At 38.2% G+C, this 144179-nt stretch overlaps 2 protein-coding genes across 4 annotated transcripts; one reads left to right on the forward strand and one right to left on the reverse strand.

Annotated features, from left to right (window-relative positions):
- Nucleotides 1–9081: 9081 nt before the first annotated feature.
- LOC125240951 (serine/arginine repetitive matrix protein 1) lies at nucleotides 9082–78065 on the forward strand. Of its 3 annotated transcripts, XM_048149157.1 has the most exons (8): nucleotides 9082–9395; nucleotides 15207–15270; nucleotides 16801–18254; nucleotides 62724–62903; nucleotides 65441–65570; nucleotides 68379–68471; nucleotides 76581–76694; nucleotides 77630–78065. In XM_048149157.1, coding segments are annotated over exons 2-8 (2013 nt in total). In that variant the 5' UTR covers nucleotides 9082–9395; nucleotides 15207–15230; the 3' UTR covers nucleotides 77632–78065. The 3 variants fall into 3 exon arrangements, with proteins under 3 accessions (XP_048005114.1, XP_048005115.1, XP_048005117.1); XM_048149158.1 differs by lacking the exons at nucleotides 76581–76694; nucleotides 77630–78065 and adding an exon at nucleotides 70620–70858; XM_048149160.1 differs by lacking the exons at nucleotides 68379–68471; nucleotides 76581–76694; nucleotides 77630–78065 and adding an exon at nucleotides 70620–70858.
- A 44252-nt stretch (nucleotides 78066–122317) lies between these two features.
- LOC125241437 (RNA-binding protein 33-like) lies at nucleotides 122318–137753 on the reverse strand. Its single transcript, XM_048149928.1, has 7 exons — nucleotides 137742–137753; nucleotides 137389–137511; nucleotides 136079–137191; nucleotides 132652–132741; nucleotides 126504–126564; nucleotides 124592–124694; nucleotides 122318–123422 (listed from the first exon to the last, which is right to left on the reverse strand). The coding sequence occupies exons 1-6, from the start codon at nucleotides 137751–137753 to the stop codon at nucleotides 124594–124596; spliced, it is 1500 nt and encodes a 499-aa protein (XP_048005885.1). The 3' UTR covers nucleotides 122318–123422; nucleotides 124592–124593.
- Between the last annotated feature and the right edge of the window lie 6426 nt (nucleotides 137754–144179).

The following is a 144179-nucleotide window of genomic DNA, read 5'->3' on the forward strand; positions in this document are numbered from 1 at the left end:
GCGTTTTTTATGGATCGATAAACAACATTCACGTTTATATTTTTAAAACCTTTTTCTAGTGGCAATAAAATACCGACAAATTTTATATATGTATTATAATTTATAAATTTATAATATAATGTTCTCTTATTATTATGTAGAATCATTTTTAATGTAATCCCAAAAAGATGACCATTAGAGTAAGCTAGTCCATTTATGAAAATAAATAAAAAACAGGTGAAAAAATTAAAAAAATGTCTTTGATAGATTAACGAAACTAACAACTTTATTGACTTTAAAGCCTCCGCCACACATACAGCGTTTTGGTAGCGTAGCGTTAGCGGAGCGCAATGATAGCGGTGCGCTGGACGAACGCTGGCGTTCCGCTCGCAATCCGCGCTCGTTAGTTCCCGCCGGCGTCCGCTGGGCGCAACGCCAACGTTCGTCCGGCGCACCGCTATCATTGCGCTCCGCTAACGCTCCGCCTACGGTCTCAAAACGCGCATGTGTGGCCGAGCTTTAAGGCTCTACAATAGAATAGAATATCGTTTACCTGTTTCCTCTAACGGCATATTATTATGTTTTAGAGTTATTTACGTTTAGTTTATTCTTTAGGGAAAACCGTAACACAGGAAAACTATTTATATATACACAAGTATATAGGTATATATAACTATATACTTGTGTATACAAGGACGATACTTATAGACCACTGTAAACGGAAATGCTAGCCAATATTTAACCTGTGGATCCCGTCGTTAAAATAACTTCACAACTAATAACCTAACCACAAAATTAAAATTTTGAAAACCCCCGACCGCGACATAGTGGTCCGATTTTCATGAAACATGGCTAAGAACACTCCCGACTAACTCAGCTTTCAAACAAAAAAAACTAAATCATCGGTTCATCCGTTCGGGAGCTACGATGCCACAGACAGACACATACACAGACAGACAAACAGACAAATAGACAGACAGACAGACACGTCAAACTTATAACACCCCGTCGTTTTTGCGTCGGGGGTTAATAAGCTACCTAACATTTAGAAGACATCACAATAGTCGCCTTCTACGACACCCACGGGAAGAAAGGGGGTGGTGAAATTCTTAACCCGTCACCACACAGATTATAACCTCCTATTGTAACTTATCACAAAAACGCCCTAACCTTGTCGTCGCGAGTCTAGTGGCGACACTTTCCTTCCTTATTACTTACTTACTTACTGCTTACTGCTAGCCTTTCTCCGCAGACGTTTAGTCTGGTTGCCTTTGGCATAGGCCTCTCCCATATTTCTCCATGTTTCTCTGTCTAGAGCTTGTCTTCTCCACAAGGCTCCAGCTACCTTTCTGAATTCATTTTCCCATCTCATTTTTTGTCCGCCATCCTTCCTTTTGCCATCCCTTGGGTACCATGATGTTATGTCCTTAGACCATTTTTCTCTTTTATCTCGGAGCATGTGGCCAGTCCATTTCCATTTTAGTTGCTTCATTGTCTGATTTACGTCAGTTATCTTTGTTCTTTTTCTAATGGTATCCAACTTTATTCTATCTTTAAGTTTTATATGCAACATGCTTCTTTCCATGCTATTTTGGCAAACTTGGAGAGCTCGCCTTTCCTTTCCTACTAGTTGCTACTAGCAATGCTAGGGATCGATCGACATACAATAATAAAAAATAAACGGTCCTTGTATATTTAAATACTTAATTTTTTAAGGAATAAGGAAACAGATGAAGGAATTGAGCATTCTTAAGTTTTACATATTTCTTTACTACACCGTGTAACACGAGAAATCTGAAAGATTTTTAACATTAAAGATAAAAGAAGGTAAAAAGAACATAACTTTAACTAAAGTTTTTCATTAACATCAGACTTGTCTTGTACATAGTCCATGCATTTACTGAGTGCCACCTAGCTAGTCCAACTCCTAGTCCTTACTGAAAATCAGCGTCGCGGAGTGCCATGTCCTCATACCGAGACACTCAGCTGAGTAATTACCATTTGACACAGCTAGTTATAAGTATGTGTATTTTTTGCTAATAAACGTCCTTTCTTTCTAAATTTCTACAATAAAAAAAATACTGATATAAACTTTGAAACTGGCGAACTAGAGAAAAGCTTATTGTAGTCTTAAAATGTGATCAGATTGTTATATCTTTAGGTTTCTTCATGTAACACAATGTACCTACCTACACAAAAATTATATAATTGTATAGCGTCAAGCCATCACGAAGGCCGTATAGTGGCCTCTGACCTTTCGACATACAGTTAACAATGTCAAGTTTAGTCTTGAGATAATATATTTCTCGAGACACCAGATTTAAAAATAGAAATAACTTTTGTACCCCATTAAATAGCCCCATTAAAGAGTCCAGAGAGCCCAGAAAAAAAAAGTGGAATGCGGTAGACCATATACGTCACGATGACATTTTTTGGATGAATGGTAGACTGATAAAAACCGGAAGGAATGGAAAAAGTGGGAGGAGGCCTTTATCAACATAACAGACATGGCCATGGCCGGCCATGTCTGTCGCATGCACCCACAGAGGTGGGCAAAAATTGCCACGGTCCGGGTGCCGCAAGACGGGCGAGGATCTGGCAGACCCAGGCGACGATGGCGGGATGACCTAGACGCACATCTTAGCGACTGGCCGGTGATTGCTCAAGACCGTGATGGATGGAGATCCATGGGGAGGTCTTTGCCCAGCAGTGGGACACCATGTAAGCCTACATAAATAAAAGGACATAACAGGCTATCCCGCTCCGCTCCGAGCGTCCACTCAGGGGATCGATTTTTGAATTTCGAATTCACGAATTCGCCGTTCGAAAGTCTGTGAAAAACGACGTAATGCTATTTTTTCTACTTGTCGACTGTAATCTGTCAATTAGGACACCACAGGCACAGACTAAACTATAAGTGCTAACTTTTCAGTGTTGGATACTCTATGGCAGTTCCGACTCAACTCTAATAAGCTCATTATAGTTGACTTTAGTTAACTGTAATAATTTCAAAAATAGAACTTTATACAATTTCTATACTAATTTGCGATACCTGGCAAATTTTCCTGCATCTGAAACACATTTTTTTTATCTGTCGCGTTATCGGCCAATCAGAGACGGTTATTACAAACAATCGGTTGCTAGGTAATTCGATGTTGATACAACGGTGAACGACTCTATTAACATTAATTTTAACTTGCATGAATGATGATATTTCCGTCCATTTATGATGAAGATGATGACTCGTAGAAAAAGTATTGTGTACAATAGTGATATAATTAAGCTTTTCACTCTCGTACTGTACTATTAGGCCACTCAGCAAGCTTCGTGGCCTAAACATGGTACTCGACTGAAAAGCTTTGTATTATATCACGATTGTATAAAATACTATTTTGAAAAGGACGGCTAGTAATTTTAAAACTAGTGGTAATGACCACTCGTTTTCGATTCTGTTAGTAGAATTTAAATCGCTAGTAGTGGAGATATTATTGAACGAATTTCACGAAATCGAATGGCCGAGTTTCAAAAATCGGCCCCCAGGTCTTACACTAAGAAAGTGTAGGTATCACAGATATGATACAAGTTTAAGTTTTGTGTTTCTTTATGTTAAGAGGTTATGACATAAAATATACTAATGATAATGACAAAAACACTTTTAAAAAGTCCAAGTCATCTATCTAACTGTGAGACTTTTTTAATATGTTGTAATAATTAATTGCTGTTAAAGTTCAATCATGAATAATATGTTTATATACATTGTAGTTCAAAAATGTGCATTGTTAATTTTGACGATGATTTATATTGGAAAATATAAATATACATTCTGTAACTAAGATTTACATATTTTATTCTTGTAATATAAAACCATAAATTACCATAAACTTATGTGCATGAATCTGTTTTATTATTATTTCAAACTTATGTTAGCAATTAGAATAAGGATTTTTAAACTTAAAATAAATTAAGTAAATATTTTTTATTTTTTTCTTAAAACCTTTTGCAATGGCATCATCAACATCAAAAGATTTTTTTACTAAGATATAATGAGTTTTTTTATGATAATAACTCTGAAACTAGGCGACAGTTAAGTATATCTGACATTTGAGTCTCCAAATGTGATCAGGAATACACTGTTACAATTATTCGGTTTCCTTGTGTTACACTATGTATAGCTAGTGTAATATGAATATTTTAATGGGAAACATCTGTATTTTTTATTGATAGCTTGTAATGTCCTACTCTTGTATGTTGTATGTATGCCGAAACATAAAAATAAAAGTATTTTTTTACATATTTGAAAATAAAAACGATCTCAACACATAAGATGCCACATTTCATCTAAAACTGCATACAATTCAATAATTTTATATCCTAGATGGGAAGACGAAATAAAAAATATCGCCAGTCAAAACTAGATCAGCAATTCCCGTCAACTTTGTACAAAAATTAAGGGAAAAGTTAAATTTGTTTTTATTAATTCCTATTTTGTTACCAAGATTTTGTTGATGAATTGAGATTTTATTAAGTTTTATTTCGTCATTAAGGTTCTCTAGTATCTATATTTTCTTAATTATAACAATTATCCTGTATATATCTTACGAAAGTCGAATTATATTACTAAATGTTGGTAACAAAATAGGATCAATTAAAATTTGCTGACGTGGCATTGTACAAAGTTGACGGGAATTGCTGAGATGCAAAGAGCCCAAAATAGAGAAGAGTGGAAAACTCTGGAGGAGGCCTTCACCTGCGAACACGGGGTTCTTGCTAGATATTAAAAACTAAATCGTTTTGATTGTAAATATTCACTAGAAATAAAAGGCAATTTTTTTTTATTTTATATCCTACAACAGCATTTCCCAAAGTAAGTGTTATAAGTGAATTTTAAAAATAGGAAATCTTTCCACTTTTTAAGAAGTGGTCCCAATAATGGCAGTTTTTATTATGACAGCCAATGTGATAGGCGTTATCATGGTATCATCTGACTGTGTTTGCCTGCCTGGTAACCTTTGTTCTAGCTGCTGTCTGTGACAACTGTGACTTGATATGATATGAATCTGCTCAAGTTAAAGTGCCACTCATAGTAACAAAGGGGTTGAAAGAAAAACAAGATTGTGCATTGCAGTGACAGGATGTCAGCCTCTCACCTACACGCCAATTAAACCCACAGTCAGTGTGTACAACCCCACAGGAAAAAGTGGGTGATGAAATCCTAAATCGTCACCACATAGGGGGCCTAATGTAAAAACGAAAATGGAGTTACAGAGGCGTTAGTTTCCTAAATTGAATACTTACAAGCAAAGCTTTGGAACTTACAAGTACAGTAACAATATTTAAAAGGACATTTTAAGAAAACATGACTTTGCAAGGACTATGAAAATGAGAATGAATTATGCAAATATTCAATATTATTGTGTTTTTATATATGAGCACGGCTACAACAGTTGCATATGCAAAACTGAGATTGTTTAAGTATCCATTTATAGCAATGTAAAACAATGCTGATAAGATAAGAAAGACACCAATTTTCTCTGCACTTGCAAGTATAATGACTAAAGAAACTTATTGAATTGAAACGGACTTTGCCCTAAAATTACTCAAAGACGAGTTTTTTTTTCTAAGCACGAACAAACAACTTCTAGAATATGCATATTGATGAATTCGCACGCCCATTAAAAAAATGAAACATAAAATTCATTCACTCACCTCATCGAGGAAATGCGTGACATCATAGACGCCGTTGTGAATGATCATGACTGCATCCTCACGGGTGTTTCGGGATTTCAGCTCCTCCCTGGTGAACAATTTCACATCTTCGCTGCTCATTGTGCTTTAAGTCCTTTTGATTCAACGACTAAAGTAATTAGATTTAAAGTATTCACGCGATAGCGACTGGTTAGTGTAATAAATATGATGCGGGTGAGAATTTTAAGTAAATAAATTAATATTGCAGGAAACCCCACACCGCGCTTGCACTGTGGCCTGCGTTCGTTTGACACTTGATTGTCTTGATTTGACAATGACACGACTTTCCCGAGTGACGTGTAAATTTAGTTAGTTGGGTACCGCAGTAAATAAACTGAATCCTTCAAGGTAACTAACTTTATTTAAAGAAAAGCATAATATTATTAATTTTGTTTAAAGTATTAAACATGTAGATCCTCTTACTCACAAGTGAGATAAAATAAAAAATAAAAATTGGTTGTCTGTAAAGTCGGTTTACGGACGGTAGTTTGACGTGATAACGTCAAGCATTACCGTAGTATAGATTAAAAGATGAGATTTTCAAATGCAAGAATTACTTACCTACCTCTATATTGCCGCAATTGTATTGAACACACATGAAAATCACAATAACATTTCACTTCACTTTATAAATATTTAAGTTCACGTGTATCTTTTATGCTAGGCTGATCGAGTGGAAGGGAGATAAATGCAGCACGAACCGAAATGAGCCGATCATGCCTCTCTCTCGTTCGTGCCGCGCTCTCGCTTGCGGAACGGGACAATGACGTCATCTTTTCGGGCATGCAGCCCGTAGTAACGAGTTAGAAAAAAACTAAGTTAAAGATGTTCCAATAAACAGGGAATAAAATAAAATAAAAATTACATGGTTTCCTGAATCATCGGAACAACTGAACCCGCTCCCTTGTCACACTTCGTCGACCCCTTCTCCACCCTTCTCTCCCCCTTAACATGTGACGTAATTTATGGATGAGCCCTTAAGAAGTTATAAAGGCCGTACTACACTTATTGAGGCATTATAGTACATTACGATACAAGTGCGTAAAAAAGGAAGTTCGAAACGAGTGGCGATAAATTAAAACACGACCGAAGGGAGTGTTTTAAATCGACACGAGTTACGAATTTCCTTATCGCACGTGTATCGAACGACGTTTTTCAGTACAGATGGCCCTCCGAAGTACGATACACGTGCGAAAAGGAAATTCGTAGGTCGTGTTTTAATTTATCGCCACTCGTTTCGAACTTAACACATGTGGACACACTTTTTGACCTAACTACACAATCTAGTTTAATAATTCTAAATCTATGATGAGTTCAGACGGGATATGTTCTGTCAAAAAGTCGTATAAATTAAAATAATTAATTTTGTAACGAGAACAACACCGAACGACCACGGGCGCGCCATCTGTCGCAGCTGTGGTGCTTTACTCAGGCCACACGCTCGCGCGCAGCGCGCACACCGCGCCGTTACAACCATACCGAGCGCATTGATCAGCCGCTTAGTTCCTACGCGCGCCAATAGATGGCGCTCTCGCTCTCTTGGGGAACGGGACAATGACGTCATCTTTTTCGTGCATGCTGCCCGTAGTAACGAGTTATTAGACGTTATCACGTCAAAAATAAATAAAGTTTTATTTCAGGCAACACGTACAGTGTTGAAAACCCATATCAATAAAATTTAGAATGTTTATCCAAAATGTTATATCGATCGATACGCACCCCGTATCGATCGATATAACCTTTTTTGATATATTTTTAGTCGTTATAACGATCATTTGATATAATTATTGAGTCATATAACAACAAATTGTATAATTCTTATTTAATATAGGTAATGATCATTTCTTCGAATAACATTTACTATAACATACTTTGAGTATAATGCTTATTTCCGATAATAAATAAATTGTATAACACAAATTCTTTCTAAAGCACAGTTAGAATAAAAAAAATTACAATAATTTTGATCCATCATTTACTAGAAAAGTAGATTGGGTTAGAACTGTGATCCCTACACACAACGCGCCGCTACCAGAAAAATAGTTTAGGTTAGGTTAGAACTGTGACCCTTAAACACATGTATTGCTATCAGAAAAGTAGGTTAGGTTAGGTTAGAACTGTGATCCCCTCAAAAAGAATAAAATAACTTCAACTTATACTGTTTGCTAGTTATATTATACTAGTCGTATATCAATAGATAGTTATACCATGTAACGGTTATTATAAATAACTGTTATAGGAAATAATGATTATACAAAATAAAAGTAGATATTTTGTTGTTATACCAAATGTTAATTATGTCAAATGAGTGATTATATCCATTAAATATCTACCAAATGTTGTTATATCAAATGTTACTATACCAAAAATAGTTATATCAATCATTACACACCCATCCAAAAGGAATACTTAATATTAAAATAAACTTAAAAGTTAAACAATTTTAAATAGCAAGTGTAAGTACACTATTTCTTGTTCCCGTCTCGGTGCACAGAAAACCAGTGCCTAAAAAAATTACAGCAAGTGTTGCGATATCTCACATTTTCTGATCTGATAATGAATAGATCTATAAATTAAAAGCGCTATAAAAGTAAAGATAAAAAAGAGCTAATTGTTCCGATTCTGATAATGGGTCCGTTCAAGAGTTGTTCTGTTTTCAGTTTCAAATAACATTCTCATATCGTAACTGTGCAAATCGGCAATGGCAATGCTTTCTTTTTCTTGTCATGTTAAACAACAAACTGTCCACAGTTTGTCAAAAATATTTGTGTGCCTACCACTTAAGGTTTCTTTTTTTATTATTTTTTTATTTTTATTAATTAAAAAAAAAGTGAGTGATGACTAAGTGTGTTTCAGACACCAAAGATGCAGAAATGATGAAAATTACAGTACGTATACCAAAACAATATAATTAACGCCATTCATGTGAAAACTTAATCAATCACATGGGAAATTATAAAAATAACGATGAAAGTGAAATTTACAATAATTCTTTTGTACAGAACCACAATATTAAAATTTTATTTCAGCTTTACAAGTCCTGGTATTGCCATGAAAAAAAAAATCGTTTTGATTTCATTCGCATTGCCATCTGTGCACCATCTGTGTTAAATAATAATTTTAATGATAAATAGTGTACATATTGTTTGTTGAAATAGTTTGATAATGAAACAATAAAAATGTCAGTATAATCTCGAAAATGAATTTACAGTTATAATGATTAATAATCAGCAAATTTTTCCGTTTACAACCACCCTTCTTTATCTGTGCACTTCGTTCATTTCAGTCACTAGTCACACCACTCTCAACGTTCTCGTTCAATCCATTCCCCTCCTTCTGTCACTGCTTGCGCTGTTGTGGGACGGTCCGGGTAGATTTTCTCATCGGCCGACATTAAAGCCAATTAACTAGTAACGGATAACTGTTTACTACGTATTCATGTTTGATATAAATGTTTATAGTGAGTCGCGTCGGGATTATAAGTTTCTGTAACTGTGTGAGGCGTTAAATGGACTAGTGATAAGTTGGACCGGGTTGTGTCGTGCCGTGTTGTGTTGCAGGCTTTTGGACGCATTTTTTTGCTTTCCTCAAGCGCTGGTACTTTCGTTTTCGCTAGATGACACCTAGGTAAGGCGCTCGCTGTTTCTGGAGAATCGATGGGAATTTAAAAGGTAAAAATAACTGACTACCTTATATTTTGTTAGTAATTTTAGTGGGCGCCGGTCGTCATGCGCTGTGAACTGATGTACAGTTAGTCGAGACGGTCGACGTCGCTAAGTTTACTTTAAGCTTATTAATTGTTTGCGAATCAGCTGTTAATATATTTTGCCCTTTTTGCGTGCTATGCCAATTGCCTGCCTGTTTTAAGCCGACTGTTTGTTGAAAAGTAACAAAAACTATATTTTAAAATCATAAATGTTTTTTAAAACAATTAATAGTTCAATGTCAGCTTATTTTAGTTCTATGTTATCTATGTAATATTAATTATCGTCTTACTATCTCAAATACTTCAACCACCATCTACATATTTTGTGCTAAATCTCTCACATATTATATGTTGATCTATATTTTTTACAAAGATAAACCTAAATTACAACTAGGGAACAAATCGAATTACAAACCTAAATCCCAAATCCTATCCTAATCCTATTTCAATTTATAAACCTAAATGATTAAATCAGAGTAATTGCTATGAAATCATTTATCTTTCAAACACAGGCTCTTCACAAATTTCGTTTACATTTGAATTGAATTGATTATTCAAACTAATGAGTGACTCATCTATTGTAAATCATATTTTTTGTTTAGTAAAAATCAGAATTAAAAATAATCATGTCATCATTTCAATCATACCATTGTTACTTGAAATTGCTCTGCGAATTATACATAGTGTTTAGATTTACTCTTAAGACAGACTATTTCCTCTGCCAGAGTCTAAGCTGTAATAGTTGGTATCTCTGGTATTTGGGCATTTTAAGAATTAGGGACCCCCCCCCCTCCAATTAGCATAAGTTGTAATAATTAAGCATGAAATTTCAATGAAAATATTGTTTTTGTGTTAATTACATAAACTTTAAGTGATAATTTACATTCAGAATGTGAAAAAAGTAAATTTTTAGACAGATTTTGTGCTTAATCCAGATAACCCTAAATGCAAAAATTCTTACCTCCGGATTTTTAGGGACGTTTTGGTATATTGTCACTTACCCACTAGAAAAAGCCAAAAAAAGGCTTGTCGTCACAAAACTGACAGCAAGTTAATTTTTGTTTGCTAATGGGGGATTCAAATTCAGAAAAAGCCCATTTAAATAAATGTCAACAAAATCTACCCTCAACAGACTTCTTATGCCGATTGAGGGCAATTTAAAACATTACACAATCATTTCTATTATTTCTATTTTCTCGTAACCATTGGTCCAACATGTAACAATTTTGCTTGTTTGCCAAGATTGGTACTGGAACTTAAGTAGTTTCCAGTTGCATAGCGTCAATACAACTCAATTCCCAACGGGTTCTCTAAAATTCTGCAGTATCTGTAAAAGTCCATACAAACAGGTTCCAAAAACCCCTCCATTTTTAGCAACAAAATTTTTACGCATCGCCACTGGTAGTTTTATGTATAGTCAACCAATGGGAACCCTAGCCCACTGTAGAACTATGTCTTAGTGATGTTATAAATCAGACTGTAAGAAATCTCTTACTGCTTGTCATTTTGACACTGTTGTAGAGTGGCCTAGGGTTCCAATTGGTTGACTGTACTCTGCCTACCACTTTATTATGGGAAACAGGTGTGATTCTATGTATGTAATGTAAAATATGATTCATGTAGAAGCCGTTTTAGGGTAACTATAGCTCTAAAGTCTATATACCTTTCGGTATGCCTTTGTACAGGCCGTCAGATACATTGCAGCTATCAAGGTGCTCTAAAATATCTTAACACACAGTCTAATGCCTTAACAGAGCAGCATGGTCAGATATTTGTGAAGGCCTTGGCCGCTTTGATATATCTGATGAAGGACTTGCTAAGTTTTCACTTACCAATCCTATGTAGCTACTGGGGCCCAGTCCCAGTGCTCGAAGCTACGTTACAATTTACAAGTGGTAGCTTCAATGTGACAAGGAAAAAAGACTTCCGCTTGTAACTTATAACTTTCAGTTTTGAGAAATGGGCCCCTGGTCTTGGGTTCAAGTCCAGTGAAAATATGTCTGTGTTGAGCAATGCAGTGGCTGATATTTTATGTCATAAATTATGATTTCCATGTAATTTGTTCTTATCAAAATTGCCAGTGTTATCAATACTTTGTGCTGGCTCACGAAAGTTTAATGTGTTTCAATGTTAAAAAAAATACAATTTTTTTTATACTACATTGGTGGCAAGCAAGCATACGGTCTGCCTTATGGAAAGCGGTCACCGTCACCTAAGGACGCCTGCAACTCAAGGAGTGTCACGTGCGCGTTGTCAACTCATTAGAGACTTGTACACTCTTTTAGCCGAGTTAAGTACACAGCAAAAAATAGTGTATAAGTTCTAAGGAGGGTTTGGGTTGCCGACGACTCAAAGGACAATAGAAGGAACAAATTAGTTCCGTGGGTCCTTTCGTCACCAGCAGACCGCACTCTCATTGAGGGCTCTGGCAGCCAAAATCTAATTAATGAATTAAAGAAAAAAAAAAAGAGAAAAATGTAGAAAACAAGCATATATGTGTTTTTTAGATTTATATACTAGAAAAAAACCGGCCAAGAGCGTGTCGGGCCACGCTCAGTGTAGGGTTCCGTAGTTTTCCGTATTTTTCTCAAAAACTACTGAAGCTATCAAGTTCAAAACAATTTTCCTAGAAAGTCTTCATAAAGTTCTACTTTTGTGATTTTTTTCATATTTTTTAAACATATGGTTCAAAAGTTAGAGGGGGGGGGACACTTTTAGGAGCGATAATTTCCGAAAATATTAAAAAACCTTCAAAAAACGATTTTAGTAAACCCTTATTAATTTTTAAATACCTATCCAACAATATATAGCACGTTAGGGATGGAATAAAAAAAAAATCAGTCCCCACTTTACATGTAGGGGAGGGTACAGTCAGCAGCAGAAGTTCCGTAGCGGGCAAGGTGTTCACAATGATCCTAACACGCTCGTATTGTCTTAAAAATAAGATCGTGTCAAGTTCATTTTGAACACCTTGCCCGCTACGCTACTTCTGCTGCTGACTGTACCCTAACAAAACATTTTTTTCCACTTTTGATTTTACCACTTTGTCGGCGTGATTGATATACATATTGGTACCAAATTTTAGCTTTCTAGTGCTAACGGTTACTGAGATTATCCGCGGACGGACGGACGGACAGACAGACATGGCGAAACTATAAGGGTTCCTAGTTGACTACGGAACCCTAAACAAGGGTCCGGCATAGAAAGGGTCTGGCGATAGAAAGGGAGGGTTAACCCACCATTTTATATGGAATTTGACAGATGACAGCCCACTAACCCTGAGTTAAGTGGTTGATGCAAGTGGGCCTTACAGACATAAGTGGAGTAGGGTAAAGCTCTCATTTCTGTGTTTCTTTTACACATCCTCCTTGCGTTATCCCGTCATTTTCCACGGCTCATAGGAGCCTGGGGTTCGCTTTGACAACTAATCCCAAGATTAGGCGTAGGCACTAGTTTTACGAAAGCGACTGCCATCTGACCTTCCAACCCGAAGGGTAACTGGATCTTATTGGAATTAGTCCGGTTTCCTCACGATGTTTTCCTTCATCGAAAAGCGACTGGCAAATATCAAATGACATTTCGCACATAAGTACGAAAAACTCATTGGTTCGAACCCGCGACCTCTGGAACGACAGTCGCACGCATTTACCGCTAGGCTGCTAGCGCTTCTGTGTTTCTTTTACTGTATTTCCGTAATTATTTCATTGCTCTATAACGATCTTCCCAGTAATCAACTCCATGAGCCAGTCATTGCCACAGTCTAACGTAATTGCTACAACATGACCCATTTTTATTGCTCTTCAGTGTAACTAGTCAATATTGTCATTTCTGTGTAGCGAGGAAAATTGCAATAGTAACAATTAACCACATAGGAATGTCTGTTATGGGCATTTGTTCTGAAAATAAACTATAACAGGATATTCTCATTATTTAATACTTGTTTGTGAAACACTGTTAGACTAAAATATTATAAATAAAGAAATATTATAGGACATCTTACACAGATTGGCTGAGTCCCACGGTAAGCTCAAGAAGGCGTGTGTTGTGGGTACTCAGACAACGATATACATAAAATAGAAATACTTATTCATATACACACAAAACAACCATGACTCAGAAACAAAATATCTGTGCTCATCAGACAAATAAATGCCCTTACCGGGATTTGAACCCAGGACATAGTATTACTTCCAGGTAGAGTTACAGTCAATCAATTGGAACCCTAGGCCAATGTAGAACTATGTCATAGTGACGTTATAAATCAGATTGTCAGAAATCTCTTACTGCTTGTCATTTTGACATGGTTGTAGAGTGGCCTAGGGTTCCAATTGATTGACTGAAATTCCTGCTAGGCCAGACCAGTCATCATAGGTATAGGTGGATATTTATTTATTTATTTAAACTTTATTGCACAAATTATCAATAAAAAGTTCAAATGGCGGACTTAACGCCTTAAGGCATTCTCTACCAGTCAACCATTGGGCAAAACAGAGATAGTTAGTTTGGTGCACAATATTTAGAGCCAGTATGAGATTGTAATGATTAAATACAAGTCGATACCTACTATTATAAAATAAACATACACAAATACAATAAATAAACTTACATATATATTACAATAAAATACACATACATAAATAAATAAATGTACCTAGTGCGAGACATCAAGTAGACTTTAATTTCGAATGTTTGCAAATAAGTGCTTACGCAACTTGCTTTTAAAAGAGAGTTTACTCTGACCTTGCCTGATAGGCAGAGGGAGGGCATTCCATAGACGAATTGACGAATTGAATATTTATGTGAGGTTTCAGATTTTTCATGCCTTATGTCTTAAAAGACACCTTTCTTTCTTTCTTTTACTTCAAAGAAAAAATGGCAAAATGTATTTATGTAAATGTATTTATAATCTGTTACTTTACTAATTATTGCAATATTTTATTAAATTTCTATTAAACTATTTCAAGGATTTTTTTCATATAGGCAGGCATTGCTAAATATTTTTTTTTCCATGAGTCTTGTTCTCAAACATATTAATTAGAAATCAACATTCCAGATCACACTACCTTATTCTCATTGTTTTAGAGACATGTGTATGTATTTTTGGCATGTTGCCTTGTAAAGATGTTTTTAATCTCGACCGCTACACATTTTTTGATGACCCCTGCTACAGTTAATTTGATCTCGAACATTTTGACAATAGGGCGTTTTCCAAAATAAATCTCACATCAAACATCGAATTTCACCAGATCTGGACGTGTCTGGGCTCATTCTTCTCAGATTCACGAGCTGATTCGATCCTGACGATAAAAAATGTGTTCAAATTGTTTTTTCCTTTTACGTTACGATTTTAGTATGAACTTACTACGTGCGTGACGTATTGGAAGCTCGAATTTTGTATGGAAAATTTGAGACACATTTTTTTATCGTCGGGATTCGGGATTGATACAGCTCATGATTCTGAAAGAATGAGCCCAAACACGTCCAGATCTGGTGAAATTCGATATTCGAGACTTAATTTGGAAAACGCCCAAAAACGAGTAGAAATGAAGCTAATTTTATTTTTATCATAGTAAGCAACATTTAACTGTTCACATGGAAAAGTGTCAAAATTTGTCAAAATTGTTGCCATATGCAAAACGGTTTACATAGACAGTGGCGCCCCTATTATTTTCCATTCTTTTTTACCAGTCTTTATTTACGCTGCACCAATTTTATTTGTTACGCATACATTTTATTTGCGACACTTTGCTTACACTTGTTTTCGCTTGTCAACCAGCCGCGAGAGCGGGGCCGTGTCAAGATGATGGTGGAGACCATTTTGGACTCCTCGCAGGACTTCGGTAAGTTTACCAACTCGGAAACCATTCAAGCGCGGATCCAGCTTCGTGCCCGGGAGGGTCACGTGGTCTATTTGTATGGCCAGTCTAGGCTCCAGGGGGGGGGGGGGGGGGGGGTCATGACCCCATGATCCTCCTCCTTCTCATGACCCCATGATCCTCATGATCCCCCTGGATCCGCGCATGAAACCATTAAGGTAACAGTCGGATCTAGGCAGTCGGATAAAATAATAGGATTTAATAGCTTCAATGGCTAACATAGTCTCATGTAATCAATCCTAGCCAAAATTTAAGGAAGTTTTTGGAAAAATAAATAAAATATGAAATGTCATTCTGAATTATACCCACTTTGCCTACTTTAGTAAACACACAGGAAAAAGCTTGGGTTAGAAAACAGTTTGTAACTGAAAATGTTCCTCCGAGATAAGCAGCAATATCTAAAGCAGATGAATGCCATACACACTACTACTTACTTTGCATTTTATTCGAATTTTAATTACTGTATGATCAAATTTGCCCAGAGCCAAATAATTTATACCCATGTAAAAAAAAAAAAAAAAAAAAATTGTACAATCATTTGTCTGTATAAGTATGTTATATCGTATACGCCATGAAATTAGCTACAAGTTTTCCAATGCAACTGTTGCTAAGATTAAGGGTAAAGAAATTATGATATAGTTTATTTTATATGTCGGTATATAAAGCATTTTGTCCAGCACCGTATTGGTAGATAGGTACATACATACATATGTATTGGTATATGTGGTATATATATTTATTCACCAAACGGATTGACAACCACTCGCAAGATTAACATGCGGCTATGAACTGGCATGCGCAAGAGCTTTCTTTTGTCACCAGAAAGCCAATTGACATGTCGTTAACGATTTTCGCTTTCAAGTAGAAATAACAAGTCGTTAACGGTTTATGTATTTATTAGGAAGTTGTGAGACCAACGGCAATTAGCAAAAAAAAAAAACTTTTATCGTCCAATTCTGGCAAAATAAAACATCGGAGCCTAATGGACATTGTCAATTATAGAACATACATAACATAAATACCTACCAATCACGCCTGTAATCCCATAAAGGGGTAAGCAGAGCACATTAAACTACTTAAGAAAATATATTCTAATTTTGATCTAAAAAATTTAGTCAGATCTTGAGATTATGGTTCCATGTAATAAGTCCTCAAATTTGCTATGTCAAATTTTATAAATTAGATCATGACATTCATGACCGATATGTTGCCAGAGAAAAATCTAAAATCAATCAGGTCAATAGTATGCCGACTCTAGACATTTGTTTAAATTGACATATGTATTCGCACGTTAGCGAAAACACTGCATAGGACTGATTTCTGATTGCTAAGTAAACATCTTATAACTTTCGTCAGTATGCTAATTGTGAAAATAGTTAGTTTACTCAGCTAATAATCTAGGCTGCTTACTAATCGCCGCTGGTCTGACACCTCACACCAGACACTTATTGCACAGTATTTATAGTTAAGTATCATAGTGTTGTAACTTCCCAGGCATGTCCAACGGGGTGCTGCCTCAGTGGAAGCGCGAGCTGCTGCAGCGGCGCGCGGCGCGCTCCCGCCCCGCGCCGCCGTCCGCCCCCGCGCCCCCGCCCGCGCCCCCGCCGGAGGAAGACGAGGAGCTCCGCTACGGGCCCGGCATCGTCAAGCGACTCAAGTCCAGATACCTATCTCTCGCCCTTAGAGACGCCCCGAGGCGCAGACCATCAGTACTTAGACGTGCGGCCTCCCTTGAGCACCTCCTAGATGAGCGTCCCCCGCCCGCGCCGCGCCCGCAGCGGCAGCGCCCCGTGTCTCTAGCGCCCGCGTGCCCGGCCGCGATCCCTCCGCGCCGCGACTCAGTGAAACGCGCCCGCTCAGTTGACGCCCTAAGCCGCTTGGAGCGCGAGGAACCGCCGCCGTCTCCGCCTCCGCCGCCGCCTATCGCTCCGCGACCGCCGACTGTCCGCAATGCGCGCCCGCCGCGCCGCCCCGCTCCGCTCCTCCGCGAAACCGAACGCCCTCCGCCTGATGTTGTCAAATCTACGCTCAGAAAATTCGAATCCGCTCCGACTCGCCGAACGGCCCCCGCCGCGCGGGTATCGGCCGTTTTGCGGGGCTTCACGGCCTCCACTCCGGAACCAAAAGACCGATCGCCGAGCCCGATCAATGATGTATCGATTATCGAAGAGCCGGAAAGCCCACAAGCGACTAAAACGGTCTCTAGAGCCGCTTTAGACGGAATAGCACAAGCCGGGTCGACGGTCAGGTATTCTTTCGAGGCCCCAAAACGCGGATCGCATTTACCTTTAGTATCCGCTTCGAACCCAGTGCTGCTCGGTCGAGCGAGGCTGTCGCCGTCGCCTCGCCGCGTCGGCGTCATCAGGCCCATGCCAGCGCCGACGCTCGAGCGCTCCGTCTCTACTCCCGCTCCTCTGCCAGAAGACATAGACAAAATAGAAGTTCCCCGCATCGTGACTCCTCCACCTTCACCCATAGCGGAACCAGAAACGCCTAAGGAAAAGAAAGAAACACCTTCGGCTCTAGTCGAGCCGATACCTCGCTCTCCACCTGAAGAAATCAGAGAAGTCATAAGAAACCTCACTCCGCCTCGCGAGATTACCCCGGAGCCTAAAATCGAAGAGATCGAAAAGCCGGAGCTTAAAACACCTGAGATCAAAACGCCTGAGATGAAAACACCCGAGCTCAAAACTCCCGAGCTGAACGGTCACGTAGAAAGAAAAACTTTAAAGACATGGAAGAGTTTGGACGTTGAAAAGAAAGAGCCAAAGGAGAACGGGGACGTGAAATCTTGGATAAGGGGGGGTAGTCCCGCGGCGGCCAGGAGGGGGCGGGTGCCGGCGCCCGCGGCCACGTCGGTGGTCTTCAACTTCTCTGGGAGGAAGGAGGTGCCGGACTACATCGAGAATGATGGCATCATTCTAAGGAATAAGCGGGACAAGATTAAGGTGAGTCAATTTTTTTACTTTAAGGCTGAGCGTACATCAGATATGGGTGTGAGTGGTGTGACCCTTGTGGTTTACCTACCTATTTAGGTATGTGCGGACGGAATAACAAAAGGACGGGACTCTTTCATATCAGGTGGACGCTTACCTTTAAGGAGTTTAAATCTGAATCCGACTTCTTTTAACTGCAATGCGAGTTTATTCATGAGAATTTTATAATGTTCCATTTTAGGATTTTCTAAAATATCACAGCATCATAACTTCATAAGTTACATTTTCCCGAAGTTAGAAAAGATAGCTGAATTATCTAGATACGGCTCAAACGGTAGCTTTCAAAGTTTTTTATTTTTGGCCCGCGTGATTAGTAATTGGACACGAAATCCTAATATAATTCGTCAAAGGTAACTGCAGTGCTTGCTCCGACTTGCTTAGAACAAAATGAAGGTGTCAATATTAGTGTCGTGAATCTTTCTCACTTGGTGGTCACATCGGAAGATCAGCGCTGGAAGTCACCAGCAAGACGCTGAGATGAAGCCATTTCGTGGCACTTCATTCTTTTCTGTCTTTTGTTATTTTTTTTTTGTGTGTATTCTATTCTATTGAAGAATAATAACCAAACACCGGAGTTAACTATGGACCGACCCTATAAAACATACCAATACCTAATGTCATTTTGCTTCACAATTATATTTGCCACATGTTTTATCATCAGCTTCCGTGGCGACCTAGTAACGATATCGCTGACTCATGTTTGTTGCATTGTTGCGAGGTTTATAAACTTGACATTTGTTTATAACACTCAATAAATTTATAAGTATCCAACTACACGATGAAAAACATTAATACAATATTAAATTATCTTCGAATGAAAATAGCGTTACGTTGCGGTCTTTGATAGGTGTTTATGTACAAGTACATATAGACAGTTGATTAATGTCTTTCAACGCGTCTAGATTAGTCTCTATGGTTAATTTTATATGTCGCTCAAATAGCCTTTTTCTTAAGAAGGAAAATTTTATTTATCTGAAGCAGTGCCCCATAGTACAATACCATATAGCATAATACTATGAAAATATCTAAAATAATCTAATCGAACTTTTCATATCTGTTGATTTTTTCGTCGACGATTCATTCGTATAGGAATACATAAGTATGTGTAAAGTCAACTTTTTTTAACTTTTAAACGCAAATGCGTTTAGATCAATAAATATTTACGACTTATCTTAAATTTACATTAAAATATCGTTATAGTATACAACTAATACATAATTCAATACATAGCGGACAGATTGACATCGTCTTTCGTAACATTACTTTCTTTGAATCTAAACATATCAATATTTATGCATACGGGGTTATGTAATTTACATGTTTCTCCGCACAATATACAGCCTGACTAAAAAAGAGTAGATTTTTAAGCGTGACGTCACGCGAAACTTCAGCGCACTGTTCCGGCGTCATTTTTCGTTTACGAGAAAAAAGAAAAAATACGTGTCTAATATTCTTTGATAATCTAATTGACGGACTAATTAGTTTTTTTAGTCGTCTCTCCTATTTCCAGTCTATTTTGACAGGCTGTAGGTAAATTTTCTCGACAATTTAATTCAGACTAATGAAACTAACGGGGAATCATTCAAAACTATGGTCGAACCTGTTTTGTTTCCACGTTTCTTGATAAAAGGTCGGGCGTTGATGGTATGGGCTGTGAAGTCTATGGTTCTGAGCTCGAACCCTGGTAATGGCAAAAAAAGTCTATATCCCGGTCAATGTAAGTCTAATAGGTTTGACAGTTCACTACTAACGGCACAAGTCGTGACACCGCCGTTCCGTAACGTCACAACGAGACTCTACAAGCAACGAGCGGAAAGATGGTAGATCTAACATCTAACCGCTATTTCGTGTAGTACTCTTAGTGTAACGGCCCAGCCACGACATTGGTCTAAGCGCGACAGCGGCGAGCGGCAGCCATACGTGCGAATGAAAAGTCCCATCGCTGTGTCTCGCTCCAATGTATGGCCGCCGCTCACCGCTGTCGCGCTTAGACCAATGTCGTGGCTGAGCCGTAAGGCCTGAGTGCACACTCATATTGGGCGAGCAGCGGCACGTGCGGCGTGCGTGTCAAACAATTGAAGCTGATACAAGTGTCCTGAGTTGACGCTGCATAGATTGTATGAACGCTCACCCGCTCCGCCGCACGCCACGCGAAACGCTACGCACTGAGTTTCCACTCAGGTCTTACCCTTAGGGATACACGTGGCTTTGGCGGTAGCGTGCTACCTTCAATCCGGAGGTCGTTGGTTAGAATCCCGGCTCGTACCAATGAGTCCACATCTTATGTACGAAATTTGTCAGTCGACAGTTCTCAGTTGTAAATGGAAGTCTTCGACGCGGACTAAACTCAATAAAGCCTAGTTTACCCTTAGAACTTTGAAAGGTCCGATCCGATAGCAATTACTATCGTATAAACTAGTGCTTACGCTAATTTTGTGATAAGTTCCAGAGGCCCCGGCTCACGTGAGCACGAAAAAGTAACGAATATGTGAACATTTGCACTCTTAGGGCCAGTTGTAATAATCACAGTCAACGTCACGCAAAAGTCTATGGAAATTCCCATAAAAAAAAAAAAATTGCGAACGCTAAATTTGGTAACGGACGGTTTGTTCCTATACCGACCCTTAGGAGTCTATTTGACAGAACCGTCATCATCTAGTTCGTTAACGTTACACAGCCACCGTATATGAATCTGAACTTTCCGTATGTGGCAACCCCGGGCCCCGTATGTAATGCCATTAATTGAACAAAAGTATATAATTTCGAGTCAATTTCCATATGAGTAAAAGTGAGTCTAGTCGTCACCCCGATACCGTCGGGCGATCGCGGTCAAGTATATTCACTTGCATGTAAACATTGGATAACTATATTACGCAAACTGACCGTGCAGTTTATACTAAACTATTTGGCGAATTTGGTTTGGTAGCCAACATTTCGTAACCGGCTAAGTACAAACCGGGAATCTTGATTCCCATTGACTTGATTCACATGAGCCTTGGCCGTTTCTAATGCCAGGTGGGCGTTTTTGAATCAAGCATACTTGGGATTTTGTCACTAAAATATCGGTTGAAAACGGTGACTTACTTATTATTTTCAGTGACAATTTTCTGAATTCCAACGCGTGAGACTCAAAAATCAGCCCCCTGGATAAGGCAAGGAGGACGATGATTTTGATTCATCCACTTGTGGCTTGATAGTACACCACGAATAGTCGGTTCATATTTTTATTCTATTCAAAAACACTCATGCATCTTCCGTATTGACCACTTATTGGACCCAGTTGTTTTTCAAAACAACGGCTCGTACGGAATTATTGTTGAAACGGTATTATCAAACACGTGCGAGTTGTTGACACAACATATATTTGAATAAGAAACAGATGGGTCATAGGCAGTGTTACAAAAACAATATATTTCTTTTCGTTAGGTGCACGATTCGTGCCGCCCTCATTTTGTAGACTTTTGTATACACGGTGAAATAAAAAGGACCATTCAAACTTTGCACAGTGACTTTTGAGATCATAATTAACAACTTTTATCATTGGACCAAAGCTGAAATCGCAAAAAAAATGGCTGCCAAATTCTATTTTATTGCCAATTTTTTCAAATCATCCTCTTTGCGTTATCCCGGCATTTGCCGCGGCTCATGGTAGCCTGGGGTCCGCTGTGACAAGTAATTCAGATTCAGATTCAGATTCAGATTTTTTATTGATAAAATATGATATTTTACACGTCATTTTTTATAAGTAAGTATAAATACAATAATCTAAGCTTAAGTAAATCAGTATTAGTACATTTCACATGATAAAAATATACATTATACAGTTTTATTATTAACTATTTATATGAATTATGAACTTTAATTTTAATATTTTTTTGTGGTCGGTTGGCCACTTCTCTATTCATGAATTCGTCTATGTTATAACACGCCAGTTCAATTAATAGCGATTTGAGTTTTTTATCGAATAATGAATCGTTCAATTCGATAATTTCGGTGGGAAGCGCGTTGTATAATTTAGCCCCAATGACAGCGAGTGACTTTTTAGTTTTAGCGAGTTTATACTGTGGGACGACCAGACGGGGTCTCCGTCGCGTGCTTCTATCTCGTGTAGCAGAGGAGACATAGTTGTGTACGTTTGCCCTTATATACCTACACGCAGTGAGGACAAAAACACTTGGAAGCGTAGGTATTTTTAGTTCTTTGAATAGTTCTTTGGCAGGATGATCGTAGCGTTTTCCTGATATGATCCGCACTGCGCGCTTTTGTATTTTAAAGGCTCGATCACGGTCTGCCGCCAGACCCCACAGGTCTACATTTTGCGTAAGGATTGAATGGAAGTATCCATAGTATGCCTTAAGTAGGTTTATGCGTGAAAGGCTAGGCGCGAGTCTGGATAGGGCATAGCACGCTGATGCGAGTTTGTCACACATGGTATCGATGTGAGGCGCCCACGTGAGGCCGGCGTCCAGCGTGCAGCCCAAGTACCTAACTTCATTTACCTGTGGCACCTGAACGTTGTCTAGAAGTATGTTAAGCTCTTTATCGTTTTTTCTCAGTTGAAAGTGCATTATATATGTTTTTTCGATATTTAGCATCATCCCGTTTGCTTCAAACCAACAATGTATTTGTTTTATCGCGTCATTCAACTTAATGTTTAATTGTTCAAAGCTGTCGGCATTTACCAGTACACAGGTGTCATCCGCAAAGGTTATAAGCTCGAGCTCAGGGCAAGCCGCGGAGATGTCATTTACTAAGATTAAAAATAAGTTATTTCCCGTTACAGAACCTTGAGGGACAGCGCAGTTCCCAATAGACTCCAGATCTGATTTAGAATCAAGTACGAATGTGCGCTGTTTCCTGTTTGTAAGGAAAGATCGAATCGTTTCAAGGAAGAGTCCGTTTATTCCATAACGCGACAGCTTCTCCAGCAGTAGGGCATGGTCAACCATTTCGAAGGCACGCGACAGATCGCAGAATATTGCGGCCACCTGTCGCCCGCCCTCGAGATGCGTCAGCACCCGCGCAACGACGTCCCGCGTCGCGTCAGCTGTCGATAGGCGCGGTTGATATGCATACTGCTGTTTACTAAGTAAGTTATTATTTGAAAAGTATCCCATAAGTCTTGAGCTAATGAGGGACTCAAATACCTTAGAGATAATCGGTATCAGTGATATTGGACGATAGCATTTTTCCAAATCTGTGTTTCCTTTACCCTTGTATACGGGTTGAACCTTAATTTGCTTTAATGAGTCAGGGTATACACCGTTTGCGATACATTCATTAAATAAGACAAGAAGCAGTGATACAATAATAGGTGGTAAGAGGTCAAGTATGCGCGTCGTCATATCATTGATATCTTTAGAGTCCTTGCGTTTTATTTTTTTAAAGGCTTTTGTGATATCGGCAAGGGTGAAAGGTTCGAACTGGAAATTAGGTATTGATATGGGTAGGTAGTTAGATAAGTAATTAAGCGCAGACCGAACGCACGGCTGTTTATTATTGCTATTTGCGTTGATGTAATACCGGTTTAGTTGGGATGCGGCGGACGCGGCGCACCGATCAGCTGATTTCAAAACAAACAAGTTAATAGCGCTGTTTTTCTTGTTTTTATTTTTACAAGTTTCTGATGCTATTACTCGCCATATGTCACGACACATATTTTCATTGGATTTTGATATTTGGCTATTTAAGTAGTCGCTTCTTGCACTTTTTAAGGTTGTCCAGTACAATGATTCAGTGTTTTGTAAGTTGGAATATAATTCGGTGTCATTAGGGCTTTGTTGGATTTTAAATTTGAGTTTGCGAATTTGGTGACGTAACTGTTTGATTGTGTCGTCGACCCAACCACTTACATTTGGTCTCACTAATTGTTTTCTAAGAGGAAAACAAATGTTAAAATAATGTTTAATTACATTTAGTACCAAGTCAATTTTTTCGCCTGGGCAAATATATTTTTGTTGAATTGTATTCCAATCATACAGGTTAAGGTTAGCAATGAAATTTTCGACATTTGTTTTTGCGAAGTTTCGCTTAAGCGTGTGTTTATTGCACGAGTAATATGACTGGGTTTGAATGCTTACATTTGTACATAAATGGTCAGATAAATTCAGCTCGATACATGATACATTTTTTATATTTATTTTAGGCATATTTGTAAATACATGGTCTATACAACTGCTAGAGGATTTAGTAATTCTAGTAGGTGCGTTAATTAGTTGGCGAAGACCGAACAGTTTAATGGTATCACTCAACGTTTTGGATATAGTACAATTATTAAATAAATTTATATTAATGTCGCCAACGATAATAACATTGTAGTTTTTCATTATACTTAAATTAAGTAGTTCTGTCAACTTAGAGAAATATAACTGTACATCACCGCTTGGGGGCCTGTAGATGCATACAACGATGACATCGGCACCGACGACCTCGATCCCACAGGCCTCAAAGTGCATTTCCTCCGACAGGTCGGCGATTTCTCTTCTTTCTATCGTCGTTATGTCTGGTCTGACGTAGATGCAGGCTCCACCACCTCGACGAGAGCGTCTAGAGAACTCAGCGCGAAGAGTGAAGTTCAGGATGTTGACCGAGTGGAGTTGGTAAGTCTGGAGCCAGTGTTCCGTAAGGCACAGAATGTCCACGCCGGGATTGAATAGCTGGAGCTCGCATTCGAGTTTGAATGTTTTGTTCTCGAGTCGATTAATATTTTGATGTAAAATGTTTATTTCGGTGGTTCTGTGATTGCTATTATTCTTATGAGGTGTTTTTTTCTGAGGGCACCTTGTTTTCCCTGGGTCGGAGAAAGGGCTGCCATTTTGAGATGCTTGTGTTGACCGGCCAAACTTCTGCGTTCATAAACATATCGAATATTGCTGCAGGAATACCTATTTTGAAAGAGGCATAGGTGTCACGTTTAGATGGAATGGATTCAACTGTGTATTGATATCCCTCACATGTTTTTTCTAGGTGAGTAACCAGGTCTTGGGGGGTCGTGTCTTTTTTGAAAAAACAGCCGTGTAGGTATTTTATCGTTTCCACTCCAGCTATGGTCGTGTTCGTCGCGGATCCCTTGATAACATTGACCGGTCTCGGATTGCGTCGCTGATGACGGTGTTGAAGCTTGTCCGTGGATAATTTGGCGATATCATGATCAGCTGATATTTCAACACTCGTATTTTGTGAAATGTCATTTGCACAGTCAATATTTGTTTGGTTATTGACGGTGTCGTGTGAGTTTTGCAGCATTTGACTTGCATTATTGTCAATTATTGTATTTGTGCAGTTTTTTGCTGATTTCTTTGTTTGGACAGCCGTGGCGGAGGCAAAGGTTTTTTTTGATGATGCGTCTTTTTTGTTTGCAGGTAGGTTTGATCGTTTAGCATTCGTTCTCCACGTCGCCTTCTCTCTCGCACGCACTGCGGTGGCGCGCGGGATCCGTGCCGGCGCATCTACAGGAGCGAGATGGCTAGTCGGTGTGGATGCGGCACTCGAAGCGCCGCTGATTGGTGTTGAGTAGGCGCATTTGTTTGTGCTGTTATCGGGAACCTTTACTTGACACTCCGGTTTTTGTGTGGAAGTAACTGACTTTAATTGATTCAATTCGAGGATAATTTGGTCTAATTTCACATATATATCATTAACTTTTTGTTCAATGGGGCTTAGCAATTTTTTTAAAAGGATTTGTACAATTTCACTGTCTTTTTTAGCCATTTTAAACACAGATTATTAACTACTGTACTACGTGACCGTCAGTGACCGGTGGCCGACCGCGCGCGACTGAGATCCCAAGAGTTTTCGTAGGCACTAGTTTTACGAGCGACTGCCATCTGACCTTCCAACCCAAAGGGTAACTAGGCCTTATTGGAATTAGTCCGGTTTCCTCACGATAATAAAAGTTGTTCATTATGACCTCAAAAGTCACTATGCGAAGTTTGATTGAACGGTCCTTTTTATTTCATCCTGTAAGTTAATCTTCAATACATACATAAACTCACGACTGTGTTCACAGGGGTATTAAACGCATGGAACTGCTGAAGTTTCTGTCCCATTTTTTGCAATTAAGGGCCAGTGGCATCAACCACATTTGACAGACACATGATCGCCACGCAGCAGGCGTCTATGGAACTTCCCATACAATAAAATTTAACGGAGACAGACGGTTTGGTGCAACCGGCCCCAAGGGGCTGAAAGAAAACGTAAACTGTGATGTTAAAGTAACAGGCTGTTAGCAAATAAATTCTATTCTATTCTATTCTATTCACTTGCTGAGTCGTTACGCACGTTGTCAATAACGTAGCGATGAATTTTGTACGGTCACCGGAATGCATGGTTAATTACATATATTCGGTGGAAGAAAACATTGCGAGAAAACCTGACTAGACATGAAAGGTCTAGTTTAAAGTCTGACTAGAAATATACAAGTCAGGTCAGTCAGTTTCTATCTAAATACAATTGAAATATTATTACCAAAGACATATATAATATAACTCCGTATAATCAGATAAAAAATGTATAGGTGTCTAAATGGTTGGTTGAATCTCGGCTAGATGGCGCTAATGAATAATATTTGACAATTTTAGCACATAAACCCTGACCAGAAATATATGACTATTGTCAAGAGGGCGCTGTTATTCTGATGTATGGGGTGACAGTTCAGTTTAGTATGAAGAGAATAGTTCTAATGAAATTCCGCAACATGGCGCCTAGTCATATATTTCTGGTCGGACTTTACCTTTTGGGTTGGATCTTCATTCTTTTAAAAATATAAATTTGGGTGCCTGTCTGTCATCCGTTGATTGTCAGAATATTTTTGCTTGTAAACGAAATGTTATTGTTAAACTTTTGTTTTCAAACGCGTGCGAGGTGCCGTGTTGACATAACACACATTTGTATAACAAACACATGACATGGGTCATAGGCAAATATTGTTGTTTAAGATTTTGACAAGCACAAACTAAAAACAATATATGATTCTTAAGGCTCAATTTCACGGAGCGATATCGCATGCTTACGTACAATTCAGACCGACCTAATGCCGCATTGTAATGGAACTCGCATAGGGTTGCAAATAAAAAAAAAAAAACAAATGTTTTTTTTTCAGGATTTTGAAAAAAAAACATGAAAAAAAAACGAGCACCCTTGTTTTTTTTTTCTAAATAGGTTTTTTTTTCAGATGAACAAATAATTCGACAATAACGGTTTTTCGTGAGTTGTAACGTGCTTCAATAATAATAACGTACATTTTAATTCGATTAACATTCAGTATACAAACGTTTATTGGGAAATCCCCGATGCGGCGTGCAACGCGGAGAGGCGGTGGTGTTGCCAACAGTAAATAGTGATAACTACCAACTACAGATTTCGTAAATGTTACTTTTATAAGACCATCAGAAATTAAAATTATTTGATTAAATGTGTTTAATAGTTAACATTAAGTCTAATAAACCGTATAAAAGTATTAATTGCTTTGCAAATTTTGAGATTTCGTACTTTAAAAAAACTGTTTTTTTTCACAGTTTTTTTTCATGATTTTTTTCAAGCCAGAAAAAAAACTGTTTTTTTGCAACCATGTAAGATCTCGTACCGTTTGTACCAGCCCTTTGTGATGAATCCTAGACGGCAGAAAATACAAAAAAATACGTTGGGAGCATAGTAGACTATCCCCCTTAATGACTCATTTTTGCAGTGTCGAATTTGAAAGTTTAATTATGTACATATTTCAAAAGTAGATTGGACAATTATATTGCAAAATAAACACAAGTGCAGTGATATACACGATTCAGCTGGAAGAGCTGCTAGTGTATCAAATAGATAATAATAGTAACAAAGAGGATCGAGTATTATAGAGAGTTACTGTCAAAGTAAAATATGTAATCACATAGACTGCCATCTCTCGACACAAGCTTAAACTTTTGAACCTCAATTTTGACAATTTGGCCCATATTGTTAGCATGATATGTGTTAAAATGTCAAATATTAATATTAGCGCCATCTAGCCGAGAGTAGGCCACCGTACCTTTTTCTCAAGGGCTTTGAGGTACGTTTTTTTCATAAACTTTATCCGTCTATACGGAGTTAAATATGTCTTTGATAATAATAATGCCTCTACGTGTTGGATCTATATCTCCACGCATGCCTTATAAATGACCGGGCTCGAAAGACCCGAGAGTTATAAAACGGAGAAACAAATAATAATAATAGTTACAAAATTTTACTTTTGTTTGACAGAAGAAGATACGAGTTTTTTTTAAAGTAGTGACGATTTTCCGCTTCGCACCGCCCGCCATCTTCATCGAATTGCGATTCGGCGCGCAGGGCCAATTTCACCGATACGATGCCTGCACTTTCACCCGATAGAAAACTAAAACTATACGTATTGCGCAACCGTGTGCGTGTCAAAAGTCAGGTGGATTTGTTGACTTGTTTTTGAATGTTTTAATTAGTTTACGAAAGTTAGTATTACGAATGTTTTCGGTGTTGCCCGTAATGGCTAAGTTACACGAAAGTACCGTGAACGTTAGTATTAGTGCCTGCGGCAGTTATTTTAATGAGCTAAGCAGTAGATAGACGCTTCCCTTTCAAAAATACATTGATATAGATTTATTACTGTCTTGATAATTTTCAGAAATATTTCGCGTTTGTGTATCAAAGCTAAAAGCTACCATTCTACCAAAAATACCATGTTGTTTTATTTTCAGTTGACGATCTTACTTTCGATTTTATATGTTTTCGATTGCTCCGCACAAAACTGTTTGCGAAGCTCTCTTTAGGTTTAATTTTAGGTATTATGTCTTGGGTTAGTGCGTGTTTTTTTGTAAATATTGTGTTATAATAAATTGGTAGGCGGACGTGAGCTATAGTTCATTATGCTGAGCAAGATACACCAATTTCCCAAAATGTCCCATGTACTTTGTATGAAACTTTCCTTTTTTTGCTACCGAAAATGTACAGAAATCTGAAACTTTTTGGGAAATAATACTAATTTAAACTGAAATAGATAATTAGATACCATACACTAAAGAAAAAGCCACTCGCGGACTCGCGGTCGAGGTGGTGTAACGGTTTAGCACATCAGCCGCGATAGCTGGAGACCCGGGTTCGATTCCCAACTTCGCCACCAGTGATGGGCTTGATCGCTTTTTCTTTAGTGTATGGTATCTATTTCAGTTTACAATTTATATATAGTAGTCCTACTACTTAAAAAACAAATCAAAAAATATTTAATAAAATAATTTGATTTGTTACATACTTCGAATTACTCATTTAGTCGATTCTTATATGAATCAAACCAAAGTAAAAAAAATCTAAATATACGTATCAAACGGACGTCCTTCCCATAAACATGCCGGTCAGCGTTAGACCAGTCAACGCGTATATTGACCCCGGCATTTTCCCACGCGCAACAAAACAAAGGAACTAACTAACTAGACGTGAAGTTCATGAACGTAAAACACTCGGGAAAATGGAGTGAGATTCGAAGTTGCGATCTAAAAACCGGTTCATACGGAACACTACTTATTATATATATATATATATATATATATAGTAATTAGATTAGTAGTATATTAGTAATTAGAACTTTTTAGATGTCGGCGCGAGGCGGCCGATCGTAAGATCATTCATCAAATAACATTGCCTCATTTGATGCATTTCCTTAGTCAGTATTTCTGGACAGCTTGCTTCTGCAGCCTAACCATTCCTACCTATTGGTTTAATGTGACTACTCGTACCGTCAAAATATTGCTCAGGAACTGTCCACGATACGACGCCTTAAAGTATTGGCCAAACATTGCCTTAGACCGAGACGCGTGGAAGAAAGAGAGGGAGGCCTTCTCCCAGCAGTGGGAGACAACAGGCTAACAAATAAATAATAAGCATTATATTTGTAATTGCTCCATGTCACAAATTCATCCTGCTTGGTTACTCTTGGCGCAGCCATCTAGTGTGTCTTGGTCTTCAAATCTTCCAAGACGACTGCTCGCCATTTATTCCGGTCCTGTACCAGCTTTTCTCCAGTTTCCCACCTTGAGCTTGTGCAGATTCGCGGCCATAGCATCGTCCCATCGATATCTAGGCCGTCCGGCCGACGGTGTACAGTCAACCACCCCTTGGAACCCTAGGCCACTGTAGAACTGTCATAGTGACGTTATAAATCAGATTGTAAGAAATCTCTTACTGCTTGTCATTTTGACATGGTTGTAAAGTAACCTGGGGGCCGTTTCTCGAAAGGTACAAGGCGCGAACTGTCAAATCGTATGGGTTGTCATGGAAACACACTTGTAATACAAGGCTTGTACCTTTCGAGAAACGGGCCACTGGGGTTCCAACTGACTATTTCCAAATCTATTTCAACTTAAATTTAAATACGAAATGGTTGATTTAAACTGTCAGTAAAGTACTAACAGATGATGCCATTCTAGTCTGACAGAGCGTGTCTCAGCTGCTGTTATAATTTCTGTGATTTTGAGCGAAACAGGCGGCGGCAGAGCGCGAAATTAATATTTAAAACCTTTTCAGTTCCTTAATCGGCCCCATCGGCGGTTGCGTATTCAAATCAAAGAATTCTTTGGTCAAAATGGGCCAACTATACGACGTTTTACAGTACGAAAGGCACTTTGAAGCTTCAAATGGGGTCAAAAAGTACTACATTGCGTACTAGTGCGAGAAAATAACACTATATGTACTGTAGAAGAAGTTGCCTCTTATCGGTGCCTAGCATCAATGTGGTAAACCTCCAAGAAGTTTTAACATCATGGATCATCTGACGCAAGATCAAACATGCTATTGGGTTGGTAAGAAAGTAATGAGCGAATCATAACCAATATTGTAATTTTTATTTAATTTATTATTTTAATCATTTATCAAAAATATAACGGCCTTCGTTATCTACTACTTGTCTCCATCGTTCTGGTAAAGAATGAATAGCATCGGCGAAGAAGTTCTTAGGTTTAGATTCAAAAAACTCAGCTATGTACTGTCGTAGATGGGCTTGATCATCGAACTTTTTTTCATTCAAGGCATTGCTTAGCGATCTGAACAATGCGTAATCCGTAGGTGCCAAGTCTGGAGAGTACGGTGGATGAGGTATCACTTTCCAACCTACCTCCAATAGCTTTAGCCGAGTCACTTTTGCAATGTGTGGGCGAGGATTGTCGTGTAAGAAAAAAACTTTAGCATGCTGTGGACGATTCTGACAGATTTTTTGGTTTAAATTTTCAAGCTGATTGCAGTATACTGATGCGGTAACAGTCATTCCACTTGGTAGGAGTTCCCAGTGAATAATACCATGAATATCCCACCAAACGGACAGCATAACTTTTTTCGGGTGAGGCTCTGTTTTTGGTGCCTCTATTCCTTTTTCGTTTGGAGCTAGCCACTGACGTTTGCGTGTGTGATTTATATATAAGACCCATTTTTCATCTCCAGTGATAAGATGGTCCAACCAGTTGAATGTGCGGCGAAAAGACAGAAGTTGTATGCAGATATCGGCACGGCGGTTTAGTTGATCTCTATCAAGTTCGTGCGGTATCCAAACACTGTATTTGTAGTTTTTTCCCATAGTAAGCAATGCCTTACATGCACTTTTAATTCGTCCATTTTCTTCCTTATATTAGCTCGGCGACAGCTAGTGAATGACTGACGAGAAACTGTGCGACTCGCCCTTTATATACTTTCGACCATAGAAGATTCTAGAACTCTCTCAAAAATTTTATGTGGAATTCAATCGATCGCTCATTACTTTCTTACCAACCCAATATTATATTAAAAACGAGTTATCAAACGCCAAGCGAGAAAACTTTCTCAAATAAATAAATACATTATATTGATTGATCATACTACCGAACGTAACATGTCGTCCGCCCACTGGCTGTATTCCAATCGCTTGACAAGTATCGGAGATTAAAAAGCAGGGTCTACGTGCAATCTGATAAGTTAAATTATTTAAAAAAAAGTCTAGGTCTGAGGACATTAAGTCGAATGTTACTGAAATTTCCGCGAACTTTTCAATCAATCAATTTATTTATTTATTTTACTTTTGCTAGGTACTTTTTATCTTACACCTTATAAAACAAAGTCCCTCACCGCGTCTGGCTGTGTGTGTGTTCGCGACAAACTCCTAAACTACTGACCAGATTCACCAGATTTATATGTGGTTTTCTTTCACCTATGAGAGAGTGATTCTTGAGGAAGGTTTAGGTATATAAATAATTTGTTAAGATTTTGTGTGAATCTGTTGAAATATGACTATCAGAGGGCGGAATTGCTCATGGCAAAAATCAAACGTCAATAGAGTTGGAATGTAAAATTTTATCGACATTTTCAGCTATCGATAAATTCAGTCTCCTTTTACATTTCTGACTTTAAACCTCTTTGATTAGCTATTCGACCATTTGATTTGACCTCTTTGATTAGATTAATAGTAAATTATATGACATATAATTACAATTACCATTTCTGTCACTAGTCCTTTTGAAACTAATTCACGTTTGAAAAAAATGGTTAATCCAAAACGAAAAACAGTCAACAAATGGATAAAGAAGTATCCTTGTCGTACTTACGTCGAAAACAACTCAACGATATACTGATAATTTCAGTGTAATCGATAGTCGATAGAATTTAACGTTCCAATCCAACTCTATTGACGTTTGATTTTTGCCATGAGCAATTCCGCCCTCTGATGACTATATTTGCTAATCGAGTCGGACAAAATCCCGCCGGCTAAGAGCTTTGATCAAAAACGCTCCCCAAACCGTTGTGAACTATATTAAAAAACTGCGATGGCATATGTCTATCTTTTAAAGAAAACTTCCCAGAAGTCCCAGCATCACTGAAAATATCAATCCCAACCCAACTAGTACGATCTCCCGAGTGTACTAGTTCGTTCTTTTAGGACATTTAGTACAGTAGTACACCGAGAGAGCGAGAGACAAATTGTGCAAAAATTGTGTAACGTCGTTTTCGCGCGCTCTCGGTTCTACTTGTACTATTATATATTCTGTGGTTCTAGTTCGGTTGCGGTCGGATCACACGGATCGCTTTGGTGGCATTGTCACTCCTCGGCTCTTCGCTCCTTTCGCTCCCATTCTGTTGCACGTGTGTGAGTGTACTAAATGTTGTAGAGAGCAGAATCATTTGGGAGTAGTTCGGTCTAGTACAGTGCAGGGAACCGTGTCTTTTGTACTATTAGTACATGTACTACACAAGCCTACGCTGTGTAGTACACAACTACACAGTTCGACTATACACTTGTTGGCTGGTTACAACAGACACGATCTATGTCCGTATTCCGATCGTCCCCGCACTTGACCCCCATCGACTTTCGCTTTCGGCCGGCGCGCGCGCATTCTTGGACATCTTTCTCCGAAAACTTGACCTAGACGCCGCAAACACGACCCTTTCACTATCGCTATAGTGTTTATATTTGTTTGGAGTTGATTATACCGTCGTTGAAGTTATTAACTTGATGGTTTTTGAATCTTATTACAATTTTTTAAAGTATATTAGTGGTTAGTGATGTGTAGTTTATAAGGGCGATGTGTAACATTGACAGGAAATAGTAATCAATTTTAATAATCATACTTTCGTAAAAGTGGTGTACTCATATGTATTTAAAACTAGCTTTTGCCCGCAGCTTCGCTCGCGTTAGAAAGAGACAAAAAGTAGCCTATGTCACTCTCCAACCCTTCAACTATCTCCACTTAAAAAATTACGTCATTTCGTCGCTCCGTTTTGCCGTGAAAGACTACGGACAAACAAACAGACACACACACTTTCCCATTTATAATACATATTAGTATGAATTAGTATGGATAAAAAAGAAGTGAGTTCTTACTCACTTCTTTTTTATGAAGTGAGAGTAGCGGTACTGAACACCAACAAGAGCACGTTATTAATTTATTACCAAAGTCATTTCTCCAAAGTCATCGAAAGCTATTCAAATTCACTGTTACGTAAAATCTTGTTCTTCTGCATGATTAAGTTCAATGACACGAGTTTTGTAATAATTGTATTACCTGTGTGGTGACGGGTTAAGAATTTCACCACCCCCTTTCTTCCCGTGGGTGTCGTAGAAGGCGACTATGGGATATGGGTTAAATTGTGGCGTAGGCGAGAGGCTGGCAACCTGTCACTGCAATGTCACAGTTTCGTTTTCTTTCAACCCCTTATTTGCCAAGAGTGGCACTGAAGCTTTAGTAGTTTCATGTGTTCTGCCTACCCCTTTATGGGATACAGGCGTGATTGTATGTATGTATGTATGTGTATCCTATCAGTGGAAAAGTTATGGGATATAAATAGTATTTTTTCTCATCGCACTACCACAGTAAATGTGCGGCGCGGGAGTTATAGACAAATCGTTATCCCTAGGGAATTATGAAATTTCTAATGCTAATATTTAACGCATCTGTTATATTGCAATTCGCTTTTTATAGTACTCGGGACGTCAAAATATTGCAAACTCGAGTTTTTGAATCGCTCCGGCAATCCCTTGTGGTTTATCTAAAATCTAAATCATACTCTCGTTAGCAATATTCAACTTCTGTCCTGCCATCTCGTTATTTATGCATTTTCAATCTGTTTGTAAACCTGTTTTGTTAGGATTTTTTAAAAATATATTTTTTTAACCAAACAAAAAGTGAGTTTATCGACAGGGTCTCACACTCACAGCGAATGAAATTGCATAGTTGTGTCCCTATCATCCGTCACTGCAATAAGTAAACGCGAAGCGTTAAAACCATAAAAATACTGGCAGATCAAGGACATCCAACGCCAGATGCAATTAAAAAAAAACTCGTCGAACGGCCCTCACACCTGTCACAATCCACTTTGTGGTTTGTCATCGTGCTGTGTGGATGCCAAGTCGATTGGCCGTATTCTTTTTTTTTTTAGTTCTGACTTGTTCGCTTTTAGTTACATCTGCACAGTTAGATGTACAAAAATATTTGTACACGATTTTCTGTTCATGATCATGGTATTAGAGTCGTGTTCATATATTTATGTTCGCATAACTGTGTAGATGTAACTATAACATATAGCTTCGTATAGTATAGACATATAAAGTGTATGTTCGGTTGATTCTCTGCTAGGTGGCGCTAATATTAATATTTGACAATTTGAATACAGATCCAAATCCAGATTCAATCCGATCTGATCCAATCCACATATGGGCCAAATTGTCAAGACTGAGATTCAAAAGTTTTAATCCTCTGTCAAGAGATGTCAGACTATGAATTGTGACTTTAGTTTGACAATAATTCTTTTTAATATTACCCTCCTCTTTGTTATTACCAACCGGTTAATAAAACGCCGTGTGCCTTGTTTACAAGTATAATAATAAATTAAGGCACTAGATACTTTTTATATGTGCAGCTTTCTGTCCTTGAACTTTAAAAAACTCAGTGGTATTAACAAGCATTTGTAATTACTTTAAATAGTACCATGTCGCATTAAATCTCGTGATAAAATCGTAAATTGTAGCATTATCCAAGTTAAAGCTACAAGGTTCTGATTGATAATCTAAAATGGCGGCTGTGCAAGTGACATTCTCTCATAATTATTAACACAAAAAAGTTTTGTTCTCAAGGAAAAGGAACCTCAAATTGTAATTATACTATAATTGTCAACTAGACTAGACTGTTATAAATTAACTATTTCCATCGGTTTGTTTATGGTACAGCGGGGCAATTGTAACTAATTAATTGTTTATGATGATGAATTCTACATGTATCCACTGAACACACCTACCATACGTAACCGGTGGACACTCTGTTTAATAATGCAAACATTGTAAAACATGGATAAAATGGACCAGTTACATTTGCCTCCCACTCGAGAATTGCCCCGCTGTACCTTACTTTTGATTCATAATAAAATTAATGAACACAGTATATTTCTGGTGAATACTCAGTATTTAATATTTATAAAAGGCACTGAAACTGATTGATGATGGTGACATTATCTATGATCATAGACATCATAGTACATTGTTTAACTCGGGGTGTAATTTGGATCCCGACGGTTTTTCCAAGCGTTTGACTCAAGTTTGCAATATTCTTACGCCCCTAGTTACACACTGAAAATACCATGTAAAACAATATAAAAAAACTTTTATTAAGTTGCTAAAAAACACACAATTTTTTCCCTAGGGAGGAAAAAAGCTTTGTGATTTGTGTTTTGCGATAGCACACTTGCTGAGCAATTTCGATGAAAAGTCTAGTATTTTATTGTATTAACTTTGAAAACAGAAAGTATTTATCCAATGATTAAGGCGGTAAACGTCATCCTTGACTTTCAAACGCGGTTACAATGCAATCATGAACGAATGACACGTAACTATTACTGTTCCGGTCTACGCTACACGATAATCGCTTGTTAATTTAATTTAGCGAAGGAATGTGTACGGAAGAAAACACGTGTGAAAAATGTTCAATCACTGGCCTATTCCACAATAGTGATAATAGGGTGACGACTACATAAAAATAATGGCATTCTGTTTAGTCCGTCAGTTAGATAGTCCAAAAATACTGAACACATGGGGTCGGTATCAAAACGACTGGATTCTCAAAACGACCAGAACAACATAAAGACTTGATCGCAAAACGACCACATCTGCAAAAAGCCTTTATCTCGTAATGACTTTCTAGTAAAACGACCACAAAGCATAAAGTCTGAATAATCAGAACGGCTTACTATCAAAATTACTTGTTCGCGAAAAGACCACCTCGTAGATGGTACAGATCTTAAAATGCCCTAATAGCAAAATAACTAGAACTTAAAACAGCTTCCTAGTGAAACGACTACAATTTATGGTATCAAAACGACTAGTTATCAGAATAGCAAAAATATCCATCCATATGTACTACTTATTAAATAATACTTATCTTGCTTCGTGAGCAGGGTCACCACCTCTAGGTCTAGGCTGTGGGAACTATTATATAACTAAGCAAACTTTGAATAAAAAAGGCGATCCTAACAATATATTTTTCTTCTTTTAATTGCTGGTTTTTCTAAACTTGTACAATAAAACACATATTTACTTCAGATAGAAAAAAAACTTTACTATAACTTAAATTGCGTATAACAGGAAAAAAATAAAATTGTAGTACCTGCTTCCTGAACGTAGTACACATAATTATTTTAATTTAACTTGATCTCCGAAATGTTTTGGAGAATATGGAAACAAGTTGTCCACAGGATGAGCGTGGGTTTCCGCTGGAACCTTACAATGACGTGTCTGTGCCGTGATACTGATACTTGGATTATGTTTTAGGTATCTACTATAGTAGGTCGTGGGTTTACTAGTGAAACCCAATAGGTCAAGATATTTTTTTCTTTGAAATAAGAACATTGTGAAATTTGCACATAGTTCGAATTTCAAAAACCAATTTGCTTGACTTATCGGGATTCACCAGTAAACCCTCGAGGTATAGTTTTTGCAGGAAGAGAAAAGAGTAAAAGGGACATTTTTTAAGTTTCATAAATGTTGGTAAACGAAGTCACTTTCATAGAACTAGTGTAGAAATAAAATCTTGGGATAAGGTGCTAAAGCGGATTCCAGGTTCTTTTATAATGTTGAAACACGAGACGTACCTATTTATCACGATATCATACATTTCATGCTATTTTACTAACAAGACTAATTGCTACCATGCCATTCTGAGATTAAGTTCATTTGCGATCTAGTTATTTTGCTATTAGGGCATTCTAAGATCTATATCTTCTACGAGATGGTCTTTTTACTAACAAGTAATTTTGATAGTAAACCGGTCTGATATTCAGACTTTATGCTTTGTGGACGTTTTACTAGAAAGTCATTACGAGATAAAGGCTTTTTGCAGATGTGGTCGTTTTGAGATCAAGTCTTTATGTGGTTCTGGTCGTTTTGAGAATCCAGTCGTTTTGATACCGACTCATGTTTTTCGCTTTTTCTATAAAATAAAAAAATACAAAGATAAAGAGCATCAAAGTTCCGGAGTGAGGGCTTGTGACGTCACTTCTAAGTAAAAATTGTACCTAGCCGTGACGTCACGCGAAACTTCAACGCACTGTACCATCGTAATTTTTCGTTTACGAGAAAAAAGAAAAAATACGTGTCTATTAAAATTCTTTGATAATCTAACTGACGGACTAATTAGTTTTTTTTAGTCATCTCGCCTATTGTCGGCCGACAGTGCCACTTCGCCGTTCATTGCCTGTTCAGCAAGGCAATATTGACGCTGAGTAACAATGTTACTTATCAACCCAGAAATAGGCACAGAACTGTCAGTGTCAATGTCACTATAAAATATTGCTTGATACTAATAGTATTCTGTCGTAAGGTACCTTATTTGTGCAATTCCCGAAAAGTTTGTACGTTTGGATCACGTATCCGATTTTAATAAAAATGGGTAGGCTGATAGAATCCGTGATTCTGAGCAAGATCCACTAGGTTTCCCAAAATGTCCTATGTAGTTTGTATGAAACCTTCCTTTTTTGTAACCAGATTTCTATACATTTTCGGTAACAAAAAAGGAAAGATTCATACAATCAACCTAGGACATTTTGGAAAACCTAGTGGATCTTGCTAAGCATCATGGACTCTATCAGCTTACCAATTTTTATCCAAATCGGAGACGTGATCCAAATGTACAAACTTATCGGGAATTGCTGATTTACGAGAAGCCTTGAGAGTTCATGAACGTAGCTCTGATAACCAGTTTTAAACAGTCGCGTTGGTCGAAATCGGCCAGGACAGTATGATGATGATATGATATACGATACCGACCTGTCAAAGTGACGTTTTAGTCGTATTCGTTTTTTGCATTAAGAGCATTTTTATGTGCTCTGCCTACAATGCCTACTCCTTTTGACAGTTCAGATGCGAATCTGATAGTCTTTGATTTTACGTATTATATAAATGTGAGACTTAAGTACTTAATTTCTATGTGATTACTTTAGAAAGAGAAAAGAAAACCCTCGGTAGCCTCCATTATGACGCACTGCCATTGTAACCTACATATTATATGTATTGTGTTCGCTACCTCACATAGTTGATTGACACGCGACGCTCGAGGCTAGAGGCTACCTTAATGTAGATCGTTTCACCAAACCCGAATTGCGTGCATACCTTCTGTTCACAAAAAAAAGTAGCATCCGTCTGCGTCTTCGTTTTCGTGGTAAGAAGTACATGTGAACTTACTTAGTTACTTACTGTGTTGGTTCAGCGACCCGAAGTGGATCTTGGCCTCCGACACTAGACTCTGCCATTCGCTGTGCGATCTGATGACACTCGTTCACTTCAAGGTCACACAGGTCTTTCTGGACCTCATAGATCCATCGGTACTTCGAACTTAATTCTTATTAGAAGAGGTTGAAGAAACAGAGTTGCTTTCGCGTCTAAAGGGTTGGCGTCTAATCAGCCTTATCAATAATCGCTTTATGCGAAGCGCCAAGCGTCGAGCACCAGCCACAGACTAGACTCCGGCGCCCAGAAGACGCTAGTGTGGGGTGTCTCTTATGTGTGTGTGTGTCAAATCTGAGCGCAATAAAAGGACTGACTCAGCGTTTCCCATATTATGGGTCGCAATCTATTCGGTCGCAAGTATAATAATGCTACCTTTATTTAGTTTTATGTCATGGAAACTTAAGTTAGTGTGAGCGGTATTTTATGCCCCCTCTAAGGATAATCAAAAGATGAATCCTAAATGTATCCGGGTTTGATAGCTGGTATTTTCGGACAGATACGACCTTCAAACGTTCAAGAAAAGATCGTACACCCATCTCAAAGGCCTCACCTCCAATCTTTCTGGTGTTTCGGGTGTCCATGGGCGGCAATGATCGCATGAAAAAGGGTCTAAACCCAATTGAAATGGACTTGTGAACCTACTGTGCTAACTGATATGATTCCAATATTACTCATGTTGGGATTGACCTATAACCGTATTCTTTGGATTAAAATCTGTGCCTGACGCCTGACCCTATGACCTGATGTCTAATCTCCTATAAACCTCGAAAGTGGGGTATTCGCTAGAAATCACGGGAAACCCCACAACTCTGTTGCCATCTGCCTAAGCTCGTTGAAATATTGATCAACTGGCCGCGGCTCTATACACGTTAGTCTGTCATAGTTTTAGCTGACGTAATACTAGGTAATATAATCCTTAAATCGAACCGAAAATTCTGAAGTAATTTGTATAAGACTGTCTGTAACAGTCCTAATTATTTGCATAAGGACTTATCGGCTGTATATATGTATATCACGACACACTTGAAAAATTATTTATCGACCCAGAAATTGCCAAAAAATCGATGGTGAAACATGCTACTGGGAAGGCGACTCTTTTGAGACGGTCAGTCACTTCTTTCTACTTTTATAAAAGTAGGTACAAAGAGTCCAGAACCTCTTCGGTGGTACTTACTATGAAAATACTATTACCGGCGTTGTCCTACAATCTATCCTGAGTGGCCTTCATCCGATTTCTAAGATAACTGTTATATCTTATCAATATCGGCATCTCAAGTTGTTCGATAACCTCTAAATTGCTAGCTAGTGCTGACAAGGAGTTTCGTCAGTTGTGTTAAGAAATTGAACTGATCATAGTACGTTGTGACACTTGTGATATTCTATTGTGTCTTATGTTACTCGTAAAGCTAGTTCGTCTACATAGGTACCATGTTTTCAAAAAATAAAGTGGTAACATAAAGTCTTGAAGAAAATATCCAAATAAAAAATGAAATGGTAGTACAATATACATAAAGAAGATAAAGGGATAACTTTAAATACAGTGTTCCATTCGCTATAATTTTTTTTTGTTATCTTGTTTCATAGCCCATTTATTCAAACCTTGTTTTTGTTGTCTACGTTTGATAATGTAGCAGAATTGTTTTGATTGTGATATCCGGCATCGATAGCGACGATCTGAAATCTTTCTGAAAGTTCCTTTTGTTTTGTTTTCAATTTAATGAAATATACAACATCTCTTTGGAGGATTTGACACTACGTAAAGCGCAAATCTACAAAGAGGCTTTGTTTAAATTGGTGCCCTGACCAGGATATCACAATCCGCAAATGGCGTCATTGTTCCGAACGAATTATGTGCCACAAGTACATTCATTGATATTTTATCTAGTGGTAGCTTTCTAAAATTGGCATTTACAGCAAGAAACAGCAAAACACATTCTCCTAGATTGTAAACAGGAAAATTCTAGCTTGCACTGATATTATTAGGACATGAATAGGACAGTGTATTTCACTCATGTTTGCCCGTAGCTGTATTGAAACATTGAAACTCACGATCCCTGAATCGACGTACCTTTGAATTGCCCGAGCAAACAAGAGGAGGAAATTTATCAACTTGAAAATATTGCTAGGTTTCGTAAAGGAGTTAGTCTAGCGCTACCTCGTTTTCACTTAAAAATGTTTGCTGATTAGCCGAAAATACCTAGCATAACTTACTATACTAATGTGTAGTTAGTTACAAGTGCCTTGACCAGGATATCGCAATCCTAAACGAGCGGCCTTGTATCGAGCGAATTATGAGCCAGAAGTACATTAATTGATAATATATCTGGCGATAGCGTATCGGTGATAAGCCCGACATTGAGCCTGTCGCGAGTCGAGAATGAAAGAAAATGTGGCTCTCCAGCGGAGAAGGGGCTTTCGCTTCAAGTGTGATGAGTTTTTCGTTTATAATTCCGACATAAATTCTGAGATAATGTGCATAGTAAGCATGAGCTACCATTTTCTGATGGAAAGTATTTTCCACACCTACAATGAAATCGTATGCATAAAGCCGGAGCAGCGTAAATTCGTATAACTTTCGTAGAGAATTCAAGATCAGTAGGCAGCGATTTTGGCTACCTCGCCGGTGCAAATGTTATTTTAAATGTTAAACTTCTTTGACGTTTACTTATATCGTTGCCTTGCCTCCTTATATTGGCCATATTCTAGCAGCTTCTTCATTCTCCTTTCGGGTTTTATGGAATTTAGCAATTTTTAGGAATGCTGGAAGACCGGATATGAGCTGCACATTTTAGTTCGTTGCTTTAGATATCATTTACTAACGTCATTGAATTGATATAATATGGATTACAATAATCCTTCAAGGATATGCAAATTTTATGTACTGATATTTAAAGCCAATCAGTCACGCAATTACGCGTGATTCTGTACTGATTTGCTTGACTTGCACCACCCGCTTAAGTCAAGGTTATAGGGCTGTCAACTGTCAAATTCCATATAAAATGGTGGGTTATCCTCGGTGTTAACCCTCCATTTTCGGCAAGTGACCCTTAGGCATTTTGCAGAATTATGTACAAAATGATCGCCTGATTTACACGACGACGCATTTGTACGGGACAGCCCATGGAATGCTCCAATTATGCACTTTTGGCCACTGGCTCTCCACACGAGTGCGATACGCCCCCAAAAAGATTGATCGACCTAATCCGTCACGTTGTTCTTATCTGATTGATTATACACAAATACCCATTATTTATACATAATATTAATATTATATTCTCGGCTACCAAACAGGATCTAGGATATAGAAAATTACTGTAAAAATAAAAGGTGTTTCCCGACTGCTTCCCATCAGGCGGCTCGTCTGCTCGTTTGCTGCGTATATCATAAAAAAAATGTTTAGTCACTGTGCATAGACTGCCATCTCTCGACACAGGTTTGAAACTTTTGAACCTCAGTTTTGACAATTTTGCCCCAATTCTTAATTCTATATGTGTCAAGCTGTCAAGAATATTAATATTAGCGCCATCTAGCCGAGAATCAACAAAGTTAAGCTACATTTAGGCGACCGTACATTTTTTTTATGCTATTGAGTTACGTTTTCTTCTTACGCCGTGTCTTGCGTGGGCGACGGTCGCGCAACAGTCGCGCGACCGTCGCCGTCGCGTCTCATACTTCCATATTGATAAGGTTTGATTTCGTATGCGTCGCATCGCCGTTGCGCCGTCGCGATCAAATATATCGCGCGACCGTCGCCCACGCAAGCCACGGCGTTAGACTTTCTATGTCTAAACGGTCTAACGGAGACTCACTGCCCTTCTATATTACCACAGAATATATAATAGTACAAGTACAGAAGGCTCACTCCTTTGATGTTCACAAAACGCCGCCATTCTAAATTCTTACCTACATTAACAAACGGGCCGCACGCGTGCAGACGACATTGAATTCTATTGCGCCGCGCGAAGGTCGTCGCCAGTGAATGGGCCGCGAACTCGCGGCCGCCGGCATGTACTTGTAGCGCAGTGAAAGGATCGCGGAGTGAGCCGCCCCTGATATTACTAGAGTTAAATCTTCGTGTTTCTGGCAAAAATCTCAATGGTAGTACCATCTTCCACACTGTTAGCTAAACTAAGTCCAACAGCTTAACTACTCCGACCTTCCAAGTTCCAACTCACTCCACGTCTAGTGTCACATATCCCGTGTCGCTCGCTCGATCGCTGCGCGCGCGCGTGCGAGCGGGACGCATGCGCGCAATCAGAGCGGAAAGAGCATCCTGCCCCGCCTGTGACAGGGTAAAGGCCGTGTGTGTTTTGTAAACTGTCATTGTTTATTTTAGTGTTTGTCTATGAAATAAATGATTTTGCCGTAGGTACCATGCTGAAAGGGTCCTTAATGAGAGCGATTTATTCCGATGTTTCAATATAAATTCGTTCTTAAGGACCCTTTAAGCGTTCAATATCCGTTAGATAGGTTCGTATGGATAAGAACCTTTTTATAATTTAAAGTTTAATTAATAAATCTCATTCAGGCATGAATATGTATTAGGAATTTGGGAAGAATCTACTTCTTGAATAGCGTACAGGTGAAGTCGCGGTGTGTAAGTCGCCGGAGGTATTTCCGAAGGGATAACGATATGCAAACCTTCAAGGAAAGAGCATACACCCAGCTCAAAGGCTGGCAACGCACCTCAAACCCTTCAGTCTGCCCTCCTAAGCTGAAAAGCGTTATCTCAAACGAAAATCCATAGCTAACTTATGCTTAAGTATCTATAGCTGACAGTTCGATTTTCAAAATCATTTGTTTTGAGATCGCGCCATCTCGGCTTAGCAGGGCAATTCTGCTGTTCATGGACGGTAGTAATCGCTTATCATAAGACGACCTGTCTCCTAGTTTTCTTGTATCGCAAAAAAAGATTTTTCGTGCTCGATCGATCGAGCCCCTTTTGTCTATTGACATTTTTTAATGGAATAATTTATAACAACTTTCCAACAGCAACAACAAACTCTATGGTACTCTAGAGTCTAAAGCAACCAAAAATAGTTCAGACCAATCATCAAAATAATGAAAACCAATCACTACAGCGAATAATATACATATATAACTTTAAACAGCGTTCAATTTGTCCGAACCACGTCCCTCCATCAACAGTCACAAAGACTGTTCCAGACATAGCTATATAATATACATCTACATACATATTGCAAGGGGTGTCTGCACAGGACGCGTAGCCAACACTCCCGCTGCCAACGATACTGTATTTAGCACACCTCGGGCAATGGCGATCAAATATATGAAAGAGGCGCGTTCCTATACGCACAGTGTCTAGGTGGACCATTTTTTTCAAAGTTGTCCACCCCACTTTTTTGTAACGTGGGTAGATTTTACGCGATTAATACTCAGAATCGCGAGGTGTTGCGATCCTGATAGGCGAAAAAAAAAATGTCCCAAGATTTCCATACATTTTTTCGAACCTTCCATTCCGTTACCGCCATACAAAATATATGGAAAAACGAACGAACGATGAACCTTCGGACACTTTTTTTCTCCCATTAGAATTGAAAGAGCTCGCGATTCTGAGTGGAAACCACATAAAAATTCCAAATCCAAAAAAGGTGGGGTGGAAAACTTTGAAAAAAAAAAAATGGCCCAGGTGAACTACGCGTACCATGCTTGTATGACAGGTCGACTGATCGCGTTTTTGACAGGCGGTCTGTGTATCGAGAGCGGGTGGGGGGCACTTTCAGCGGGAAGCGGGAGTGGCCATACTGCACGATAGTACACTTTATTATACTGTAGTCTCTTGAAATCTCGAACACCCCTGTGTTTTTGCTACATACATTGACGTTATTTTCGCTATAGGGTGTAAGCGATTGGTACCTTGGCTAAGCACTGGGTAGGGGTTGCACGCGATCGTTACAGTATTTAGTGCGTTTAATAATGAGAGTGCAACGAATAATACGCGTGGATAACTTATGGAAAATAATCAATATTTGAATGGCATAAATCTGGTGGATTTTTCTCTGTGTTTATCTACATAGATTTTGCGACCCTCTAAACAGAATTTAGAATACTTTACTCGAAAGTTACAATCATGGTAAGGAGGAATTGGCAGGAAGCTGCGCAGGATCGGGTTAAGTGGCGTGCTCATATTTTGCAGGCGAACATCGTAGGAACGCGCCTCTTTCATATCGTCACTACTTTTAAAAAATCTCGTATCTCACGCTGTTCCTCAAAGTTAAAACGCAGTAAGTCTATATGCATTCCATACATACTTACTACAATTTTCTTTTCATTGACAGACGAAGATACAAGTTTTTTTAAAAGTAGTGACGATATATTTGATCGCCATTGCCCGAGGTATGACTGAACAGAACCATCAATGCAACTTTGGTGATAAATACCATTACAGATGACACACAATCCTGTTACTTCCAAGTAAAAGTTGCTCATGATTCATATCACTTATCGAAATTTATCATATTCGTCACTTAGCCGTTACCCAACGGAATTATCCGATAAATAGCTACGCGATATGATTGCCAAAAACAAAAAATTATAAGCATTAGAATAGATGCAAAGACATATAGGAATAACTGTGTATAGATGGAGATGGCTAAAGTTTGAACAAATCGTACCTTGTACTTGTAACCATCGAGAAAATACATACGGTCGCTACACTTTTGTTTGTTTCTCCGCTAGATGGCGCTAATAATATTATTTGACAATTTTAACACATACCAAGTTAAAAGTCCGCCTGTAAGAATTTGGGCCAAATTGTCAAAACGGAGGTTCAAAAGTTTTAATCCTGTGTCGAAAGATGGCAGTCTATACACTATGACTAGACATAATGCCACCGACGTGGTATAAAAAAAAATACTTTCATAGTAACCCTATTGAGTCATTGACTAATCAAACAGCATGTATTGTCACAGATTATTAATAAGTTACTAACGTAACAGATCCTTCACTTGCCCGCAAAACGACAAATACCAACGCTTTATTACTTACATATAAGTTAGTATTACTAACTATGTAAAACTCAGAAGAATAGCAGGTACGTGCCACGCGACTACACAGGCGGGCGCGTGGCGCCTCTCGGCTACTTGTTACCTCGAGGCAACTGCTAGCGGATATGTACTTAAGACGCTACAGGAGCGAAAATGCTAAAATGGAAAGGAGCCCCCCTTTCGATTTGGGAATTCTACTTTAATATACTAGTGTTATTAACTAGATTTATCGAAAAAAAATTGTCCAGTAAGAACAACTCAGTTAAAAGATATTGCGAAAAAATCTTTAAAATCGAGGTTCCGCTCTCGACTGTTTCCTCCTTGAAAACTTAATCAATCGTAACGAAATTTGAGAATCTGAATAACAATGAAATAATCTGTGTCGGACCGTTTAGTTTTTTTGGCTAATTGTTACCAATCTTGAGAATCACACTTTTTTGCGCCATAATGAAAAAGGCCGATGGGAAATTTTTGATTAGCTCTAGCGTCTTTAAAAATAAAAAATAACAAAAAATCAAAACGGTCCGACACAGATAAAAATAATAATTATCTGTGTTGAAAAAATCATTGCTCTATCTTCAAAAACCAGGGAGGAAATAGTCGAGAGCGTTTGTATGGAGAATTGACCCGTCCTGTAGCTTCTTACCGCGCGACCGCGAGCGAGTGACGTAGACCTGGGTGCCTAGCCGAATGGCACAAACGCTCACGAAACGCTCACGAAACGAAACGATAGCAGATATCTATCCCTATCGCTCTTGCGTATTGATGCGACAGAGCCGGACTATGTTTCGTTTTCGTTTGGCGTCGGAGAAATGCCATTCGGCTACGGGGCCTGGTGCCGTAGCCGAATGGCATTTCTGCGACGTGAAACGAAAACGAAACGCCGCGAAAGGTAGTCTGGCTCTGTCGCGCCCATACGCAAGAGCGATAGAGATAGATATCTACTAGCGTTTCGTTTCATGAGCGTTTGTGCCATTCGGCTACGTACTCTGGTATAGTTGCACCCTGTATTTAGCACAGTTTCCGCAGCGCACAGGAAACATATCATAGACAGTTTCTTCGCCATGTTATTAAACAAAACAATGCGGCTTTACGTAACCAAGCAGCGGCGGGGGATTCCGCGGAAGTTGCTTAGGCTTGCCGCACACTACACACAATTCCATTTCATATGAGTAAATATGATAGATAGATAGAATGGGCGAGACGACTAAAAAAAACTAATTAGTCCGTCAGTTAGATTGTCAAAGAATTTTAGACACGTATTTTTTCTGTTTTCTCGTAAACGAAAAATGACGACGGTACAGTGCGTTGAAGTTTCGCGTGACTTCACGCCTATTAGGTACAATTTTTACTTAGAAGTGACGTCACAAGTCCCCACTCCGGCACTTTGATGCTCTATATCTTTGTATTTTTTCACTAATTAGATAAAGTGAAAAATATGTGTTCGGTATTTTTGGACGATCTAACTGACGGACTAAACAGAATGCCATTTTTTTTAATGTAGTCGTCATACCTATTCCATTTCATTTTCATATGAGTAAATATGATAGATACCTATAGATAGAATACTCTTTATTGGCACACCTCAGCAAAAGATACAGAAAAAAGATACAGTGGAGACAAAACAAATGATTATAAATAGAGGCAGACAACAGGCGGTCTTATCGCTAAAGAGCGATCTCTAACCAGACAACCTTTGGGTAGCGGAAAAAAATAACTTTTCATTCGGAATTTTAGAACGAGGCCCTGATAGCAAAAAGCGTTTTCTCAACAGTGATGGCTATATCACACTATTTTGAAGGATCTAAGAAGGATCGGATAAAATCCTTTCGCAAGTCGCGGGCCGTACTTTGCCCAGTGCCCACCTCTGGGCCACTTTCGGCCTCTGCGCTAGTGTGTGGTAACTGGTGACTCTATGAAGAGTTGGATTCGTGTCTGCAAAAGCCCAAATTCATCCTTTTTAATTATCTTAGAATATCGCTCATTGCAATGTGGAAGAGCGTCTGTAGCGTGCCTTTTATATATAATTGCAACATGATTAGCTTTCTATGGGCGTGTAAAAACGCACGCGCACAATATACGCCAAAAAACCGCTCCCATAGATCATGGAGTTATTGTTTGACGAATCGATAATCGAGATACAACGGTTATTAGTGTGTTTAAGACAGCGATAAGACAGGATTGAACACTTGCAAATCTTGGGACCTTTTTTTCTCCTATCAGGATTCAGGATCGAAAGACCTCGCGATTCTGAATATGTATCGCGTAAAAAATACCCATGTTACAAAAAAGTGCGGTGGACAACTTTAAAAAAATAACCCACCTAAATGTGTTCACTGCTTTATATTTTATTTTTTATCATCATTAAGGACTGTATCGTTATGTTCAATTGGGTACTTGCAGAATAAATACGGTGAATTTATATAATTAAAAAAAACGCATTTTTGAGCAACGTTCCGGATTGCCGTAAATTTTTGATACAAGCAGGATGAGAGAAATAGATAAAAAAAATTAGGCATAGGCCAATGTCTAATAGACATTCATGGTGTTTGAACAGTGCCTAAACCAGATAGATATAAACAGTGTATGATAGTTAAATTCGACATCAAAGTCGGAGTTAGCGTAAGCGCCATGCCACATTCTCTAAATGGCCGCCATACACAGATCATGAACTTTATTTTTAAAAATAACAGTGGCTAGACTATGTCTAGATATTCTGCTTTGTGGATCACGTGTCGTTGAGGTTCGCATTGTACAATTTTTTCGCAATTGTGTCGTCTTGTACGCACTTTGTGAATGTTCTAGTAGCATTTGTCCGAAATCATAATTGGTACTCGGGAGGATTAAGTCAATGCTGTCTAAACCACATGCTTTACGTCGAGTTACAAGTACGAATATTTAGCGACGTATCTATAGATATACGATCTCCCGCATGGCGTAAGTATTTAAATCACTGTGGCGCTTTTTATATGTGATGAAGAAATATTCATCTCTTTATTGAATTAGATCAGAGATGCGCAAAGTCCTGCCTACTAATAGTTATTTGTAAACAAGGGGGCAAAGTTGTATTTAAACGCCGAGTGTGGAATTGAAAAACGAGCAAGTGAAAGGATTCTATAGTTGAACCACGAGTGAAGCGAGTGGTTCGAGAATAGAATCCTGAACTTGCGAGTTTTTTAACACACGAGAAGTAAAATACATTTGCACCCGAGTGTAACACAAAATTTTTCCCCTCACTATAGCGAGGAAAGTACAACGCCAAAAATGCTTTTATCACTGCTTTCAGTAGTTCCACAGGTGGTAAATCATCTTTATTATTAGATTCACCTACTTTTATCAATTTTAAAGCAGTTAATTTGACTTTATTCAAGGTCAAATTACTTTATCCACTAGTGGATAAAATGCGTTTTTACCCGCTGGTATTAAAGGACAAAACACGTGTTTCCGAGCTAGTGAGGGGAAAAGCATTTAATCCATCCTTCAGAATAGTTGTGATATGGCCAGTACTAGCAAAAATGCACTTTTGGTGTAAATCTGGCCTGCCTCTTAAAATTCCTGCAAAATTCGGCCCTAACGAAAAAAGTTTGTCTAACACTGTTCGAGTGTCACAAAATTTGCTACAATAAGTACTTTATTACATTCAAAGCAACTAATTTGCCTATCAAACGTAATCTAAATCCGCTAATCCGCGTATAATACGTGCCATCATTAACACTCGTACGACATATAATCAATTATATACAGTCTTATATCAGTATCACACATACATTCATATGCAAATAGACACTATTCTAAAAAGGTAAGGTTTGGCGACGGTACGATATAAAGGAGTGTATTTTTTATGAAATAAATATTAATATCGATAAGAATTTCTTAATATAAGGAATATAAGGATATACAGGATATACGAGTAAGGATGCCCAAAGTGGAAATGACTTACTTGTTCCTAAATAATACACTTAACTAAAAAGTTCAAAATTAGTCAAAGTATTAATTACTAGCTTTTGCCCGCGGCTTCGCTCGCGTTAGAAAGAGACAAAAATATATATATTATGTCACTCTCCATCCCTTCAGCTATCGCCACTTAAAAAATCACGTCAATTCGTCGCTCCGTTTTGCCGTGAAAGACGGACAAACAAACGGACACACACACTTTCCCATTTATAATATTACTTAGTATGGATAGTTGCGGACAAAGTGGCAAAAATATGTACATATGCACAACCTTAACGTATAAGGAGTAAAGTCATGTGTACATACATATTTTTGGCACTTGTCCGCATCTATAATTAACGATTCCCTGTCTGTTAAGAAACTTAAACTTTTACTCCTAAGTCAAGCATGTTATACTGTCGAGGACTTTATGAAATGATGTATGAATGTAACTATTTCTAAATAATGTAATAATATAATTATAGCTAGCACAATCATTATTATTGTCTCAACAAAAGTAAATGTAGACCTAAGTATTCTTTATAATGAATTTAACAAATGATGTAAGTAATTTATTATTTTATTGTGTACCTTTTAACTTCCTATTTCTGTGATAACCTGATATGACCTGTAATATGTTTAATTTTTACCAATAAAGAAACTGAACATATAGTCCTATACTGTGCTCGATAATAAAAGTGGCACTTTTGTATTAACTAGGGATGACGACTACATAAAAAAACCATTCTGTTTACTCCCTCAGTTAGATCGTCCAAAAATACTGAACACATATTTTTCGCTTTATCTAATTAATAAAAAAATACAAAGATACAGAGCTTCAAAGTTCCGGAGTGGGAGCTTGTGACGTCACTTTTACGTAAATATCTAGGCCTGACGGCACGCGGCGGCGAAACTTCAACGCACTGTACAAAAAGAAAAAAATATGTGTCAACATTTTTTGGTAATCTAACTGACGGACTAAATAGTTTTTTTTTTGTCGTCTCGCCTGTTGTACATACTCAAGTTTACATGCTTTAGTTATTTTCCACCTGACGTCTGATAGCATCTTTCTTGTACGTGTCATTATAACAGCTCTTTGACACGTGAACAGCTGACTGGGTAATCTCGGTATTCGCGATTTCATTACGCAATCATGCATACTTGCATACGGCCTTGAATTATGGCGTGCTGATTTGGGGTAAAAAAATTGCAACGCGTAGTCATGAGGTTTGGCTAACTAGTATGGTTTTTAGTACAAATATTTTGTGCTTTTGGCAGATCTATCTCTAGTGATAAAAGCGTTTTGTTATTATTTTTATATAATGATATTGATATACCGTGCCTTACTGTATGTTGACGTCCGATATACCGAGCGAAGATCGGCGATGTTGCTGGCGGGTCATTGGATAATGTTTCAAAGTCTATCAATGATTTTAGTCACAATTAGTGTCAAATTTTCACAAATACAATCTGTATTTCTAAATCCTCATAAAAAGTAATCTTATTTTAGACATGAGAATGTATTTAACTGTGAGCTGAGCGCCTGTGATATTTATTTGGCCCAATAACAGCACAGACATGCAAACGTGTCTCATTTCAAAGTAGTATAAAAGAGGGTCGTGTATCATCCATTCGTTTGATGTGTGGACACGAACGGTCTCCAGGCTACCAGGAATTCCATTGTCGCTTGCAAAACACCTAAGTACTTGAATACTTTTTTAAGATCTAAAAATCAAGTTAGTGCACGAGGATACAGGTACCCTGGGCATCTGATGAAAACTATTTAACCAACTTATCTATTGGTTTGTTGTGACTACCCTCAGAACATCAAACAGAGACTTTCGGATAGAACGTCTCATGTATATGACCGATACTATTAGGCGAATACCACTACACTGAGAGAAATTTGCATTGTGAATTTAACAAGTTCGTCTTGTTGCGGGTTTACCCGTTTGAAACAAAAGTATTTTAGTAAACGGAATAAATCACAATATTGATGATACAAGTCGAATTTGTTCGAACGACAAGGTCAAACTTGTTAAAAGATATTTGATTGAATCTACCAAACATTACAAACATATGTTTAAAACAATATGTGTCATGTTGCTTTTATAAAATTACTTGTTGATTCAAATGACAAGTAACTTGTAGAATGTACTAGTTACACTTAACATAACCTAACCACAAAATTAAAATTTTGAAAAAAACCCCGACTGCGACATAGTACCTCTAGACCGATTTTCATGAAACATGGCTAAGAACACTCCCGACTAACTCAGCTTTCAGACAAAAAAAACTAAATCTAAATCGGTTTATCCGTTCGGGAGCTACGATGCCACAGACAGACACACACACAGACAGACAAACAGACAGACAGACAGACAGACAGACAGACAGACAGACAGACAGACAGACAGACATACAGACAGACAGACAAACAGACAGACAGACACGTCAAACTTATAACACCCCTTCGTTTTTGCGTCGGGGGTAAAGAATCTAACTTGTTCTAACTTGAACCAAAGAGCACGTAGGCGCTATTTTAACCGAAATCTTGTTGAACGAGCATGAAAACTGGTTGTTTTTTCACTCAGTGTACCTTATTTTATTAATATAATGACTAAGGACATTCTGCCATTACATTGTGCCTCCCTGAATCCAACGTGTCCATATACTTGCATACTTATGTACCCATCATGTGCACTAAGGAAACATGAGCCTACCGCCGACACCCGATACCGTTAGCGACATACGTTCATACGTTTAATTCCTGTAAGGCTTGTTTTGATACAACCTCGGCCGTAAATAATATAAGGTAAATTAAAATAAGATATTAATGATATCTGTACTAATTGTACCACTGGTATTAAGTAGTTGATTTGAATAAGGACCTATTTTCATATCAATTCATTAGCCAATAGTACATTACGATACAAGTGCGTAAAAAAGGAAGTTCGAAACGAGTGGCGATAAATTAAAACACGACCGAAGGGAGTGTTTTAAATCGATACGAGTTTCGAATTTCCTTTTCGCACGTGTATCGTACGACGTTTTTCAGTACAGATGAGCCTCTAAAGTTTCGACCTAGCATATAATGAACCACTTCTCGCACTAGTGCGTAAAAAAACACCATCTGTACTGAAAAATGTTTTTATGTATAAATAGATGATTTTCAGCGGTATAGCTACTTTGCTTATGATTAATATTTTTAGTTAATATTTCTATTAATTTCATTTGTTTAACTTTAATGAATACTCTGTAATGTTGACATGTAAAAGTGCCCCCGTGGCCTATTTGCTGAATAAATGATTTTGTATTTTGTATTTTGGTATCAGCACGGTGGCGTTATATGGCTCGTCGCGTCGGTGCGTCCATTTCGCACTTTCTGTAAGTGCAAGAGGGATGGACGGACACGAAAGGCCATATCATGCGACCGAGCTTGTCCGCCTGATCTCTTTAGTAACACATACTGTCACTTTACCATAATCGCTCATTGCTGATGCTGTGACCCGTTAAATGGACGACTCCTCGTGGAAACCAAAACTTCGGTCTGGCTCTTAATAGAGATATGAGTACTAGTGTTATACAAAGACATGGCCACTTGCTACACGCGTTGTAACATCGAGAGGACAAAAACTCGGTGTATTATTTCCCGTTAGCCACGACATGCGGCATGGCGATAATTGGCCGGCACACTTTGTGTCATGTTTACTTTGATACGAGACCAAACGGTTCTCCTATACTGGGTGGAACAGAACGTGACACCGGGAGTCTGCTTGCATCTTTTGCCCACTAGCGTTAATACTACCTAAAACCCAAAACCCTCAACTCCACCGTCTAGCCTTCGTACACTCTTGAGAGGATGAAAGCGGGGATTAAAGTACTCGAGATACTTTTCTATTAATGATAATATATACGCTAAGAAATGTATATGTATAAGCACGCTTTAAAAAATGTCCGAAAACGGCTCACTGTGGGTAGCTTGGTAGTTTCATATTAAATTGTATACAGGGTATCCCAAGACTATGGGACATGAATAGAAAGTTCCTTAAATATTGCATTGAATAAATTATTGAATCTGAATCAGATAGGGTATTTTGCTGAAGAAGACTTTACTATACGAATACGCTTTAAAAGGATGAAATTAGGAATAATTATTTTCATCCTATTGTTAGTAATAGGGTAACCTAATTCAGGCCAGGCTTCAAACATCCTGTTTAAACAAACTTTTCTATGCAAGTAGTTTGAGATCAGTTCTGTTTAACTCAATAATCTCAATATATTGAATATTGCAACATGAAATTTTTTTTTTTAGATACATGTATAAATTATATTTTCCCCTCACTAGCTCGGAAACACGTGTTTTGTCCTTTAATACCAGCGGGTAAAAACGCATTTTATCCACTAGTGGGTAAACTGCTTTAAAATTGATAAAAGTAGGTGAATCTAGTAATAAAGATGATTTACCACCTGTGGAACTACTGGAAGCAGTGATAAACGCATTTTTTGCGTTGTAGTTTCCTCGCTGTAGTGAGGGGAAAAGTTTTGTGTTACACTCGGGGGCAAATGTATTTTACTTCTCGTGTGTTAAAAAACTCGCAAGTTCAGGATTCTATTCTCGAACCACTCGCTTCGCTCGTGGTTCAACTATAGAATCCTTTCACTTGCTCGTTTTTCAATTCCACACTCGGCGTTAAAATACAACTTTGCCCCCTTGTATAACAAATAACTATTAATCTAACACAATTAATTAGTTACAAGTAATGCTATGAAAGATACATTTGTTCAATATTATTTAACTAACTTAAATACTACAACATGAAATGAAATGGTAATAATTTGTAACAAATCATAACACAACGTACATAGATTTACCATAGACTTCCTTCTTTATTCGTTTTAAATGTTATAATTAATTAATATTGTAGCTTCAACACCAGTTCATCCTCAATGTGATGATTAATAATAATATGAATAATAACCTACTTAATTGTTTGTTTAATATCAAAGTCCGTTGCAACAATAACGGAATGTGCCCACTCTGTGTTATTCCACATTACAGAGTTGAATGCCGATGTTTGTGGCGTTACACGCGCAACAATGTTCTGCTGCCTGAAACATTATTTAGTTTGAGCTAGATTTATTTATTACATTAAAAATATATATTTCCGATCTTCCTTTCCGTATGTCGTCTTTGTTACTTATTATGCCTTTTTAGTAGTTCTGCTACTGTATATTTAGATATGTACGTGTGTATATATAATATAAATTTAACGTATTTAATTGACACTATTTATTCACGATGTCCGCAATCAGTATGCTGTCCCGTACACTTCGCTGGCTCCGCAGAAAACCAGCGCCGTTGACACGCCTGTCGTGTCAGCTGCATTGCTGAGTGGAGACCATTTCGGCCTCTCATTTCTACTTCTACTGTTTTGTTTTAAGTCTTTGTATTTCTATTTCTGATGTTTGTAGTGATGTATTGGCTGAATAAATGAATTCTATTCTATTCATTCAAGGTTCCTTAATTTTTCATCTGCTATGAAAACTAATTTCTTGAGGAAAAGCTTTTATTCTGACAGCTTGGCCTCTGGACATCTGATACAACCTAACGAACTTAGGTTTTTGTCATAAATGTACCTTTTGTGTTAATAAATGAATAAATAATAGGCCCTAGAACCCAACCATTAAACCCTTAAAAGTTGATGTATAATAATTTTACGTTTTTTTACGTTGGGGTATGAATTTAACGCATGCCATGAATTTTGCGGCCTGGACAAATAAGTAGAATTTAAAAAGTGGCAACATCGTAGTGTCACTTCTTTCCAATCAATACATTCACGAGACTTGGTTGCCTCATAACGATTGGGATCTTGTCTACGCAGACAGTTGTTCAATAGGCTACTTGACCCTTTTTTAAAGCCTGTCTTATATGATTAAGTACTGTCCATTTAACCGAAATAAAATATTGCCATATTTTATTATGACCTAAAAACAGCAAAAAATATTTTTTTAAGTATACTTTTACGTAATCAGGCGAAAACAACACCGTGTTAATCTATCTATAGATTATCTGTGCGTCAGGTCATTTATTCGAAAACAAAATTTTCAAAGTTCATTATGTCAGTGATTGTTTTGACACGGAGTAAGTTCGAATTCGATGACGTCACTACATCGCTGACAGCGTTTTCGGTGGCCAAAATAAAAAAAAATTACACACATTTTTAATCGAAAATACGTAGTCTTCCATCATCATCATATACTTTTAATACCCAAAATCTGTAAATATTAGTTTATGTCAAATACTACAGAAGACAACCATTTATTGTGCCAAATTCGATATGAGTCTAGTAGCCAATTGTTCATAGCGTAATAAGAATGAAAGATTTGTCGTAGACCTATAGTTGGAAGTAATCACCGATAAAGGTGCACGTGCTCCGTTATCGCACAGTTTTAGGTACATTCATCCGATTCATCGACACACAATAGCCTTTAACAACTCCTTTTTACAATATGTTTAATAGTACCTATACAGGCAGACGTGACTGAGTTCACCGCTAGAGGCTCTGTATGTACCACAGAACTAGATTTAGATAGAAGAAACAAGTTCATCTATTTGTGTCAGATTTTGTATTGAAGTTGTTACTTGCCTGTGATTTTAAATATCTCAGGCCCTTGAGTGTTCATAATTTTTGTGTTGATGCAATTAAATATCAACAAACATTTTTAATGTTTTTGTTGACTTAAACTTACAAAAATTGGCGCCCGAAAGCTGCAAGTTGCGATTAAAGACGGACAACTCAGTGGATTTTACTGAGTTAATTTGACACGCTGAGTAGGTACGTTTGCTTGATCTATGGTATGGGTGAATCAATTTTTCTTGCGTGTTATTGCCTTGGTTACGATCCCCTGAGTCACGCTGGTTTTATGCAAAATTATGCTAGTTAAACTATGCAAACAGCAAATACGCATTTTTTTGGTGGTAACAAGCCCTTTCCTTAATTTTCCACCTACAAACATGGACTACATGCATGCTTGCATAATTTGCAGCGTGACTCAGGGACCGTAACCATGGCAATAATAGGCAAGAAAAAGTTGATTCACCTATATATGACATCTGTGCTCTATTACTCTGTAAATAAACGTAAACAAATGATTTGTAAATTTTCGGGTAGTTGCAGCATTTGTCGGCTAACCAACCAAATACAAAACCAAGCAGACCTGTCACTGCGCGACCTGTATTTAACCTTCTTTTTTAGCCGTGTTTTCATTTAGCCTCACTGTTGGTCAACCGATCAAATGCCGCATTATAATGAAAAGTTCTTGCACCGTGTAAATGAGCCCTAAGAGTGACTAACTCATACTCATACTCATACTCATTACAGGTATTGTGTTTGAAACCTTAAAACTATATACGATGGTACGATAAAAATGCTAAATCTAGATACTATAGAGCAATCTGTAATTGTTTTGAGTTCAGTAGGCAACCGGTTATAAATACATATGCCTTGATGAAAATGTTGAACTCAGTGAGAACTCCTAGTTCTTTAAAAAAATGTCTACACGAGACTCATGGGGGTATATAATTTAATAGTAAACTCCTTTTTATAGTCTTGTTATTGGGCCATTCTCTGAGAAAATATCTGCGGTTGCTTCTTATTGACGACTGTTTTCTGTGTTTCCACACATTTTTCACATATTATTTTAGAATGACCGTAGCAACGTGCACGGTAACATTCATACATTTCTCACAGCCTTAGAGATGCAAGGATCGAATCGCCGATAAAGATGCACGTGCTGCGTTATCGTATGCGCTTGCGCACGGTTTGGTACATTATCCGATTATCCACACAAGTGCAGAATCTCCTATATACAGTTGGACCATACGGTTTGGACCACTTGAAGTCATCATCCTCGCGTTATCCCGGCATTTGCCACGGCTGCTGAGCCTGGGGTCCGCTTTGACAACTAATCCCAAGATTTGGCGTAGGCACTAGTTTTTACGAAAGCGACTGCCATCTGACCTTCCAATCAGCGAGTTAATTTTTATTAACAACTTTTGCTAATTGGGGGACCCAAATTCCGAAAATGTCCTGGGCGACTCTTAAATTTTTGTTCGTCTAACTGTGTAGATGTAACTGAACGCTACTTGGCATAATTAAAAGTAAGTATAGCAAAACGTCTCTCGAGTCACTGACATTGAATACTTGACAAATGAAGTGTAGGCGAGATCTAATTTCATTACACCTATACAATTCACGCGTCACCATCTATCTAAACATCGTATCTTAAACATCCATATTATTGCAAAAGCGACATTATGTTTGAGGCAGTAAAGTACTCTCCTGGGACCTGTAGCTTCTACATAGGGTATTTACACAAAACTATATGTCACCATGCGTCTAAATTACTCAGAATCGTTTAAGAAAGTACGCAGAATCACCCAAGGCCATTAGGCACAAACGAATAAGGCATAGAAAGTTTTAGTTTCATACTTATGTCGTTCGATCGTTTTTCCTTCGAGGTCCTACTAAGAACAAACATTCATCCTTCCCTTTCACTCTCAACTAAGTGGTAATTAGAGTGACAGAGAAAGATGTCCGCAAATCGGCAAACCCTCAGAAGCGGTCCGACCGGTCGGCACCGGGCATTCTTTGTCAAAAAAAGTAGAATCGCACTCGACATTGACTCTCTTAGATCGGAACCACCATTCCATTTTAGACCTAAACTCAAACTGTTTAAAGCAGGTAGTCCTGTTGAGTTTTTTAGTCCTATATGGTCATAGACAGCTAGAAATGCGTTGAAATTGATACACTTGTATAGGTGATTAGTTGGGCTTTCTCCTAAACATGTTTGTGGGCTGATGCTCGGATTACTTGCGACATGTTGTTGGCATTAAACTCATTGGCATCTATGCTGTAGGAAAGTTACAAGGAACCAGATATAGTTCTACATATACCTCGTGAAATACTTCGGCGTTGCTTTATCGAGAGCGAATGCCACAGACAGACACGTCAAACTTATAACACCCCGTCGTTTTTGCCAACATGAAGCTGATGGAACTACTCGCCACGCTCGCGGTTTGATATTAGAGATCTCCCTTGCTCGTGTAGATTTCTATATTGTAATAAAACAAATAACTACTATCTAAGTCAAGCTACTACAGGCTAAGGCACTGGTCCCATCAAACGCGAGGAAGCTATGGTTATAAAATAGTTATTTATTATACAAGGGGGCAAAGTTGTATTTTAACGCCGAGTGTGGAATTGAAAAACGAGCAAGTGAAAGGATTCTATAGTTGAACCACGAGCGAAGAGAGTGGTTCGAGAATAGAATCCTGAACTTGCGAGTTTTTTAACACACGAGAAGTAAAATACATTTGCACCCGAGTGTAACACCAAACTTTTCCCCTCACTATAGCGAGGAAACTACAACGCAAAAAATGCGTTTATCACTGCTTCCAAGTAGTTTCACAGGTAGTAAATCATCTTTATTACTAGATTCACCTGGTTTTATCAATTTTAAAGCAGTTAATTTGACTTTATTCAAGGTCAAATTACTTTACCCACTAGTGGCTAAAATGCGTTTTTACCCGCTGGTATTAAAGGACAAAACACGTGTTTCCGAGCTAGTGAGGGGAAAACGATCAAAAACAGTCGCGTCGCTCCCGTGCAAATACAAGAGGGAGCGAGCGATTTTAGAGCTGGGCGACTGTAACTCGCTCCGGCTATCATCGCTTCTCTTTTTTATTTACACGGGAACGACTATCGTTTGTTCCTTTCTATAGCTGATAGCTCATACACTACCGTCAAAAGTTTAAGACCAAACACAATGTTCAGTGTCATTGTTATAAACCCTTCTAAAAATCATCAAACTAAATTTGTAATCAATAGTAAACAACGTAATCTTATTATATTGATCGGCAACCCATTTGTTCTGCAAGAAGACAACGATCCCAAACACTCAGCAAAGATCTTTAGAAGCTACACAGTCAATAAAGAACGCCAAGGTGTGTTAAAAAATATGATTTGGCCACCGCAATCCCCAGACCTTAACCCGATCGAACTTTTATGGGATGAACTCGACCGTAGAGTCCGAAGACAATGTCCGACATCTGCAACAGCTTTATGGGAGATACTGCAATACGAGTGGAAATCCATTAACCAAGAAACGCTACACAAACTTATAGCAAGAATGCCAAGAATCTGCTCGGAAGTGTAAAAGCGTCGAGGAGGATTTTTCGATGAGAAAAACCTTTAGCTTTTATTTCTTATTATGATCTCTTTTTAAAAATTGTTATACGCTTTATTTTGTCGGTTGTAGGTCGATGTAGATGTAGTGTAGGGACGCCTGGCCGGATACAGGCGGGCTGTCGATCGCTGGTGCGTTCATTCAGCCCAATTCCCTGGAGTTGGAGCTGCAGGTTACTGTCCCGGCTGCCCTCCCACACTTCTCTCCTTAAATCTTCTTGTTTTCCTGCAGAACAGAAGGACATCTTTAAGTTCGACATCCTTGAGTTCATCTTCTCTCAAATTGTCTCTGCCGAATGTATCATATCGCGGTGCCGCATACATGATACATTCTGCTAGTAAGTGTAAGCTAGTCTCCTCCTTACCACAATGTGGACAGGATTCGTCGCTACTGATACCTATTAACTTCATATGTCTGTTGAGAGTGTTGTGTCCCGTTACGTTGCCGGTCAACATTCTTAGACTATTCTTACCTAGTTTCAAAAGATACCTAGTTCTCCTTTGGTCTGTACCTTCTATCATCATCTTCGTTTGTCTACAACTGGTCGGTTGTAGGTACTGAAAAGTAATATTCTCATAGGAACTTCATGAAATGTTGATTATTTGCATATATCGTGTTTGGTCTTAAACTTTTTGACGGTAGTGTAGCTGACTCGCTCTCGGTGGGACCAGTGCCTAAGTTTGGTATCGTTTACGGCCAAGTAAAAGTGTGAGAGGGAATGGAAGTTTCTATGGATCATTAACTGCTTAACCGATTTAGATGAGATTAGGTGTATGCTCTACATCCTTCATGGTTTAAAACTTTGCGTGACCATTAATAATTTGAATTAAATTTATTATGTGTAATCATTTATATGTCTATTTGACACGGTAATGCATTCAAGCATGAAACCAAGATCAGAAATGTCATAATTTTTTTTAAAAATATGATGGTTAATTGAAGCCATACATTGGAGCGAGACACAGATATGGGACTTTTCATTCGCACGTATGGCTGCCGCGCTTAGACCAATGTCGTGGCTGGGCTTTAATATCGATGGCGCTTATGTACGTCCGGGACGTAATATTTGTATAAGAACATCGGTCATCACGCGGTAAGCGCCATCGACAATTTCCTTTTACCCAGTACAGTATGGCCACTCCCGATCCCCGCTGAAAGTGCCGCCCACCCGCTCTCGGTTACCTCACAGTTACCGCTCGTCAAGAACGCGACCATACGACCTATCTTATCTCACTCATACAAGTATGGTATGCGTTCACTTAAACGAGCTTAGGCTGTGTGCGTAGGAACGCGCTACCCATACTAATATTATAAATGGGAAAGTGTGTGTGTGTTTGTTGTCCGTCTTTCACGGCAAAACGGAGCGACGAATTGACGTGATTTTTTAAGTGGAGATAGTTGAAGGGATGGAGTGTGACATAGGCTACTTTTTGTCTCTTTCTAACGCGAGCGAAGCCGCGGGAAAAAGCTAGTTTCATAGAGGTATATTTGATAGCCATTGTAAGGGGTGTCTTCCTTTACATCCTGTTACCCTCTGCTGGGGTGTAGGGCTCGAATCATATTTCTCCATCTACTCCGGTCTTGGGCAATTTGGGCAACCTCCTCCCACCCCATGCCTAGCACCCTGAGCTCCTGCTGAACCGAACGACGCCAGGTCTATTTAGGACGGCATGGTTTGCGCTTTCCGGGTACATTCCAGGTGAGGGCCATTTTGGATAGGTGGGTATCAGGTTTTCTGAGGATGTGTCCAATCCAATGTCATTTCCGCATCTGGATTTCTTCGTGTACGGGTGCTTGTCCAGTTATTCTCCATAAGTGAGCGTTTGTGATCCAGTTCAGTCAAAAGGTACGCAGGATCTGCCTCAAGCATTTGTTCACGAACACGTGTGTTGTAAGGGGTGTGACCCAGATAACTTCACATTTTATTTGTATTGAGTTAACTTTGTAATTCACTATCTAAGTTATTGAGTTGTGTGTACCCATTTTTAATTAGCATTTCCCCGTTTCCAGGCATCCGACCCCGGCGTTGTCGTCCTGCGTCCCGAGGCGCTTGCGGACAATTCTGACTCGGACGAGCCGGACGACTGCGGGCCTCCCTCGCCGCTCGCCGTTCGCTTCGTCAATGACAACGTGCTCATCAACGGCCGCTCCTCCATGCCGTCTAAACCAGACCGCAGCCGCACCGCCAGGGTCAGTATTTCAGTAGCGTATAGCTTACCTAGCCTCCCACCTGCCCCTCTAGCACAACTTGCCTTGTCGCGGGCGAGTCCATACTTGGAGTCGCGCTTGATGTACTCGCGCGCGACAAGGCAAGTTGTGCTAAAGGGTCAGGCCAGTACTGCCAGTAGTGTACACAAGCGGACGACTGCGGGTAGCTCTCGCCGCTTGCTTCATTAATGACAACGTGCTCATCAACGGCCGCTCCTCCATGCCGTCTAAACCCGACCGCAGCCGCACCGCCAGGGTCAGTACTTCAGTAGCGTATAGCTTACCTAGCCTCCCACCAGGCCAGTACTGCCAGTAGTGTACACAAGCGGACGACTGCGGGCCGCTCTCGCCGCTCGCTTCATTAATGACAATGTGCTCATCAACGGCCGCTCGTCCACGATGTCTACTACTATGTGTCCATGATGGCCCGCTCTTGCCGCTTGCCGTTCGCTTCGTTTATGATAACGTGCTCATCAACGGCCGCTCCTCCATGCCGTCTAACGCCGTGTCTTGCGTGGGCGACGGTCGCGCGACCGTCTCGCGACCGTCGCCGTCGCGTCTCATACTTCCATATCGATAAGGTTTGATTTCGTATGCGTCGCATCGCCGTCGCGCGACCATCGCGCGACCGTCGCCCACGCAAGCCACGGCGTAAGCCAGACCGCAGCCGCACCGCCAGGGTCAGTACCATATTATATACCTTACCTAGCCTCCCACCAGGTCAGTAGTGTACTTTACCTATCAGAGCTGCTCTGACAGGATCAGTAGTGTGTACCTTACCTAGCAGCCTCCCCAGCTCCCCACCAGTGTGTATACACTATGTACCTAGCGACGTCCGACGGCAGCCCCCTGTCGCTTCTACAGCGGGCTGTCAACGGCCGCAAGCCGCACGGCTAAGGTCAGTTGTGTCGCTTGGAGCTGAGAACGACAACGTGTCGTCAATATAAATGGTGTTCATTTCATGTATTATTATGAATATCTGGGCAACCGAGCTTCGCTCGGTTCTGTTTCGTATCCTTGGCATGTGTCTAGTTCAAAAATGAATAGTACGTCAATATAGCCTTGAATCTAGTGTACTTACATCAACCGTGTGGCGCGCAAAGAAAAACGCATCATTTCGTCAGTGTAAATAAATATATATATAAATAAATAAATAAATAAATAAATAAATAAATATACATTGCTCGTTTAAAAGTATAAGATTACTTGTAGAACATTTCATGTATTACTTGTAGAACATTTTGATCAGTGTTCGTTGCGCCCGGGTTATCTTCATAATTAAATAAAAACCTTCGCAGAAACGCTCACGTGTGACTAAAACAATCATCATCATAGGTAATCGCTTGCATAGGTATAATGATCAGCTTTACTCAATCATTTCCTAAAAGAAAATATTTTTACTCAAAACAGACATTGAAGACACGATGACAACGCTACTGTTGTTTTTTCTCTTCTACGTACTATACGGTGTATAATTACAATAAAATTTCTCAAAAGTCATACATGAAAGTAACCTCACATGCACATAATACCTTCTTCTTCTCAAAAACACGGGACTACCGACCCGTGAAACGTGCGAACAACGCATGGGACCGTGTCGAATTAATAAATAGTTCGAGATCACTTACGTTTTGATTCGTAATCTCAGTTAGACATGGTTCTATCTTGGGCTTCCGTGGTGAAATGCAGCGTTATAAAGGGCTCATCAGGAGATGTAGGAAATTGATCTTTAGTTTTTATTGATAAAGTTTAAGTTTGATTTGTTGGTAAAAGTGCGTTTGTAGTAGATTGACCTGGCAATTGTTTTATTACAATGTTATCTAGAAGTTACTAACAGTTGGTCTCGAGTTCGGCTTTTATCTGGATATTTGTGAATTTGAAAAGTGTAAAAAGAACGGGTTCATAATAGAAATCTACAATAATTTACATTGTTCAGTGCGTGGTTGTGAGAGAGTGCGATAGACACAGATTTGACGTAACGCTGTTAGGGTTATTTTGATTTTATTCAATAGTCGGGTCCACAAAGAGCGAGGCAATGTCTTCGCGCGGCAAACGTCCATTTAGACGTGCCTCAGCCGAGGCAAGTTGCTCGGCCGAGCCAAACGCGGACTGCCTCGACCGAGTTATGTCTACGTAGCACGTTTGCCGCGCGAGGCAATAGGCGATACGTCTAAAAAAAACTAATTAGTCCGTCAATTAGATTATCAAAGAATCTTAGACACGTATTTTTTTTTCTCGTAAACGAAAATTGACGACGGTACAGTGCGTCGAAAGTTTGTAAGCTGAGTTAATCGGGAGTGTTCTTAGCCACGTTTCATGAAAATCGGAACACTATGTCGCGGTCGGGGGTTTTTTCAAAATTTTTATTTTGTGGTTATTGGACGATCTAACTGACGGACTAAACTGAATGCCATTTTTTTATGTAGTCGTCATCCCTATTGCCTCGCGACATTTCTCGCTCTGTGTGGATCCGGATGTTCAGTACTTTTTTTTTTAAATGTTGTTATCTGTTATTTCAGCTGAAGATCCAGTTCGACGACTCACTCACGCGCACGTTCGAGTATCCATCGGAGACGTCTCTCTGCGAGGAGTCGCCGCCCGCCCCGCCGCCCGCTCACCAGACCGTCATGGCCTCCAACACTCATATAGGTAACTAATATCTGGGCGACGCTCGGTTCTATTTTATATCACGTCTTTAGATAAAAAAAACTACTTAGGACTTTACCCATAGGTCCTTAGATCAAATTCGATCACTTGTTTGACTATTTATCAGGCCGCCCTCGTTTTCCAACATGAATTTTATTGTTCCACGAAATATTTTATTAAGATTTGTTGATGACTCGCTGACTCGGATTAACCATCGGCGGGCTAGTTGCTTTTTGGCGGACTGGTCTAGTAATGAACTAATGACGTTAGTCACGTAAGCTGTAGACCCGGGTTCGATTCCCGGCTCGGACACTTCTTGCGTGTACAAAATCCATTTCAGGTTATCAGTTAAAGAAAGTTTAACAGTATATTATTGATTTTCCGCAATTTTCACACGTCCTTATTTACCAGCGCATATAAATTGTATTTTATTTTATTTATACTGTACCTGCATGCCATGCGAACATAGCGCAAAGCGAATATCTGAGCTTTTTGTAATGTATAATAAAATGTAAACAAAGAGGATCGAGTATTATAGAGAGTTACTGTCAAAGTAAAATGTGTAATCACAGTGCATAGACTGCCATCTCTCGACACAATCTTAAAACTTTTGAACTTCCGTTTTGACAATTTGGCCCATATTTTAGCTTGATATGTGTTAAAATGTCAAATATTAATATTAGCGCCATCTAGCCGAGCGTTCCCCAAAGGTGTATCGCCATCTAGGTCATCGTCAAATTGTCAAAACGGAAGTTCAAAAGTTTTAAGCTTGTGTCGAGAGATGGCAGTCTATGCACTGTGATTACACATTTTACTTTGACAGTAACTCTCTATAATACTCGATCCTCTTTGCCTTCTATATTTTGTATAGTGTACTCGCGACGGGTGGTGGTTCTCCGCCTGGCGCCCGCCATTCCCGACGAGACGTTCGTGTGACCAACGCCTTACCCTCCCTTACCTTTACCTCTTACTCGTAGCACTTAGCCGCGTAAGCTGAAGACCCGGGTTCGATTCCCGGCTCGGCCACCAGTCGGCCTTGTCGTTTTTTTTGATGTGTGATATCTATTTCAATTCATAGCGATGATAACTTAGATTCTTGTCGCTAATGCTAAATGATTATTGATTAGTATAAAGTGTGTGTTTGAAACTAAATGTAACTGCTATATTTACTATCAAACCCATTTGATGATTGCCTCCTATACAAGTTCATTTTGCTTGCAAAGCTATTTAAATTAATTGTACTTAGTTCTATAAATTCTACCCCGCGGGCCGATTTTTGAGTGTCACGCGTTCGAATTCAGAAAATTGTGACTGAAAATAATAGGCCAGGCACCGTTTTCAACCGGTATTTTAGTGACAAAATCCCATACGCGAGATTCGAAAATCGCCCCGCTGATTTTAGACGTCTAGTCTTTGAATGCTATGCGATGTTTCCGCTGTACGCCCCGGTCCGGTTGTCGGCACTTAGTGCGTTTGTACATTATACGATCCGGTATCGGATATCGGACCGCTATCCCATATATTTACGCCGCCATCTTTGATTTTTTCCTTTGAAATCTTTCCTACTCGGAACGTATAATGTGAATACTCGTGCTTCAGACCTTAGTAAATAAAGGTTAAGGTTGATAGCAGCGTTGCTTATGTTTTGCTTGTAAAAAAAATGATATTAAAATTTGTACGAATCCATACGCTATGAAGAACACCACAATATTTACTTCTCTATAGTAACTACTGTGATGCGACCTGATATCGACGCTTAGGAATCAATATTATCTAACATATAAAATATTGATTCTTAAGCACATGAACACATGGTTTGTGACATGGACGCTTACTAAAAAGTTACTGTGCATAGTTATGATACGGGTAGCACAGAGAGCGATGGAGCGCACCATGCTCGGCATTAAGCTTCAAGATCGAGTGAGGAATGTCGAGATCCGACGCCGCACCAAGGTGCGGGACGTGGGTGACGTCATTTCCAAACTCAAATGGAATTGGGCGGGGCATGTTGCCAGGCAGAGTGATGGCAGGTGGACCAAAATGTTGACCGAATGGTGGCCGCTATCGGATGTAAGAAGCGCCTGGCATCCGTTGGCTCGTTGGGTGGACGACATTTGAAAAACTGCGGGGCACTTCTGGATGAGATTAGCCCAGGACCGGGATAAGTGGCGTACACGAAGGGAGGCCTATGCTCAGCAGTGGGCGATTAATGGCTGAAATTATGATGACGATGATGATTCTTAACCGTCGATATGGCGTTTATAAGCGACCACAGTTTATTTGTATGCTAGTTTTGTTTATACCAAAGAGGATCGAGTATTATAGAGAGTTACAGTAACTCTCGAAGTAAAATGTGTAATCACAGTGCATAGACTGCCATCTCTTGACACAGGCTTGAAACTTTTGAACCTCAGTTTTGACAATTTGGCCCATATTCTTAGCTTGATATATTTAAAATGCCAAATATTAATATTAGCGCCATCTAGCTGAGCGTACCCCAAAGGTGTAATGCCATCTAGGCCATCGTACCTTTTTCTGTATGGTACTGAGGTACGTTTTTTTCTTAGACTTTATCTGTCTATACTGAGTTATATATGTGTTTGGTTTATATTTATGTGTGTTCATTGTAGCGTCGTACAGAAGACGGTCGTTCGCATATCAGCTCAGCGTCCTATGTGTGGCGATAGGTTGTGTTATAAGCTCCATGTTTTGGCTAAGTGGCGCTAGTCTGATAACCTAACTTGTCCCGTATAAGCTCCGTATTGGCTATAAATAAGTAGCGCTAGTCTAAATACCTAATCTGTCCCGTAGCGTCCGCGTCCCTGTCCCGCTATACGCCGCACAAGACGCTCGCGGACGCGTTCCAGCTCGGCGTCACGAGGCACGAACGGGAAGAACACACAGGTACGCTTACATTTTATTTTTTGGTTGGTTTGGTTTTTTTATGAATGGGCTTAATCTTGGCCACGGTACGTTTACATTTAACGTTGGTTTCGTTTTTTTTATTATTATGAATGGGTCATAGCCACAGACTAGCTAAAGGCAAGGCCTACGATGGAGTGAGCTCGCCCGGAAGATGCCTGTCCACCCTTGAATGCCCTTTAAGTAGTCACGGCTAAGCCGCATATTTGACGACCGGTCTGGCGCAGTCGGTAGTGACCCTGTCTGCTACGCCGCGGTCCCGGGTTTGAATCCCGGTAAGGGCATTTATTAGTGTGATGAGCACAGATTTGTTCCTGAGTCATGGATGTTTTCTATGTACCTATATAAGTATTTATATATTATATACAGTGAAACCTGGATAAGTGAGACTTCAAGGGACGACCAAATTTATCTCACTTAAAGAGGTATTCCACTTATTCAGGGTCTCAGTTAGACAGGCATAATGAAATGTTTGTCTCATTTACAGAGGGTATCACTAATAAAGGCCAGAATAGAGGGTATGTCAGTTATAGAGGTGATAAATAAGGTGTTTTGCATATAGTTATTATTAGTCGCATACTACTTAAAAAAAAGGTAAATTGTGATGTACTTATGTAGGTAGATATAGAAATACCTATGGACATGTGTCACTTCAGATAGTCTCGAATAAATCCTTGAGCTAGAAAGTGCCTATTATTGTCGCTCACCGATAGTATACCTAGTCCTTCTCTGAATACATTACAGTGGCGACAGGTAGTGATAATTTCGCGCGTGCAGTAGAAAAATCAACATGTCTATCGGCAAGTTACACGAATTTAATGTCAGCAACGGCGCGTGGTCGTCGTACATGGACCGTGTGGAAATGTACTATAAGGTGAATAAAGTGGCGGACGAATTGAAGGTGCCGGTGTTAATGGATGAGGCGTATGAGTTGCTAGAAAACTTGGCAAGTTCTAAAAAGCCGGCGGATTTAACCTTAGACAAAATAAAGGAATTAATGTCCCATCATTTACAGCCAAAACCGTCGGTTTTAGCAGAAAGGTACCGGTTTCGACAAAGGAGACAAAATGGCGGTGAAAACGTATCCACGTATGTGGCGGAGTTGAAACGGCTGTCGAAGCATTGTGACTTTGGTTCGGAGTTAAATGGTAACTTAAGGGATCAATTCGTTTGTGGCTTAATCAGCGATTTGATTAGGCAACGCCTTTTTGCAGAGGACGATAATATAACGTTCGCAGATGCAGTCAAACTGGCTACATCATTGGAGGCGGCAGAGAGGGACGCGGCGATAGTGGAGCAAACAAAGGTAACGAGTTCGAGCGGGACGGGAGAAGTGCAGGCCGTTATGTTCGCGAGTCGGGCCCGATCGGGTGCATTCAGCGGAGGGCAATCGCGGGCGCCTGTAGTTACGCAACAACGGAAATTAAACGTAAATTATAATGGCCGCCAGGAGAGGAACTGTGGAGCCTGTGGCGCGCGCAATCATAATTACGCTAACTGCAAGTTCCGAGATTATGTGTGCAGCAAGTGTCAGCGTACAGGCCATTTGCGGCGAGTGTGCCCAGACTGGGGCGCGGCGCCGGGGCCCGCGGGGCGCGGCGGAGCCCGCGCGCCGGCCCGGCGCGGAGGGGCAGCGGCGGCGGCGCCGACGCGGAGTGCCATGCATTTTGGAGAGGCCGATCACGAACCGAGTGAGGATCACGGCGGAGACATCGAGCAAGAATTTAATCATCTGTGTTTAAATAACTATCCGGCGGTGAGTTTACCCATATGTATAGACAATATCGTTATAAATATGGAGGTGGACACGGGCGCGCCACATGCCTGCATTAGTAAGACCACATATGATAAATATTTTTCACACATGAATATAGAACCCACTAAAACGGGGTTTAATTACTACACAGGGCCTTCTATTAGACCTTTAGGTATAATTAAACCCATGGTAACTTTCAATGAATGTACTAAGCAATTAGAGTTGTTTATATTTGAAGGTGGCTCAACTTCTTTATTGGGAAGGCAATGGTCGGTGGAACTAAATATAAAAATACCGGAGTTATTAAAGTGTAATTACGTAATAGATAAGGCTAGTGGAGCAGGTAAACAGAACATTGTAAATTTGCTCGGCAGATATGAGGCGTTATTCGGCGACGGACTGGGCCGGTACAAGGGCGGCAAGGCGACGTTGAGGGTGCGGGAGGGCGCCGCGCCGGTGTTCCACCGCGCCCGCCCCATGCCCTACGCGCTGCGCGAGCGCGTGGACGCCGAGCTGGACGCCATGCTGCGCGCCGGCGTCATCGAGCCCGTCGACTGCTCGGACTGGGCATCACCACTGGTACCTATCAATAAGCCGGACGGTTCCCTTAGAATTTGTGCAGACTATAAAAGTACCTTAAACCCGTATTTATTGGTCGATCGGTATCCCCTCCCTAAAATAGAAGATGTTCTAGTAAACTTAAATGGCAATATGTACTTCAGTAAAATTGATCTTTCTCAAGCGTACAACCAAATTGAATTGGACGAGTCTAAACGTTACACAGTTATAAATACCCACCGGGGATTGTTTCAGTATAATAGACTGGTGTACGGCTTATCGTCTAGTGTAGGTATATTTCAGCGTATTATGATGAATTTATTGGGTAACATACCTAATGTACGAGGTGCGGTCCAAATGTCTCCGGCCCGACAAATATGGCGGAAGAGTTTAAAAAAAGTATGGATATCATTGTGTTCGTCATTTATTCCACTTTTTGGTGTATAGTTTCTTTAGGTGTCTGTTGGCTGTAGGTTTTTTTACGGTGTTTAGTGCTAGGTTAGTGCCCAAACTTTTATCGTGCTTACAGCGAGATGAGTGAAAAACCGTGAGTTCATGAAACTTGAGACCAGCATAGACACCGCGTAGCGAGTTTTTTGAATGCAATTGCTACTGTAGATGAAACCATGGTTATGTAAGACGATACTCTGTACAAAAGAAAATTAATGGAGTGACAACGTCATGGTGAAAAGGCGCCTAGAACAACCTCTGTCACAAAATGCACGAAAAAAGATAAAGGCTACGGTATTCTAGGGTTGTCACGAAATTCTAACGATTTACATAAAAGAAGGGTAGACTACGGTAAATAGCAGATGCTACGCAATATTTTTTGGCCAATTACGATAGCAGATTATGCAGAATAGTCTTTAAAAACTTAGCAGAGGCACAAGGGCATCTCCGCGACAATTTCCCCGTTCACGCTGCTTCATTTTACAAGGTTGCTATGACGAAATGTGTCTTCAAAAATATTCGGCATCTACCTTATATTCGAGACGTGACCCCAAGTGATTATTATTTGTTCTAAAAACTTAAGGTAGACTGAAGTAGAAAAAAAAAATCTTCGTTTAACGAAGTGACCCGTGCGGTTTAGGGCGATTTTGAGGACAAAAATCTTTATTATTTTTATTAGGTGATGGAGAAGCTTATAAAGAGATTTGAAAAGTGCGTTGTGACAGAGGAAGACTATATTAAAAAATAAAAATAAAATTGTAAAGATATGTAAGCCCTTTCTTTGTTAGGCCGGAAACTTTTGGACCGCACCTCGTACAGATATTTTTAGATGATGTTATTATCGGAGGGAAAACGGAGTCAGAGCATTTGCAAGCCTTAGAAGCGGTTCTCCAACGTTTACTTACTAACGGATTAAAATTAAGGAAAAATAAGTGCGTTTTCTTAGCTAAGGAAGTATCGTACTTAGGCTATGTCGTTTCTAGGGAGGGTATCAAACCAGACATGACAAAGATAAAGGCGATCCTACAAATGTCGCAACCTCGTAACGTATCGGAATTAAGGTCGTTTTTAGGGACGGTAAATTTTTTTGGTAGCTTTATTAAAAACATACATACATACATACATACATACAATCACGCCTGTTTCCCAGAGGGGTAGGCAGAGATCACGGATTTCCATTTACTACGATCCTGACAAACCACTTTCGCTTCACACACTTTCATAACATTTCTCATACACGCTCGTCGGTTTCGAGTACTTCTGACCTGGCCTCTTTGCAATATTTCCCCGATTTGATCAAGAAAAGTTCGCCTAGGTCTTCCACTACCAACTGACCCTTCCACTCCTTTTTCATATACTTTCTTCGTTAATCTCCTCTCATCCATCCTCTCTACATGCCCAAACCACCTTAACATACCCATCTCAATCTTTGTCACCACATCTACATCCACTCCACACTTCTCTCTTATCACGCTATTTCTGATCCTATCACTCAAATTTACACCAGCCATGCTTCTTAACGCTCTCATTTCTACGGCATTCACTTGACTTTGAAGTCTTTTCTCCCACACCCAACTTTCACTACCATACATAAGTGTAGGCACCAAAACTCCTCTATGCACCGCCAGACGTGCTTTTTGCGACACTTTCTGGCTGCCCATAAAAGCGTTTAGTGCTCCATTCACTCTATTCCCAGCATTCACTCTCCTTTCAATATCTCCTTTCAATTCAATTATTAAAAACCTCAGTTTAATATTGTCTCCTTTATATAAACTGTTGAAAAAGGAGGCGGAGTGGCACTGGAGTGAGGAGTGCGAGGAATCTTTCATACAAATAAAACGTTTGTTGTCGAGCGCTACAGTGTTAAGGCATTATGATCCTAGTAAACCGTTAATCCTGTAACGCGTAACCTGTGACGCGTCACCGCGGGGGGTAGGGGCGATTTTGACCCAGATTGGCCCGGACGGGGAGCGCCCCGTCGCGTACGCATCACGCACGTTAAACAACGCGGAAGCGAATTATTCGCAAATACATCGTGAAGCTTTAGGTATAATTTTTTGTGTAAAAAAATTTCACCAGTACCTGTATGGGCGGCATTTCACATTGCGCACAGATCATAAACCACTAGTATCGATATTCGGTCCGCATACAGGTATACCAACAATGACAGCTAGCAGGATGCAGCGGTGGGCAATAATATTATCGGCTTATGATTACGAAATCGAGTATGTGAATACGAAAGATAACTGTGCGGACGGGTTGTCTAGGTTACCTAATTGCAACGAGACACGGAATAATTTAGGAGATAATATTCCGGAGCAGACTTACCTGCATTTCGCACAAGACGCGTTGTTATTAGATTATAGTAAAATAAAGTATCACACTATGCGCGATCCTGTTTTAGCCAGAGTATTAACTTTTATTCGCGAGGGTTGGCCGGATAAATGTGATTTTGATACGTTGAAGCCATACTTTAACAGAAAGTTAGAATTATATGACGAGCTAGGTTGTGTCATGTGGGGGCACCGAGTAGTGATACCGGAGAAATGTCGCGATAAAGTTTTAAAAATTCTACATGAACCTCACATGGGTATAGTTAAGACCAAGGCGCTGGGGCGCAGTTATGTGTGGTGGCCGGGCCTCGACGAGGCGGTGGAGGCGGCGTGCCGCGGGTGCGCGCCATGCGCCGCGGTGGCCAGCGCGCCGCCGCGGCACGTGCCGCGTGGCTGGCCGTGGCCAACAAGACCGTGGACAAGGGTACATGTGGATTTCTTAGGCCCCATCCATGGTAAAACTTATTTAATACTAGTGGATGCTATGTCTAAATGGATCGAAGTGTTCCAGGTTCCCAGCACGACCGCAGTTGCGATCACTGAGAAATTAACCGAAGTATGGGCTAGGTGGGGAATACCTAAACAATTGATAAGCGATAACGGCCCGCCTTTTTCAAGTAAGGAATTTTCTAATTTTCTTGCCTTAGACGGGGTAGAACATATTTTTACCGCCCCTTATCACCCCGCGTCGAACGGAGCGGCAGAAAACGGGGTTAGATTAATCAAACAGGTTATAAAAAAAGCGGTTATAGAAAAAACTGACATTCTAAACGCTATCAACACCTATTTAATTTATTATCGTAATACGGCGCATAGTACCACCGGGGAGAGCCCCGCAATGCTCATGATGGGTAGGCAATTGCGAACGCGTTTAGATTTGTTAAAACCGGATGTAAGTATGAATGTAAATAAAAACCAACGTCGTCAAATTCGCTTAGCTGGAGGATCGGAACGGAAAATGGATATAGGTGATGAGGTTTGGTATCGTAAATATCTAAAAGGTGAGAAATGGCAACCGGGTAAAGTGTCAGAGATTTTAGGGGATACCGATTATAACATTACTGATTGTCAGGGTAATCGTATTCACCGCCATATCGACCAATTGAAACGGAGAATGAGGAGTTCTATAGTCTATCCACAAAATAGCGAGGGGTGTAGTGAGACCGTGGTTATTGATCCAACCCCTAATAAGGCGTCAGAGCCTACAACACCGCGAGCGAGTACCAGGGGGCTCAGTAGCACGAGGGAAGTCTCGACGCCGAGGTTCGATGCTTCGCCGGCGCGAAGTACGGTGGAAGGGGAAGAGGAGGACGTGGAATGCTTCTCTACGCCAGGGCGGGATACCGGGAGTGGTGAGGAACAAGCAAACCAGCCAACCACCCCTCTTGTACCGACCCGGTCGCGGCCCATTAGACAATGTACATTGAATAAACCTTCATATAAAGAATAAGCACGGGGGCTACTTAAGTATAATAGATAGACCCCCGCAATAGAATTGTAAGTTTCATTGCGTAGCATTCTCCTTTATATTAATGTATATGTTATTCTATAATACGCTGCATTAGTAATTTTTCGGAATGAATGCTACTTGTAACTCTATTGTTTAGTTATTGTTGTTAAGATTACGTCTGGGAATAATTAATCTATTATGAATCGTATTCCCTGAGCATAAGATCCATTATTAATATTCTACATTCATAGTGATGATTTTTATCCTTATGGGTATTGTTGGACGAACGGGTTCCCGTTACCAATGTGTACTTTATACCTATTGTTGTGTATTCTGCCAGATGCCTCGTCCTAATTTACGATCGATGTTTCCTTGTTGTAGATTAAGTGCCTAGTTTTAAGTAGGTAACCCTATTACGCATGCTAAAAATATTAGTTAGTAGTATTAATTAAGTGTGGAGAAGTGTGATGTACTTATGTAGGTAGATATAGAAATACCTATTGACATGTGTCACTTCAGACAGTCTCGAATAAATCCTTGAGCTAGAAAGTGCCTATTATTGTCGCTCACCAATAGTATACCTAGTCCTTCTCTGAATACATTACAGTAGTCACGGCTAAGCCGCATATTTGACGATCGGCCTGGCGCAGTCGGTAGTTACCCTGCCTGCTACGCCGCGGTCCCGGGTGCGAATCCCGGTAAGGGCATTTATTAGTGTGATGAGCACAGATATTTGCTCCTGAGTCATGGATGTTTTCTATGTATATAAGTATTTGTATATTATATATATCGTTGTCTGAGTCTGAGGCCTCAGTCAATCTGTGTAAGAATGTCCTATAATATTTATTTATTTATAAGCTGAAGACCCGGGTTCGATTCCCGGCTCGGCCACCAGTGGGCCTTGTCGTTTTTTCTTTCTCGTGTGATATCTATTTCAGTTTATAATTTGGTAACAGCAGGGGCGGCTCACTCCGCGATTCTATCGCTGCGCTACAAGTACATGCTGGCGGCCGCGAGTTCGCGGCCTAATCAGGGGTGGCGCGCGTTCTCACGGAACGCACGTTCGCACTTTCTATTGTTACTTTACGTCGCGAGTTTTTTATAAGGTTTATATGCGATGTCCGCGTGTGAATGACTAATAATGCTTAGTTAAAAATAGACATCATGAATAAAATAGGACAATCTTACACAGATTTACTATAGATTAAGTCCCACGGAAAAGTTCAATAAGGCTTGTGATGTTGGGACTTAAACAAAAATATATAAATACTGTGTATATAACTAGAAAGTACCCACGACTGGAATATAATAGTATAACATTTTATCTGAGCATTAATTCGTTTTAATCTATGTAGGCAACCCTATCGTCCGACGCTGAACACGTGCGGCTCGTTTCTTTGTTAGAATTTTGTAGGCATTTAAAAGGCGGCATTTCGTGAACATCAAAGCAGTGGGCCTTCTGTACTTGTACTATTATATATTCTGTGGTAACAGTTTACATTTCTTACCACTAGGCTTTCCTTATTACTCTTGTAATATTACAGTGAGCACAGAGGTCCGACCGGAGCCGACAGAATCCGAGGACGCGCGGCCGTGCGCGGCCGACTGCGCGCGCACCTGGAGCGAGGCGCGCACGCACGCCACCGACCTGCTGTTCTGTGAGTAACTTGATAACGAAATCTATTTTCATTTATAAATTTTTCATTTCGATCAAACACGGCTGTATTGTATGAAAGAGGACATGAGAAAGAAAGATGTGAGTGTTGAGACACATCTCGGACACTGGCGATCAAATATATGAAAGAGGCTCGTTCCTAGCACACAGTCTAAGCTCGTGTAGGTGAACGCGTACTATGCTTGTATGAGTGACATATGACAGGTCGACTGTTCGCGTTTTTGACAGGCGGTAACTGTCAGGTAACCTTAGGGGGTGGGCGGCGATTTCAGCGGGGAGCAGGAGTGGCCATACTGTACTCTTTATTATACTGTGGTTGAGATGACGAGAGATAGGGGAGAATGGAAGAAGAAGACACGTTGTATCGACCCCACATAACGTGGGATAAGGGTAGGAGGAAGAAGAAGAAGAGACGGCTAAAATCACTCCCGACTAAGGGCCGGTTGCATCAAACCGTCTGTCACCGTTAAAGCGTTCGTTAAATTTGATTGTATGGGAAGTTCCATAGAAATTTCTGCGTGACGATGATGTGTCTGTCAAATGTGGTTGATGCAACTGGCCCTAATTCAGCTTTAGAACAAAAAAAAATTGAAAAAAATAAGTCCGTCATAGAGGACCGATTTTTATAAAACATGGCTAATAACACTCCCGAATAAAAAAACACTAAATCAATCTAAATCGGTTCATCCGTTCGGGAGCTACGATGCCATAGACAGACACACATACAGACACAGCCAGACACGTCAAACTTATAACACCCCGTCGTTTTTGCGTCGGGGGTTAAAAAAGAAACTAAATCGGTTCATCCGTTTGGAGCTACGATGCCACAGAGACACAAACACACACACATACAGACAGACAGACAGATACATCAAACTTTCTGTAAAAAATACCTCTAACATATTTTTTTCTTTTCAGAGTGTAATGGCGGAGGACCCAGCAAAAGCAGTGAAATGAACATTCCTATAATTGTTAATTAACAAGCATATTGTGGATAATTTTGATACGATTTTGACGAAAGTCTGAACATATGTACTTAACGTTAAACTTTATGTACTTACATTTATATCCTTTGTATGGGCTGACGCGACAAGACCCTTTTGGCCTTGTTATATATGTGTTGATTAATAATCGCTAGCTTATATTATGTACTTATGCTGTGACTATTTGTAACTACGGCCTGTACTTTTTGCGGCTCTTACTATTGTTTGAAAACATAAATTATTGTAACCTTTTGTTTCTATCTAAATACAATTGAAATATTATTACCAAAGACATATATAACTCCGTATAATCAGATAAAAAAAATGTATAGGTGTCTAAATGGTTGGTTGATTCTCGGCTAGATGGCGCTAATGAATAATATTTGACAATTTTAGCACATAAAGCCTGACCAGAAATATATGACTAATGTCAGGAGGGCGCTGTTATTCTGATGTATGAGGTGACAGCTCAGTTTAGTATGAAGAAGATAGTTCTAATGAAATTCCGCAACATGGCGCCTAGTCATATACGAGGTGCGGTCCAAAAGTTTCCGGCCTAACAAAGAAAGGGCTTACATATCTTTACAATTTTATTTTTATTTTTTAATATAGTCTTCCTCTGTCACAAAGCACTTTTCAAATCTCTTTAAAAGCTTCTCCATCACCTAATAAAAATAATAAAGATTTCTATCCTCAAAATCGGCCTAAACCGCACGGGTCACTTCGTCAACCGAAGATTTTTTTTTTTTCTACTTCAGTCTACCTTAAGTTTTTAGAACAAATAATAATCACTTGGGGTCACGTTTCGAATATAAGGTAGGTGCCGAATTTTTTTGAAGACACATTTTGTCATAGCAACCTTGTAAAATGAAGCAGCGTGAACGGGGAAATTGTTGCGGAGATGCCTTTGTGCCTCTGCTAAGTTTTTAAAGACTATTCTGCATAATCTGCTATCGTAACTGGACAATAAATATTGCGTAGTACCTGCTATTTACCGTAGTCTACCCTTCTTTTATTTAAATCGTTAGAATTTCGTGACAACCCTAGAATACCGTAGCCTTTATCTTTTTTCGTGCATTTTGTGACCGAGGTTGTTCTAGGCGCCTTTTCACCATGACGTTGTCACTCCATTAATTTTCTTTTGTATAGAGTATCGTCTTACATAACCATGGTTTCATCTACAGTTCGTATTTCTGCTCAGGCTTTACTAAGTAGGAATATGGGCCAAATTGTCAAAACTGAGGAGCAAAAGTTTTAATCCTGTGTCGAGAGATGGCAGTCTATGTACTGTGACTATACATTTTACTTTGACAGTAATCCATACTAATATTATATATGGAAAAGTGTGTGTGTCTGTTTGTTTGTCCGTCTTTCACGGAAAAACGGAGCGACTAATTGACGTGATTTAAAAGTGGATATAGTTGAAGGGATGGAGAGTGACATAGGCTACTTTTTGTCTCTTTCTAACCCCCCACTTTCCTAAAAGGGGGGGTGGTACGTTTGTATGGAGCATTTCGCAATATTCGTATTTAACGCGAGTGAAGCCGCGGGCAAAAGCTAATTCTCTATATACTCGGTCCTCTTTGTTATAACCAAAGAGGATCGAGTATTATAGAGAGTTACTGTCAAAGTAAAATGTGTAGGTAATCACAGTGCATAGACTGCCATCTCTTGACACAGGCTTGAAACTTTTGAACCTCAGTTTTGACAATTTGGCCCATATTCTTAGCTTGATATGTTTTAAAATGTCAAATATTAATATTAGCGCCATCTAGCTGAGCGTACCCCAAAGGTGTAATGCCATCTAGGCCACCGTACCTTTTTCTGTATGGTACCTGAGGTACGTTTTTTTCTTAGACTTTATCTGTCTATACGGAGTTATATAATATGTCTTTGGTTATAACATATAATGCCAAATCCCTCATGTGCGCGATTTTGAGTAAAGTAAATAACATTTTATGTATTTTGTTGCTAGGTAACTATTTGTCAATCAAAAATCGAGCACATAACGGATTTGGCATTCTCACCGACGATATGTAGGTTTGGCAAACACAGAATTTATCCTCGAGTTATTAGAGCATTCGCTGCATCCTCGGCCGACAAGTTTCCTCGAGTAAAACGTTAAGTTTAATGTCTCTCTATACAATATTTTATTTAAATTAAAGCACTATTAAATGGAGTTTAATATAAATCTTGTGTTTAGGTAGAAAAAAAGTACCTATAATATAAAAATTGTAAAAAAAATCATTCCTTATTGACAAGACTATTTATATAAGTGGCATTTAAAAAACAAAGAAAATGTACACCGAATGATGTGAAACTGAAATCAATATGTAATAAAATTGGATGGCATTGATACTGGCGACTTAACCTGTGGCCTATTTCACAATAAAGTAAATTGTCGGCCGACAGTGCCACTTCGTCACTTATCAAACCAGAAATAGGCACATTGTCAGTGTCAAGTGCCAATGTCACTGTGGTGAAGTTTTTAGATGTTTGATGTTGGCGGTAGGGCCCTATGATTTCTGTTCTAGTATTAATTTCATCTTTAGATAAAAAAATGTGTGCCATTTTCAACCAAAAGGGTACTTTTGTGAGTTGTCAATAAGATGCTATTTTCAGCATCAAAAACGCTTAACAAGGCAGGGGGCACCATAGTTTAGACTTTATTTGACAGTTTGACAGAATTCTAATTTGACTAATTTCCGAAATTTTCTACCCTATTAAGGGTTAAACAACCTTTTCGACAAAGGACAATGTTGGTACCTTTTAGTTGAAAAGGTCACATACTTATATGAAAATGATTATTGTTTTTTATCTAATGAATGAGCTAATGTTATTAATAATGAATTATGCATACTTAAATACTCTTATATTTTCTATGTCAACATTAATATGCTCAACTGACCAAAAATCCAAATGTAAGTAAAATTTAAGATTCTTATTTAACCATACCATAAACTGGGGTTATTTTGAACGTGGAGAAAAAATGGTTAGAAACGTACCAATCTTGTTAATAAATGATCAATATCTTGTTGAGCGATGATATCTTGTCAATCGATTATCAATATATTATTAATTGATGTTATCTTGTCAAACGATGATTAATATATTGTTAATCGATGATAAACGTTTTTTCCGGTCACAGTAACCCCTGTTTAGTTGAATTCGATGAAGTGTTGGTTACATGTTAAGAAACTAACACACCGACTGACTAGTTGATAACTTTTCAGCATAAGAACTTTATTTTGGTCTAGAAAATATAAAACTTTACAAATATTTTGACAAAATATTGATGAATTTTGGTTATTTTTATACATACATACACATTTTTATACACAATTCACTTCTACAACATATCAAAATTGGAACTTCTTATGAAGGAGTCAATTAATTTCTTGAAATAATAAGAAATCATCCTTGCTACTTTTTTTAGCAAGTGTATTGAAAAACGCCATGAAACACAAGTGCATTGGTTATTACATACCAGTACATCGACTATTTCCACTCTAGTGACCAGCTTAGCGTTAAATAAAAATACAACTATTAATAAAAATATTTTCCAAATAATTATAACTATTTTTGATGCGGTCAACTTAATAATATATTAACGATCTCTGGACTGAGCATTTGTTAGTAAATAACATAGAGGGCTAAGTAAGGGGAGAGTTGGAACACCATACATCAGTAAATGCGGGTTATTTGTATAGGCATAGTTGAGTGACTAGCGACAATCACGCGTCAAATAGCGTGAATCGAACTCTCTTCTTCTTCTTTAGGCTATTTGACTATCTCTCTTATGCATATTATAGAGAATTTAATGGATGTACTAGTAGATGAATGTCTATCGCGTATTTAGAGGATACTTATATATTATATTCCTTGATAATTCTATAATTCCTAAAAAATGACTGACACTTTCAATATTGACTGATGAATGACTGATCGTAGAAGACATTCCTTATCTTTCCACGTTTTTACATTTTCTCATGTCACGCCTGGAGCGTGAAAGAGACGACATAGGGAAAACTTATAAATGAAACATCATTTAACACATATATTATATTTTCTGAATTGAGAGTGAATCGACACAATGTGTTTTACTTAACCGTTCTAGTGAAGATACTTGACAGATAGTGCGAAAAGGTTTTCCTTTATTTTGTGATGCTAGTTGGGACAGTGTCGGTACAAGACGTACTGACTGTTTGAGCTAGCATGACAAATACGAGCGTTTCCGGAAAAATACGAAGGAAAACCTTTTCGTACTACATCGTTGTAGATGATTTACGCTATTGAATGATGAGTTGATGACTGTGAATTCATTTCTGTGAATTGATGAAGCCAAATTTAATTTTTTCATCACACTCGCTCTGTAAGTGGGCTTTCGCGCGCACGCGTAGCGGGATTTATAAAAACTATTTCCCCCGAGGGAAGTTATGAAGTTTAATTTAACTTTTTTTATATTTGCAAGTGTGATGAAAAATATTGTAAGTCGATGCGTAAGAATATTGCAAACTTACTCTCGTTTGAAATATTGAACTTCCGCCCCACGTTGCACAATGTACTATTACAGTAATTAGTAATATAACATTCACATTAGACAACTACTGAACTGAAAACGCTTAAATTACTCTATGGGGGTTAAAAGGAGGAATGAACATACTTTGAAATGTTCACATGACAAACCAAAATATGTTATTTAAATCGAGTTCAAAGTAATCGATAATGAACAATGTCACCCCGCTTTAAAATGCCTTTGTGCCCTGCAGGGTTAGCACATGATTGCCGCGAGAGTATGTCGCCGCGAGAGTCTAAAGACTACCCCTTATGTCATTATTACAATTAGAAAAGACGTGATCACAGATGTCATATATACCATAGATCAAGCAAACGTATCTACTTAGCGTGTCAAATGAACTCAGTGAAATCCACTGAGTTGTCCGTCTTTACTCGCAGCTTGCAGCTTTCGGGCGTCAATTTTTGTAAGTTGAAGTCAACCAAAACATAAAAAATGCCTCGTTACGTGATATTCAATTGCAACAACACAAAAATTATGAACAATCAAGAGCCTGAGACATATATAAAATTACAGGCAAGAATCAACTTCAGTACAAAATTTGACACGCTCGGCCCCTATACAAATATATGAATTTGTTTCTTCTATCTAAATTAAGTTCTGTGGACGTGATCTATCTCGCGGCAATCATGTGCTAGGCCTACTGAAACCCTCACAACGCTACGCTCGCGGTTCAATATTGAAATCTTTCGCTTGCTCGTGTATCAATATTGGCACGTGCTGTTAAAAAACTTTGCCCCCTTGTAAAACAAATAACTATTAGACTTCAAAATAAACAAACATGTAGGAAAATACTCTTTACAATACTTATGGTATTTAAACTATTTAACCTAACAGGGTCCAATATTGTGAGTTTTGTGACTAATATTAACGTATGATTCAGACTTAGTTAAATGTGTAATCGACGGTAGTGTATTTATTGAATAAGTAAACAAATCTTGGGATAGGTGGTCGAGCGGACCCCGAGCTTCTTTAGTACCATTTCATAATATTTAAATTGCCTTTAAGATAACATTAAATAGTAGTTTTAGCTCATTGCGTATACTTTATAAATTTGACCAGAAATATATGACTATTGTCAGGAGGGCGCTGTTATTCCGATGTATGCGGTGACAGTTCAGTTTAGTATGAAGAAAATAGTTCTACTGAAATTCCGCAAGATGGCGCGTAGTCATATATTTCTGGTCAGGCTTTAAATCTGCATATAAATGCTAATTTTGAAAAAAGAACAATTCGAAAGCCGAATATGAAACCAATCTTCTTTCCCAGGTGTCCATAAGTGACGGTAATAGCTTACTATCGGGCGATGCGCCTGTTTGCTTGTCCTCTGTATAATAAATAAGGCCCAAAAGACCACAGATAACTTTTTATGGTCCGAAAAAAAAGAGGTGAGTTTGTATATTGATTGACATATATAGGCTATATATTACATTTCGTTATACATTGTTCGTGGACTTTTTAAAGGAACGTAATCTTACATAGTTATTTAACTTAACCATGCCCTTAATTAATAATTAAAAAAATTTACTTTATGAACTATCTTATTTTATTGCCAGCAATGTGGCAATAAATTTTATTGCCAGCAATGTGGCCACACTTGTCAAGTGAGGGCAATGACAGCTAATAAGTATGAGCGATGTGAGTAATGACAATTAAGATACACACGCGTTACATTGAATCTTGGGATTTCGGAAAATTCTTTTTTCAGTTAATTTAAATAACTATGATTTGTTGATATGCGCAAACGATTGCTAATTGACTGTATTATTATTGGTTTTAATACATGCCCGGGTGGTGGTAACACACTGTATGGACACCAAGCGGAATTCCATGGATGAAATGAGTTAGTGCGTTTTCACATTATCCGATCCGATATCGGATGTCGGACCGATATCCCATACATTGCAGACGCCATCTTGATTTTTTCTATTCCATGACATCCGATATCGAAATAATGAGTTACAGTCAAGATATGAAACACAAATGCAGACAATGTGCCAAAATATGCATCCACAACGTTAACGCATAAGCAATAAAGCCGTGTATACATTTCTTGGCACTCTGTTCGCATCAATATTTAGCACCTTGGCTGCACTTGTTAGTACTTTTATTAACAAAAAAGTATATCCGATTTTTTTCAAGTAATTCCAAAGCCTTAGGAGCCTGTACAAAGGCTGCATTTATTATGTTATACCGAGCTAGGTTTAGTCGAACTTAATTTAGTTTAAAATTAATGATAGGTACCTATGTATGGAGATGCCATTGACACAAGAAGTCGATTCTAACAATGACTTTTTTGATTTCGTTTTGCTACCTTAACCTTTCGGACCCCTGACTTTTTTATCTTATTCCAAATATATACTCAATACTGAGTATATATATATATACTGAATTAGAATTGTAATATTACCCCTAAATTATTAGGTGCAGGACCATTTAACCCTTTCGCCGAAATTGCAATCAAATAGGTACGACCCTTAACTCAGACAGGTTGAAAATCTGTGATCACGTAGGTATGTGATCGCTAGATTTACTAAACCTGGAAAAGAGTTAAAGAATGTCACTCTGAACTAATAGTTACCTGGACTATTAATCCACGAAAAACCCGCCCTCGGATGAATGTGGAATACCGTCATAGTTACCCACATGACTACCCCCATGAAGGCGGTCAGAATTACCCCCACAAACACCCCCAGAATTAACCCCATGACCGCCCCCGTTACTGTTCCCATGGCTACTCCTATTATTATCCCTATGGTGGAACCCATGCACACACTTGTATCTGGTATCGCTTTTAGACAGTTTGGGCAAAAAAAGACAAATTTGCAATGATGATTCAAAATATCGTTGCCAAATTCTTACATAAACATTTGATTGACAAACATATGATTAGTTTTGTTTTTACAACAAACGGATTTGGTTATGGTACGTTATAGAATGTGGGCAGGGCCATAAATTTAATAAGATATTTGGGGCTTCAATTGTGACATCAGCTGTGTGTGGTCTCCGCTACGTTTTGATTCGCCTCTTCAAATGTAGACCTGTAAAACAAATAAATAGATTAAACAAAATAATATGTTGATTGTTCATGAAATTAAATACCTAAGTAAGAAAAAGAAAACTTTGGATAGAATAAGTCCAAGAATATCCAAATTTTTATATATTTATTCTCTACGTAATCCTAAAAGCATTAGAAAATTGTTAAGGTGAGAAGCGTCTCATGGTTGCATTATACACTTGTATCGACGGCATATGATCCCGGTTCGAATCCGACCTCGGTCATTGTCTTTATTTTATGACACCTGTTCCAATGTATAATTCAAATTGTACTACATTCTTTGTGTCCCCTTTACAGAAGGGTCATTCATATACAATTATACAATAAGGATTGTTTTAATCAAAAAATCCTACAGAAATTCTTCCTTATTGCAAATGAAGGAAAACCACGATATTGTAACAAATAGTTGCGTACTTAAAATTGCAGACGGTTAATCGTGTATTATTATATAATTATTTAAAACTAACCGACGTTTCAAGGACGGCATTGTCCCCGTGGTCTCGGAGCGAGCGAGCAGACACAAGCGAGCGAGCGAGCGATTAAAGCTCCACCAGAAGCGAGTAAGCGATGACCTGTCGGCGCGCGGCGATAGATGACTTATCCATACTAATATTATAAATGGGAAGTGTGTGTGTCTGTTTGTTTGTCTGTCTTTCACGGCAAAACGGAGCGACGAATTGACGTGATTCTTTAGGTGGAGATAGTTGAAGGGATAGAGTGACATAGGCTACTTTTTGTCTCTTTCTAACGCGAGCGAAGCCGCGGGCAAAAGCGAGTAGAACTATAAATCGCTCGCTCTCTCCTTTATTTACACGGGGGCGGCTATCGTTTGTTCGTTTCTACCGCGGATCGCTCATCGCTTTTGGTGGGACCAGCGCCTAAGTCTCGGTTGCAATTTGAAGTATGTGTAAAAATCGTGAAAGTTTAAAACAGTTGCGTCTCTGAAGTGTGAGCAACGCTGTTTAAGTACTTAGTTTTACAATTTAGTCAGTTTACTTGGAATCTATATGTATAGTGGACATCATAAATATTAGTTTGACTTATTACATTAACTTGTTTACTTATTTATGGTGTTAACTTAGTTAAGTTAGTTTAGGCACGCTTAAGTGTCATATCATATATTTGGCTCTCATACACACCGTCTTGTGATTGATATAATGGGTATAAAGTTTTAGTACAGCACGGTGCAATCTACTGGTGGATTTAAGTTCCCAATTTCCTCCACGAGATGGCATTCCAAACAAGGTTGCAACGTTATTGCAGCGTCATACATTTTCTGATCTCTGAATTGTGAAAGACAATTTTTTGGTGATTCGTCATTTCAGAAATTGATTTATATATAAGTACTTTATTAATTATGCTTGTTTTTATTATTACTGATTGAAGAAATAAATATGATTTGAATAAATACAGTTTTAAGTTTTTGCGATATCTCTATCGGTTCGAGACTTATAATAACTGGTTCCAATTGCTAGTTGAATTACGGATTGCTATATATTCTGTTCATTTGGCAATGTGTTATAAATGAACTATGTTATCTTATCTATCATGTTTTTTTAGATGTTGCTGTTGCATTACTATGGTTTGTTATGTAATTATATACTTTTTGACCGAACTCAAAAAAGCAGGTTCTATGTTCGGTTATTTGTAATTTGTATTTTCTTTGCTTGTAAAGAAACAAATAATAAAATCATTTGTGAATCATGCGCGTTATATTTCTAATACTATTTATGAATTAATGTTAATTTATATTATTGGTTATACTACTTTTTATTTATGTTACATAGATATAATTAAAAAAAAATCAGTTTAACATTGTTTCTGATATCACTTGTGGAGTTATATTTGATGTCGCCATCTATCGTCATCAGTAAACATTTTAGTAATTCTACTTACCACTGGATGTCGCTAGTAGTGATGGTGAAATTTTTTCAGTGTGTTTCAAAACTATAGTATGTAGGTTTATTAATGGAAGATGTGAAAAAAAAAATGTAAATTAAAATGATCTTAAGGTGGCTCGCTTTCCATACAAAAAACATCTACCATTTATTTAGTCACCGCACACTACAACTAAATAAAAATATGCGCATACATCTACTATACATTATCCGTCGTCGCGGTAGTGAATGAAATACATTGTTTCATACAGAAATCATGGACAAATCCATGTGAATTTTTTATTAATTTTACGTAAATGTGCGTGCCAAATTTTGTGTACAGACACAGAGCCGTCATATTTCGCGCATTTTTAGTTGACATTGTCATCAGTGACATTTGGCTCTTGACAAGTAATTATTTAAAGATATTGGTTTAGTTAACTCAAGCAGACTCAGAAATAATGACGCATTTTGTCAACAAAGATACATATCGTGTATTTCGACACTGCTAATGTAAATCGAAATGGCGTCTCGGTCAAACGACCGACTATGATGCAGAAGATCGTGGGTTCGAGTCCGAAGTTTTTTTTAATCATTTGAACTTTTATGGATTTATTAAGTATTTTTTATTTTTTTAATGGAATATTTGACTATTACTATATTGCTTTCCTATTTTTTATTTTCATACAAAAATACAATACAATCCTTTATTATGCCTTTGTTGATAAAATAAAATATTACACGTCTGGTATAATACATTATACATAGGTCATAGTGTGGGCATAGTATTAGTAAAGTATTGCATTTACTGAGCTGGTTGACCTATGTTATTGTTGTGTGAATGTTTTTCTTCAACAACTACACTACTCGTCACTTGAATAGGTTCACCTTATATTTTACCATTATGTATTATATTACTATTATTTTTTGCATTTTGACCTTTGATATAGATTACTAATCTTACGCTTAAAAATTTCTAATACACATTAAATACGTTGCGACGCGTAATTGGTCAGTGTCTGACCAATCACAGATGCCTACGTGTTCGCGGCTCGTCACATGGATAGGTTCACGCCACGTTTTGTCTTGTATTGTTACATTTGTCTGTGTTCTCGCTTGGTGTTTAGACGTACTTGTTTGTGTTTTATAAGATACAATATTTTTTCTTGTTCATATAAAAACAATACAAGATGGGACGCAATAAACAGTTAACAAGTGAGGAAATTAGTAATATCCAGTTTTTCTTAGGACAAAAATTATCAAATCGCGAAATAGCTCGCAGATTAAACAGAAGTCCTAATGTAATTAACAATTACGTTAGAAATAAAGAAAATTGTGGAAAAAATTACAAAGGCAGAACAAAGTTTGCGACAAGTGCTCGGGAACGTCGAATGATTTTGCGCGCTGCTTCTAATTCAACTAAAAGTACGGCAGCAATAGCTAGAGAAACTAACACTACAGCATCCCTTTCCACTGTCACAAGGATTATAAAACAAGCACGTCACCTGAAAAGACGAAAATTAAAGAAAAAACCGACTTTGCAAAGTCATCATATATTAAGACGACTTGCGTTTGCACAAAATCACATGAGCTGGACACACCAATGGAAAACAGTTATTTTTACCGACGAAAAAAAGTTTAACCTCGATGGTCCTGATGGTTTTCATTATTACTTTCATGATCTTAGAAAGGAAGAGAAGATTATGTCTCGCCGGCATTCGTCATTTCAATATGTAATGGTCTGGGGTGCAATATCATATTATGGTGCAGTCGATATTGTTTTCCTCCAAGGGAAACAAACGGCAAGGAAGTATCTACAGCTTCTAAAAGATAAATACAATAAAATTGACACTATTATGAATCACCGTCTTTGGATATTACAGCAAGATAATGCGCCGATACATACTGCACATGAAGTATCAGAGTGCTTTAAACAACAAAAAATTGAAGTTTTAAACTGGCCCTCATGCTCACCGGATCTAAATATAATGGAGAACGTTTGGAGTTGGTTATCACGTCAAGTTTACATCGGAGGACAAGAATTAAGTAACAAACAACAGTTGATTAGTGCCATCGACAAGGCTTGGAAAAATCTTGATTTAAATTTCCTTCGCTCTCTTTATGATTCAATGCCTAACAGAATTTTTGAAACAATACGAGAAAATGGTAAATTTACACACTATTAGAAATAAAATATATAATTACTTTTGAAAATATTTAGTCTTTTATTTGATGAACCTATTCATGTGACAAGTTTTTTTGACCCATGATAACAAATAAATATTTTTTCTTAACAAACACGTCATTTAATTTGTAATGTTATTATATCTTATATCTACAAGTAAAATATCCTACACAATACAAGTTTTACTTTGTCACTAATATTACTAGAAATGCCGATGAAACTATTTTTGGTAGTGAACCTATTCAAGTGACGAGCAGTGTAAATGGTTATATACAAGAATGTGGGTAGCTTTTGCACATTGTAATTTTTCCTCAGTCACCCGTTGACCACGAACGCTGTAAAGTGTTTGAAACATCGGGATGAATTTCAAACTCATTATACGCGATTTAATCCGTTTTCATAGTTTTTATTTCATGAGTAACTATCGCGGTAACTGAAGACAATATTAACTAAATGGTTACAAATAATAATTATCATCAATATAATCTGGTCCAGGCAGGCAATTATGGTCGCGCGATAAATGATAAAACATCTGGCCGTCCCTATAATCGCACTTACTAATAGTGCGACAGGGACGGCCTGATATTTTATCGTCTATCGCGCGACCATGCTACCCGTGCTGTACTAGCTTTTGCCCGCGGCTTCGCTTGCGTTAGAAAGAGACAAAAGTAGCATATGTCACTCTCCATCCCTTCAACTATCTCCACTTAAAAAACATGTCAATCCGTCGCTCCGTTTGGCCGTGAAAGACGGACAAACAAACAAACACACATTATCTTTGGTGAAACAACGAATTCTTCCACTTCAGATTATAGAGTAACCAGCTTTTCCCATTTATAATAAACTAGCTTTTGACCGCGGCTTCGCTCGCGTAAGAAAGAGACAAAAAGTAGCCTATGTCACTCTCCATCCCTTCAACTAAATCCCCTTAAATAATCACGTCAATTCGTCGCTCCGGTTTTGCCGTGAAAGACGGACAAACAAACAGACACACACCCTTTCCCATTTGTAATATTAGTATGGATTTGACATTATTATTTATATTTAAATAATTATATATGTATAGCCCAATTTCGTCAGTAACAGCGTGTTATGTAATGGCGTCGTTGGTGAATAGTCGTCTGTCACGCCGTGAAGGTGCGTTCGATTCCCAGGATTCTATAAACTTTTTGTATTTTTTTGGATATAAATTTCGTATTTTTTATTGACCGAGCAAGAATGGAGAGCCGAAGGTATCAATTTTATCTTAGAGAACATATTGATTTTTTTATTGTCATTTTGATTTTCTATTTATTAAGTTGAGATATAAAACACAACTTTTAATACCCTCGCTAAATATAATATTTTATCGAAATTACTCCTTAGATAAAAAAAGTCCACTTGAGTTTTTAAAGCATTACGTTACTCAGTTAACTATTGCATTTTCATTTACTAATTTAAGATTTCAAAAGCGATTTGAATACCCTTGCTCCATCGAAAATAAACAATTAGAAAAAAAAAACATTCGAATCGTAGTTTAGAAACTAAAATTTATCTATACTTTTTTGGAATTTTTAAAAATATCAGATTAGGATAATTATGTTAGAAATTCTGAGTTCGACGAACCCAAAAATTATTACCATGTAAGAGAATAGGTTTTTAATCTTTTTTGTGGAAAACGCTCAGTAACTACTGTACGAGTACATATACATTTATGTATAATAATAAAACAAAAAATAGTGTCTCATAGTGTTGTGTTCCTGCCGGTGAGTAAGGCTGCCAGAGCTCAACGAGGGTGTGGGGTGCTGACGACGGGAGGACTTACGGAACTAATTTGTTCCGTCTATTGTCCTTTGAGTCGTCGGCAACCCAAACCCTCCTTTGAACTTGTACACTCCTTTTTGCTGTGCACACGCAGCAAAGGGGAGTGTACAAGTTTCTAATGGGGCGGCAACGCGCATGCGACACTCTTGAGTTGCAGGCGTCCATAGGTTACGGTGACCGCTTTCCATCAGGCGGACCGTATGCTTGTTTGCCACCGACGTAGTATTAAAAAAAAAAAGAGAAAAAGTCCTGGATTCGAACCCAGTACTTCCATGCAAATCATGCGATGGCACGTATTTACCGCAAGGCTATTTAAACAAGCTGTCGCCGCGTGAAATTATCGACTAGAAGGAATACAAAAACACTGTTTGTATGTGTGAGTGGTACTTAAAAATAGTGTAAAATAGTAAATTTATCTACATTAAGGGGATTAACGTTACAATGAGAAGTTGAATGTTTGTTGTAATACGTCAATTTTAATATTAAATGTTCGCGAAGCATAATTGAAAGTATATAAATGCCTGTACGACTCCACAAAAAAATAAGACTGGTAATTTGCAGATTAACGCCATCTAACGCAGCCTGAGCTTGGGGTAACCTAAGCGAGCCACCTTAATAGGATTAGTCGCACATTGAGGAGGCACACTGACATTTTATCCCGCCAGGCGGCGCCTGTGCAAGTGTCTAGGCATGTCACTGTCATTGTGTCATTCATATGTGTGAGAGAGAAAAAAAAACTTCTCGCTCTCACGTATGAAATTCCTTATCTATACAATGGACTAAGTTGGCGCCATCTATCATAATCTTTGAGCGTGCCTCCTCATTGACTAATAATAGTCAGATGGCAATTGACAATTGAAAACATGAAAGCGGTGTGTATGAGGGCAGGCCCGGGGCCATACTTGCCAATGCCTAGTGTAGTATTTTGTGCATTATATGACATATTTGTTACTGAGTAAGCGCTTTGGGCGGTTTTGTATTACGATTAGACGACGACAGTTCAATAAATATTTCACGTAAGTATTTTTGTCGTTTTATTTTGTTACCTTTTTATTTAAGGGTGGAATTGGGATCACATCTATCACTAACCAATCTTGGAGTGCCGTCTACAACCAACGAATTCTGCGTCCGTCTTGGGCGGAGAGCAGCAGTGTCCTGAGTCCACGCTGAATAGCGTGCGCCCACCCCTGCACGCGTCCCCTTTAGCCTCAGTATTCGACCGCGTGCGATTTCTGAACAATTCTCCAGTCTTCGCTAGTTGGATCATGGTTGACCTGGAGTTCCTTTAACAGTGGTACTTGCAAGAGAATTTACCGGTAAGGCCTAAGTGCGCGCTCATATTAGGCGTGCGGGGCGCGGCGTCCGGCGTGCATGTCAAACAATTGAAGCTCGTACAACTGTCCTGAGTCGACGCGGCCACACCTCGGACACTGGTGATCAAATATATGAAAGAGGCGCGCTTCTAGCACACAGTCTAAGCTCGTGTAGGCATAAGTGTAGGTGAACGCGTACTATGCTCGAATGAGTGAAATATCGACTGTTCGCGTTTTTGACAGGCGGTAACTGTGAGAGTAACCGAGAGAGGGTGGTGGTGGGGGTGGGTTTCAGCGGGGAGCGGGAGTGGCCATACTGTACGATAGTACTCTTTATTATACTGTGACGCTGCATAGGGTGGACGCACTCAGACCGTAGGCAACGAGTAAGTCAATATGAGGTACTACTCGTAAACATACCTGTAGTTTTTCTGGAGTCTTCAGGGTCTTCGCTGGTGGGAGCATGGTGGGCTTGGAGTTACTTCGGAGTGTTTGAACGTTGCAATTGTACCTGTAAGAGACGCTTATTTTAATTCCAACTTTGCCCAGGGCGATGCGAGAGGTCCCTTTGGCAAGTACGAGTACATAAGTCGTTCAAGAACAGAATCCACAAATGTGTGCCCCACCCCCAACTGCATGGCATATCCTGACGCCGCGTTGGCAAATAATAATTACACTTTATCTTATCTTATACTATTAAACGGCGCATATTTATTTATTTATTTATTTATTTATTTATTTATTTATATATACCGACGTCGACGCTAACGATTTCGCTGAAATAAAAATAATAATTTTGTACACCTTTATCTTATAATATTTCTATGGGCGTACCTATAAACACACATTTTCTATCTCACCAGACACAAGCACCATATTTATGTAAAGCTTGACCAGAAATACTGTGAATATTGTCAGGAGGGCGCTGTTATTCTGATGTATGCGGTGACAGTTCAGTTTAGTATGAAGAAAATAGTTCTAATGAAATTCCGCAAGATGGCGCGTAGTCTTATATTTTTGGTCAGGCTTTAAGTAAAAAAGCATTAAAAAACCGGCCAAGAGCGTGTCGGGCCACGCTCAGTGTAGGGTTCCGTAGTTTTCCGTATTTTTCTCAAAAACTACTGAACCTATCAAGTTCAAAACAATTTTCCTAGAAAGTATCTATAAAGTTCTACTTTTGTGATTTTTTTCATATTTTTTAAACATATGGTTCAAAAGTTAGAGGGGGGGGGACGCACTTTTTTTTCCTTTAGGAGCAATTATTTCCGAAAATATTAATATTATCAAAAAACGATCTTAGTAAACCCTTATTCATTTTTAAATACCTATCCAACAATATATCACATGTTGGGGTTGGAATGAAAAAAATATCAGCCCCCACTTTACATGTAGGGGGGTACCCTAATAAAACATTTTTTTCCATTTTTTATTTTTGCACTTTGTTGGCGTGATTGATGTACATATTGGTACCAAATTTCAGCTTTCTAGTGCCAACGGTTACTGAGATTATCCGCGGACGGACGGACGGACAGACAGACATGGCGAAACTATAAGGGTTCCTAGTTAACTACGGAACCCTAAAAAGGCTATTTATTCCAAATTTATTCAATAAAGACCACAAACTAAGACCTAGTTACCAACAACAATTTGAACTGAAAGTAACCACTTAAAAATTCTACGCCGGCAAGCACGGTCGCGTTATATGATAAAAGATATAACGTCAGTCCGTCCTTTTCGCACTACAAGTACACATTTGTAAGTGCGATAATGGCGTACTGATGCGATACCTAAAGATTATCCAACTAGTGCGCTGCGCACGTCCACGTTCAAATACTTATCTTCCTTCGTTGTTTCTCTGCGGATAAGTGAGAGGGCAGTCTGTGGTTATGTTGTGAGTACATGGATGAGATAACATTGTACTGGCAACATAAGCACTGGCCGCCGTCCACATCTTGAGTGTTGTGACGATCCTGCAGTACCTAGTAGTCTCGGGAGCGCGTAGAGGTATCAGGCTTATATTCCTTTAAAATGAGACAAAGTTATTTACAAGTAGGTACTTACCTAGGTAGTTAACAAGAATGGAAATGGCCACAAAAACTACGCTGAAAACGTTCAAAAAATATAATTTGTAAAAAAACTGTTAAGATGCAAGAAGCAATAGGTATATATAGCAGGTATAATATAATATAGCAATATTCAAATATAGTAAGTACATTATTACGCTACACGTGCGGAAAAGTGGAAGTTCGACACGAGGGACGATAAATTAAAACATGATTGAACGACGAAAATGATTTAAATCCCTGTGTTTTAAATCGATACGTGTTATGAATTTCCTCTTCGCACATGTATTGTCCGATGTTTTCTAGTAGGTACATATGGCCTTTCAAGTTTCGACATGCCGAAAAATGTAACTTTCCACATTAGGGCGGGAAAAACGCACCTCATGTACTGAAATAGTAGTTATCGATTTTTTTTATCGCCACTCGTTTCAAACAGTATTAAATTCCTCTTTTCCGCACTTGTATGATGCAACGCCATCTAGTTATAAAAGGAGTAACGTTGTCGCAACTGTGAAACGACCTTACCCATAACACTGAAGATATGCTCAACAAGACTGGTGTGGCTACTTGAAATTGTTCCATACGATGGGAAACGGCTATTGATGAGGTACCAGAGAAAGTGTGAATCTGTGAATGTCAGTACATTTATTACTACCTAATCTACTGACTGTCACAGACACTTCCAACTCTCTCTCGTTGTTGTTTGTTTGTTTTATTTATTTATAATAATTATCTTGGACACGGCGCGGATAGTCCGACGGTTCCTCTCTCTGCAGCCCTAACCACCGGCAGTTTGGGCCCTGCCCCGCGGCTGTACCCCAGGTTAGGTTTCTTATAATGTGTTTATACGTTTTAGTATTTTATTTTTATATATGTATGTACCTACATATTATAAAAATCTTAACTTAGACAATAAATAAATCACGGAAACTAAGGGTGCGTATTCACTATAAACATTTTTTGTTTCGAAACACGATTTTTAAATTCATACATTCGAATTCCATACATTTTTGGATAGAAGCTAAGAAGCGTCGGACTGGACCGTTCTGAACACTCTTTATTTCATATACGGGAACGGGTAGAAGTACTTATTTATGCTTCATCTGCAGTATGAACATTTTATCTCAATTTTCAATGGAATGATGGGAAATGCTCATAATGTAGTTGAAGCATAATATGGACTGTTCTGTTACAGTATGGCCACTCTTGCTTCCCGTTGAAAGTGCCGCTCACCCGCTCTCGGTTACCTCATAGTCACCGACTGTCAAGAACGCGATTAGGCGACCTGCCTTATCTCACTCATACAAGCATGGTACGCGTTCGCCTACACGAGCTTAGACTGTGTGCGTAGGACCGCGCTTTTTTCTCAAGTTTGATCGCCATTGTCCAAGGTGTGGTCCTGTGTGTCCTTCTTTTCTGCTTATCTTCCTCGGGTTCCTCTTTGTTTATTTGTGCCATATTTTGCTGATTGCTGCCTGAGTGGGTATACATATATGTCATACCACGACTCAACAGGAATCGTCCAAATATGGCGCAATGCTTCTTTGTTCTTCTTTAAGTTGTCTGCAGTTGCAGGAGCTTCGTCACTAGGCTTTATATCTAGACTTACATGAAAAAAAAAGAAAAAAGAAAATCACATTCTCATATAATATAAGAAATAGAAATCGGCAATTGTTCCAAACAACTTAATATTACATATATTCAACCATAAAACACTAACATATCTTCTACATTTCTTGTACATTTCTCTTTTAACTAGATCCGTGTCATAAAATCTCTATTTAGGAGTGATAAGAAAATGGCATATATTAAGAAATCTGTGTCTGCCAGTGCACGATACACTTTTTATACAATTTTTACTTCTACCGATATTCTACCCACTTGCACCAATCACTTAACTCAGGGTTAGTGGGCTGTCAACTGTCAAATTCCATATAAAATGGAGGGTTAACCATCGGGTTAACCCTCCATTTTCGTTGGTGAAAGTAGCCCAAATACGTTTTAGTTTAGTACACAATGTTTTTCGTTTATGTCGTCTTCTTTAAGTTGCCGTTGGTTCTGTTATCAAAAAAGCTTAAAGTTCGGTGAGATTAGCATTTAATTTATTGCTAATTGTCATGGAGCTTTAAGCTCTTCTCAAATTCTCCTCTATTTTTCGTATATCTTCTTCTGCATGTTGCCGTGCGTTGATTCTGTTATCAAAAGAGCTTAAAGTTCGCTGAAAGTGGCTTTCTTATCTATAGCTGATTTTCATAGAGCTTTAAGCTCTCCTTAAACGTTGTTCCTGATTCATTCTTCTTTTAGTTGTAAGTATGTGTTCTTCGATTGACGACATCCGGAAAATTGCGGGCCACAACTGGATGAGACTAGCTCAGGACCGGGACAAGTGGCGTACTAGAAGAGAGGCCTATGCTCAGCAGTGGGCGATAAAGGGCTGATATGATGATGATGATGATGATGTTCTTCGATTTGTGGCGATCTAAGTAATATTTACACATAATTATTATGTGGTATCGATACTGTATAGAATCTGTGCATTATAAGGAGCCGAACAAAAATAAATAGATTCGGACTTTTTTTGTAACATGGGTATTTTTTACGCGATTCATACTCAGAATCGCGAGGTCTTTCGATCCTGAGAGCAGAAAAAAAAGTCCCGAGATTTCCATACATTTTTCAAACCTTCCATTCCGTTACCGCCATACAAAGTGTATGAAAAAATGGTAACGGAATGGGAAAAAAAACCTTGGGACACTTTTTTTCTCCTATAAGGATTGAAAGAGTCCTTGATTCTGAGTGGAAACCACGTAAAATTTCCAAATCCAAAAAAAGTGGTGGACAACTTAGAAAAAAAAGGCCCACTTGATACATTTTTTGCATTCCTTCTAGTCCTGCACAGATTCTACCAGTACCAACCGCAGTCCAATAGAAAAAGCAAATAAGTAGGTAATTAAGCAGGCAGTCGGGAAAATTCCGGGGGTTGAAAAAAAAATGCGTTCAAATGGAATAACAGTAGCAGTTTTATTGGTTTTTTTTTCAAACTATTCTCCTTTGTTTTATGCACTTTTTCATACTTTCTAACCAGTTTTAGGAGTCGTCAAAAGTTAACGACTGTAGGCGACGGAATGACCAACCTCTATGCTGCGCACGCGCTGGCAGCCTGGCCGGTACGGATGACGATACCAGCGCGCGTCTTTTGTATTTGTACATTTTTTTTTTCATTTTTGTTCTGTCATGTCAATGAGTAATACCAAGTAATACATATAATTATGGTATCGCGGTAACGCGGCGAGTGTGATGGGTACCTTTACACCAGGGGTTCCGCGGGGAGTCCTCTTCCAGTAGGTTTTTTTATACTTGATGTAAGGTTTTTAGTTTTAGATTTATTTAGGTTAATTGTGTGCTATAATATAATATAAGGTTTATTTAGGTTAATTTAATTTAGTTTTGTTTGTAGGCTTATTTGTATCTATTTTATACGTCTAATTGAATAAAATTTTTTTAAATCAAACTTCGTAAATATTATTGAGTGAATAGGTCTACTTCTTGTATTATTTTTGAAAATAAATTAATAGTTTAAAAAACACTATAAAACACGCTTTTATAAATGCACGTAAAAGCCAAAAATAAATTATGGATCGTTCAAGTTGTCTCTATTTGTGAGCTGAAGTTTAACACTATGTGCTTTTAATTATAATATTTGATTGTAAAAGCGTGGGGCGCTGGAACAGGAAAGACTTTTTGTATAACTTGCTGATAAATCAAATTATGCTATGTTACAGGAAGGAGGTTACACAGATTGACGCGCTAACTGGAGTTGCAGCATGACTAGTAGGTTCTACATGTACCAGTTTGTCGAACTCAGACAAAATATGCGCTAGTAGCGAGGAGAGTCGACAGTCACCGACACTTTAGAACGCCGCTTTTTTCCGGTAATCAAAGTACAAAAGGGGAAAGTATCTACAGTGACAGGATGCAGAGTTCTTGTTCGTGGACGAGATATCTTTGGTTCTCTTTGGTGGCATATGTAAACGTTATGTTCTTATGCAACTTCATTCGCCAGGAAGTTCGGATTAGTATTTGTTTACAAGAAAGTCTTTCCTGTTCCAGCGCCCCACGCTTTTACAATCAAATATTATAATTAAAAGCACATAGTTTTTAAACTTCAGCTCACAAATAGAGACAACTTGAACGATCCATAATTTATTTTTGGCTTTTACGTGCATTTATAAAAGCATGTTTTATAGTGTTTTTTAAACTATTAATTTATTTTTCCCCACACTAGCTCGGAAACACGTGTTTTGTCCTTTAATACCAGCGGGTAAAAACGCATTTTATCCACTAGTGGGTAAAGTAATTTGACATTGAATAAAGTCAAATTATCTGCTTTAAAATTGATAAAAGTTGGTGAATCTAGTAATAAAGATGATTTACCACCTGTGGAACTACAGGAAGCAGTGATAAATGCATTTGTTGCGTTGTAGTTTCTTTTGAAGCTCTCAGCTAGTGGGATTTTGTTTGACTCGATTAGAAAATATTGTCACATTTCAACTAATTCAAACAAAATTTAAGTATTTCTTTTTTGTCGAGCCCCCCTTTATTTGCTCTTAAGGGTCACAGGAAAACCATTACCCAACTTATTTAAAATACAACGTTGATCTTTCTTTTATGCGGGGGGCTGCGCCCCCCGAGCCCCTTTTGTTTGCTCTTAAAGGTCACAAGAAAACGCTAACCCAACTTATCTTAAATACTACGTTGATCTTTCTTTCATGCGGGGGGCTTCGTCCCCCGAGCCCCCCTTTGTTTGCTCTTAAAGGTCTCAAGAAAACGCTAACCCAACTTATTTTAAATACTACGTTGATCTTTCTTTTATGCGGGGGGGCTTCGCCCCCCGAGCCCCCCTTTTCGTTACTCTTAAGGGTCACAAGAAAACCCTAACCCAACTTATTTTAAATACTACGTTGATCTTTCTTTCATGCGGGGGCTTCGCCCCCCGAGCCCCCCTTTGTTTGCTCTGAAAGGTCACAAGAAAACGCTAACCCAACTTATTTTAAATACTACGTTGATCTTTCTTTCATGCTTCCCCCCTCGAGCCCCCCCCCTTTTTTCTGTTCCTATCTTCCGGCACCATCATCAGGCCTTGAAACCTAATCAGTTCATTAGAAGACTTTTCTGAGAAGCCCAAAAACAGCTATGATACGATGTTCCATCATGTAGTTACAGTTCATATCTTCCGGCGCCATCATCAGACCTTGAAACCTAATCGTAGTCAAAGTTCATTACAAGACTTTTCTAAGAAGCCCAAAAACAGCTATGATACGATGTTCCATCATGTAGTTCCAGTTCATATCTTCCGGCTCCATCATCAGACCGAAACCTAATCGAAACCTAATCGTAGTCAAAGTTCATTACAAGACTTTTCTAAGAAGCCCAAAAACAGCTATGATACGATGTTCCATCATGTAGTTCCAGTTCATATCTTCCGGCTCCATCATCAGACCTTGAAACCTAATCGTAGTCAAAGTTCATTACAAGACTTTTCTAAGAAGCCCAAAAACAGCTATGATACGATGTTCCATCATGTAGTTCCAGCTCATATCTTCCGGCTCCATCATCAGACCTTGAAACCTAATTGTAGTCAAAGTTCATTACAAGACTTTCCTAAGAAGCCCAAAAACAGCTATGATACGATGTTCCATCATGTAGTTCCAGTTCATATCTTCCGGCTCCATCATCAGACCTTGAAACCTAATCGTAGTCAAAGTTCATTACAAGACTTTTCTAAGAAACCCAAAAACAGCTATGATACGATGTTCCATCATGTAGTTCCAGTTCATATCTTCCGACTCCATCATCAGCAGTGGCGGATTTGCAGTCCTAGCCGCTCTAGGCCCCAGGCCATGTGCCGCCCCTTTCTCAACACCCATAATTATAAACTAGATGCGTACGTACACGTTGCGTTGCGATTTGCGAAATGTCGTTACCAAATTGGCAGTGATCGGGGATTTGGATGCCACACTGCGGGATGTCAAGTAGAAACAGTGATATGGATACGTCGTCTGGCCCGTGGTAATTTTTTTTGATGCCATAGTAGACAAATGATCAGTCAGATCGCCTGATAGTAAGCAACCACCGTCGCCCATGAACAATGAGGTTACAAGTAAACTGTGAATTAAACTGTTCGAAAAATAAACGCTAACCCGTGTAGGTATTATATTTATAAAATAAACAATATTAAGAGGGCTTTCACGTGAAAAATAGTGAAATCGCGACCGAGCGCTTAATCATACCGTGTGTGGTATCAAATTATAGGGCTTTGCGAGTAGTTTACAAATATATAACATATATTATCATAGGACTTTTTCTAATTAGTCTGACAAAATATGAAAAAATGTCCAGAAGTGGTAATAATTGTGACGGTGAAGGCTCGTTTTCAAATTAACTTTTTAACAAAAAATAAAACCGCCTTCAAAAATAAGCGCGTTACAAAACACGGAGAAACTAAAAAGCAAAAAATAATAAACCTTTGAATTCAGATTTCTTATCGTATTGCAATAATCTAAACATCCAAATTATAAACAAATCAATTATTTTTGTAGTCGGTACCAGACCTGTTCGTCGCCTTGCTATTGTTATATATACACAGGCTGGTACCGACTCCAAAAATAATTGATTTGTTTATAATTTGGATGTTTAGATTATTGCAATACGATAAGAAATCTGAATTCAAAGGTTTATTATTTTTTGCTTTTTAGTTTCTCCGTGTTTTGTAACGCGCTTATTTTTGAAGGCGGTTTTATTTTTTGTTAAAAAGTTAATTTATTTGTTGATTTTTAGTGGTTCCTAGTGATATTATATGTATCAGTCCGAATATATGTACAATAGTGAAAGAATTATCCTTTAACTCCTAACCATTGAGGAGTTGACCTTCCACCATCAGCTCAGCCACATAAAATTACTACCGTCAGGCGTAAATACTGGTGTACCTTTGAAAAATACACTAAAAACATTACATGTGCCTATAACATTTGAAGAGTTCCCTCGATTTCTCCAAGATTCCATCATCAGACCCTGACTTGGTGCCAATGGGACCATCTCGGGGTTATACCCGTTCGATCAAAAAAAAATTTTTGAAAATCGGTCCACGATTCTCGGAGATATCGAGTAACATACATACAAAAAAAAAAAAAAAACATTCAGTCGAATTGAGAACCTCCTCCTTTTTTGAAGTCGGTTAAAAAATAGCCAAAAATAGATAATAGAAATTTATAATCACTAAGGCGTAACAGCAATTTAAGTAAACGTTGCAGATTATTTTAGTACGAAAATAACTTCGATATGATGTAGATGTTCAAAGAAATTGTCAGTTAATTTTAGGTAATTTGCCTCGTTTACTCTTTTTCAAAACATCATCGTCATCATCCTCCTTGCGTTATCCCGGCATTTTGCCATGGCTCATGGGAGCCTGGGGTCCGCTTTGACAACTAATCCCAAAATTTGGCGTAGGCACTAGTTTTACGAAAGCGACTGCCACCCCGACCTTCCAACCCGAAGGGTAACCAGACCTTATTGGAATTAGTCCGGTTTCCTCACGATGTTTTCCTTCACCGAAAAGCGACTGGCAAATATCAAATGACATTTCGCACATAAGTGAGAAACTCATTGGTGCGAGCCGGGGTTCGAACCCGCGACCTCCAGAACGTAAGTTACACGCACTTACCGCTAGGCTACCAGCGCTTTACTCTTTTTCAAAACCTTATAATAAAATGTCGTCTGAGAAGATTCTAGTCTAGATACGTATTATAAATTTACCAGTTTCAGTATTACGAATTGTCCAAATTTTACAAATAAGATCGACTAATTCAGCGCTATACGCGGGTTTTCCTAAACGTGCATCAGAGAAAAATCATAATTAATTTAGTGAGCTAACTTTCAAAAATCCAGTCTGATAAGAATCAAGATAATAAGATGCTCCAATTGAAACTTGAACTAAATATATCTATTAGATAACGGAAAGTGTAACATTTCACCGACTAAAACTATCAATTTTACGTTATTTTGACGTTTTTGAAAGCACCCTTAAATAAGCAAGTGTTGGTTATGATATTGATAATTAAGTAATTTTTATATAAATTACATATTTTATTGTAAGTGAGGCCTTAGATACTAAACTAATTTAATATAAAAAATGAATTCAGAAGTAATAACTCAGCTTTATTCAGCAGTAAGTAATTGATGATTGGATGTCGCATTTAAAACATTAACCCGTAATAGCAATATACTGACAATTAACTTATAATATAAAGGTATACTGATATTATAATAAAAACCTGTCCTTTATCTAACCACATCAAGCCTGGAATCCCGCGGCAGATTCATACTAGCATAATGATTGCTGTCATTCACCCCTTATCACTGCAAATAAGTAATTAAAACACTTAATCCGCTCACTGCAATTGCTTTACGCACACTGCTGACAAAACAATCGCAAATCGCAGACACACGCGTAATAGATAACAATAGGTAGGTACCATCCTATATATTTAACTAAAACTACTTAACTTTTATATGTCGGAGCCGGTAGCTCGACATCAAGGGGCGCCGCAGGCACCAGCTCCATGGCGGGCGGAAACGGTGGGCATATCACGCACACAAGTCCAACAAATGTTTATGCAACTGGTAACGAATATTGCTAATATCAAAACAAACACAATCACTTAAGTTCCAAAACACAAAAAAATCACACCAACTCAAAGCTTTAGCATCACTAAGTTATCAGAACCGGAAACGAATCCGTGGGTCAAGTGGTACACTACTAGGTACTTAAAGCGCACACGTAATCTCACGGCACGGATAGCGCACGGTCGCGTGTCTCTATTCATCCATGTCCCAAATCTTAATGCCCTCTCGGCACCTTAAGGAATGCTTACAACAAATATTTTAATTAATTTCATTACGTACCACATCGGACCCACGGCTACGTTCGGCGGTGTTTACAATATCCGCCCCGTCTCAAAGTACAAAGACATCACTGTGACAATTCCGCTAATGCTGTTAACGTAAACATTGGACCAGGAATGTGGGCCGCCTCCATGGGCCTCAGACACTATAAGGTTACAGGTGCCTTGCGCCGGCATATTATATGTAATACGATGTACGAATTAAATATTTATTCTTTGATACGCAGAAATGGATACGATACTTACGCGAGCCTATATAATATTAACACTTTCGCTACCAAGAACCCGACTGTCGGGCACACCGCTCGTAGAAGCGTAGCCGATTACATGGGGAAACCCGTATGTAGCGAAAATTTGCATTTCGAGTTCTTTGTTGTTAATCTTGTTATCCTCAGTGATTTTTTTGCCACGATTTGCCGCCCTTAAAATCTGGCCGCCCTAGGCCCGGGCCTACTGGGCCTTACGGCAAATCCGCCACTGATCATCAGATCAGCTCAACAGTACCATATTATTGTATTGTCATCGGAACTACATATAGCTGCCAATTTTCATTACGCTACGACTCCTGGAAGATGGTTAAATTAGCTTCCTTAGATTCCATTACATACATAGTAACATACACGACGACCTAATAAAAGCGTGTTAAAAAGGTATAAAATGTGTTTCAAATTTCCAATATATTATTTTACAACTTTTTTCTTCCTGCACGGATTCTACCTACCGAAATCCAATCATAATTACGACAAAACCACAGAAAAAGGATGAAATACCCTTGATAATTGTGATTTTTCTACAATATGTAAGATGTATAAATAATTACCACATACCAATATTACCAGTTCATATACAGCATGTTAAGCCATGTCCATAAATAGAAAAAATATCAGCATAAAGCGGTAGTTCTGCTCCTCTTTCAATTGGTACACGTTAATGATAAAATTCTCTTCTCTCCCGCTGAGGCACTCCAAGGGACGACTTGGCCGAAGGATCCGACCTTTAGGTGGCACTAAAAGTCGCCGATCTTTTGTCCTAACCGTCCCTCGCTTTGTTCTGCGAAGAAACGCCACCACTCGTGTACCTTAAACCCTTAAAAATCAAAAAGAATATAGACCTCAAACAGTGGTTATAAATAGAACACAATCTTGCGGAGCCCCTATCAAATTAGGAGTGCCTCAAGGCTCTATATTAGGGCCTTTTCTTTTTTTAGTTTATATCAATGATCTGCCCTGCATTGTCGAAAACTGTTGCAAAATCGTTCTATTTACAGATGATACATCCTTAATTTTTAAAATAAATAGACATACCACTGATTATAGGTAATACTATTAATAACATTCTTGCGAAAGTTTCAAACTGGTTTACAAAAAACAACCTGTTACCTAATCCTCAAAAAACGAAGTGTATGCGATTTACGTTACCTAATGTTAAGCTTGATAGCAATATAAATGTTAATCTGAATGGAGAGCCTTTGGAGTTAGTAGTGAAAACTGTATTTCTAGGTTTAACTCTGGACACAAATTTGCAGTGGAGCCCTCACATATCGTCATTGGCGGGCAAATTAAGTTCAGCAGCTTTCGCAGTTAAAAAGATAAGGCAGTTGACTGACACAGAAACGGCACGTCTAGTATATTATAGCCAATTTCATAGTTTAACATCATATGGGATATTTACTGTGGGGTAAGGCAGCGGATATACAAACAATATTTGTTCTACCTAAAAGGGCCATCAGGTCTATTTACAAGATGGGGCATCGTGATTCATTAAGAGATAGATTCAAAGAAATAAACATCTTAACAACAGCGTCTCAATATATTAGGTACGAGTGTATAATGTATGCTCTTAAGCACATAGATTCGTTTAAGAAAATGAGTAGTTCTAGACACAAGCACAAAATAGCCATGCAAAAGTTTCGTGTTCGTAAAATAATCTTTTTTAGGGCAATGTATATTATTCTATAATAAATTGCCCAAAGAGGTCCTTAATTTGCCTATACCTAATACTTTAACCTTAAAAAATATGTTTAAAAACCTCTTTAATGAAAAAAGGTGACTACACTGTTGAAGAGTACCTTAATGATAAAACTGCGTGGCCTAAATTGACTCTAAGAAAGGTGGACTGATTGATTTTACTATTATAACTTGTATTTAAATTTGACTTAATTCTAAGTAACTATTTAACCCTTCGAGTCCCAAGCATTTGAACCTCAGAATCTTATCTTCTGTAACACTGACATCATTATCTTCTGTACACTGACATCATATGACGTCGCTGGGACTTGAAGGGTTAATGTATCAAAACTTTCGATTTTATTTTTTTTGGAATCAATTGTATAATTATATCTAGTAAAATTGTTTGTATTATATATTTTGTTTGACGATGCAAATTTGCTGATTCTCTAGGTATAAGTATATAATTTGTAAATATTTTGATGTTGCATGAAACCTATAATTATTATTCTATTATTATGAAATGACATAAATACCAATAGGTAGGCACTTTACGCGCATGGTTAAGTTTTTAGTTAGCTTTAGTAATTCTACCTACCTGTACCTGTTAAGTAATTCAATTCTTATTTGACATCTTTCCTTATATGTATAATTATTCTGTATTGTAATTGTGCATGTTACTTAGAACTATTTTCTTTACACTGAACTGTCACCGCATACATCAGAATAACATCAGAGCCCTCTTGACATCACAAATTGATGTCCCAGGTTCTCAGCCATTGAGCTGCGTCAGGAGTGAGTGAGAACAGGTCTTCGGGACTTCCTGGGTAGGCTCTGAAAGATAGGTTCATTAAGGTGTTGGCCGATATTCCCCATTTTCCATTATTCCTCAAGTGCGGCGTTGTTCCAGGAGGAGGGTGGGTCAAGGGGTCATAGGAACCATACACTGACATCATGAGCCACCCCCTCCCCCCGGAGCACGACTTCCAAGAGTTCCCAAGTTCTGTTAATAGACGTTTTAAGTACACTTCAGTAGTCATCGACATTTTCGAAGAAAGAGGAGACAAGCACAACAACATGGTGGAGTGAATACATTACTGTGCATAACAACGCTTTAGAACAGATAAAAAAAAATAAAAAACTTTATTCCGGTAAAAACATGTCACAATAATACTTAGGCTACTAGACCCATATCTAATTTGGCACAATGATTGTCTTCTGTAATATTTGACAAAAGAAACCAATATTTAATGATTTTGGGTATTAAATGTGTACGATGACTTCGTATTTTTAATAAAAAAATGTGAGTATTTTTAAATTTTCCCCGGGATGTCCCTTTCCCCGGGATGTCCATTCCCCGGGATGTCCATTCCCCGAAGGGACATCCCGGCGTTCATTTATGGATAAGATAGCGCATCGCTCTAAATTCCAGATACTCTTGTCAAAAAAAAAAAGTATTTTTTAAAAATTTTGGCCACCGAAAACGCTGTCGGCCGTGTAGTGACGTTATAGAATTCATGTCAAATCAATCACTGACATAATGACCTTTATGCCTCGTAATTAAAGTGTCAGAAAGTGTTGTTTTCGCACTGAATGACTTCATTCACAGAAAATCTATAGATGACATGGCTGATGTTGTTTTTGCCTGGTTACGTAAAAGTATTCTTTTTTAAAATATTTTTTGCGGTTTATAAGTCATAATAAAATATAGTGATATTTTTTTTCGGTTAATTGGACAGTAGCCTATTGCATTTGTGTCGCTTAACTTCAACCATGGGTATTTTCCATACTATTATAAGTTTGATTATCTCTCAGATCAATATTATATTTTTATATATTCAACCTTAACGCAGAATGGATGTACCCACGTTTGAAGTTAAGCGACATATTTAGGCCGGCAACAGATAGTCTTAAAATTCATAATCTTCATCATTCTCCTCTCCTTGCGTTATCCCGGCATTTGCCACGGCTCATGGGAGCCTGGGGTCCGCTTTGACAACTAATCCCAAGATTTGGCGTAGGTACTAATTTTTACGAAAGCGACTGCCATCTGACCTTCCAACCCGAAGGGTAAACTAGACCTTATTGGAATTAGTCCGGTTTCCTCACGATGTTTTCCTTCACCGAAAAGCGACTGGCAAATATCAAATGGGCCATTTTTTTCAAAGTTGTCCACCCCGTTTTTGGCTTGTCCCATACTTTTGATATAATATTTAGCGTATTTAAAGAGTCTAAACTAATGAAGACTATTTTTTATTCGAACCCAAATTTAGTTGACAGTAATTTACAATATTCATTTAAATTTTTATTATAATTATGTATTTGTTAAAAATTATAATGTGATAAAAAATGGGCAATTTTTTGCTGTCCCACGTCAAATATCGTTTTTGTTATGGATTTTATTCTATAACTAATTGTACTAAATATTGATGACGGCATAATTTGAAAAGATTGAGTTATACGCTATTATGTTATAAAATATTTCATGTTAATAAATAAACGTACTATTTAAAATTAAGTATAATGTGCCGAGACGGAATCTGGTAATTGTGGAATTTTCCATTCCGAAACCGCAGAATGACTGTTAAAATTAAAAGAAAGTTCCTAACATTTGGTAGTATTTTATTCAGCTTGGCAAAATTAATTTAAAAAAACTACTCAATACCGTCATCTTGCACTTGCCAGTTGCCGCCAAACACGCATCAAAGTAGCTCGTACTCAGGGGTAACATTTTCTCATTCCACCTCCCGAAACCAAATTTGCGGGTAAATACGTAATATGCAACCTTTTAACATCGATTCCTAAAACAAAGTACTAATATTGAAACCAAATAAGCCAATTAAAAACAAGATTTGTGATTATTTAATAAATAATTAAGTAAAATATCGCCGGAGGTAGCGTTCCGTTACTTCCGATCCGATACTAGATCGTTGGTTTCGTATAGGCGGAAAGAAAAACGTATCGGAATGGAAGTATAAAGCGGTATTCACGTGGTTTTAATGTGATGTTTTAGTTTCATTTGATTGCGGGAAATAAAAGAAAAACGTATGGGATTAAAACTAACTCATCTAAAATATGGTAATCAATCACGGATTACACACTCCGGTTGTTTTAGTCATTACTCGCGATATGCTTTGGAGGTCTTAGGTACCCACGTTCAAGTGTAGACGAGACCTTAGCTTTCATCCGTTACCCATACAGTCAGATCCGTTACTGTCCCATGTTTCAAATAGTTTTATTTGCAAAAATTAAATACAATTTGTTATTAAACTACGTTTCCGTTATTTTTTATTGAAATAGTAACGTTTAAACTATTGATTACAAGTGATGGCATCCTATAAACTTGTGAAACAGTATAGTAATCTTAAAAATTCTCCTCTATTTTGTACTGAAAGTAACGGAACGGATATATATATGGGTTTAAAAAAATAGTAGTCCGCATTTATGTGAAAATGAAAGTGTAATTTCTTCATTTGTTATTTTAGAATGAATAATAAAAATATTGTAAAATTCCCAAACCTTTTATATTTACATTATCTGCGATTAAATTTGGTTGCGGAACGGAACACTCGCTTCCCCTCAACTCAACAAAAACATATTTTTTTCATTAATTACTTAAAAGTCAAGTGAACCTTCTATATTTTATATAAATTTATTTATTAATGAATCTATAAAAATAGCTTTTAATAAATTTCTATCGGTTTCATTTTCATATCAACTTTTTTCGGGGTGGACAACTTTGAATAAAATGGCCCAAATGACATTTCGCACATAAGTTCCGAAAAACTCATTGGTGCGAGCCAGGGTTCGAACCCGCGACCTACGGAACGAAAGTCGCACGTACTTACCGCTAGGCTACCAGCGCTTAAAATTCATAATCTTAAAAAATAAAAAAATCATAATCTTATGAAATCAGATCAAGTGCACGGATTTCGATACAATTTCGCAACTCGTGCAACGTCCACACACAGTCTTATTTTTTAAGATTATGAATTTTTTCAGATTGATCTGACAGATTGCGAATAATCTGAATTTTAAGAATGTGTGTGGCAAGGCACTCGGTCTGATTTCATAAGATTATGATTTTTTTAGATTATGAAATTTAAGACTGCCTGTTGCCGGCCTTAAACGTGACTGAAAAGGTTTCCACTCAGCTTGGTGTCAAGGTACCTTTTGGATACCTACTTTGACGCTGGTCTTCCGGGGTGAACCGCTTTCTTTACTTCTCTCGGGTTTCCTCGTGATTTTTAGCCCCGTTTTTGTAAAGCACTGTGCGCGGCTAGCTATTATTTACGCTTGCCCCAGAACCAGTACTCAAGAAAACCAGGGCTCTAGTCTTCGTAGTTAGTCGTTGTAGAACAATTTGTACTAAAAGAGACATACAACAGGAATGATAACAATATTTTCGCACATGTATCTTCTTTCTCTAGTTAACCTTAGTTTTACCAAAGACATCGAGTAGGTAACAGTAATATAACCCAACATCAATTTTGTTAGACATGGCTAAGAACACTCCCCACTAACTCAGCTTTCACACAAATAAAAACTAAATCTAAATCGGTTCACCCGTTCGGGAGCTACGATGCCACGGATATACAGACAGACACTCCGTCGTTTTTACGTTGGGGGTTAAAAATACGACGTAGCGGTACGCCATGGTTTGCGTGGGCGACGCGACGGTCGCGCGATGGCGATGCGGCGCGACGAAATGAAACCTTCGATCTCTTGGGATGGTAGACGATGTGATGCGATGCGACGGCGACCGTCGTGCGGCGGTCGCGCGACCATCGTCAGCGCAAGCCATGGCGTAAGCACAATATAATAATAGTTATTTGTTATACAAGGGGGCAAAGTTGTATTTTAATGCCGAGTGTGGAATTGAAAAACGAGCAAGTGAAAGGATTCTATAGTTGAAAATAGAATCCTGAACTTGCGAGTTTTTTAACACACGAGAAGTAAAATTACATTTGCGCCAGAGTGTAACACAAAACTTTTCCCCTCACTATAGCAAGGAAACTACAACGCAAAAAATGCGTTTATCACTGCTTCCAGTAGTTCCACAGGTGGTAAATCATCTTTATTACTAGATTCACCTACTTTTATCAATTTTAAAGCAGTTAATTTGACTTTATTCAAAGTCAAATTACTTTACCCACTAGTGGATAAAATGCGTTTTTACCCGCTGGTATTAAAGAACAAAACACGTGTTTCCAAGCTAGTGAGGGGAAAAGAGTATTATCGTACTGCGACGCTTGCTACGCGTCCTATGCCGGACAATACTGTCTGTCAGTTAATTTGACCTGTTAGTGCGTTTTCACATTATCCGATTCGATATCAGATCGATATCCCATATATAAGCCGCTATCGTTGACTTTTTCCTTTGGAATCCTTCCTACACATTCGATATCGGATAATGTGAAAACACACCCGTTGAATTGAAACAGATACCATACACGAAAGAAAAAACGACCAAATCCACGGATGGCTGAGCAAGTCCGGGGAAATCTCAGTGTACTCGTAAAGCCTGTGTGCACTGTGCACGCTCATATTAGGCGTGCACATAGGCCGGCGTGCATGGCAAACAATTCAAGCTCATAATACAAGTGTCCTGACTAGCGCTGGTGGCCTAGCGCCTTAGGCCCAGGCCCTATCGCCGCGCTACAAGTACATGCAGGCGGCCGCGAATTCGCGGCCCATTCAGTGGTGGACGACCTTTGCGCGGCGCAGTAGAATTCAATGTCGGGCGCGACGCGTGCGGTCCGTTTGTTGATGTATGTGAGAATTTAGAATGGCGGCATTTTGTGAACATCTAAGGAGTGAGCCTTATGTACTTCTACTATTCTGTGTTAGGCCTCTGATAATCTGTTGTTACTCACTTGCTTGGTATTGCAACCGTTGCTGATGGCCATTTGCGCCGCGTTGCCGCATGCGGTGATTATCGCGGTCGATTCAGCCCCCTGACGCACACAACATTATTTTAATATATTCATATGTAAAGTGGAAGAACCTATTTGTATGTATGTATGTATAAACTCTTTATTGTACAAAACACAAAAATGACACAGGATAGACAGTACAAAGGCGAACTTATCCCTTTAAGGGATTTCTTCCAGCTAACCTTTGAGTAGGTGAAATGTGATGAAGAATGGTAGACAGATATAGCACTTAGTACAACAGACTATAGGAAAGCCCATGCATAAAAACATAAAATAAAATTGGAATAAAAGGTACATCAAATATAAAGGATATATAACAATATATATAGTAAATAAATATATATTTACACATAGTATATATAACTAGTTACAAACAAGTCATCCATGTTCAGATTGTTCATGTAAATTAATTAGATGATCTAGTATGGTGGTCACAAGCAAATAAAACTGTTCCGTAATGATGTGCGAGTTGCGGCAATTCTCCAAAAAAACTGAAAAGTTCTTGGAAATTTGATGAACGTTTTTCAAAAAATATCGAAATAGTACATTACGATACAAGTGCGTAAAAAGGAAGTTCGAAACGAGTGGCGATAAATTAAAACACGACCGAAGGGCCCTCCGAAGTTTCGACCTGGCATATAATGAACCACTTCTCGCACTAGTGCGTAAAAAAAACACCATCTGTACTAAAAAAAATGTTTTTGGCTTCTCTACTCTAAATCCGGCCCTTCTTAACTGCCCCCGCACAATTTATTAATATTATCCTAGACACGGATGTGAACCTTTGTGTGATCACTAGTATTTAGAACTAGTATCGATAAATGAGTTTATCGATATAGGAAGTCCCTAGCTGTCAAGAAGTTTCGCCCCACGGAATCCGATGTCTGGAAATTACACTAGGAAACAAATTTTATTTTGTTAAATATCTTTGGATTTGTTGTTTTTTAAGTAGTTACTAGTACTATTTATGTATAAATTATAAACTAACTACTTAAGAAAACAAATAATAAAATAATTAAAATTAACAAATTTTACTCACTGTCTATAAGTATCCACAGCAGCACTTCTAGTAAATTTATCCAAACTACTAAGTAAAAACAGTTGTTGAAAAATGTTAAAGTAGAAATTCTTTATTAAATCACACATTTCTACTATTTTGATTAAAGCGAATGTACTTTTATTCAAAGTCTTTTTCAAAATTTGTCTTTAAATCCGAAAAAAATGTCTTTAATTAAAAATGTAGGATTTAGATATAGATAAGAATTAAATTAATAACTTTGGTACGATATTCGAGTGTCGTTGAAAATGTTTTTGCGACGGCGGAAAAAGTCTTTCAAAAGTTTAAAATCAAAGTCTTTTTTAACCACTTTTATTGTCAATTTTAAAAAGTACCTTCACGAACTTAAAGTTCTTAACCGAACTTAAAATTCACACAAATACCGAACACTACCGATCGCAAACTAACAGATTTTGGAGACGACCGTCCTCGCTGAGCTCCCAACTACGAATGACCAAGCTCCTCCTTTTGCTACCTGAAGCTTGCGCGACCACTGAACGAAATTCTACCTGCCAGTAGCAATATCAACTGTATCGCTACGTTTTAAGGAGGTAACGTACGCAGGTTACTTCGGTTGTTCATCGACCAATCAGAATCAAGCTCTGAAAATTGAGCCACAGGCGATGTTGAATTCTATCTGTAGTATAATAGGTGCAAAGTTGAGCGTGGTAACGTACAGAGATTTAATAGAGTACTCTTTTTATAATATCTGGTAACTAGGATGCAATACGTTTTACCGGGAAATACGATAAATACAGGCATCAGTTTTTTACAAAAGTTGGCATGTTTTAATTTAAGGATTTTGAATTTAGTTGTGTGTACCGTTAACCGCGACGTATGAAGGAAAAATGTTTCATATTACATATTTTATTTAACATTTATTTGTAGTGAATGGCGTTTGGTAGGCTTTATTAAATGATTGTTTCAATATTTTTCAGTTTAATATTAAAATGCCGTGAATAATGAGCAGCAAAAAAATGTTTGCCTGTTTAAAAGAAATAAAACTACACATGTACTTAAGTATTTGATAGAACGAAAATTGTCAAAAATTTAAAATATTGATTTTAAGTAACGCAGAAAACTACTATAATGAATTAGAGGTGGATAATAGTACATTGTGCAACAAGGGGAGGAAGTGGAATATTACTAACGAGAGTAAGTTAAATCGCGACGGCTTGACGGAGCGATTTAAAGACTCGAGTTAGTAATATTCATACTCCTCGAATTACACACAATGTTTTTCATCACACTCGCAATGTAACAAATATGTAAATATTTTTAACTATAAAACTCCCGTGAGACACATACATATTTAAAAATATTTTAAGCGGGTTACTCACGTATTAAGTCGATATAGTGTTCGACATGTTTCGATCCAATTTTCGTATGCGTCGCGCTCTCGACATGTAAAGGCGGGGTCACTACTCTTGAGAAAGATCCTTGAAAATTGGATCGAAACATGTCGAACGCTATATCGACTTAATAGAGAGTGTGATTGGACCGACATACTACGAACGACTACCCGCGAAATTGCGAACAGAAACATCTGACGAAACTTTTGAACGCCAATTGAAAATCTTTTTATTGGAAAATCCATTATATTCTGTAAATGAGTATATGGAAATGACATGAACCTAATATAAATTGACTGTAATCCATTATTGTATTTTAATTTTAGTTTGACGATCATTATGAGATACCTTGTTTTTACTAAACAAAATTTATATTTTTATGTCAAAAAAAACATTGTGATTACTTATAAATCATTATTGTTATATTTTTAAAAAATCGTATCAAATTATAATTGTAATTGATATTTCATTAAAAAAAAGAGACATACTCGACGATCATAATATAAATTCTTATAGATTAAGGTAGAATAATTTAAGAAAGAAGCTCGCGGTGGGACCAGTGCCGATTTGACTAGTAGGAAACTAGCCTATTATCTTTTCGAAACCCGAACGTCAAATAACGTCATTGAATACTCAATTTTGAATTATGGCAAAATAAATTAGGCCCACTTGCACCAACCACTTAACTCAGGGTTAGTGGGGTGTCATCTGTCAAATTCCATATAAAATGGTGGGTTAACCCTCCCTTTTCGTTGGTGCAAGTGGCCCTTAAGGAGTCCTTTAAATTTTTAAGCTGGCTGGCTGGGGAGCCGGCGGGTCTTGAAAGGTTAACATAGACTAAGAGCCCAGAGCCGCCAGACCTTGGGATCATCCACATATTACGTCACACCAAATTTCAGGTTTTTGGACCCCTCCCCCCCCCTATGTCACGCTTTTTTGTATCCCTTTAACAGGGATTGTCACATTTAGTTGGCCCCCCCCCCCTTACACTGTGACGTAATATATGGATGACGCCCTTTCTCATTTTCTCAAGGATGAAACTTTGGGACAATGTAGTGTTCGTATCGACGTTTAATGACTGCATATTACCTAGTTCGGCCCGTCAGCCATTTTTTTGGTATAAGGTTTTTTTTTAAAAGAGCATTTCTTTTTTTTTCGCCATTTTTATGAAATGTGATATTTTTGAAAAAAAAAATGCTATTTCTACTCATAATCACTAGCTTTTTCAATCATAGTAGTTAAAAAAATTGTCCCATACGATTTTTTCTTATTTTGTTGCCATTTTCCGTACATGTTGTGTGGGGTAACAAAAGAGGAAAGTAACAAAAATGTATGAAATTTCTGGGATACTTTTTGTCTCTCAGTGAGATTGAAAGCACTCGTGATTCTGAGTACAATTGACCTAAAAAGGGGTTTCTAAAAAAAATAAAAAAAATCGAAAACTGGCAAAAATTGACCTAAAATTCCCTAAAAAAAAAAAAAAAAATGGCAAAAAAAAGAAATGCTTAAAAACACTAACTTTCCTTAAATTCATGAAATAAAACTATGGAAACGGATTAAATCGCGTATTTCCTTAAATTCTCAAAGCTGACTTTTATATATGTAATAGAAAAAACTGTAAGAATTTATTGATCATCATTTCCAGATCATTTCCGCCGGCCGTAACTTTTACCAGACGCTTGGAAGTCTCTCTAACTTACCCTAATTTCTCAAGCTACGGCCGGCGCAAGTGGCCAGGAAATGATGATTATCAATTCCTCACAGTACTTTCTAACACATATATAAAAATCAGCCTAGGGAATGTAAGTGTATTAAAAAAAAAAACCAGCCAAGAGCGTGTCGGGCCACGCTGTGTAGAGTTCCATAGTTTCCCGTATTTTTTTCAAAAACTGTTCAACCTATCAAGATCAAAATAATTTTCCTAGAAAGTCTTTATAAAGTCTTTATATAGTCCAAAAGTTAAAGGGGGGAGGGGGAAACTTTTTTTTACTTTAGGAGCGATTTTTTCCGTAAATATTAATTTTATCAAAAAACGATTTTAGTAAACCCCTATTCATTTTTAAATACCTATCCAACAATAGGTATAATGTATATAACACTAAAATAAAACAAGAAAAAAATAAAAACTATAAGGGTTCCTAGTTGACTACGGAATCCTAAAAAAACAATCGGTTTTGACTGAAATCTGAACCAGCTCTCAATACCTACGAACTCCGTCGGCGTAGCTCGTAGGCCCGTAGCTCGTAGCGTAGCACGTAACCCGTAGCACATGACGCGTAGCAAACTACTCGTCGAACAATAGGCTAGTTTGCATATTAAGGGGCGTGCCTGAGCCAATGACCTTCGATTTGAACTTAATAATATCATGGTAGTTTCTAAAGTCTATCATTTGAACAGCATCGTCTTTTAAACAAAATAGTATCTCATAATGCCTTCACAGCTCATTGTTTCTGTGATATTTGACCTCAAATTTGACAAATTTTAGGCCAAAAACTGTTTTTTTGGTAATGACTTGTTTTAATTAGTTTAAAATTAAAACCTCTCTTGAATTTTTAGGAAAGTGAACGGTAAGTCCAAACATGTCAATTTCATGTGTGTAAGACCCTTCGCTAAAGTCAAATTTCGAGAAAAGTGTTTTTAGATCATGTTTAAAGAAACCATAAAAAAATAAGTATTTATTTTTTTCTTAAAAGGGTTTACTACGAATGTGCGACATGTCTTTTGTACGACACTAGAATTCAGCGACGTGATTGACGTGATATTTGACATTACAAGTGTATGCCAATATCATTTTGCGAATTTAAACGATTCGACGTATTATTATTCGACATTACTTGTGTACGTCAGCATGTATCTGCGAATTGAATTACGACAATACTGATGTTCGACAGTTCCTTTGTACGAAATTAAATTGTGCGACGTATATTATGGAACAAGAAGCCCAGAGCCGCCAGACCTTCCTTATTTTGTCAAGGATTTATATATTTATTTATTTAATCAAAAAGTAACACAGCATTACAGTTTACACCAAGGCACTGTGAAACTACAAAATACAAAACAAGACTTACAAAAAAAAAGACACAAAAAATAAACAGATTAAACATCAGATTTGGGCGACGACGTAACAGCGTGGCTCTGTTGCGTCGTCTGACTCGGCGTAGGATTCGGCAGGTCGCCCCGGAACCGCCGAAATACCACACCCTTCGGATATATATCTATCAAGATTTAAACATGTGTTAGAAACTCTAAGGATTTGATCATCATCATTTTCTAACCATTTGCGCCGGCCGTAGCTTGAGAAATTAGAGTAAGTTAGAAAGACTCAAGCGTCTGGTAAAAGTTACGGCCGGCGCAAATATTATCAATCCCTAATAGTATTTTCTAGCACATATATAAAAATCAGGCTTGAGAATTTAAGGAAAGTTAGTGTTTTAAAAAAACCATATAGCAAAAAAAATGGCCGACGTGCGACCTAGGTTAGCAGACATTAAACGTCGATATGAAGTTTCATCCTTGAGAAAATGAGGAAGGTCTGGCGGCTCTGGGCTCTTAGTCCATGAGTTACTGTGCGGTACAATTGAATATTTCGAATTGAAAGACTTGTGAAAAGGTGGTAACGTATTTATTGTTTAAACTTAAATTATGACATCTTTAATAACAAAAAACTTTAAATTAATAAAACATAATATCAATCCTTTGGTATAGTAACGTATCCCTACAATATCCTTACAACAATTAACTTAAAAACGAGTGATGTACGCTAGCGTCGCTAGCCCAAGCAAATAAGCATATAAATGCATGTCGTTTTTTTTGCCATTTGGCATTGCATCTCTGTCTCATAACTTTTATTATTCCTAGATTTCGGGACAATTCCTGCCAATTGTCGTTGTAGAATTTGTCTGTATTTGACTGTTATTTTATAAGTTCTTCAATCGTTTTAAATATTATTTTCTTTTTTTAGGGTTCCGTAGCCAAAATGGCAAAAACGGAACCCTTATAGTTTCGTCATGTCCGTCTGTCCGTCTGTCCGTCTGTCCGTCTGTCCGTCTGTCACAGCCGATTTACTCGGAAACTATAAGTACTACAGTGATGAAATTTGATGGGAATATGTGTTGTATGAACCGCTACAAAATTATGACACTAAATAGTAAAAAAAAAAAGAATTGGGGGTGGGGCCCCCCATACATGTAACTGAGGGATGAAAATTTTTTTTTCGATGTACATACCCGTGTGGGGTATCAATGGAAAGGTCTTTTAAAATGATATAAAGTTTTCTAAAAAACATTTTTCTTAAAGTGAACGGTTTTTGAGATATCAGCTCTCAAAGTCGTAAAAAGTATGTCCCCCCCCCTCTATTTTTATAACTACGGGGTATAAAATTCTAAAAAAAATAGAGGTGATGCATGCTAATTAACTCTTTCAACGATTTTTGGTTTGATCAAAGTATCTCTTATAGTTTTTGAGATAGGTTGATTAAAATAAAAAGTGGAAAAAATGTTTTATTAGAAATAATCGCTCAACCTTAAATATATTGTTAAAAAAAATAGGGGTTTATGTTTTTTTTTGATATTGTTAATATTTTCCCCCCCCCCCCTATAACTTTTGAACCGTAAGTTTAAAAAATATGAAAAAAATCACAAAAGTAGAACTTTATAAAGACTTCCTAGGAAAATTATTTTGACCTTGATAGGTTGAAAAGTTTTTCAAAAAATACGGTAAACTACGGAACCCTACTCTGAGCGTGGCCCGGCATGCTTTTGGGCGGTTTTTTACCTAAATCGAATACGTAATCCAAATATATGAAAAAAAATAATTGAGAATAAGTAGATCTCATGGCGATATGTCGCACAGGCGTATTTATATTTTACACAATGGTTCGCACAATTGTGCATATCACCAGGGGCGGCTCACTCCGCGATTCTATCGCCGCGCTACAAGTACATGCCGGCGGCCGCGAGTTCGCGGCCTAATCAGGGTTGGCGCGCGTTCTCACGGAACGCACGTTCACACTTTCTATTGTTGCTTTACGTCGCGAATTTTTTTTAAGGTTCATATGCTATGTCCGCATGTGGAATGGCTAATAATGCTTAGTTAAATAGACATCATGGATAAAATAGGACAATCTTACACAGATCTACAAATGATTAAGTCCCACGGAAAAATTCAATAAGGCTTGTGATGTTGGGGCCCAAACAAAAATATATAAATACTGTATATACTGCATCTAAAAAGTACCAAAGGCATAATAGTATAACATTTTATCTGAGTATTAATTCTTTTTAATCCACAGGCAACCCTATCGCTGCGCACGTGCGGCTCGTTTCTTTGTTAGAATTGTGTAGGCATTTAAAAAGACGGCATTTCTTGAACATCAAAGCAGTGGGCCTTCTGTACTTGTACTATTATATATTCTGTGATATCACACAGGTGTGCGCCGCCTAATTATATTTCACACAAACGATGGTTCGCACAATTGTGCATGTCGCACAGGCGTGCGTCGCCTAAATATAATTCGCATAAATGAAGTGTCGCACAATCGTTATTCGCCCAATCGCACTTCGCACGACTTTATCGCCGTTTACTGTACAGTCAACCAATTGGAACCCCAGGGTGGCCAGCCGAATGGCACAATCGCTCACGAAACGCTCACGAAACGAAGCGCTATAATCTATCTCTATCGCGCTTGCGTATTGGCGCGACAGAGCCAGCGGCGTATCGCTTTCGTTTCGCGTCGGAGAAATGCCATTCGGCTACGGGGCCAGGCCCCGTAAGACAGGCAGACAGGCATACAGACTTATATAAGTATATCTATATATATAAGTCTGTATGCCTCGCTTTTTCTCCAACGTGTTGCCTATGATCATATTTCTATGATAAACAAATGATAGTGGACTATCGGCCTTACAGACAGGAATCCGTGAGGAACATTTTCTTGACAGGTAGGGAATAAGCATAATATGGATTGAGCATCGAAAATTTAGTTTATCAATATAAGAAGTCCCTACTTGTCAAGATAATATTAATCCTATGTCTAGTCATTCTATCTATAGAGGAAATTGTAAAAAAAAACCCGAGAGTACACGACGATGATTTTATTTATCTTTTAAACATTCACCATAAAAATACATCAAACATTTGCTTACATTGACAATAGGTACTTTCATTTTACACATACATTATAGTCATACATAGCGAAAGGTATCTTTATTGTTAACATCGATATTAGGGGAGAGTTGGACAAGATGGATTACTTTATCGCTAGGGCAAATCGGTACCACAGACTTCTCTTCATAATTTCTTTGGCACCATAAACACTGACTTATCTTGACGTCTGACGTCAAAATCTATGTATAAATAGTATACGATATATATTTAAGCGAAAATACATACTTTTGATAGGGTTGGTCACAAGTACCCAGATGGTGCTAGAATAAGGTTTACGTGTCAATCCTACAACATATTTCTTAAATTTTGTATCCTGTATGTCCCTTAAGCCAAATATCACAAGTATTCACAAAATTAGAAACACGCAAAACCTATGCTAGCGACATCTTCATCATCATTTTCAGAGTTACCAAGCCCCGTTTAACATGCTACTTGTAAATTTTAACTATCTAATACGTTATTGGATGTAGATTACTTAAATGCAGTTACAATTGTTAAATGTAGAATTCAAAATGATACAGTACCAAATATACTGATTATTTCGTGTGTGTGTGGATTGAGTGAGCACCTTCCGAAAATAAAAAAAAATATGCTGATCATTTAGTAAAAGTTCTAAAACAATTGTAAAACGAATCTCTGAATTTGTAAAAAGATAAATCAAAAGATACAGCCATTAACAGGTGCTCACTCAGTTCTCACAAACTACCAACGAAAACAGTGAATATATTCATTTAACATATAATATTTATATACTAACATTTAGTAAAAAATAGGCCAACCTACCTCTATAAATATTAGATCACCTAGTGACGTATTAAATTTTTTACAAATAGTTTCTTATGCTCACTCAATCCACACACTTTTGAAAAGCCGAATTTTGATGAAAAACATAAGATTTAGACCGCTATTATATGTGTATAGTTTAGTAAAAGTGAAATGGGAATTTGTAAAATACAAAACGAACCACTAACGTGTCAGGTTTTTTATAATAAATTTTTGTAAGTGCTCACTCAGTCCACACGTTTTGAGAAAGTTAAAAATGTAAATATCTTACGATTTGTAGCACCTAAGACACTCGAAAGTACTTCAACATTTAGTAAAAATTTTTACTAAATATCCACCATCTAATATTTTATATTCGTTGTCTGGTTTTAAAGATATTCAGACATAACGTTTCTCATACAAATGTATCAAGTAGGGTGACCACACTATGTCGGCTCCTGATTTTCCCCACCTTCCCATTGTCATATTGAGATTGGGGAGTTTCGTTCGTTCAATTTTGATAATATTAAACTAATACCATATTAATTCTCCATCTGCAAACTGTTTTTAGGTTATGTTCTTGGCCTAGTGATGATGTGTATTGTGTAATTTTTATCGACGTCAGGATAATAACCATATCGACATGCATGTATTAAAAAGGACATGAATAATAATTGGTAAGAAACAAAGAATATAATACTTCACTAGTAAGAAACCAGAACCTGGTAATCTAATCGCGCTAACAGATGAGCGTACCGGATTTGTAAGTGGGAGCGAGAAATAGTTATTCTTTTCTCGCTCCCACTTACAAATCTGGTAAACTATTATCAAAATTGAACGAAACTCCCCAAGCTCAATATGACAATGGGAAGGTGGGGAAAATCAGGAGCCGATATAGTGTGGTCACCCTACTTGATACATTTGTATGAGAAAAGTTATGTCTGAATATCTTTAAAACCAGACAACGAATATAAAATATTAGATGGTGGATATTTAGTAAAAATTTTTACTAAATGTTGAAGTACTTTCGAGTGTCTTAGGTGCTACAAATCGTAAGATATTTACATTTTTAACTTTCTCAAAACGTGTGGACTGAGTGAGCACTTACAAAAATTTATTATAAAAAAACCTGACACGTTAGTGGTTCGTTTTGTATTTTACAAATTCCCATTTCACTTTTACTAAACTATACACATATAATAGCGGTCTAAATCTTATGTTTTTCATCAAAATTCGGCTTTTCAAAAGTGTGTGGATTGAGTGAGCATAAGAAACTATTTGTAAAAAATTTAATACGTCACTAGGTGATCTAATATTTATAGAGGTAGGTTGGCCTATTTTTTACTAAATGTTAGTATATAAATATTATATGTTAAATGAATATATTCACTGTTTTCGTTGGTAGTTTGTGAGAACTGAGTGAGCACCTGTTAATGGCTGTATCTTTTGATTTATCTTTTTACAAATTCAGAGATTCGTTTTACAATTGTTTTAGAACTTTTACTAAATGATCAGCATATTTTTTTTTATTTTCGGAAGGTGCTCACTCAATCCACACACACACATTATTTCTAATATAAATCGGTCGAACTTCAATGAAATTGGTTGACTTGTTGGAGGCTATGAAGTATCAAATATAACTTATTAATATAAGATAAGTTACGAAAGAAAACATTAACATACCTATTCAGAACGGTATTTTCTAAAATGAACACTAGATAAATGTGATTCATACAAATCTGGACTTTCAAATCAGAATCGGTAGCACTACTCATTAAAACATTATTTCCCAAAATATTCGTTAAATGACGTCACGGTCGTGTGACCAGTGTGATTTTTATGATAGATCAGGATCAGTGGCCCATTTCTCAAAGCTGAAAGTTACAAGTGGAAGACTCTTTCCAACATGTCATATTAGATAGTGACTACCACTTGTAGCTTCGAGAAATAGGCTCCAGGTGTTAAGGTATTTTATTTCAATGCGTATGCGTACCAGAAAGTATTTGTGTTCTGTAAAAACTTATAGAAAGCATCATTTAAAAATTATCGTACTGACCGTACTGTTTATAATACGAATAGCATTGTTTGCTATTCTGCAGAAAACTAAAAGTAGGAATTGCATTATGTGTTATACTTACACGGAAAGGAATGTATTGAAATTAAAAAAGTATCCAAAATTTGAGTTTTTCTCTGACGGTAACATTGTCCTTTCAATCGAAATACTTAATTTAACCATAAACGAAGTCATATCTCTGGTGCAACTATTATAGTAAAATAATGGAATGTAAATAAATCAAATGAAGTAAAACCGATAGTCTATACTGAACACTTGAGTAGTCCATAAAAATCTAATAAATAAATACATCCATTTTCTTCCGCTGATCATCCTACTCCACCTTACTCGTTTTAACAAAAACCCTGAGAATACATATTAACACGTATACATATCATAAAGTATAAATATTCACATTAAACATCAATTTAACAACAAATGTTTCATTCGAAAAAACATTTATCACACATTAGATACAACAGGATCACAACAATTTTACTATATGCTGGGGAGTGGTCCTCAATAAGGAAAGACACATACATGGATAGACAGTCAAAGGCAGGGTAGTGTTGCCGAGATATGCATTCGGAGCGCAGTCTTCTTGCAGTCGATGCTTGATTAACTGAATTAACAAGAAATTAATTATAATCGACATACTAAAAGAAATTGATGCTCATTTGCCCAATGCTAAAATAAGTAAATAAGGGTCAGTTGCATCAACCACATTTGACAGACACATCATCGTCACGCAGCAGATGTCTATGGAACTTCCTGTACAATAAAATTTAACGAACGCTTTAACGGTGACAGACGGTTTAATACAACCGGCTCTTATTGTGTCTAAATTTATGGAGCAATATTTTTTTTCTTTACAGTTAGTACAGATGCAAACGAAACGAGACTCAAATTTGGAAAATTCTTACGCCCCGAGTTACACGCAATGAGTTTCTTTACTCAGAAATGTAAAAAATATGTAACTGACAGTTTATGAGTTACGGTAAAAAATTCAACCAAAAATTTCTCAGACATTTTCCAAAAATATTCGAAAATAATTAAGTAAGAAAACAAATATCGTTTCCAAAATTCACTTTTTTTAAACTTAAGAATTTTTTTTTTTTTTTTGGGCTCCCATAAGTCGATGAATACTTAGGCTGGTTTTAATGTCACGCGGACCGTCCGCGCAGAGCGATCCGCAGGACTAATTTGTATGAAGTTGATGTCGTCCGCGCGAACCCGTCCGCGCACTCTAAAACGCTCTCTGAACGTAATAGATACCTATTAGTCCGATTCGGATCGGTCCGCGTCACACAAAAAGAAAATATATACAGGGTGTAAACCTAATACGGGCGAACCTCTTAACAGTGGTGAGTATAGGACATAAAAAATGGAATTAGATAACTTTTACTTAAAATTGAAATATTTTTTTTATCTATACAAATTAATTCGGCCCGCAACGTAATGCAAACACACTCGCGTTAAACGCTCGTTGACAGTTGTCATTGATTGTCATCGCAACCACGTTTACAGTACATTGCTGCTGGGAAATTTTTCAAAAATTCATTATGGGGTGAAAATTAAGAGTAACTCAAAACATCTCTTAATTAATGATAACAATATTGAATTATATGCCTGGTTTCATTTATCGCCCTTATAAGGTTTACGCGCTGTATATTATAGGACATTCTGATTGAGTCCCACAAGCGCAAGAAGGTTTGTGTTACGGGTACTCAGACAACGATATACATAATATATAAATACTCATATATACACAACTAAATCAGCCTTACTTACGTTCAGGAGGGTCTAATGTAAGGGTGAGGAGGCTTCACGGCGGCCTTGGAGACTTTTCCCGGCCTGGCGCTGCGGGCTGGTGCGGCCGGTGTATCCACGGGTACTGGACAAAAACGGGACAGCGGCGGTACAGTAACAACACATTTAGTACATTATGGCGCTACTGGTTCCATCAAAAGCGAGTGAGGTATAATATAAGCTGCTCGGCGATAGAAATGAACAAAAGACAGGCGCTCCCGTGTAAATAAAAGAGACACGATGATAGCGCGAGCTCTCTCTTTTATTTACAAGTATTGGGGATATTACTAGGTTGATGATGAAAACTATTACTTGTACCAATACTTTTACTTTATTCGTTTGTAACAAACATAATAACAACCAATTTACAATAAATAAATATATATAAATAAATATTATAGGATATTCTTACACAGATTGACTGAGGCCCACGGTAAGCTCAAGAAGGCTTGTGTTGTGGGTACTCAGACAACGATATATATAATATATAAATACTTATATATATAGAAAACATCCATGACTCAGGAACAAATATCTGTGCTCATCACACAAATAAATGCCCTTACCGGGATTCGAACCCGGGACCGCGGCGTAGCAGGCAGGGTCACTACCGACTGCGCCAGATCGGTCGTCAAATAAATAAATAATTCAAGACTTCTTCACTACAACTCGTCTGTACTCGAACTGCCCACTGTCACTGCATTTCCGCCATTTTTATAACAATCCAAGATGGCGGGAACCAGTGACTAGTATGAGTCAATTGATATTCTTTAATACTGTCATCATAAACAACAGTAAGATAAATCATAATATAAGGCATTAATAAATAATTATTCTTACTCTTACGCAAGGGAGCGACTATCTCTTGTTCGTTTCTCTCGCCGATAGCTCATCGCTAACTCGCTTTTGGTGAGACCAGTGCCTTATGTACAGTCAACCAATTGGAACCCTAGGCCACTGTAGAACTATGTCATACTGACTTTATAAATCAGATTGTAAGAAATCTCTAACTGCTTGTTATTTTGACATGGTTGTAGAGTGGCCTAGGGTTCCAACTGGTTGACTGTACTGTAAGACCTAACATTTACAATCTTCATACTAAGAATCGTACCTCGATTTATTAGCGCCATTAGAAATATGTCATTTGTTCTTGTAGAAAATAAAAACACGCAAAAATATTTGGGAAAAATATGATTTTGGCCACTTCCAGGCTGCGAGACAACGCCATCTAGTTTTAAGCCTAAAAAGCCCATACATTTCAGGGGTACGCTTTTTTGTATGGGCTTTGTCAGTCCCGTGTTATATCGTGCTTGCTGATACAAAAGAGCGAACATGTTGCCGGCGCCGGCCGCATACAATTGTCGTACGTATGTAGTTTGTATAGTATGAATTTTCTGAGATGAACTTTTCGCTTTATAAATAAATAAATAATAAAATAAATGTTGGGGATGTTATTACTATCATGATAATTGCTTTTTAACTACACTGAGACTATAGCACGTGCCGTTTAAACGGGAGCTAGCCGCCGTGAATAATAGAAACAAAGGCCTTTGTTTAACAGATTGCGGCTAAAGCGAAAAGTTCATCTCAGAAAATTCACACTATATGAAACCTTCCTTTTTTGTTACCAGATTTCTATACATTTTCGGTAACAAAAAAGGAAAGTTTCATACAATCAAGCTAGGACATTTTGGGAAACCTAGTGGATCTTGCTTAGCATCATGGACTCTATCAGCCTACCAATTTTTATCCAAATCGGAGACGTGACCCAAATGTACAAACTTAACGGGAATTGCTCGACTATAGTTTTATAGTGGGAGTGGGTAATTTATGTGGGACTATACTTCTATAGTGGGAGTGGGTAAGTGTAAGTGGGATTATTCTACGGACTTACAAGGCGGGTGAAGGGAGAACGGCTGCCATGGCTCATAGGGTGGGGCGAACCAATCGGAACCCTGAGCCACAAATATTAAACGTTATTAATAACAGTTTGCAATATCAGAAAGATTCTAACAGGGGCGGCTCACTCCGGCTGACGATTGTCTTTGCCCATAATATCTTCTAGACTAATTAGCTAGGAACATACTACGCGGACGTCCGTCGTAAATCGGATCGAGTATTATACACCGTGTTTTTATTGAATTCCGTTAACTTCGGCATATATTTAGGTGCATTATAGGAAACAGAATGGCAAAGTTAGATTTGTTAAATTCGTATTTTTTCTAAAAAAAAAAAACCATACACCTGCGATAGATGTTAACTTCGATTGCTGTTGAGAAACGGGCTTTACAATTAACTCACACTTAGTAAGTGTCAAAACTATGTCATGTCAATCGCATATCAAACACACAGAGCCCGTTTCTTAACAGCATTTTTTTTTTATGAAATAGGCAGCAAACGAGCAGACGAGCCGATGATGTAATATCTATCGCAGGTGTATGAGATTTTTCAAAAAAAAGTTACGAAATAAAAAAAAAGTCTAACCATGCCATTCTGTTTCCTATAATGGCCTAACTATATGCCGAAGTTAACAGAATTCAATAAAAACACGGTGTAGAGAGTTACTGTCGAAGTAAAATGTGTAAAGAAAAGGTCAGGATATGGGCCAAATTGTCAAAACTGAGGTTCAAAAGTTTTAAGGCTGTGTTAAGAAATGGCAGTAGGCACTGTGATAAGTACAGTAATTCTCTATAATACTCGATCCTCTTTGCCTATAGTTATATATTTCTGGTAAGGCTTTAACAAATTTGAAAGGGACGCCACTGCACTGCTGTCATATTTTAATCTCTATTCTTTTTAGAGGCTCAATGTTACACTACCTGTTCATTTTAATTTACATTCAGCCCGAAAACAGAGAAATGCAATGGCCATGGCCTTTTAGACGACAGTACTGTGCCGGCTTTTCGTTTTTTCTGTTCAGGCTCACGGATGGTATTCCGTACCTACACGTCTCGTCATCGTGTTTTTCGAACAAGTTCGTTTTATTAGTGCTCAGTCAGAGTCAGTCTGTCTATTGGAACGAAAACACACCTTATTTTAAATACGGCCGCCTGGCTTGGTTATTGACGCTGCCTTTGAAACAGGCCCTGGGTTCGAAGCATTTGACTCGAATCCCGGTAAGGGCATTTATTTGTGTGATGAGCACATAATTAAATTTGTTCCTGAGTCATGGGTGTTTTCTATGTATATGGGTGAATCAACTTTTTCTTAACTGTTATTGCCATGGTTATGGTCCCCTGCGTCACGCTGGTTTTATGAAAAATTATGCTACTGAAATTATGCAAACATGCATGTAGTCAATGTTTGTAGCTGGCAAATTAAGGAATGGGCTGGTTAACACCAGAAAAATGCATCTTTGCATTGTTTAAGTAGCATATAGCATATATTTTGTATAAAACCAGCGTGACTCAGGGACCGTAACCATGGCAATAACAGGCAAGAAAAAGTTGATTCACCCATATGTATAAGTATGTATTTATCTATTTAAGTGTGTATATCGTCGCTTAGCACCCATAGTACCAGCTTTGCTTAGTTTGGGACTAAGTTGATCTGTGTAATGTGTCCCCAATATTTATTTATTTGTTGTTCAAATTAAAACTTTAAAACAAATACTACGCAATTTATGGCTTAAAAAAATGAATATGAAAAAGAAAAGTATCAAATGGGGGAAATTCTTTTCATCGCCAGCATAAAAGCATACTACTAGTACTATCTAGACTATATAGCGGAAACCACTTAAAAATATAGAAAAAAATCTACGGAAAGAACATAAATGGCCAGTACAGTATTTACCAATCGCCTACTAGCGTAATAATAGGCATATTTTTATTTGCTTGTCTGTTTTACTTTTTCTTCCAAATGTGGGATTTTTTGTACTTTTTCTACTCAGAATCATGAGCTCTTTCGATTTCGCAGGAGAAATAAAATGTCTCACAATTTTTTTCCACTGAGTTACAATTTCTCATTCAACTTTTTTGATCGTAACTCAGAGGAAGACAAAAAATGTATGGAAATTTTGGGACATTTTTGTCTCCTAGCAGAATCGAAAGAGCTCATGATTCTGAGTAGAAAAAGTGCAAAAAATTCCAGAAATAAAAAGGGACAACAAAATAAAAATATGCCCATTATGCTTTTAATCTTATCATTATCACTTATCCACGTGGATAAGACATCTGTCACTCTCACACTGACAAACTTGCCAAAGTATGACGGATACAATCCATACTATTATTATAAAAGGGAAAGTGTATGTGTCTGTTTGTTTGTCCGTCCTTCACGGCAAAGCGGAGCGAGGAGTTGACGTGATTTTTTAAGTAGAGATAGATGAAGGGATGGAGAGATACATAGGCTACTTTTTGTCTCTTTCTAATGCGAGCGAAGCCGCGGGCAAAAGCTAGTATTTAATAAGTGATAAAATTGGAAACATAATACGCCGGTTGAACTACTTATAAGTTACCAATATACATACACCTACAACTACATACATACTAAAGGGAGAGGCGAAAATAAACTCGTATAAAAATAAAAACATGAATTGTAATATAAAAACAATATACAATGAGTCTAAGTCTACATTACACCAACGATGGACGTTCTAATCTAAACGTTGGGACTACCGCTACCCTGCAAAACAAAAACAAAATGTAAGCAAAGATACTAAAAAAGATAATTAATATAACTATTATAAATAAAATAATAGGCACTTTATGTAACCGTTGTATGAGAATGATCAAACTAACCTAACCACAAAATTCAAATTTTGAAAAAAAAAAAATGATTTTCATGAAACATGGCTAAGAATACTCCCGACTAATTCAGCTGTCAAACAAAAAAACACACAGAAACAGACAGACAGACGCGTCAAACATATAACACACCGTCGTTTTTGCGTCGGGGATTAAAAAGATAATTATAGAATGGGGATTAGAAATAAAATAATACTTTATGTAACCGTATAAAATGAGCTAGAAGTGGATCAACAATTAAAGTCCGTGACCGTACAACTTATAAATTCCATATAATAGCGTGTCTCTAATTTTCCGTTATAGCGTTCTCTAATCTCATATACGTAATCTAATGAAACTCGCATGCGAGTTTCCGCACCCTGTATGTAAATACCCTTAATGGCAGGAACACTGGCGTCTAGCTTTATTAAGTTTAGGTTATCTGCGGTACTAATTCTTCACCAGCCGTGATTCAATCAGTCAACCGAGCGAACTCAGTGTCACATCCAACTGGCCGAGTATAGACCGTATGGTGATGTATTAAGACGCAAAAGGAGGGGTCCATTCTCCAACGCTTTCAACTATTTCCTCCCTGGTGCCGTAGCCGAATGCCGAAACGCCGCGAAAGGTCTGGCTTTGTCGCGCCAATACGCAAGAGCGATAGAGATAGATATCTACGAGCGTTTCGTTTCGAGAGCGTTTGTGCCATTCGGCTACGTACCCAGGTGCTTTAAGATGGAGCAATGTTTTTTTTATCTGTGTCGGACTGTTTTGCTTTTATTGATACTTTTCTTTTTAAGGCCAACAATCACATTTTTTTCAAAAAAACGGCCAAATTGATTATCTTATACCGCAAAGAACACCTGTATTATTCAAAATTTATAACAAGGAAATAATATTGTCTTCAGTTACGATTTAATCCGTTTCCATAGTTTTATTTTATAACAAGGAACCGAAAAAACTAAACAGGCACACACAGATTTCATTGATATTACAATTATCAAATTTCGTTCCGATTGGAGAAGGAAATAGTCGAAAGCGATACCTCGATTCAAACGATTTTTTCGCGATATCTTTCACCTGAATTGTTATAGTGGCAGCTCTAAATCAGCTATTTGACGTCACTTCCCCTTTAAGCTATTTTTAAGATTTTTTATACTAAAAATGCGGAAAAAAAAAAATTAAAAAAATTATTTATGTGATCTACAAGCGTATATCTCGAAATGGTTTTTGATTTAGGGACATTGAAAATTTTGAAACGTTGTCTTAACGCACATTTTTTTTCTATAAATCTAGTCAGTAACTGTGAAGCTGATTTATAACCCCCGACGCAAAAACGACGGGGCGTTATAAGTTTGACGTTTCTATCTGTCTGTTTGTCTGTCTCTGTGTCTGTTTGTCTGTGGCGTCGTAGCTCCCGAACGGATGAACCGATTTAGATTTAGTTTTTTTTTGTTTGTTTGAAAGCTGAGTTAGTCGGGACCGGGAGTGTTCTTAGCTATATTTCATGAAAATCGGTCAACTATGTCCGAGGTTTTTTCAAAAATTTTATTTAGTGGTTAGGTTATTATTTTATCATTTTCGCTCCTGTTGCCTCTTAATAGAATATAGAATGATCGGTGAATGTCGGTATGCGTGCAATGTGAAAAGCGATGAATTTGGGAACATAGTTAGAATGCATTCTGCGGGCGGTAAATCAAAATGATTCGCCTCTGGGCTTTTGCCAAAACTAGAATTATATTCCTGTTTTGATTTGTCATACCTATCCATTTGAGGTTTGTTAGAAATATAGCCAAATTATTTAAAAAAAAGTGAATTAAATAGTTTAGTAAGTAAAATAAGCCAAAGGGCACACTTATGAGCATTTTTTCGTGTTTCAAACACTGACTTCGTTGGCAGCATTTATTACACGAATCCCGTGTGTTACAAATAGCATGAGTTTTCTTCATTTCTTTATAAAAAGGCGAGATTTCTACTTAATTTGGGAAAATTTCATGTGACTTCGAAATTCGCGTAAAAATGTTGCTACCGAATCAGACAGATTGAAACGCTCGGAGAAAATGGGTTTTTATTATCGAACATTTCAGTACTACTTTCTATTAACTACTCGATAACTTTTGAACCTAAACTGAATTTGGTTTTAGAAGAATGTCTGTCTACACATTACGAGTATAGTGAATTCATCTTTACTTGTCCAATCATGTAAACAAACGAAACATCAAATATGGCAAAGACAATTACTAGTGATTAGATGTAATGTATTAACGATAATTTCGCTGCTAACGTCAAAATTTTACATCACACGATATTTACGTCAAAACCAAAATTTAATTCGTTTTCGTCACATTTGCAACAATCCTGTGAAAAAGGCTAGTTCAGTATTCATTTTATAGTACCTAAAGCATAGTTAATTTAGAATTGGTACGCGATGGGAGGAATTTAATTTTTAAATGAAAAGAAAAAAGTAAACAATATTTTTATTGCAGAATATAAAAGATCGTTTATTAATTTATAGCGTGTCACATATATTTCAATCATTCAGTATGTTTATGCACAAAATTACGGACTTTTCTGAAAATAGTATTCATCATCCTCTGAACAAGATTTTCATCCATCTTTTTTGTCTGTTGATTCCGCGTGGACCGTAAGGAGTGGATATTTTGAATTATTTTGCCACTATTATTTAATTGTCCTTTAATGAAATAATGATTTGGGCAATAATTATTGCCTAGTAGTTTTCTGGAAATTCAACAATTTAGCAATCATTGACCCAGACCAAGGGGATTTTTCACGTATTTGTTCACAGTGCATTTTCGCCGGTCAACGTCCATCATCAATAACTTACAAACGCAAAAAGTTAGATCAACCAAATTTCTAATATAGAGTTATCAACGTATTAAAATTAAGATGTGATTATCAGTTTTTTTTAATTTTTAAGTATATTTTTTTTATTCATCGCTAAACGCGTGCCAATACTATGTTAAATATGCTTTAGCATTAAAATTAATACAACAAAAAATATTTATTGTAAGGGTAGAAAAAAAATGTAAAGAAGTCGGTTAATAAATCTAATAAATTATTTTAGTTAATATCAACACGCATTTTTTCAAAGCTATACAAACTCAAATGTTAATATCGATCGTTCACAATGATAAGTTGTCATCCCAACATTACGATTATTTGATATTTATTTCTTTCATTTTAACAAGTGCTTTAAAATACTGGACTAAGTATAAAATAAAGAACTTTTATTAGGTACCAAATAATGTGAAAATGGACTAACCAGTATAAAGCTGAAACTGGTCAGTGTTCACTCACCGGCTGCGTGACGTTTCCCCAAGACACGGCGCCGGGGGCTCCGCTGAACAGCGAATACGTCCCGGGGTCCTCTGCGGGAGAGTCGCGGCCCTGTCCAATAAGGTACAGTTACAGTCTGTGCCACAGATTTCATATACACGGTGTTACATGAGGGAACCGAATAATTTTAACAGCATATTCCTCATCATATTAGATGAGTAAAATGTCATATAAACTTTTCTGGATTTCGCCTACTTTCGGAGTTATAAGCATTAAAAATAATATTTATTATTTCACAGAACAAAACGCTATTTTGATGGCGATATCGGACGGCGATATAACGGCATTAATCGGACATAATCTATCCTCCACTCATTGCAAGAAAGTATTTTTCTAGAAAAAAGTGTAAATTTTTATTTTAAGTGCCAGTTTTACGAATAATAAATTTACTTTTTATGTCAAAATACATCAAAAAAAGTACCTTTTTCATATATTTGATCGCCAGTGTCCGAGGTGTGACCATAGATACCATAGCGTGTCAGATTAACTCGGTCAAAACGTTTAGGTAGTCGGACTTAACTCACAGCTTGTGGCTTTCGGGCGTCAATTTTTGTTATTTCATGGGAGTCAACGAAACATAGAAATTGCATCGTTACGTGACATTTGGGCCATTTTTTTCTAAATTGTACACCCCACTTTTTTTACGTTTTGAAAATTTTCATGTGGTTTCCAGTCAGAATCGCGAGCTCTTTCAATCCTAATAGGTGAAAAAAAAGTGTCCCAAGGTTTTTTTCCATCCGTTACCACTGTTCATACATTTTGTCTGGCGGTAACGGAATGGAAGGTTTGAAAAATGTATGGAAATCTTGGGATATTTTTTATCTCCTATCTGGATCGAACGACCACGCGATTCTGAGTATGAATTGCGTAAAAAATACCCATGTTACAAAAAGAGTGAGGTGGACAACTTTGAAAAAAAAAATGGCCCATTTATTTGCTAACAATGTCAGTACAAAATGTGCCACGATCGGCCCTATACAAAGAAATTAACTTATTTCTTCCCGTTAGCGTTTATTTGATAGATTATTTGCGATTCTATTTTGGGTTTTACCGGGCAATCTAACGAAAATACATAAAAAAGAGATTATACAACGTCTACGTTTTCATTTTAAATCTACTAATTTCTTCCAGCGTGGGTGTAATATTAAAAAGCAAAAAAATAATATTACAAGGCACCCGGGTCGTGACTTCTCCGAACGAAGTTTAAGGAAAGCGTTGGCTGTTTCCGAACGAAGGTTAAGGAAAGCGTTGGCTGAGATAATTATCACACCTACCTACTCGTGAAGCCGAACCAGAAGTATATGACTACGCGCCATGTTGCGGAATTTCATAAAAACTATTTTTTTTTCATACAGTACTGAACTGTCACCGCATATATCAGAAAAACAGCGCCATCTTGACAATACATACTTACATACTAATATTATTAAATGGGAAAGCGTGGTTGTCTGTTTGTTTGTCCGTCTTTCACGGCAAAACGGAGCAAGGAATTGACTTGATTTTTTAAGTGCAGATAGTTGAAGGGATGGAGAATGTCCTAGGCTTCTTTTTGACTCTTTCTAACGCACCACTTCCCTAAAATGGGAAGTGGAAGTTCGTATGGGGCATTCCACAATTTTCGAATTAAAATAATTTTATTATTTCTAGTCAGGCTTTACTTGTGAACGGGTGCTGTTTGTGTTCGTTCTGTGTGTCTACTATATGATCAGAATACGTATCTCGTTAGCGAGCACGTCTAGGACAACGGAACAGCTTGATTCCACCCTACACATTAGGGTGGAGCGAAAAAACACTTTTCTGGAATTAGCAAACCTAATAGTTATCAATCAATGACCCTTAGTCTATTATGAAACCTTTGTGCAAATTTTCGGCTTTTTAAATCAACATCTTCAGAAGAGACGAAGAAACTAAGAGACGCCACCGGAGACCGAAGAGCTGGCAGCTTCCTCGCTCAGCGTATTAGCTTGACAATACAGCGAGGAAATGCTGCCAGCGTCTTCGGTACTATGCCACAGGGGCTGTTTTTAGATTTATTTTAGTTTAATTTTAGATTTATTTAGTTTAATTTTTTTTTTAAGTTTAATTTTAGAATAATTTTATTTTTTATTTTTTTTAAATCTTTTTTTAAAATCTCATACAAACCTGAAAATTCAACTTTCAGATAAAAAATGTTTTTCGCCAGTAGGTATTATTGATACATATTATTACAAGAAACTACCAAAAGTTGCAAAAATAGCGTCAAAAATCGCCACAGTTCGCCTAGTTTCAGTACATTGGCCAAAATAAAACAAAACTCTTCCTTTTTGCGGCGTCGTCATTCCAAAGAGAAACGATTTGGAAAAATATTTCAGATACAATAGGCAATACCTTTAATGGCTGTTTAATAATATCTGGGTGGCTAGCCGAATGGCACAATCGCTCACGAAACGCTCACGAAACGAAGCGCTAGTAGATATCTATCTCTATCGCGCTTGCGTATTGGCGCGACAGAGCCAGCGGCGTATCGCTTTCGTTTGGCGTCGGAGAAATGCCATTCGGCTACGGGGCCAGGGGTATATATTGTAGGATGATGGAATAAAATGTTATTTAAAAATATTCACTACGCATTTCTTTATCAAGTTTGGAATTTTCTTTGTTATTCTTACACGAAATCCGGAATTCTTTCGATTGCAATAGGAGATTACAAGGTTTTCCAACCGCGATAGTTACTCATGAAATAAAAAATAAATAAATGGGTCATGGTTCGTTAATATTTCTTGTATGTGCGTAGCTTTTGCACATTGTAATTTTTCCTTAGTCACCCGTTGACCACGAACGCTGTAAAGAGTTCGAAACGTCGGGATGAATTTTAAATTCATTATACGCGATTTAATCCGCTTCCATAGTTTTATTTCATAAGGTTTTCCAAGTTATGGACGCCATATCTTCATAAGATAGAATATTTGTATAGTCAAGGTATTAAATATAGATGCGGACGAAGTAACAAAAATATGTACCCACAACCCTATATTTAATACCTTCACTGGACAATAGGCGAGACGACTAAAAAAAACGAATTAGTCTGTCAGTTAGATTATGAAAGAATTTTAGACACGTATTTTTTCTTTTTTCTCGTAAACGAAAAATTACGACGGTATAGTGCGTTGAAGTTTCGCGTGACGTCACGCCTAGGTACAATTTTTACCTAGAAGTGACGCCACGGGGGCTTGTGACTCCGAAACTTTGATGCTATATATCTTTGTATTTTTTCATTAATTAGAAAAAGCGAAAAACATGTGTTCAGTATTTTTGGACGATCTAACTGACGGACTAAACAGTATGCCATTTTTTTATGTACTACTACACTACATAAGGAGCACTAAAAGAGCATTGAGAGCACTCAACTTACCATGGGCATGGGTTCCTCCGTCGGCATGGCCATGTCGAGGCTCGGGGCCTCCGGCGCGTCCTGCGCTCCGGGGCGCCCCTCCAGGCGGCGCTCGTAGCCCGGCAGGCCGCCGCTCAGCTCCAGCGGCCCGTGCCGCCCTATCTCCAGCGGCTGGTAAGCCTTCTCCTCCAAGAAACTCCTGTTCGTCTGCAACGACCCTTCGTCCAGGAAATTCCTGGTCTGCTGCATTGGATTGTACTGGTCGAAGAAACCCGGCATGTTGTACCCGGGAGGCGAAATGTGCCGAGGCATCTGACCTATAGCGGTCGGTCTCACGAAGTTCGGGTCCGGCTTACGCGTCTGCGGTATCTGCGTGAGCTGCCCGAACGTGCTCGGGTAGAACTGCGTCAGATTCCCGCTCGACGTCTGAGGGAAGTCAGACTTCCAGAAGTTGGGAATCAAATTCGACAGCGGCGGCGGCGGATACTGCATTTGATTCGGAATAGGCATCTGTCCTATCTGTCCCGGTCTTTGACTGGGCATCTGCGGCATTTGGGGCATAAGCGGAGGCTGGATAGAAGCTAGTTGGGACGGGAGCATCGGCGGCGGCATACCGAGCCAGTTCGGAGGCTGGTTGAACAGGCTGGGTTCTAGAGGGACATTTTGGACTGCGAAGTCGTTATCTCTAAACTTGTTTTCTTCTTCCTGAGCCCAGCGCTGGTTGGCGAAGCGAGGAGGCAAGTCATTGAGGAACTGTCGTTTGTCGTTGCTCATGTACCCTTTGTCTCTGGAGTCCGCGCGCGCGTTTTGTTTCTGCAGCGCTGCTGAGCGGACATCTATCTCTTTAGGATTCACAACGGGCAGCCTGATGTTAGCCTGCGGACTGTATTGAGGATTATAGCTGATGCCGGCGCTTTGCAATCCGTAGTTTCTCTGTCCGGCGCGCTGCTCAAACTGGTTCCACTTGCCTTGATTCTTTTGGGAAGGCGGTTGGATGACTTTCGGGTCTTTCTCTGGCTGTTTCTCTTTGGGCTTCGGCTCCGGGGGTATATCGACCAAATGTGGGTATCCGGACTTGTCTTTAAGGGCGAGTATGCCGCCAGTTTTCCTGCCTACGGGGATTTGGGCGAGGGACTTTGGGGTCGGGGTTGGGTTGTTTTGGGGCGTTCTAAGAGCGTGGGGTCAGCGGCGGCGTCTTTGTCGGCGTCTGTGTCTGTCTCCTCGGCGACGGGAGGAGGAGTCTTGAACTTCACCTGTGGGGCAGAGATGATGAAACTGAATACACGTGGCTCTGAAGATGAATTAACTGATTAGTATGAGATGGTACTGACTTGCTTGCAAGACTCCTCCTGCTTGCGGAGGATGGCCGCCATGGCGATGTTGACGCGCGGCCGCCGGCCCTCGCGCTTATCGTCGCCGGCGCATTCTTTCAATGCGGCGGAGTCTTCTAATTCCTGTCACAAACAAATATTACCTTAAATTTTAACAAATAGATATTTGCCTCATAATCATAATGGCTGACTTGTGGGCCAAAATAACAAACAACTGGGTCCCATGAAATCGCACTCGAGGTTTCGGCAAATTCGACGGCGTTGGCGAGATTACTTTGACGCCTTTGACGTGGAAAGGCTGGAGGGAGGCCTTTGCCCAAAAGTGGGACACTATGCTTATATAAAATATTTACCAGATTTGCCATCTCCCTACTTTTACTTTGTTTAGCATTTTTTTAAAGTTTTAATCCTAAGTCGAGAGATGGCAGTCTAAGCACCGTGACCTCACATTTTACTTTGACAGTAACTCACTATACTCGATTTTCTTTGATATCGCTAACCGGACAAAGCTGCTTAGAGAAAAGAATGTTTCTGTACAAAATGCAATTGTTATAACAACATCGCTCAGCCGCATTCAGTTGAAAAGATTTATTCGCTTAAAGGTCAAAGCGGAGTTTTCCATAAATCGCTGTGCTTTAAGTTTTTATTTAAAAGTTAGGAATAATGAGCCCCAGTCTAGGCTAGTGGATAGTGACCCTGCATCCTGCCTGCTAAGCCGACTTACTCTCTGTAAATAACTATCGTTTTTAAACTTTTCTAGAAAAAAAAAGATCTGAAAAGAACCAAAACACACGCAAACTTAAATATTACATGCAAAAAAATTTTCAAACATGCAATGAAATATTGTCGCCTTACATGCAAAAATACCCACTTTCCTCATTTTCCCGGCCTCTGATGTAATGTACTATTGTTTAAAACAAATGAAATATTTTTCCGACGTATTGGTGTGATGAAAAGGGACAAACGAACTTTATCTTTAGTGAATTTAACTTTAGTGAATATTTATGAATAAAGGAGTTAAACTTTATTGCACAAAAGAAAAAACTTAATGTATAAAAGGCGAACTTAATGCCATGAGGCATTCTCTACCAGTCAACCTTTGGTTGGGGCTGTATGTGTGTGTAGTTTGGTTGGTTAGTTGGTTTTCGTTAGTTTACATACTGTGGTGCTGGACCTTGAGTAGTTTCATGTAGTTACTCTGCCTAGCCCTTTACGGGAAACAGGCATGATTGTATGTATGTATGTATGTACATACTGTATATTGTAACACACCTTTATCAATTGTATTTGACCTAAACAACCTTTCCTTAAATTATTCAGTTATTTAAAAAAAACACGATGTATATTCGTTACCAGTATTTAGATAATTATTGAACACGAAATATGTGAGTTTTAGCCCGTACAAAGTCAATCCAATACCAATAAACGCGGAATAACGTGCACCCGGAAGTTTGTTTACTGAAAGCACACATCTATCCGAACAGTCAACAACACATCTGTGAATACAGACAAAGTGCCAAAAATATGCATACAAAACTTTATTGCCTGTACATAAAGGTGTGTATACATGTTTTTAGCACTTTGTCTGTATTCACAGATGCGTTATTGACTGTACGTATAATACCCAGACACCGCATCATGAAGCGTTTACAAGCGCACGTGGTCACCTGACATATGAGAACTATTTTTTTATAAATATTCCTAAATTACTCGAGTGCTTGTGAACGTTGCCACAACAGTAGGCCTAGCACATGATGGCCGCGAGAGTATGTCGCCCCGAGATAGATGACACGTCATCTTCTAACTGTACTTATTGATGCCATAAAGACCGGTAGTCTATCTCGCGGCGACATACTTTCGCGGCAATCATGTGCTAACCCTGCTGAATCGAATATCGATCGAGATATTTTTAAATAGACCTTGTTTTCACGGGACACAAGATTCACCGAAAGGTAAGGTACAGTGGGCAAATCTCGACTGGGGGGCAAATGTAACTAATCCATTTTTTCCATTACATATTACACTATGATGTTGAGTTTTACATGTATCCACTGAACACGCCTACCATATATAACCGGTGGACACTTAATAATGCAAACATTGTAAAACATGGAAAAATGGATCAGTTACATTTGCCCCCCAGTCGAGATTTGCCAACCTGTACCTTACATTTTTTCTGCAATTGGCCCATTAAGCTGCGTTTCCACTTTCTGAACAGTTCTGAGCGAGCATTCGTTCGTTCGTGCGCAGATGAAAACACTTGACTTCCATACCTTTCGAACGAACCAATGCTCGCTCAGAACTGTTCAGAACACTAATTGAAAACGCAGTAACGTACTATATAACAGGCCTACCCAGACAACGCATTACGAAACGTTTATAAAGAGCGCATGGTCACCTGACATATGACGATATGACACACGTTACTGGTAAAATACCACGATTTGAGCAGCTCATTTGAGTAGCAACTTACACCATTACATAATATAACAGGCCTACCCAGACTTCGCATTATGAAGGATTTACAAAGAGCGCATGGTCACCTGACATATGACAAATATTTACTAGTAAAATACCTCGATTTGAGCAACGAAGTTGAGTACTATAACAGGCCAGGTTCAACACTTAGACTATTTTATTACAAATATCCCTAAATTACACGAATGCTGGTTGTGAATGTTGACAGAACTAAATCTAGCCGCTTACCTTCCCATATCCGTATGGACACTCTCTGCTTCCCGCTGAAAGTGCCGCCCAACCGCCCTAGGTCACCTCACCGTTATCGCCTGTCAAGAAACGTGACCAGTCGATCTGTCTTATCTCACTCATACAAGCATGGGACGCGTTCACCTACACGAGCTTAGACTTTGTGCGTAGGAACGCGCTTCTTTCATATATTTCATCGCCACTGTCCGAGGTGTGCCCATACTAAATTACTACGGGAAATAATATTTGTGGTGACTTTGACTTGAATGCTCCGTCTAGTAGTAGTGGTCTGTTATGTTTCACCACTGACTTTATTTGTCTTCACTTTTGGATCAAATAGCTGAAAATATTTCGTGTTTTTCCCACTAATTACTACTAGGGATGTTACGGAAGTGGTTTTACTGCAGTCGGAACCAGATGCGGACTACTTTTTAACCCCCGACGCAAAAACGAAGGGGTGTTATAAGTTTGATGTGTCTGTCTGTCTGTTTGTCTGTCTGTCTGTGTGTGTGTCTGTCTGTGGCATCGTAGCTCCCGAACGGATGAACCGATTTCGATTTAGTTTCTTTTGTTTGAAAGCTGAGTTAGTCGGGAGTGTTCGGGGTTTTTTTTTTAATTTTATTAACTACTTTTAAGAGAAAGGTTGATGTATATCTTACATTTATAACTTACATTTATTTTAGCCAAAGACATATATAACTCCTTATAGACAGATAGTCTAAAAAAAACGTACCTCAGCAGCTCAGCACCATACAAAAAAAGGTACGGTGGCCTAGATGGCATTACACCTTTGGGGTACGCTCAGCTAGATGGCGCTAATATTAATATTTGACATTTGAACACATATCAAGCTAAGAATATGGGCCAAATTGTCAAAACTGAGGTTCAAAAGTTTTAAGCCTGTGTCAAGAGATGGCAGTCTATGCACTGTGATTACACATTTTACTTCGACAGTAACTCTCTATAATACTCGATCCTCTTTGATTTTAGCCAAAAATAAGCACAGAGTGTATTTGGATAGAATTTATTAATCCATGAGTAGTTTTTAAACTTTAGACTCTAAAAAAACACTTTCAAATCCATACTAATACAAATGGGAAAGTGTGTCTGTTTGTTTGTCCGTCTTTCTCCTAAATAAATGCAATTAATACATTTCGCGAATTTTATTAAATCGCAACGACTTGAACGGCTTGCAGTTCTTATCAATTACATACAAATTGGACGTGCGCATAGAAGTAGAATGACAAAGAAGTATCAAGTATTCGTCATAGAATATCAAAAGTGAGACTAAAACTGAACCAATGTCAATTGTCATTGGGAGTATGTATTAAATTCAGAAATTATGTATGGAAACGTTAATAATTTGCTTTTCTAACTGTTTAATTGAAACGGAAATCACACACTGTATCCTCTAAATACAACTTTTTGAACTGAAAAGTCAGATTAATCTATTAACTTAAATAGGTTACTTGACTCTTTTTAGGGTTCCGTAGTCAACTAGGAACCCTTATAGTTTCGCCATGTCTGTCTGTCCGTCCGTCCGTCCGTCCGTCCGTCCGTCCGTCCGTCCGTCCGTCCGTCCGCGGATAATCTCAGTAACCGTTAGCACTAGAAAGCTGAAATTTGGTACCAATATGTATATGAATCACGCCGACAAAGTGCAAAAATAAAAAATGGAAAAAAATGTTTTATTAGGGTACCCCCCCTACATGTAAAGTGGGGGCTGAAATTTTTTTTCATTCCAACCCTAACGTGTGATATATTTTTGGATAGGTATTTAAAAATGAATAAGGGTTTGCTAAGATCGTTTTTTGATAATATTTATATTTTCGGAAATAATCGCTCCTAAAGGAAAAAAAAATGCGTCCCCCCCCCTCAAACTTTTGAACCACATGTTTAAAAAATATGAAAAAAATCACAAAAGTAGAACTTTATAAAGACTTTCTAGGAAAATTGTTTTGAACTTGATAGGTTCAGTAGTTTTTGAGAAAAATACGGAAAACTACGGAACCCTACACTGAGCGTGGCCCGACACGCTCTTGGCCGGTTTTTTAATGTCTGTCTTATATGATTAAGTACTGTCCAATTAACCGAAATAAAACATTACCATATTTTATTATGACTTAAAAACAGCAAAAAATATTTTTAAAGTATACCTACTTATACGTAATTAGGCGAAAACAACACAGTCATGTTAATCTATAGAATATCTGCGCATCAGGTCATTCTACTCGAAAAAACATTTTCTGACTTTTTAAGTATGAAGACTATGAAGGCATGAAGTTAAATATGTCAGTGATTAATTAATTGAAATACGGTTGTACTCACGTTATTATATCGCTATTGCTGCGACATGTTTCGGGCCAATTCGGAGGCCCCTCTACATCATCTCATACAACCGTATTTCAATTAATTATTTGAATATGTCTCACGGAAGTTTAACGTATGTCAGTGATTGTTTTTGATATGCAGTAAGGTTCGAATTCGATGACGTCACTACATCGCTGACAGCGTTTTCGGTGGCCAAAATAAATAAAAAAATACATACATACATACATACATACAATCACGCCTGTATCCCATAAAGGGGTAGGCAGAACACATGAAACTACTAAATAAAAAAATACACACATTTTTCTCGAAAATACGCAGTACACTTTTAATACCCAAAATCTATAAATAATGTTTTTTTTTTATGTCAAGTACTACAGAAGACAATCATTTATTGTGCCAAATTCGATATGAGTCTTAGTAGCCTAGTAGGCCGCTAGCGGCCGCTGCCTGTCATCAAAAATGGTCATGATTTTTAATTTGTAGTCTGCCTCTTTTGCACTCATAGGATGATCATACGTGATACGTAGTCTTTAAGCATAAGCGAAATGATACGTCTGTGGTCGTGCGGGTCGCTAGGAGTCCTATACGATGCGGGTAGGATATGAGATATTCAAGCATACATCAATCGGCTCTTCAAAGTTATATCGACAAACTTGTCTGAATCAAGCCCTTTCATTTAATTACGTAATAATATCAATTTATGGTTAAAATATCCGATAATTCAGATAATTTCGTATTAAAATAAAAGTCGATTCCGACATTTCACGAGTTACCGAGTATCCGCTAATTATACTTGGTATACATATTCAATTATTTCTGCGTTTAAAGGGTTATTTTCCGAACATTAATAGGGAACTTGGCTGAACTTAAAATAATAGTACATTACTACAGAGGCCGGGACAAAGGGCCGGATAGGTCTGAGGCGGGCAACCCCATTTCCCGCCGAGGTATGTATAGTGCTTTTCTCAAACATGGTATGAAATAAATAAAGTCTACTGAAAATAGTAACTTTGGATGGCTGTATCTGCTAAACGGTGCGTCGTAGCGCAAAAATCGAATTTTCGTTCCCCTTTAATGCCCCGTATACGCTTATAAAAAAAAACAAAAAGTTAAAAAAAAACGAAAAATTTTTTTTTTGTATGAAAACGCACCCAAAATCAAATATTGTCTAGGGCCCGTACCAGTTGCAGTCGGCACGTCTATAAAGCCCCTTATAGTTTTTTTTTTAATTGGCTAAATACCTGGATGTTATGTCACAATTATCTGTGGTTGGAAATTAAAAAAAGAAGACTTTGCCGGCCTTGGCCTGCAAGGTTTGTATGAAATTCCATTATCTATCAATCGTCCTAGCCGCACCTGCAACGTCATACTTCGCTGCCAATTATAAGGCACATAACATCAATATTTCATACCATGTTTGAGAAAAATATTTTATATCATGCCCGAAATAAAGCATCAGATAGTAGTTATTTTTAAACCACTATTTAATAAGTTGGAAAAACGATATAACGTAAATGAGTTGACCGTGACGTCACTCAACTCGATTTCCTATTAATTCCATATTAGCAAATCGTTCTATTTCGTTTTGAAAGTTCTAAAAATGAAGCTGATTTGCCTAGAAGGAAAGTATTAGCCTATTAATTATATTCACAGAGAGATAAATCTGCACACAGGTTTGACATGAAACAGCGGTATTAAAAAAAACATCAAGCCAACACTTACCTCCTTATAAATAAGTTACTGAACTGATC

Source organism: Leguminivora glycinivorella, chromosome Z (genome assembly GCF_023078275.1).
Source record: "Leguminivora glycinivorella isolate SPB_JAAS2020 chromosome Z, LegGlyc_1.1, whole genome shotgun sequence".
Taxonomy (NCBI): Eukaryota; Metazoa; Arthropoda; class Insecta; order Lepidoptera; family Tortricidae; genus Leguminivora; species Leguminivora glycinivorella.

Bases quoted from the DNA above. Each gene is read 5' to 3' on its own strand.
- LOC125240951 (XM_048149157.1), top strand. From the start codon at position 15,231: ATGATGGTGGAGACCATTTTGGACTCCTCGCAGGACTTCG. The intron at 18,255-62,723 runs GTGAGTCAATTT...CCCCGTTTCCAG, and splicing joins ATAAGCGGGACAAGATTAAG to GCATCCGACCCCGGCGTTGT. The intron at 62,904-65,440 runs GTCAGTATTTCA...CTGTTATTTCAG, and splicing joins ACCGCAGCCGCACCGCCAGG to CTGAAGATCCAGTTCGACGA.
- LOC125241437 (XM_048149928.1), bottom strand. The intron at 137,192-137,388 runs GTCAGTACCATC...CCGACCCCAAAG, and splicing joins AGGAGGAGTCTTGCAAGCAA to TCCCTCGCCCAAATCCCCGT. The intron at 132,742-136,078 runs GTAAGTTGAGTG...CTTATTGGACAG, and splicing joins CGGAGGAACCCATGCCCATG to GGCCGCGACTCTCCCGCAGA.